This window comes from Myxocyprinus asiaticus, chromosome 30 (assembly GCF_019703515.2).
Source record: "Myxocyprinus asiaticus isolate MX2 ecotype Aquarium Trade chromosome 30, UBuf_Myxa_2, whole genome shotgun sequence".
Classification (NCBI taxonomy): domain Eukaryota; kingdom Metazoa; phylum Chordata; class Actinopteri; order Cypriniformes; family Catostomidae; genus Myxocyprinus; species Myxocyprinus asiaticus.
Window position 1 is genome coordinate 38464298 of NC_059373.1, and position 119703 is coordinate 38584000.

Below are 119703 nucleotides of genomic sequence, written 5' to 3' on the forward strand. Positions count from 1 at the left end.
TATTTCAATGAATATCCCAGTCCATCTTTTCAATAGCAGCTGATAATGACTCACTTACTGTAAGTATCATAAAAGTAGTCCATTCGACTCGGGCGTCATATTCCAAGTCACCTGAAGGCTTAAAATTTACAGGGGTCATGACATGATGAATCAAAATTTCCTTGATCTTTTGACATATAAGAGGTCATTGTACTATAAAAGCATACTGTAAGTTTCAGAACTCAAAATTTTCCCCTCACAGCAAAAAGAGCATTTGTTAAAACCAAGTTGCCAAAATGACTAGTTCTCTACTTCCTCCGCATTGTGATGTCACATTTGCATCTGACCGCCTCTACAACAACACATCAATGGCTACTTTATCTTATTACTTCTGTAGCCCCGCCCAGTAACGGTGAGCAGTGAGACGGCAAGAAGAGAGAGCAGGTCAGTCAAGAGCAGAGAGCCAATCAGAACAGTGGGTGTTTACTGTCAAGTCTTAAAGGAGAAGTAGCACCAAAACTGAGTGTTTCTGACAGAGGGTCAGAATGAGGATGGAAAATGATCATGTTTTGCAAATATATGACTGTTTATCATGCAAAAAAAACATTACTAATATCATAAATAAACCTCAAGGAACATATTCAAGTAATTCAAATAAAAAGGTATGTCATGACCCCTTTAAATAATTTTTCAGTGAAACTTGCAGCCTGATCTCATGAAAGTTACATGACTGTGGTGACATTTTTGTCTGATATTACGTGGTTCATTACGAGATGAAATGTCCTTAGTGTGCCGCTAAAAGTGAGTTTAATGTTCAGTCAAACAGATGATGTTTTTAAGGTTAATGCTCAATCAAATTTTAAATCAATAAAACCGACCTCCCTGCCCTAAACCTTAAACCTAAAACTAACCAATAGTGTCATAAAAGCAAATGTGGAAAATACAATTGCTAAAGCAATCATGTAATTTTGTGGTGCTTGTATGACACTGTCGGCTTACAAAATACTTTCATAGTATGGTTCTTGGTTCTATTTTTGCGACGTCACGCTGGGTAGCTTCGTTTGAGAACTCTCATTTGTCCAGAATCCAACTTCTTCGAATAGCACATTAAACATCAGAAGTGTTTTGATTGACTCTGATGGTTTTGTTAGGTTCAGGGGGTTATGTCTTGTCTCCTCTTTCTCTCTCCCTGAGGTACGGATGATATCTTTCAATGCATTTTTGACTGTTGATTTTGAGAATTGAGGGAATTCCTAAGTGTTCTAGAGAGAAAATGCCTTGGGTGAGGTGAGTTTCAAGATAAAACAAGGAGTCCCTCTCAAAGGAAGAGCATTCAGAGAGGACCTGCTTATATTCAACCTTAAAATGTACTTTTAGCTTTGTGTGATTGCATGCCAGAGTGACAGTTACAGATTTTCCTGCTCTATTTTCACCTTTTGAGTGAGGGGGATCTCAGCAACATGGGTGACATGGAGATATGACGTGCTGCAGCCAAACTGTCTCTATGAAAAGGGATTAAATGGGCACTTAGCATTTGGCGATAAAGCTGTCACAGTGGTATACGAAAGCTTGCATGATCTAATTCTGGTTTTATGGATGCTGAATAGTACTCACCTGTAGAGGGAAAAATTACTTTACTCTCTGTATTCTCTCAATTGTTTCTCCGTGACAGCAGACATGACCCATGTTAACAGATTCTATTTTTTTTTTATTATTATTATTTTAATAACAAACATTTCTCATTATATTCGTCCAAGACCAAATTATCTGAACAATGCTATCCACATTCATTTTATAGCTCTATACTCACTGTGTGTCACCTTTTGACTTATTAGTGCCTTATTTTAATTTCTTCTTGGGAATTTTAGAAGCAACATCTTAGCAATAAAGTTAATAATAATATGAAATGGTGCAAATATGGAAAGCATTTAAGCAACTTATAGATACTTCCAGCTGCAATGAAAGTCATGTGGGAAAATTCCAGATATGGCAATATTCAAAATTTAATACAGCACATTTGGAAGAATGGGCTACACAGACTTTAATATATTACATTAAGGCCAGCTAAGAATCCAATATTCATACTTCACTGTAACTTTAATTAATTTTCTGTACACGACCACTAAGACTGTACTGTTTGATCTTAAGTAACAAGTTTGTGTCTCACCAAATAGCAATTTTCAGCTCTTAAAGTTTGGCTTAGTGTAGTGTTTTGATAGCGTACAATATTGCAAAGGAGCAGCCAGTAGCGGATTTAGGCATGGGCGACATGTGCCGTTGCCCAGGGCGGCATTTTGCGGAGCGGCACGAGGCACCCCCACGTCAACAACATTGGGGGCGTGTTGAAGCGGGTTTCGCCCAGGGCGCCATACAAGCTAGAACTGCCACTGGGAGCAGCTGCTGGCCGCTACCATAGCAGTAAGTCAGTTATGTAAATTTCAGGTATCAACCAAATGCTAAAACGGTGCTGTTTCACTACAAAATGACATCACCAAAAACGGCCACTGAAAATTAGATTTCATTATATTTATCACCGGACTGTTTGGATTAAACAATAAGGTAGCAAACATGTTTTTGTGTAAGTATGTGTGTGAAAGATCAGTCTGGGAATGAGCTCAAATTCAATTGCTCCACTCAAAGTGCCACTTCCTTCCTCTGCACACTCCAGACGATGTGTTTCACAGCTGCCTGACGATTCACTGGAAGGGCCCAGTCGTGCTGCTAGTTGTGTATCATTTTGATGTGGATGTGGTTCCGTGTGTAGTAAATCACTCTTCTTATAGGTTTATACATTGTTGTTCTTGTTCGCATGAAAATAAATAAATAAATAAATACAAATTACAGTTGCACAAAAAGATGAAGAAACAAGACATCTTTTAATGAGGGAATTAACTACAATCCCATGTAGCATTGCAAATGACATAATCAGACTAAAAACTATGGAAATATACAAAACTATTGATTTTAAGTTGTTAATTTTACAAATAGAAACACTATATTTTAAGTTTATTCCAAAATATTAAGAGAAATATGCAAATAGTTTGAGAGTGTAGTGAGACTGACTCGATTGCATCATTCGCAGTGCGTCATGGAAGTGGGAGGTCGCTGCAGAGCTCTTTTGGCACGCTTTGTTGGCCATGATTTATTAATTGATGGATCGTTTTCCATCAGGATTACAGGTAGTATAGTTCTTCATCAGAAAATTCCTCTATTAAACATGATTTTTTTTTTCCAAAATGAATTTAAAATAAAATAACGCAGACTTATGGCTTCAACAAACGCATACCATCGAATAACAATCTCGGAGCTGATGAAATTTCTGTCTTTAAAGATTTCTAATTTATTATTAATAATCAATTCCCCTATGGAAACATTAATGGAACCAGACTTTTGTGAACTCACAAAGAATAAATTGCAACAAAATAGGTAGGTTTAGCACTTAGTTTAGCTAAAGTAATTATGCAGAACAGGTAACAGCGTAAACATGGCCAAAATTTTGTGTTTGCATGGAGTAATTCCTGATTCTGCGGTTTGTTTGTGAGTGCTAGGATGTGCAACAGTGTACTGCAATCTGCTGTACTTTACTGGGACTGTACAGCATCACTCCACCACTTTGATCCAGACACCTGAATCAGCTCTTTGAAATGGCGAAAGTGCGCTTGACTACATAACGTATCCAGTTATAACACTCCAGTTATAACACACAAACATCTCTTTCATCTTACCACTTGCTTTTCATGAGCGGTTATAGCACGAAGCTATTGTATATGCGGCAGACAAATAGTGCTGAGTTTTGTGAATAAGGCACAATCTATAATAAGCCAAGTTAACATAGAAAGGGGGCGTGTTTGCACTGAAAAAAATGACAATGATTTTATTTAAATATTCACAGCACAGCACTATATACCAGTGATAGTTAAATTAGCTATACTAGCTCCTGGTTAAACTGGAATACCAGGTGGTTGTTGAATAAGACGCAAGTTTGTGTATGTGTTCCTTTTGTGCCAAACCCGACTCCACTCTTGTTAGAAAATTCCACTCTGGATTATTGAGTTGTCTTGGCAATCCAGTGGCTCCATTCCCAGACTGGATTCCACGGGATTTACACACACATAAAAAAAATAATAAAACCTGCCATCAGTAATTTTTTTCTTATGCCTGACAGTTTTGCTCTCTTTTAACTGGGTCATAATTAATTTATAGCACACTTGCTTTATCTATTCATACAGTTAAACATTTGTTGCAGACCAGAAAACCCAAGTGTGGTCACAAGCCCTCTCTGTGAACTGTATCAATGTACAGTTTGAGGGAAACTTCAAATGCAGCAAGCATGCAAAGTTGTGCGGTTGACTCCCAATATGAAGACAAGCCTAAAGCCTCACATGTCCTTACTTTGGTTAAGGAACAAACCCTGTGGCTTTCACCTCAGAGCACTATAAAGACATTGTGGTTTAGAAGTTCTCAGCAGTTTTGAGAATCAAATAAAAAGTACTATATTGAAACTAAGAGAGTGCATGTACTGTAAAGAGCCATACTCCAGAAAGCCACTGTTATCTGAGTCAATTGCCACAGTGTAAATGAATACACAAGATCTACAGTGAGACTGGGACAGTTATTTTAGACTTTATGACATCGCTCAAGCATCATTTCACACCTTTTAGGAAGACGCTGGTCTAATTAATGGTGGTTATCTTAGTAACTTTGGTTGATGCACATAATTCTTTACCCTCAATTTCTGTTAGACTGTGAACTCAGTATATACAATGACCCTAAAATTTATTTGGACAATTAATAAACATAAAGGCAGCATAAAGGTAACCATATGACTAGAGAGTTTTAATCCATGTCTTCTGAAGTGATATGATTGTTTTGGGTGAAAACAGATTAAAATGTAACTACTTTTTCACTCAAAATCTTGACAGCTGCAGTCTCTTTGGCGGTAATGATGTGAAGCTCCATTACAGTTCCTTGTGCTTGACGCATGCGTAGAGTGAGTGTACATGCACAGAATCACAAGAACTTTTTGTCAGGAGCATCTCTAGATGATACATACTAAATTTACTAAAATTAAATGTCCAATCAGTATTTTAAGAATATGTAAGCACTTGAATCAAAGAAGATGCCTACTAAATTCCAACTTCCTTGATGAAACTGATTTTTAGTTATAGCACACCATATGGCCAGAAGTGGACCAAATTTGGTGTGCATCCTCACAATGGCTTTGTGTTGAAGTTTACCAAGTTTGATTATGTTTGAACTTTGCATTGAGAAGATATAGGCCGATAAACGAAAATGGGCCACATGCAAACATTTTATTGGCTTGTAACTCCAAAGCACTTTGACGAATCAAACATTTTTTGACACATTTTTCTCAGGAGAATCTGTAGCTGATATATGCCAAATTTCAGTTTGTAAATGCTAAAACAATAGATATACTGTTCCTAATGAAGACAAGATATTTTGGACTCACTTACAGTAATATCTTTAATCAGCAGATGCTCACTGATTCTCAACAGGTTGTTATAATAAATAGCTTCCACTTACTATTCCAGTGAGTGTTTCTGCCTAATATCTAAATAAGGGTGTAAATCTTGCGATTACAATGTATTTTTGGCCAGGTTTCTCTTGGATGTGTTCCAAACCTTGTCATTGCTGAGACTGGGGAGAGCCCTCGTAGCGGTCTGCAGGTGGTGCATCACGCTCAGACTCGTGGGTAGGTGGTGGTGGTGCTGGTGGGGGTAAACAGTTGTAGATCAGCGTCCCATCAAAGATGGGCTGTGTCACGGTGCATATGTGGGCAACTCACAGACAGGGGCCAGACACTATCTGACTTTGAGAGAGCTTTCTATTTGAGTTCATTAACAGGGTTTTACAGCATTTTTTGAGTTTCAGAATGGGTTGAAGGTCTGTTCTGATGCTAAATGCAAAGTATAAAATGCAACTCACTTTATTATTGTGAACAGTTAAGATAAATAGGCTTATCAACTTTAAAAAGGGTGGAGAAAACACTTCCAATATCTTTTGTTGTTGATACAATAATTTGGCACACATAATACTATTCAACCTTTTCAAACTTTACGATTTTGTGCGAACAAATCTAGATAGCAACATGGACAGGCTGCATGACACGCCCTCATCCTCAGAAACCATTGGCAAAACTGTGCAAGGTAAAAGCAAATATGAGCCAGACTACATTAAATATAAATTAACTTGCAACAAGAATAAACATGGTTTGTGCCAACAACAAGGTGTTTTGTGCAGTAAATTATTGGTTACCAATTTACCATTGAAATTTATGAGACATTTAGAAACCAAAATAGCCAATTTTCCTTTCCAGCCTATGTCATGTTAATAATTTGGCATATTTTTGTGGCTGTGCCATTTATGGTCATATTAATACATTTCCATGTTTGATTTTAAGAAAATTTTTCTTTACTTTTGTTCACTAAACATTCCATATCGTTTGTTGTTGATGCCAAAGGCCTTGCGTCCAATCAAACTCGACAATAATTTGGCACAAATTAATTGAATTCATACTTTAACTCATATGGTATTCACACTTGGTAAGGAGCAATAATAACTGGAAACATACTTTGAAATAATACAATTCAAACTCTACAAATTTCAAACTCTGCAAATTTATGAAGATACCAACATAGACAGGTTGCATAAAATGAACTCATCGTTGAAAACCGTCAACAAAACTATCAACTATCATTTGAAAAATACAAACCAGACTACATTAAATAAAGGTTCATTTGTAGCGATGATAAACATGGTTTAAGCCAACCTAATGTGTTTTACACAGTAAATTACTGGCTGCTGAAACCACTGAAATTAAATAGACGTTTTGGCCATGTCCACACCAATACGTTTTTGTTTGAAAACACATTAGTTTCGTCATGACTTTCATCCACACTAGAATGCCGTTTTTTTTCTCCACCGAAAATGGAGCGTTTTGAAAATGAATACATTTTAATAATAAATATATTATATAAATATTTGAAGTTTTATTAATTAATTTTTTTAAACATTACACAATTTAATTTAATGTAATTTTGTTATGAAATTAAAATGTGTAAATCTTATAAGCTAAATATTTTTTTGAGTGTGGTTAACTATGACTAAGAGCATGAATGTGAAAATGCATGTAGGTGTAAAGATCTGATTCATCCGTTTCAAGTGGAGCGAGCTGGTGGCCAAGCATTTCTGTTGCTATACAACCTGGTCCCTCAGTCTGAAAGCCCAGGAGTTTAGTCGGAGCCAAAAGTTTCAAAAGAGAGTGGCCCCTAAAGTCAATGACATTCAATGAGCTCGGCTTCTAAAGGCCTTTGTGTTGGATTCTTAGTATTCAACTTAAATATTTCCTTTACAACTGGCAATCTGCTTAACCTCAGATAAAATGTTACCTTCCTTAAAGGCCTTTTGAATAGCCTGGCCTCAATTTCTTCATTTATTTTGTGTTTTTTTCTTTTACTTAGGGGTAGTTGAAATATGTCCATAATCTTTATTTTAAGCAACATCAAGATTTTAGCTTAAAATGTATAAAAATGAATAAGGGTGCTGTATATCTCACCTGCCTGTCTGAAAATCTGTGCTGACCAGCTGGCCCCCATCTTCACACAGATCTTCAATAGATCACTGGAGCAGTGTGAAGTTCCCAACTGCTTCAAACGCTCCACCTTCATTCCGGTATATTAAAGGTGCTGTAATTAGTCACCTTTTTTTTTTGTTCTAGTTCATTTTAAATGGCTCTTCATTGTGACAAATTGATTTTTAAATACAAATATTCATGTATTCTTTCAATCAATAAGAGGTCATAAAAGTGCATACAAAGCAATTATGAAAGAAATACCAAAATGCTATTGAAAGTAGTTTTAGATGGAATTTAGCATGTCAAACTGCTGGACACAACAACATCCCAAAAAGTATTTCATCATGCCTACTACCTTATGTCACAAGCCCTTTCAACATTTCATCATATGCAGGATATGAGTTAGATATCTGTGATTACATTTTCACTACTTAAAATGCTAATTTTTGATATCAGCAATGGAATTACTACTAGTGAAAGTGCCAATTTTCGATATCAGTCTTTACATTTGCACTAATTAAAACGTTAATTCCTGGTAGTAAAAATTATGTCATTACTCGTAGAAATACCCTACTTGATATGAAAAATTACATTTCAACTAGTAAAAAACTGGCAGAATTTCACAATGATCTATCATTCACTCCTATTCAAAAAGCAATTACAGATATCCAAAATTCATTTCTTATTAATTCCAATTTCACATATCAGCTTTGCACTACCTACTAGTTTAAATGTCCATTCCTGATATCAACAATTGCATTACAACTAGTAAAAATGCTAATGTTTGATATATGTTATTTGATTTTCATAAGTGGCAATGCTAATTTGAGATATCTGGAAATTGATTTCAAAAATAAATAAATTAAAGCATAATTAAAAATATCATAAAAGGCTTTCTTACAAGGTACAATCATATAACATTTGAAATTAGTATCTGTAGAAAGTATCTGTAATTGCATTTTGAACAGGAGTGAATGACAGATCATTGTAAAATTCTGCTGGTGAAAAAAATGCAGTTACAGGTATCAATAATTTTGTTTTTTATTAGTTGAAATTCCATTTTTGATATAATAAATTCGCATTTTCACTAGTGGTATCTCAATAGTTAGTATTTTAACCTAATTTTAAATATCTATAATTCATATCCTGTACACGATTAAATGTCAAAAGGGTGATACTTTATGTAAATTGTTGAATGATTCACTGCATAGTTAAAGTAGAATATTGCAATCAGGGATCACTAGTAAAAAAAATAACTTGCTAGAGTAACTGGTCAAAATGCTTTGGAAATAATAAAATGTAGACGTTTAGTTGATTTTTATTTTATTTGCATAGAGTGCGAGAGAGTTCCCAATTACGCCCCCCCCCCCCCCGTTGCCCGCCTGTCTACATTCTACCCGCACTACACTCAGTTTTGCTGATATAGTCAGCGACTGACCGCCCCTCCTCCTATACACACACCTATTCACACTGAACACGCACACTTGCAGACACACATTTCTAAAGACATTTTGAGTCTGTTTTACTTTATAGCGGTAACAACTTGTTTCTAAGCACTGACTCGGGACATGTTGGTTGGTGCCGTTGGCAGGCGCATGTTTTGCATTGTAGAGAGAAAGAGAGCCTGCGCTGTGCATGGCCATCCCCCATAGACAGATAGCAAAGTTCTACTGCTTTTGCAAGCTCATAGCCAGCCACTGCTGCGAGAGAGAGAGAGAGAGAGAGAGAGAGAGAGAGAGAGAGAGAGAGAGAGAGAGAGAGAGAGAGAGAGAGAGAGAGAGAGAGAGAGGTGGGGGGAAGAGAAGCACTGTTAGAGTGGGGGAAAGAGCATGGCTGTTTCCATTTGGTTATTGACTTTGAGCACTCTCTAAGCTCACCAGTATCTCTTTACCAAACCAAATACACATTGTGCTATTGAATTTGAGCTTGGATTTTGGTGCGACAGATTTGATTGCTGCAGCCTACGCAGTTTTTTTTCCTTCTATCTGGCTTGCGCTGCATTTCACTTTTTTCATTTTCACTTCCTGCTCTCGGTCCATCCCCCATCCTCCTTCCCTTTCCATCCCTCTCTCTCTCTCTCTCTGAAACACATGCGCACATACACATTAGCACACAGGCTGTAATTTCATGCTGTCCTCAAACATTATGCTGCTGCAATAAACCCTCTCATTTGCTGACTGAAATATGCAAGGATGCATTTTCTCTTAAACGTTTGGATACTAATTGTTATGTACAGTATATCAATGATGCTATGCTATAGTTCATGCATGTATGTAGTATCATTGTATTTACTGCATTATTAGAAGTGATTTGAACAAATCCCTAACAAAAAGCAATATACTTTGATATTAAGATACACCAATTCATGTGGCTTGTTGAGTACAGATCTACTACTACTTCAATAAGTGATCAGACCCGTGATTTTCGCATGCTGGATGCAAAAAAATAAATAAATAAATAAATAAAAAATAAATAAATCCATAGACCTACACTGAAAAGGGGCCACACACATATCTGGGTTTCAAAATATCATAAAGACTTCAGGGTAGGCTCTTTTGACTTGGTCTAGTAACTACTCTGAACACCTTAGCAACTGCCTAGCAACACCCTAACAACGTCATAGAGAACACCCTAGCAAGTACTGGGAAAACGGTCAGGCCAACTGTAACCACACAGCGAACACACAAAACACCCTAGCAACCCACTAAGTTCCACTCGGAATCTATCAATTGCATAAAATCACCCTGGCAAACACTTTGAACGTGCCTATCAACACCCTAAAAATGGCATGGAAAGTACTAGGAAAATTGTCAGGCCAAATCCAACCACCTGGTTAACACTCAGAACACCCTAGCAACACACAAAGAACCACTCTGAACACCTTAGCAACCGCTAGCAACACCCTAACACGCCATAGACACAACTCAGAACACCCTAGCAAAAACTGGAAAAATTGTCAGGCCAACTCCAACCATCATGTAAACACCCAGAACACCTTAGCAACTACATAGCAATCCACTAGGAACCACTCAGAACATCTTATCAACCACAACACAATGCCCTAGCAACCACTCTGAACACCTTAGCAGCCGCCTAGCAACACAATAAGAATGCAGTATAAACCACTCAGAACACCTTAGCAAGTACTGTGAAAATTTTCAGGCCAACTAGCACCTAGCAAACACACAGAACATCCTAGCAACACACTAAGAACCACTCAGAACACCTTATCAACCGAAACACAATGCCCTAGTAAGCACTCTGAACACCTTAGCAACCGCCTAGCTACACACTAAGAACCTCTCAGAACACTTTATCAACTGCATTACATTGCCCTGGCAACCACCCACAACACCCAGGCAACTATCTAGCAACACACTAAGAACCACTCAGAACACCTTATCAACTGTAAAACAATGTCCTAGCAACCCTTCTGAACACCTTAGCAACTGTCCTAGAAACACTTCTGAACACCTTAGCAACCGCCTGGCAACACAATAAGAATGCCGTTGAAATCACCCAGAACACTTTAGCAAGGACTGGGAAAATTGTCAGGCCAACTCCAACCACCTAGCAAACAACCAAAACACCATAGCAACTACCAAGCAACACACTAAGAACCACTCAGAACACCATATCAATGCAAAGCAATGCCCTAGCAACCACTCTGAACACCTTAGCAACCACCTAGCAACACAATAAGACTGCAGTAGAAACCACCGACAACAACTTAGCAAGTTCTGGGAAAATTCTCAGGCCAACTCCAACCACCTAGCAAACACCCAGAAAACCATAGCAACTACCAAGCAACACACTAAAAATCTCTCAGAACACTGTATCAACTGCATTACATTGTCCTGGCAATCCCTGAGCAACTACCCAGCTAGCAACACACTACAAACACTCAGAACACCATATCAACGCAAAACAATGCCTTAGCAACCGCCTAGCAACACACAAAGAACCTCTCAGAACACCTTATCAACTGCATTACATTGTCCTGGCAACCCATGAGCAACTACCCAGCTAGCAACACACTACAAACACTCAGAACACCATATCAACGCAAAACAATTCCCTAGCAACCACTCTGTACACCTTAGCAACTGCCTAGCAACACACTAAAAATCCTGGCGGTGAGTTTTGCCAGGTCAAGTACCGCTCATGTTCTCTTCAGAAAATGTAAAAATCTATTTATCTTCTCAACCGCTAAAATTCTTAGCTGTATTTAATGGTAAAATCCATAATTCAATTTGATTTTCACTGACTGTTTCACAATAAAATACAAGGTTCACTGACAGTTTTATGCCGATTACACTAACTGGAAGACAAACTAAGCCGAAGTGCCTTGACATACTTCTCTCTGAGTCCGGATCCGCACCGCGGCTGTACTCCATGCCGCGTTTTGCACGTGACCGCGCGCTTCAGTAAAAATGGCTCGCGGAGCCTCGTGCTGGTTTGTTCGGTTTCTCTCTCGCGCTCTCGCTCTGTAAGAGTTCCCCCCCCCCTCCTCCTCCTCCACACAAACACATTTGTGTCGGTTAAATTAATTCCCGGGACCTTTATTTATATTCACCAAGAAACTTTTTGTACTTTAAAGAGCCGTATTCGGGAGACAAGACCGAATTCGGTCTGAAAAGTCGAGGGAATGATACGGGACACGGGCACGTCTTTATAAGAGCGTTGTATTTATATTCAAAGTGACTTGCAGTGAAAGCGAGCGAGAGAGAGGGAGATCATGGCCGCTCAGGTCGCCACTCTCAACACTAGCCCGCCTGCCGAACTCAAAAAGCCGGAGCGGGAGCCGCACGACGACTCGGTGCTCGGAGAGAAGCAGCCGGAAAACAAGGAGCCCCGCGCCGACGGCGGATCCCCGGGCCAGAAGGATTTGCAAGACGGGGCTGATGTGGGAAATGCTGCTGCTGGGGGAGGAGGAGGAGACCCTGACATGAAGAACGGCAACGGTAACCCGTCCATGGTGAACAATAACAATAACCAGAACGATTCCGAAGGGAACAACCACCCCGGCATTGCGCACCACCACCCGGGCGCCTTCCCTCCACCTCCTTACGGCTACAACCAGCACTACAACCGGGCCCCTTTTCATCAACATGGCGGACAACAAAGCCCTGGCATGGCAGGGCCGGCTGTGATGGACCCATACCCGCCCAATTCGCACGAGCACGGCTACCCCAACCACTTCAACAACTACAGCCCCTTCCCGAACCGGACTCCGTACAACCAGGGCCAAGGCTACGGCATGAATTCCCCGCGGAACAGCCAGGCGCCAGCGGCCGGGGGACAGCCAGGCAAGCAGCCGACGCCAGGAGGAACCGCTCCGATGGTCGCTTCCTACAACAACCAGAGGTTTAACATGGGAACCCCTCAGCCCACCTCCACCCCGACTTTAAACCAGCTCCTGACCTCTCCCAGCTCCACCAGGAGCTACCAAAACTACCCAACCAGTGAGTACAGCAGCCAGGAAGGAGCTGCAAAGGGACCAGGGGACATGGGCAGCAGTGGTCCTTATGGAGGGGGCCATCCTGGCTGGCAACAAAGAAGCCATCACCCTTCTCCCATGAGCCCGGGAAACACTGGACAATCCCTCAGCAGAAACCAGGTAAACTTTGCTTCACTCAGCGGTGTGTTTCGCTGCGAGAGAGTTTGCCATTGTTTCTCAGTCTGCTCTAAAATGGCTGCCTGTGTTTTTCACGATAACATTAGCGATTTAAACAGCTCTCCGGGGCCATAGACGGCTACATTTCTGTCCCATGAGTCGCACTTTGGGGTAGTGGTGCAAAACTCAATGTCCAGTGCTTGGGCAGGGGTGATGGGGGCATGAGTTTGCATGAGGAAATTGAGAAGCAATGCTAATTTCGAGGCAGGACTCGCTGCATGCATGCAGCTAAAATACCAACTCAAACGCTCTATCAGAAAGCTCAGCTTTATTGTTTATGGCATTTGCTGTGTGGAGAGTGATTTTGTGTGTTTGCAGGTCAATTCGCGGGTTAAACCGCCTGAATGGAGCTTGTTGGTGGGTTCATTTCGTTAATATACTCGATGCTAGCGCGAATCGTTTTTAACAGGCTAGTGTATTCGCATCCTCGCCGAGGCGACCAGAACTCTCAAACCGATGCTAAAAAATCACTTCAGCTTGAGTAGATTACGACCCGAGAGGTAAAACTGAACATTAACGCCGCATTAGTACTAATTAATATCTGTTTGACTGGAAAATGTCGTATTTGGGAGTGTTTCGAGGCGTTTTTCGGCCGTGTGTGTGTGTGTAAACAGGCTGAGTGATGCGAGTTAGTGCAGCGGGCTGCTTTGCTTTGGTATTTGAATTATGGAGGTAAAATCCTTCTGTCAAAGGCAGGAGACAGTTGGTCTTGGGTTGACACGCGAGCTCAAATCTGATTGGCTGCCTCATCTCCTGCGCTTGGCCATTTATTATTGCATCGAATGCAGCAAAGAGACTCGCCGACGAGCTGATTCACTTGCACTCACTCTGTGCATGGATGTTTAACCCTTGTGCGACCTAAGGGATATTTTTGTTTTTTTCCGTCATTTCGGCTGTTTTAATGCCAGCGGCATAGGTGTGTATTTGTTGGGGAATTTTGATATTTCAACCTCAGTTCCTAAAATATATCTATAATACACTGTGTACACAAAATAGTTACACTCAGGACCTTCAGGACAACAATGTCCCCATTGAAACCCATTAAAACTGCAATATTTGATCCCAGAGCCATTAAAGCATAAAATCATGAATTCTGTGATATTATGCTTTCATTCCGGAGCCCTGGCTTCAAAATGTAATTTTTTAAATATTTTCCACCAGATGGTGCCATTTTTAGCCTATGGAGCAAATACATGCTTTTTTCCTATTTTCTGTTTGCTGTATTATAGAGCACTTCAGGCCAATTGAATAAATGATGCTGCTGAAATTGTGTGGGTGTGTGTGTTGGTATGGATGTCAGAGTGTGTATTGAGAAATGTGTGTGTGTGTGTGTGTGTGTGTAAAACAACAGTGGCATTATGTAAACAAACTGGCATTTAAAGGGTTAAAATCCTGAAAATGAATGAATATTTGGTAGTTATGATCAGGACTGATCTTGGTTAAAAAAATAAAATAATTGAAAGTGGAAAATAATATTAATATATAATATAATTATGGCAGTTTTTTGATGTGGGCATTTTTGTCCTCTAAGGACCTCTGAGTAACTTTTTTTTAAATTGATGCACAAGGGTTAAGAGTTGTAGTTAAGAGTTTCCTTCGCTTAGGATGGTTGCTTAATGTATGCAAATAGATTCTCAAAAATCATGTTAATTAATAAGATAATGAGCTTTCATTTTGATGTAAATGAAGCACAATGTTTGCCGTAAGATAGGTGAATGAATTTGCATTGTCCAATATAGTCTTTGTTGTATGGAAATATTTAGATTTTTATTCTTTTTAATAAGGCTTCTGTACAATAGAGTCTGAGTTACATAGGCCTATATTATGAATGTTTTTTTGATAATGCAACTTTACATTGAAATGCATGCCATTTAGAGGGCTTTACGTGTCAGTGGTGCATATTTTTTTTTTTCTTTGCATGACCTCAAATATCTAATAATTTGAGTCTTAAGTATTAATCATAATATGTGATGCTAAAATAAGGAATTATACTAATTTGAATTCAATTTACTTGGTTAAATGGATGTTTATTTCTCACTTATCTGTGTTCCAGATATCTACATTCAGTTTTTCTATTTTTTTTTTTAAAGCTGCTCTATGCAGCCGCATACATAATAGATGCTCAATATTTGCCATACTAAACATTAATAGAGCAATGTTTGTTTGAGAATACTTGATTTAAGTTTTTTTTTTTATTCAAGTCATTTGCCTAATTAAGAGTTTTGATTGCGTATCTTATATGTTTTGTTGATAATGCAACTTTGCATGAAATGCATGCCATTTAGTGGAGTTTACATGTCAATGGTTCACGTTTTTTCATTGCATGGCCTGAAATATCTAATTATATAGGGCTGCACGGTTATGACTAAAATGATAATTGCCAATTCCTTTGATATTGTAATTGCGATTATTCATTTTGATTAATAGAATTTACATTAAAATACTTATTTTGTGTGGGGCAGTTGCATGCCATATTGTTTATGTAGGGTAAAACAACCTGAGAACTGTATGTTCCTGATTTGCTTTTATATTTTAATTGCAAGTAAAACTTGGTGTTATTCACATTTTTTATAAATTGTACACAGTATAATTTAGATAGTGAGCATTACTGATATGCCTTTAGACTAATTTAGTGAGCCCATATTATGCTAATTTACAGGTTCATGATTTTATTTCGGGGGTCTACTAGAATAGGTTTACATGCGTTAATGTTCAAAAAACATTATTTTTCTCATACTGTACATTTCTGCTAAACCTATTTTCATCATCTGACTCAAACGCTCTGATTTAGGTCCTGTCTCTTTAAAGCCCCCCTTACTGAAAAGCCCAGTCTGCTCTGATTGCTCAGCCGCCTAGAGCCTGTGTTGGAAAGTAACCGCCCTTACCATAGCTGAGTTTCAGGCTTCCTTAACAGCTGTAAACATGATTGTAACTACGGTAACAGTGGCGTCGGGTTTTGCCGTACCAGTTCGAGTCCGAGTCCTATAATGACAGTTTGGAAGAACAAGCTGATCGACCCGAACCACCTTCACAAGCACGACTTGAGCAGGATGTTTCACAGTGGTAAGTTTTAATTTTGTAGCTTTCTTACAAGTACACTGTTGATTATTGTGAACCTAACAAAGCTTCAAGTAAAAGACAACATAGTGCATCTAAGTTAATCATCATTTGCTGGAATGGGTGTAACTGAACTTTTGTCACCAGAGCTATGAACGGAGACAGAGGCTTACTCCCGGTTAATGAGCAAGTTAGCCGTGGATTACTGATAGCGGCCGTAACATTACAGCTTGTAATTATATAAAACTCTTGAGATTGACCATTTTGTTACACAGTTTTAGGTAAAAGCCAGCCCACAGCGGAGTAGTAAACCCTTACCAAAACAATAACATTACATAGCAAGTTTGCCAAGCACTACCGTGGATTGCAGACGTAAAATTACTGTTTGTAAAAATAAATCCATCACTACTCATGATAGTAAGAACGACAAACAATCTGCATAATTCTACACAATTGTAGGTAAAAGTGGGCCTGCAGCTGATTAGCAAAACTATTTCAACACAATAACATTAGCTAGCAGGTTAGCAGAGGCCTACAGCTGTGCACTGGGTGTACACCGTAGCTACAACACAAAACTCCGCATTTGAACTCTCGGTAGAAGATAAATCCACAAATAATCAAGCATATTTACAGGTTGTGATCCTGAAGTGCCAGATTGTCCCAACAAAGTGGGAACTGCACCATCTTTCAGGAGTAACCGTCTTGAAAATCTGGCATTTGTTGTGGTTGTACTGCTAAATAATTCAAATAAATCTGAACCACTGATTCTTCAATTCGTCTGCCTTTGGAAGTCCAAACAAAGAGGTTTTGCTTTTGCAGTGAAGAAAACAGCATCTTCTCGACATGGCTGTACGTGACACTTTTCACGATTATATAATTGCGACAGCTGTAATTGTAATCTCGATTATTTTTTCAATTAATTGTGCAGCCCAACAAAAATATGAGTATCAGTTATAATATATGTGATAGGACAAGGAATTATGAAATCCAATTACAAGGTTACATTGATGTTTATATCTATTTGCTTATCTGAATTCAAGCTATTTACATCCACGTTTCTTAATATTTGAATTGCTCTGTGCAGCATACTAACTTATTAGATGCCACTTGTTTGCTATACTAAAAACAAAAAATATGGAGGTATTTGAGAATATTTGATTGCAATAGGTTTTTATTTTCTTTATTGCATATTTTATGAATCTGTTTTGTCGATAGGTAACTTTGCAGGAAATGCATGCCATTTAGACAATTTAACATTTCAGTGATGCCCAGTGTTTTATTTGAATGGCTTGAAATTTCCAATAAAATCTGTTTATTATTAATAGAAATGAGTATTGGTGATAACATAGGCCTATATGATAAATAAGTAATTGTTTTTAGGCTATTGTTTGAATACCATTTGCTAGGTTATATGAAGGTTTAGTTTTCTTATTTGAATCAAAGCTATCTGCATCCAGGTTTCTTAGTATTTTAACTGCTCTTTGCAGCTTTTAACTTATTAGGTGTGACTATTTCTATTATACACAGTATCTCAGAACACTGATCCCTGTACAGGTAATATTGAAAGTAGCACGCACTGAGTTCATGCCCACTGAGTGTATGTTTACAAGCTGTGCAGATGTCAGCCAAGTGTCACTGCTGTTTCACTATCATCCTGTTCTCATTCTGAACTTGTGACAGTTAACACTAATAATCTGTCTCTCCCAGGCTCACTTTAGAAATACTCACCTTTCTTGAGCCCTCAGGCATTCCTGCTGTTGGGGATTCCTGGTTTTGAATGAGATTGCAGTTGCTGTTTTCTCATTTTGGAAAATTGTTTTTAAATGATGCTCATTTCCAGTGCAACTAAGATCTGTCCCTGTTGAGTCTATGCCATAAAGTGTACGGTAAACATTTATATAGACATGAATGCTATTTCTAGGAAAACAAATATGCAAGTCTTGAATCGCAGGACTTTAAAATTTTTTGCATTTGAGGCGATTCTGTTAATAAGAGCATGTTCTGGTCACAGTAACGTTACCTACTCAGGTTACACATATGCTTCATGTTGTTTTGGGCTGAAACGATTTGTCGACGTTAGACAAAAATGTTCGTTGTCATAGTCATTTGATATCATTTAATGTAACATAAGATCATATGAAAGTCTAATGATGACGCGCGAGAGCAGCACTGCAGCTCACACCTGACTGAAGAGAGGAAGAATTACACTGCTTATAGTCCAGACGCAGTCTAAACTTTCACAGCTTCAGGTGATGTAGATCACAAAATATGAGGGAATTATACAAAAATACAAAATAAGTAAATACAGAAGCACTCTCGTTGTGGAATAAGTGGAGCTGCCGCTCCGCTGAAGTAAAACTTGCGTTTTTGGTCGAGCATCTTTAAAGGAAACACCCCAGCGTTACATCTTTAATTCAGTTACATTTAATGCGTTATAGCTTTATTAAAGTTCTAATAATAAGGAAGCAGATCATGTAAACAACTCTGAAACTGGCATTTCTCCGTGCGGTCAGCGCCTCTTCTATGAGTTGCGTGAAGTGTCCTGATCTAAGGGGGAGAGACTGAAACTGCATCCGGCTGATGCACACACTGTCACGGGGACGCTCATCCCTCGAGTGTGCACGCTTAATGCAGCTAGATTATAACGTGATGACTCGTGACTTATTGAATCATAATATATGTGTCACTGTTCATTTCTTATCGTGAAGAAAACTGGCAATACACAGCTTTATTTATAAGAGAGAGATTTTTTTTTTTTTTTTTTCTGAATTAAAGATGGATTGAAGTGAACAGAAAGGTGAGAGAGGGTAGTCTTCACCCCATTATACACGGCAACAAAATACGTTTTTTTTTTGTTTTTGTTTTGGCTTGTTTTCCAATATAAATATCTAAAACTCCTTTAAAACAACGCACATTTACTTTAGCAGCTATACTGCAGAATAATTTTTTTTTTTTTAATCTGAGAATGATGAATATAATATTAAAAATACAAATATTTTAAAATATCTAAAAATCCTTTAAAAAAAGATGCATTCACCTGAGAAGATATTTAGACTTGCTTTTAGAGAATAGATCTTGAATAGAAGTATATTTTGTCTTTACTGCTCTCACAGAAATATAACCAAGTGAAAAATACACTTGTATACAAAATACACTTACATTCTCTTAGAGCAAATCTAAATGTCTTATATGTTGCTTCACAAATAAATGTATCTTGTTTTAAGGATTCAGACAATTGTAAAATGGAAAACAAGACAAAAACACTTGATAACCATAGCATTATTTGCAGTGAATTTCTTTACTGAAATAAAAAGTATTTTTTCCTTTAATCTGTTGATGTGCATGCCCCCCCCCCCCCAAGAACTGATGTCAGTTTGCTTAATTTAGTTCACATATACTATATAGTCTAGTCAAAAAAGAGTTAGTAATGTTGACATATTATTAAGATGTATAATTTGCCAACATTATGAACAATTTTGAACAGCACACTATATGGTAAATGTGAACTAATTTAAGCAAAGTAAACCAAACCCATGGGTGGGATCAATGAGCATCAACAGGTTAATTGAGTGAATGTCATTTAAAGGTATTTTTTAAAAGATGATTTTGTCCACTTTATTGTTAGCAAGCACGTTTAAGACATCCTTTTAAGTCGGGGCACAAGCTGAATAGTCGGTTTAGAGCTAGTGATTAATCGTTGCAATAATCGCCCGAATAGTCGAATAATCGTTCTAATAATCATTAGTCGATTATCAAAATAATCGTTAGTTGCAACCCTGATGTTGTTTGTATGCTTTCCCCTTTTCTTGCCATGTAGACAGAATATAGATATGTATTTTCTCTGAATATTGTCTTATTGTTTTCTTTGTCACAAACATCATACAATGTACCTTAAGACAAGTGCTGACTCTACCAGTTGACATTTGTATTGTTTCTCAAAATTGGGTTTGCCATGATCTTCAAAGAAGCTGTTCTTGCTAGATTTACTGTTGTTTTTTGCTGTTTTTTTTTATTTTATTTTATTTTTTATATCAATAGGCTTATGGTATTAAATTGTACTATTCATGCTCCCAGACACTTTATCTCTCTAAAGATTGTTTGATCTGTCCAGTTTTCATAATAATGTTTAGGCCTGTCGCGATTATTAAATAATCATCTGATCACGGTCATTTGATCTAACCACGGTTATTTGATCTATAACCACGATTATTGGAGATATCCATGATTATTGTGCACTTCACATTTTAAAACCCATATAAGGGATAAGGGTGTTTTTAATGAATATGTAAATGCCATCAAGGGCACGTTTGTGTTTTATTTTGTTTAACTCCGAGCGTCACTGAGCTGCACCACAGATGTCAACTATCAACAAATATTGTTGATGTCCATGAATACTGTTGACAAAATTCAACGGTGACGGAGGAGGAAACGCACGGTTACTCTGTTTCTGTGGAGTGATGATGAAACGAAATCTTAAAAGGTTTTTCATAATGACAAATAAGGGCTTGTGGGTTTAATCAAGGAGCATTAAAATAACGCGTGAGAAATTAGGACAGAAATATTTTACTATTGCATAATATCATATATAATAATATTATATAAATTTAGAATAATATATATATATATATATATATATATATATATATATATATATATATATATATATATATATATATATATATATATATATATATATGAATATTATTTATATTTTTTCTTATATAAAAATATAATATATTTATGTTCCAAAAACAACAGTGTAAATGTAACATTGACAAACTAATGTTGAATATATTTAAAGTAATTAGAAATGTTTCGATATTTAAAACATAATTTTTCTTGTCATTAATAAGTTTAAATCCTTAAAAGGAAATCATATATTCCTATTTTAATATTTGATTTACATTATATTTGAAGTTAAAAAATTTAAAATGTTTTAAGGTGTATGAAGCAAACGTGCACCTTAAGAAATATGACAATATATACCACAATTAATCATGAAAGCCCTAAAACAAACAATTAATCATCATAATTGCAATTATTTGATTGACAATTTATTGTCAGCCAAATTTCGTAATTGTGACAGTCCTAAAAATGTGTAAGATTATGAAGTGGATGGTGTTGTAACGTCTGTGTAGATGAAACAGTTAAGCCCAAAGTATACTTTGGTTTTGATGTGAACGCTTAGTGTCTTTGTACAGTCGAACGTTCAGCCTTTCAAAGCATGCTCTTTGACTGCGAGCCCATACAGACATGTTTGACGCAAACACACTACAACTTCTTTGTGTTGGCAAAAGGCTACACTGTCGTGTGTTTAGATAAACTAGGCTGCATGCAGTCTGTGTTACTGTGCTGATGATGAAATTTGCAAGGCGTAGGTAGCAGCACGCTTTTGGTGCATACCTGAGTTAGAATGATGTCAAAGTCTGGTTCGTTTGGATGGTGTGAATGCTGTTTTCCCAACTTAGGTGCGCACCTGCGAACTGCACCCGAGTCTGCTTGAAATGATGGTCTGGGGTACTGTTCATGTGACCTCCGGTGCAGTTCGCTTCTGATTTGAAGGTAATTGTAACAAATCATGGAAGTGAACCGCTATTGATGACGTAAAATTCATGTCTTTGCAGCCTCCCGATCGTGATTATTATAATGTAATGCATTTCTCATACCTGCTTTTGTCCAAATAAATCACTTTCAGAGAGCAGCTCACATTCTTTACATCTCTTGCAACTCATCTGTGGGCTCGTGGCAGACAAACGCTAATAATCTTCACATCATTGCACATTCAGTGCATCTGTGGGAGATAAACACAAGTGTCATTTTTGTGCATGTAAAGTTTTGGTGGTAAATCCAAAGAGATGAATACTTTAACACAGCGAAGCTGATGTGTTCTTGAGTTGTTGTCTTATTACTAGGAATGGGCATGGGTACGTGGCAGCAATGATCGATCATGAAAACGATAATCGATGGTGATCATCGAAATTCAGTGACAATTTCCTGACAACTAAATACAAACATGTCAAAGAGGGAGCTTATTTTTAATTTTGAGATTGATTACGTTGTGATTTTGAAGGGTACATTGATTGTCAGAGATGTCTTATAGCAACCAAACTGATATACGACGCTGCAGTGCTATCGTTACGATAATCATAAGAGTGTAATTAACCGTGTTTTGAACACCTGTCTCTGCAAACGTTTGCTAAACACGTTTTATTATCATTTAATGTAAGAAATTTGACTGTTTGTCACTGACTGTAAACCTCCCTGCCCTGGGTGAAGTAACACACCTGCATCTCGATGAAATGGGAGTTGAAGATTTCCGCGAGAGTTTCCAAGTTAGAAGTCCGACATAGTGTCATTCCGTTGCACTTTCCCCAGTTGAAAGGTGGAAATTCAGATTCTCCGAGTTGAATGGAATGCTTCATGAATCATCATAGCAACAACAATACGGAGCATCACGGCTTTCCCCACAGGTGCAAACACTTGGGGAGACATATACACACACATACACACAAACACCAGGTGTGTGGCAGTGGACTCAACGTGCTGAAGCAGTGTATATACAGCAGGCGAGTGTTTCAAACAGATAGACAGAGCGCAGCTAAATGGAGCAGAATGCAGCATCTTAAAAACTGAACTTCAACTTAACACTCATATTAAAAATGCGATGTTATGGTGTCTACTGTTATTTGATAATAGACGGTTCAGACAGTCACTAAAAAAAACTGTTGCACGCTTACTAAGATTACTACTGTAACCTGAAGGAAGAACAGACAGACCCGTGTTGTGCACATTCATTGAGTTGGGCAAGAATCTTCACATAATGACAAAATATGATGAGTTATATTTTGATTATGAAATCTTTTGTGCATTTTGTAACAGATAATTTTATAACCGCTTATAATAACGAATAGATGCTACACTGGAACAAGACGCAATTCAGCAGCCAAAGATGTTTGTCAGACATGTTATTATATATACAGTTATGTACATGTCATTGCCCCTCGAGTACTCGACGAGTACTTAGTAATTAGTCAGAGTGCTCGAGTAGACAAAATGACCAAAATGCCCATCCCTACTTGTTACAGTGGTAAACAGCTGCTGCTTGTACTTGCGTTGAAGTAATCAGACTGCGGTTCGGACCCAAAAAATATAATGTGAACAGAGACCAGTGGGGGCAGGGGGAGGAAATGAACTCTGGTTCGGTTCAAGCAATCGAACCAAGTGTGTAAGCACCTTGAGATTGGTACTTTCTTTTGTGGGCATGTAAGTTTACCTCCTAAAAATGACATAGAATATCAGATATATCCAGGCCCAGATGGAATTTAATGAGATGTATTTCTACATTATCCAGGGCTCCAGACTGCGACTAAAATGATTGCAAATGTGACCAAATATAATTGATTGTGACAATAATTTAAAATCTAGTCGCCATTGGCGACAGTTGGGTTGTGTGCATTCATTTGCGGTTTTGTCAGGTATCTTGTGATTTATTGAATACATCTTTAGAGCACTCACCATCAGTGTGTCTCGAGCTGCTTTTCACCTGTTCTGTTGTGATGAGCTCGCTGCACCACATGTAACAACAACAAATCCAGTGCGAGAGAATCGTGACCAAATGACTCTTTTGAACCGGATCTTTTTCATGAATCATCTGAAAAGAACTGAGGGTTTGAACTCAGGAGCTCAGGTTAGCAGTTTGAATCAGATTCACTTTCTCAGTGAATCAGCCATCAGTGAGACTGTTGTATGTGAAAATCCCAGGAGATCAGCAGTTACAGAAATACTCAAACAAGCCCATCTAGCACCAACAATCATCCATGCAATTATCTAATAATTTGTGGCAGCAGTGCATAAAACCATGCAGATATGGGTCAGGAACTTCAGTTAATGTTCACATCAACCATCAGAATGGGGAAAAAATGTGATCTCAGTGATTTCGACTGTGGCATGATTGTTGGTGCCAGATGGGCTTACAGTATTTCTGTAACTGCTGATCTCCTGGGATTTTCACACACAACAGTCTCTAGAATTTACTCTGAATGGTTAAACCTTCATTGAATGGGTTATCAGCTGTCTTCCTTTTCTTTGGCTTTCTATCTTGTTTCTGAACATCAATCTAAATTGAGCAATTTTGTAATTTGGTGACAAAAAAACAGCCATTTGGCTCCTTAATGTTTCAGTTTAGGAGCCATTGACCTTTAAGTCATTTGTTTTAGTCTGGCGCCCTGTTCGTGCTTATTTTGGGGAATGTATTTAAACCTTGTAAAATATGTTAAACAGAGTCAGGAGTCCAGCACTCTTAATGGGAGCTGAAAGCATGTTCACATTAGCAAAAATATTCAAAGAAAAAACAAACATGCCGGGTACTTCGGTTGTAGGGGATTTTTATTAATTCTGCGGAAATTTGCGAGTGCAATTTCTTATTTGGCCTGGTTACATCTTTATATAGCCTACATGAGTGTGGATGCATTTGTATTTACTAAACCAATTGGGCTGTTGCATTATAGCACATGCGGTTACATTATGTGTACTGCATTTTCAGGAATATAAGTCAGGTTTTTTTCCATCATTTGAAAGATCCTGCGACTTATAGTCTGAAGCGACTTACTTACATAATTTGGCCTACTTGATGTCAGTTGATCAAACACACACATACCAAAACAAATACGCTGACACACAAACAGATAAAAAAACATCAAGGCAGAGTGCATTTTAATGTTTTGAGCAGCTGAAGGGAAGTCAGACGGCTGCTGTCGGGTGCTAATGCCAACACAATTTTGACCAAGTGCAACTTGTATTCATGTGTGACTTTATGTCTGGAAAATACTGTAACAATCCTTTAAATCTCAAACATAACAGAACAGTACATTTCTGCATGTATTTGTGTATTAGAGGCAGTCATTTGTGGGCTGGTTGTAAATTGTGCAGAGTTAAAGGTTTTGCGACCACAGATTTGCATGAATGTTCAAATGGATGGCTCGGACTTGAGTTGATGGAGATGTGTAATTTTCAAAAGCATCCAGCCATGTCCATATCCATGCTAATATTGAAGTGGGCCATTTTTGTGTACAAATACCAGAACTTTATGAAAGTTTTAAGTGCAAAGTGGACTAGTTGATGTACTGCCAGTCTGCCACAGTAATGCTTTCTATTTTTTCATTTACAAGCAAATGAACTTCTTTTCAGTGAGCTTAATTAGCATAGAGTTATAAATGCATCCCGTGGGTGAAATGAGTAAAACCTTGAGAAAAGGCCAGGAATTATTTTTAGTTATTTTATTCATAAACTAGAGTGTAAATATCTCTGCTTCGTACATGGTACTATATAATGCAAAAATAAATAGAATGAAACCCATGTAGATATGCAGTATCAACCTTTTAATGATAACAAAAGTACTAGATCTTCCTGTGGGCTTATGAAATAATGGAGATATGTATTTCACAGTGTTTCACTAAATGTTGAACTGGCAAATATGGCTCTTCATTCTGGGAATCGATTGATATATTTTGATGTTTCTTCAACTCTGGGTAGGCCTACTTTTAGCACTGTGGACTTCTAGAAATAAAGTCAGCTAAACATTTTTCACACACTATTTTTACATTTGTATTCTAACAATGTCCAACATTGCATGTACATGCATCACAGAAGTTTTTTGTTATTTTTCCTCAGTCATTCCCAGCATTCAATTCCCAGTATAATTTCCAGCACATCTCAAATGCTGTGTTGAGTTTAAAAAAAATTCTGTGCTGGAAATGATGCTGATGCTGATACATTTTACATTGTTAAAATAAAATGACAGACTCCTTTGTCTTGCTAAGGCTAATGTCATAGCTTACATTTTATCTGTCCTAAATACACACAGTAAAAGAATATTTGTACACTTTTTTTTTTTTTTTGTGCGTAATTTGGCAAAATTGGAAATGACACAAAATTTACCTAGAATATTATGTTTTCTTCACACGTCACTTCTCATATTTCATGCTCTTCACTCACACTTTTGTTGACTTGGTTAACAAGTACACTAACTTTTGTAAAAAGCTTTATTAGGGTGAAATTGTTTGGTGTGGTGGAACTGATGCCACAACTGTGAGAGTCATATTTTCTTTAAAAACAATTATGGAAATCATTTTCAAACAATCGTTTTTTTTTTTTTTGCACTTTTAGATTATCACAAGAGTTTTGTGTTTTTATGATGGAGTTTCATCGTTAAGTAGCATAATTTAAAGGCGAAAACTGTCAAATCTGTACATAAAAGCCATTTGAAAAGTACAAAAAATAAAAGCGAATGGTCTAGTAAAAAGTTTCCTAGTCAGTTTTAATGAGACTCTTGTATAACAAATTTTTTTTTTATTTAATTAAAAAGCAATACCTGGGATATGAAAGTGGTTGAAGAAATATACACCCATATCTGATAAATGAAGACAGCATGAAATGTAAAAACAAAATGTCACCAATATAATACATTGTAATAAGCAGCAGTATTTGTCATATCAAATATGAATCGAATTTGCCAACTCTAACACCATTTTGTTATTGATATTTAAATCAGAGGTGGTGTTTTAATGCTTGCATACCCAAGTGAACGCAAAATAAGTCTAACACAATCTTTAGAGTACTAATGACCTAATAAAAACTGCATTAACATCTTCACAATAATCACAATGTTCTGTTTCATTTTATATAGCTAGCAAAATCATTGGGAATATATTGTCAATTTTTTACATATTGTCCAGCTGTTGTATAGCGATGAATCAGATGGTAATACTACGGTACTCTGATATAGTCCATGGCACTGAATTTATGTTTACATGGTGCTCCAAGATGTTTCCGATTAATTAAGCATACTGTGGGTCCAAAATTGTTTTGCTACGTTTGAAGTAGTTTTTTTGTTTAGACCACACAAGTCTATTTCAATGCATTTAGCCTATGACTGGCATATGCTTGGAAATGATCTAAGACTTCTTTCTGACCCGGACCTTGGCATTGGTTTTGGAGATGCAGCATGAAACTGCTCTGAGATCAGTGTTTGTTTTGATGATGCAGGGAGAATCCTGGCAGTGAAGGGCACTATCCTGTTGCCTGCGGGGTGATGAGTGAACTGTTGCTGCCACAGCACACTGTCTGCACTGCTGAGTAATGAATCTCCACATGCTGCCTCACTCTTTGTATGTGTGTGTGTGTCACAGATACTTTGGGAAACAGTGCCGGCAGGGGGGTGTTTTTGTGAATGATCTTTGCTGGCTGCCGGGGACAGCTGTGCGCTTGTGAATGTGAGCATGTGCGTGCACATGCTCTGTCTGTGAACGCCAGGGGAAACACTATGACCTGCTCATGCTTCATGTGCCACCAGCAGTCCGTCAGTCTTTACAGGAGGGAGCCGTTTAGCTTGGGTTACAGCACCAATTGACCTCTTGCACACTCACTTTACTCATCACATAGGCCTCGAACCATTCAGTGCACCACATCCATTCCTTAGAAAGCTCTCTTTCTCTTTCTTCATCCCTTTTTCTTTACATCTCTCACTTTCTCTGACTGCATCCCAATTTGCATTCTTCTACCAAGCACAAATATGTACAAGTATATTCTTTGCCGGTGACTCAAACATACTTTGGAGTGTGTAGTAGTACTAGTTAGGCAGTTTACCAGTATTTAAGCATACTGTTAGTGTCACCATAAAATTGTGCCTTGAAATCATAGAGCCTCTTTGTCACATACTGTTAGCATTTTCTTGCAAGTGTTAACATCTAGCCAGATTCTTAAAATTCTTTATTTTTTAACTTTTTGGTTAATGCATTTAAAAACAGCTTTGGCTTAGCATTCCTTGTCATTTTTCTACAACTGAAAGTGAGTGGTCACAATAGGGCTTCACATTTAATCGGATAAATAATCAATATTATGATTATGGCTACCAATAGAGGTGGGCCATATAAGCAAAAAATTATATACTTGAAATTATTTGTCAGTAACAATATGTCTCACGATTTACAATTTTCTATGGAAAGTGATTTAAAACTTTCAAAAGCTTCTCTCGTTAGTTGAACATTATAAGTGATTGCTTTGATTCTGAAACCCCTCCATCTTGTAGGCTATTTGTTTTGGATTTTTGGCCGTGATTAAAATTATTTGAATGCAAAAATGATGCAAAAGAAACTGAAAACGGATAAGAAAAATAATATAAGGATTATAAAATGATTACTTGTATTGCAACCACTGAATAGAATGCATTTTGCACACACCATAGAAACGATACTGGCAATTCCACGAAAATGTCAACCATACCATGGAATAATAAAGTTTTAAGAAAAGGAACAAAACCCCCTCATTTAGGTCTACACTCACTGATCACATTAATAGGAACACCTGTACACCTACTTATTCATGCGATTATCAAGATGCATGAACATGGTCAAAGCCGTTCATCTAGTGTAGAAAAACATTTCAATCCAGATGGGCACTTGAAGGTGTCCCGTGTAAATCCACTTTGCTGTAGATGAATCTCCCATGACAGGCCCATCTCACTCCTCTTCACCTGTGACTGACTGTGTGTCCATTTTTAGAGTCTGGTTTAAATAAATGTTGTTTTTCTATTGAGGAAGGTTTCAGTTCTGAAACTTACAGTATGTTTTTATAGTACAATGACTTCATATGTCAAAAGATCAAGGAAAATTTGATTCCTCATGTCATCACCCCTTTAAAACACTGGAGGCGTATGGATTACTTTTATGCTGCCTTTATGTGCCTTTGTGGAGCTTCAAAGTTTTGACCACCACTTGCATTGTATGGACCTACAGAGCTGAAATGTTCTTCTAAAAATCTTCATTTGTGTTCTGCAGAAGAAAGTAAGTCATACACATCTGGGATGTAAATGATGAGAGAATTTTCATTTTTTGGGTGAACTATCCCTTTAAAGAGCTAGTGTGAAATAATCTGATCCACGGACAGATGCTTGTTTTGTTTCACTTCTGTTGGATCCACTAGATCCACTTTGACTGAGTACACCCAATAGTGAGCAATGTGACAAAAGGAGAGTACTCCCATTGTTATTGTTAAGACTGTCATCATTTCTTGAAGTGTAGATATCACAGAGTGTAGACACTGTGTAAATAAGAGATTTATTCTGCAGTCTAGACAGCTTTGATGATTATAATCGAAGTGTTTGCGAGCATCCAGTGCCTAGTAGCAACACACTACTAAACTTAAGAAGACCAATAGTAAAAATGAGGGTATTATAACCAAGCGTATCCTGGTCCATAGTTGTCCTCCTTTGTTTTTACTTTTGCTGCTTTTCCTCTTGGTAGGAGGGAGTTCTGTATGCTGTACAGTGAGGAGCAACTCAGATGTGAGGGTAATGTATTTTCTTTTGACATTTACTTTTAAAATGTAGCAGATTAGCATAGTAATTTCCTTCTTCAAACTTGTGGGCCCAGAGTCTGTAGTCTTCATTTACGTTACACGTGTGTGTGTGTGTATGTGTGTTGTGTGAAGAAGGTCATTAACCTTTTACTGGCTACTGAGTCATCAAAATAAATCATGAATATGGTCGGTAAACCCAAGATATATGAGGCCACAGCTTAAGAATCAGTGGGAAAGGTAGTTTCATACTTTAGTTTGTCTGTCAGCCTGCTTTTTAGGTAATGACATCAAAATATGAATGGGTCATATCAAAAAAATGCCCTGGTCATATTGGTTTAAAAATCAAAAGAACCAAGTAAGAAATTATCTTTTGGATACAGACAATGAACAATTTTTTAAGATGTTTTAAATTTTTTACATTATTTGTAGGAATTATTTGGGCAAAAAAAAACAATCCACAGAACTGCCGCTCACTGGATGTTTTTTGTTTTTGGCACCATTCAGAGTAAATTCTAGAGACTGTTGTGTGTGAAAATCCCAGGAGATCAGCAGTTACAGAAATACTCAAACCAGCCCGTCTGGCACCAACAATCATGCCACGGTCCAAATCACATTTTTCCCCATTCTGATGGTTGATGTGAACATTAACTGAAGTTCCTGACCCGTATCTGCATGATTTTATGAACTGCATTGCTGACACACGATTGGCTGATTAGATAATTGCATGGATGATTGTTGGTGCCAGATGGGCTGGTTTGAGTATTTCTGTAACTGCTGATCTCCTGGGATTTTCACACACAACAGTCTATAGAATTTACTCAGAATGGTGCCAAAAACAAAAAACATCCGGTGATCAGCAGTTCTGTGGATGGAAATGCCTTGTTGATGAGAGAGGTCAACAGAAAATGGCCAGACTGGTTCGAATTGACAAAGTCTACAGTAACTCAGATAACCGCTCTGTACAATTGTGGTGAGAAGAATATCATCTCAGAATGCTATTCTGAGATGCGGGTTGGCGCTGTTTTGGCGGCATGAGGGGGACCTACACAATATTATGCTGGTGGTTTTAATGTTGTGGCTGATCGGTGTGTATGTATGTGTGTGTGTGTGTGTGTGTGTGTGTGTATATATATATATAAGTCAGAAGTTTATATACACCTTAGCCAAATACATTTAAACTCAGTTTTTCACAATTCCTGACATTTAATCATAGAAAACATTCCCTGTCTTAGGTCAGTTAGGATCACTATTTTTAGAATGTGAAATGTCAGAATAATAGCAGAGAGAAGGATTTAAGCTTTTATTTCTTTCATCACATTCCCAGTGGGTCAGAAGTTTACATACACTTTGTTAGTATTTGGTAGCATTGCCTTTAAATTGTTTAACTTGGGTCAAACTTTTTGAGTAGTCTTCCACAAGCTTCTCACTATAAGTTGCTGGAATTTTGGCCCATTCCTCCAGACAGAACTGGTGTAACTGAGTCAGGTTTGTAGGCCTCCTTGCTCGCACACGCTTTTTCAGTTCTTCCCACAAATCTTCTATCGGATTGAGGTCAGGGCTTTGTGATGGCCACTCCAATACCTTGATTTTGTTGTCCTTAAGCCATTTTGCCACAAATTTGGAGGTATGCTTGGGGTCACTGTCCATTTGGAAGTCCCATTTGTGACAAGCTTTAACTTCCTGGCTGATGTCTTGAGATGTTGCTTCAATATATCCACATAATTTTCCTTCCTCATGATGCCATCTATTTTGTGAAGTGCACCAGTCCCTCCTGCAGCAAAGCACCCCCAAAACATGATGCTGACACCCCCATGATTCACGGTTGGGATGGTGTTCTTCGGCTTTCAAGCCTTACCCTCTTTCCTGTGTGTGTGTGTGTGTGTGTGTGTGTGTGTGTGTGTGTGTGTGTGTGTGTGTGTGTGTGTGTATATATTCATACATACATACAGTATACATATAATTTTAACAATATTATTTTAGAATATAAATGTAACATAATACTTGGCTATTATTATTATCATAATAATGTTATTATAATAACATTCAGATGAAGGCTAAAAGTAGACAAGCACAGAAGAGAAACTTCTTGTTCAGGAACTATTTCTGAGGCTGTACTGAATTATAACAGGGATGACAATTCACCTGTAGTCCCAATGAATGACGTTGCATCCTCAGATGTTCTGAGATCTTATTGAGCATTCTCATACAATTTGCACTATTCTTGCAAATTGTTCTCAGATGACTGACAGAGAAAAAATAGTGAGAACTCGTCATATGTGTTCCGCGCTTGCGCTGTGCGAGTGAACACATAACAAATCGCACACACTCATCGACGGCTTTTCTTTTGTCTGTTCTTCAAAATATAATAATGTGTGTTTCTTCAATCGTGCATCCTTGTCTGTAACGGCATCTCTTGTCATTTGTCACACCCGAGACATCTTACAGGTTGCCCGCTACAGTGGCGGGTAGATGAGCAAAATTTCCCACCACTGCACATGAAATACCTGCATTTAGCAGGTGGCCAGTGCTAATTTTATACCGCAATCACAACGCCAAAAAATCTTAATGGCCCTAAAACAGACTTTATTTGCTACAACCAAAAGAATTTCTTATTTGTTTCTTTTGATTTTGGAGTAAAATAGGACCAGGACATTTTCTTGACCGGTTTTGTGAAAAGAAATGCGTTCCTGTATGGCCTGTAGATGTTCAAACTATGTGGGAAATTGTTTATGTGCTGGTACTGCTTTCAAAAAATAAGCCATGCTGCAAAAGTTGCTTTTTGCTATGTGACATCTTTTTTTGTCATCTCTCAGCATTGAACATCATTGACTCTGCTCATTCACCTGGCAGTTGGAAAACATGCTTTAGAGTGGCACGGCCTTGTCTCCAAATGTCACAGATGTTTAACCTTATGGGAAACACACTTGAGTGCAAGCATGTGGAGGTTTGCAATACCTGGATGCAAGAGAAAACTCGGTGGCAAAAACAGTTCGATATGTGGAAGTCAATTTTGGCATGTTTTCAAGTTTAGGATGCTTGCGTGGGAAATGCAAGACACTTGTGCTCATTATGGACAATGGTGCCAATGTTGTAATGCAAATGAATGCTGTAGTGTTGGAAGGCAACTTTGGCAGTGAGAATTGGAAATTGTGGTTTGGTTTTGTGGTGATTTCTGGACTATTACTCATGGCTAAGCCAGAACGAATGTGATTTAGGCATGCCACATCTTGCAAACTTGATAAATGCAAATTGTGTGTAACATGTTATTGTATTCATTGATCTTACATGTGTGTATGTGTGTGTGAAATCTTTCCATCAACATAAACAGTAAACACTGGTCTGTAGATTTGCATGCAACAGTATCTGAGCAATATGCAAAGGACTGGTGCCGCTAAACAAACCTGTTGATGATACAGTATGTTTGTTTTTGCAGTTTAACATAATTCACCTGTTGTTGTATTAGTCTAAATGATTTTTAATATATACTGTAGTTCTATGTTCTTGATGTAACAGCTGGCTTGTTGTCAAGGTTGTTAGTAGAAAAAGGATCTATATTATGTCAATGAAAGCCATGGTTAACTAGTTAGGTACTGTGACAGCAGTTGTAGCAGTTGACACATTTTTGTGGCATATTTGATACTAGATAGCAGTGTGGTGATGACTGATAATGGCTATATACTGTGTGTGTGTGTGTGGTAGGGATGGGCACGAGTACTCGGGTACTCGGACGTGGCAGCAGTGATTGATCATGAAAACGATAATCGACGGTGATCATACATGATGTGACTTAATTTGAAATTCAGTGACAGTAACCTGACAACTATATACAAATGTGTCAAAGAGGGAGCTTATTTTTAATTTTGAGATTACGTTGTGATTTTGAGGGGTACATTGATTGTCAGAGACGTCTCATAGCAACCAAACTGATATGATGCGTTACGATAATCGTAAGAGTGTAATTAACCGTGTTTTGAACACCTGTCTCTGCAGACGTTTGCTAAACACGTTTTATTATAATTTAATGTAAGAACTTTGACTGTTTGTCACTGACTGTAAACCTCCCTGCCCTGGGTGACTTAACACACCTGCATCTCGACGAAATGGGAGTTGAAGATTTCCGCACGAGTTTCCAAGTTAGAAGTCCGACATAAAGTGTCATTCCGTTGCACTTTCCCCAGTTGAAAGGTGGAAATTCCGACTCTCTGCGTTGAATGGAACGCTTCATGAATCATCATAGCAACAACAATACGGAGCATCACAGCTTTCCCCACATGAGCGAACACTTAGGGACACACACACACACACACACACACCAGGTGCGTGGCAGTGGACTCAACGTGCTGAAGCAGTGTATATACAGCAGGAGAGTACTTCAAACAGATAGACAGAGCGCAGCTAAATGGAGCAGAATGCAGCATCTTAAAAACTGAACTTCAACTTAACACTCATATTAAAAATGCGATGGTTATGGCGTCTCCTGTTAGCAGACCACGATTTGAAAATAGACGGTTCAGACAGTCATTAAAAAAAACTGTTGCACACTTACTAAGATTACTACTGTAACCTGAAGGAAGAACAGACAGACCCGTGTTGTGCACATTCATTGAGTTGGGCAAGAATCTTCACATAATGACAAAATATGATGCGTTTAGGGATGTGCGCTACGACTAATTTGACTGTCGTTTAAATGGAAGTTTTGTAACCGACTAGTCTAAAGAGAAACCAACCTTCAGAAAACAGTAAAAAAAAAAAAAAAAAAAGTTTATGCGTCCCATTTAAAATACTTAATCTATTCCAAATCCAATGCTAAATTCCACTGAAAAGGGGCATTTATCTGCGACGTGCTCGCCTTGAATTATGATCATTGTACATTAAATATAGAACATGACACACATTCACTGAATCAACATTAGTGAAGATTTATTTTTTATATTATATAATTTAATAATATTAATCAGAATATTTAATAGACATATTTATTGAAAACAATTGAATGAATAGTGCAGGATCAATGGAACAACCATTAAAAGCCTGTTCTGAACGGAAATCACCAAGTAAAAGTTACTTAACATATTAAAACAGTCAGGACATTGTTGAAAATAATTAACAGGTAGACTAAGCCAAATCTACGAGAGAGGAAAAAAATGCGCTGAAAAGTTGCACATATTTCATGCCATGCAGTCGTGCATTAACCATTGATCTAATATGACAGCTGCTCGGTAAAGAACGTTAACCAATAACAGTTACGATGTAAAAAAAAAAAAATAGTAGCTATAGGATAGAAAAAATATGCCTGTGATGTAGCCTACAATAAACCTAATGTATTCTATACATGATGTGCACGCAGAATAAAAAATAGTTTAACCCATTCAGCAGTCAGCACCTCGTTGAAAATAGCCTTCTTAATCAGCAGATTAAAAAAATGGCATACCTAGTCTAAATCAGTTATTTTCTTGGCTACTTACTCAAAAGCATAAATGTTTTGATGAGTAAAATTAACCCGTCGTCATGGTCCGGTGAACGACTGGACTTGACTCACCTGAGGCGTCTATCCCGCGCTTGAAAAATCCTGCTCAGCGGAAAAATAACGTACAAGCATGCACAGATGTAAAGAACACTCAAATGTGAAAACATCCACAGGGACTTTCCAACGTTTGGAAAGCCGATTCCCGCACCACCGAAGTGTTTTCATAACTACTTTGCTGAGTTTGCTCTCACTGGAGAGGACATTTTCCTGCGCGCGCCGCGAGTGAGAGAGGGAAGAAGCACGCGCAGCCTGAGGTGAAATTAAACTCTGTATCTGCTCCAGAAATCCTCTTTTTTATAATATTTGGATTATTAATTCTATTTAAAATATGTAACATTTAATATGACAGTAATTTAAAATATAAAGTAAAAAGCCAAACGTAAATGTGTAAAAATTATGATCAGTTTAATGGGGGAAATATTAACTGACTAGTAATTCCAGTGTCGACTAGCAGCATCAGAACCGTTTAGTCGACTAGTCTCACAGATCCCTAGATGCGTTATATTTTGATTATGAAATCTTTTGTGCATTTTGTAACAGATTATTGTATAACAGCCTATAATAATGGATAGACGATACACTGGAATGACAAGACGTTTGTCAGACATGTTATTATATAGTTATGTACATGTCATTGCCCCTCGAGTACTCAAGTACCACTCCCTAGTGTGTGGTCAGACCTTCTCTGCATGAAGTCCTAAAGACTGTGTTCTCCTAACTTCTCTTTTTGTGTTAGCTCTACTGAGGGGGTCTGAATGGGCACACTATTGTTATCATCATCCTTAACTTGCATCCGTAACCACAAAACAATGAAAGTTAACTTTGGGATTTCAAAAGCACAACTTTGATCATGGGTTTGGCTGATGGATTGAAATCAGTTGAGCGCCAAGGATTTGTCCTATTAGTTTGATGTCCTCAGTCCTCTTTCATTGTAGTCATTCCAAGCAAAAAAGCTTCTTTAAATGCTATTGGAATGATATGGAACAGATGTGCCATTTCATCACAGTATGGTCCCATATAGGAATTTTAAGATTAAAGATCAGTTAAACATCTGTGCATCTCCCACTTTCCCAGCTTGTTTATTAGATTCCCAAAACATGTGGGTGTGTACTGCACCAAGCCTTTTTCCTTTGCTCCAAATCTTTAGAATTTAAACATTTGGATAAACATCTTGAGTGGTGTATTTATGTGTAACTGTCATGCAGTCCTGCTTGGGTGAGTAGAGTGTGTGAAGGTTTTCGAATTCCTCAACCCAGCAAGGTGTAACTGAGAATTAAGGGAGTACCCCTTTCTCCTTCAGTGATTCCTATACCCCACAAATAAAGAAAGTTTGCTGTTTAAATGGCAGTTGAGAAGGTGAGACTTGAGGATGGAATCTCATTTAGAGAACCTTTAATTTCAGGGAAAATCAGGGAACAGACTAGTTGAAATCATTGCTGGTTTATAATCAAAATGGCATGCTTTAGCCTCATTTAGCTAATTTAATCCCAATTTACTCCAGATTGTCATAGTCTTCTCCTGCTTCTTGCATGTCCATTTATGTTCCTAAAAATAAGCTTCGGTGTCTTTATGCAGAATATAATCTTATTTTTTTCTTTTCATTTTGAAGTGAAATTAAATTTGACCTGGACATTCCTTCATGAGATTCCCCTACAGGGATGCACTCTCAGCTCCATTTAACACATTTTACCGTATTTAAAGGGTTAGTTCACCCAAAAATGAACATTTTCATCATTTACTCACCCTCATAATATCACAGGTGTGTATGACTTTCTTTCTTCATCAGAACACATTTGAAGAAAATTAGAAAAATATCTCAGCTCATTAGGTGGATGGCGATTTCTCTTTTGAAGCTCCAAAAATCACAGATCGTCAGCATAAACATCATCCATATGACACCAGCTGTTAAATTAATGTCTTCTAAAGTGACACAATCACTTTTGGTGTGAAAAAGATAAATATTTAAGTACTTTTTTAAAACTCTAAAACATGCTTCCGTTCTGCAGCGGTACGCACGCTTGACATAATCGCATTGGCATTTGAAATGCGAGAACTGACGCATGTGCATCACAGCCGGAAGAGCAGCACTGCTTACAAGTGAGGAGGAGGAATGCTGTACAGTAGCTTGGTTGGTTTTGGTTTAGATCTGTATTGATCTGTTTCTTTACTCACAATGGTGCATTTGTGTGCTTATCCTGGATGTCTCAACCGAGTGGAGAACGTGAGATTACATCTGTATCATGGCAATGTGAATACGTCACACGAGAGACCGCTTGAACTCTACCATCTCCTGAAGCTTATCGGAAGCGATGATTGATTTAGAATTAATAAAAAAGTACTTAAATATTTATCTTTTTTGCACCAAAAGCGATCATGTCACACAGAATTCCATAGGGTTTTCTCCTCAGATTCGTATGGGCAGCTATAGTGTAAAGACTAGGATAGAAATATCTAGTTGTTTCAGATTAATCTCCATTTGAACAATCTTGTTTTCGATAAAAAAAAGATAATAATAAAAAAATTTTTTTAAACCCATTTCTCCCCAATTTGGAATGCCCAATTCCCACTACTCAGTAGGTCCTCGTGGTGGCATGGTTACTCACCTCAATCCGGGTGGCGGAGGACAAGTCTCAGTTGCCTCTGCTTCTGAGACCATCAATCCACGCATCTTATCATGTGGCTCAATGTGCATGACACGGCGGAGACTCACAGCATGTGGAGGCTCATGCTACTCTCCGCGATCCACACACAACTTACCACGCGCCCCATTGAGAGTGAGAACCACTAATCATGACCATGAGGAGGTTACCCCATGTGACTCTATCCTCCCTAGCTACCGGGCCAATTTGGTTGCTTAGGAGACCTGGCTGGAGTCACTCAGGGTGCCCTGGATTCGAACTCACGACTCCAGGGGTGGTAGTCAGCGTCAATGCTCGCTGAGCTACCTAGGCCCCTTGCTTTCGACTCTTAAAATCACAAGAGCGATATTTTCCACATGCTGCTCTTGTCTAAATAACTAGGTGAATAGCTTTAAAAAGAGCATTAATATACTACAATGATACTGTGAAGAGCAGTAATTTAAGTAGTTTTATGTTACATTATTACTTTTTCAATTTTTACTTGAATACTTGATACTGCTGTTAAATGCTTTCCTTCCCATTTTATTTTCCCTAAATTCTGTGTTTTCTTTATAGTTTAAATTTCATGATTTAAAAGATGAGATTTCAGAAATTTGGAATTTGGAAACCACAGGGCCCTACTTTCTTAATGTTTGTATCTTTGCTTAATTTTTCTATTTTATTACTGACTGTTTCCTTGTTTTTGAAAGATTGAGCACATTGACATTTTAGTTTAGTTAGTCTTTGGTTTAGGTGTTGGAATCACAAGGTAACTGCTTATCCGATATTATATCGATATGTATGTCAAGAAATGATACTATTGCAATTTCTGAGAGTTGAACAATGTTTTTTGAAGTTCACTTAACACTGTATATATCAGTGTTGTCACGATACTAAAATTTTAGTAGTCTGTACCAATACCAGTAGGGCTGCCCCCGACCAAAGATTTTCCTAGTCGACTAGTAGTCGTTAATTTAAGCCATTAGTCGACTAGTTGCACGTTTATGATATTAATTTAATTACTTATATATATTTTGGGGGCATCAGAAAATGGTTTGAGTTCCAGGGCTGAGAAAGAATGTTATAAGTAACACTGCTAACACTGTTCTACATTAGAGAAATACTAAACCGTAATAATGAGCCTTTAAAATATACATTTTACAAGTGCTCGAAGTGATCCACAGCGACACCAGTAAAAATGGTAATGATTCTGAATATGTCGGAAAAACCAGCAAGGAGACTGTTTGAACATTTTGTTAATTTATAGAGAGAAATGCACTTTAGGGTTGTGCCGACAGATGATGATCTCGGGGATCGATGATGGTCAGAGTGATCGCCAATAGCTGATGCCTTTGACCATGTCAAGACGATATTTGGCTTGTTTTCCCATGTATTAAATTATTATTATTATTATTATTATTATTATTATTATTGTTATTATTATTATTAGGCTATTATTATCAAATTAATATTACAAATAATTTGCCCGTAGACACACAGACACGTGCTTGAAGAAACATACTTTATTATATTTTTAAGAACAGATGACAGAAAAGCGTCTATGCGCATTTATGATGCGCTGTTTGTACGGAGGCATGCAGTCTCGTGGAACACGCGCATCTAAAAGGCTCTCACTCTTTCTTTGTTTCTGTCTTCTGAATTTTTTTTTTATTTTTTGCATGAACAGTATCGTCTATGAGTGCTGCAAATGACCTCAGGAGGTGCTCTGAGTTCAGTTCACTTTATTTCCACAGAACAGTTTATTGTGAATGCAACTCTGCAGCCTATACATCTGTGATTAAAACATAAAATAATACAAAAACATCTTCACCTCAAAACATGATTTGTGATAGAAGTGATTATTATCATCATTATAATTATTATTTTTACATTTATAATTGTTTTTATGTCTTCATTTGTGTAATTTTTCCACCTGCACGTTTAGACGGATACTTGCCTGACGGTAAATGGAAAGGTGTATATATTTATTATTCTTTTATCACTTCATTATTTTAATTGCTTTTTCATTTGGAGTGCAATTTGATTTTAGAAATGTGTTTTGATTTAAGTTTTTCATTTTTTAAATAAATTAATTTTCAATGCAAAATCACTAAAGCAAGAATATTCACCGATCCCTCAGCCCGGGGGTTGCCGATATACAGGTGCATCTCAATAAATTAGAATGTCGTGGAAAAGTTCATTTATTTCAGTAATTCAACTCAAATTGTGAAACTCGTGTATTAAATAAATTCAGTGCACACAGACTGAAGTAGTTTAAGTCTTTGGTTCTTTTAATTGTGATGATTTTGGCTCACATTTAAAAAACCCACCAATTCACTATCTCAAAAAATTAGAATACATCATAAGACCAATAAAAAAAACATTTTTAGTGAATTGTTGGCCTTCTGGAAAGTATGTTCATTTACTGTGTATGTACTCAATACTTGGTAGGGGCTTCTTTTGCTTTAATTACTGCCTCAATTCGGCGTGGCATAGAGGTGATCAGTTTGTGGCACTGCTGAGGTGGTATGGAAGCCCAGGTTTCTTTGACAGTGGCCTTCAGCTCATCTGCATTTTTTGGTCTCTTGTTTCTCATTTTCCTCTTGACAATACCCCATAGATTCTCTATGGGGTTCAGGTCTGGTGAGTTTGCTGGCCAGTCAAGCACACCAACACCATGGTCATTTAACCAACTTTTGGTGCTTTTGGCAGTGTGGGCAGGTGCCAAATCCTGCTGGAAAATGAAATCAGCATCTTTAAAAAGCTGGTCAGCAGGAGGAGGCATGAAGTGCTCCAAAATTTCTTGGTAAACGGGTGCAGTGACTTTGGTTTTCAAAAAACACAATGGACCAACACCAGCAGATGACATTGCACCCCAAATCATCACAGACTGTGGAAACTTAACACTGGACTTCAAGCAACTTGGGCTATGAGCTTCTCCACCCTTCCTCCAGACTCTAGGACCTTGGTTTCCAAATGAAATACAAAACTTGCTCTCATCTGAAAAGAGGACTTTGGACCACTGGGCAACAGTCCAGTTCTTCTTCTCCTTAGCCCAGGTAAGACGCCTCTGACGTTGTCTGTGGTTCAGGAGTGGCTTAACAAGAGGAATACGACAACTGTAGCCAAATTCCTTGACATGTTTGTGTGTGGTGGCTCTTGATGCCTTGACCCCAGCCTCAGTCCATTCCTTGTGAAGTTCACCCAAATTCTTGAATCGATTTTGCTTGACAATCCTCATAAGACTGCGGTTCTCTCGGTTGGTTGTGCATCTTTTTCTTCCACACTTTTTCCTTCCACTCAACTTTCTGTTAACATGCTTGGATACAGCACTCAGTGAACAGCCAGTTTCTTTGGCAATGAATGTTTGTGGCTTACTCTCCTTGTGAAGGGTGTCAATGATTGTCTTCTGGACAACTGTCAGATCAGCAGTCTTCCCCATGATTGTGTAGCCTAGTGAACCAAACTGAGAGACCATTTTGAAGGCTCAGGAAACCTTTGCAGGTGTTTTGAGTTGATTAGCTGACTGGCATGTCACCATATTCTAATTTTTTGAGATAGTGAATTGGTGGGTTTTTGTTCAATGTGCGCCAAAATCATCACAATTAAAAGAACCAAAGACTTAAACTACTTCAGTCTGTGTGCACTGAATTTATTTAATACACGAGTTTCACAATTTGAGTTGAATTACTGAAATAAATGAACTTTTCCACGACATTCTAATTTATTGAGATGCACCTGTAAATGGATATTGCGATTTTTATATATATATATATCGTGAAGGAGGGAACAAAACAAATGTATTCACACACGATGTATTTACCCGGACAATGAAATACCTGACCGGTAGAGAATGCACAGATGAAGCAGGTTCTTTCCAGAAAATGTTGACATCTGTTGTAAAACCATCTTTCAAAAAGTTGAACAACACACCTTTTAATTGCACTTATTTTTTTTTTCCAGTTTCATTTGAATTTTTAGTTAAAATAAATAAAAAAATTAGTTCTAAGTTTGAAATCAAGGTGTCTTGCTTTATTGTGTAGGCTTAACCCTGCTTAATGAAAATTACCCCATAGTTCCACCTAGCGTCCAACCAGCAGTAATAATGTTTGTCATTTTTATGTGGAGTCTCTTTTTTTTTTCTGCGACAAACCGAACAATCAAAACTTGGTCGACCAAGACTGTTCTCATCGACTAACGTTTGGTCGACTATCAGGAGGCAGCCCTAGATACCAGTGAAATTTCATGGTTCTCGATACCAGTTTCGGTACCACATCAAAAATATGCTAATATCACAATGTGCTATTGAACACACCCGTTTAGCCTATTTAAAAAGATACATTTCATTTTAAATAATAAAAAGAAATGCATGTCTCCTACTTAATTGTTTAAGTAGCGCCCTACTGAAATCTGTTTTACTCTTTACCAAATCATGTTTACCTTTTTGTTATTATTATTATTTTCCAGAACACCATGTTTTAAAGTTTAATTTAATTTCATCATCAAAATAGTGTTTAATCAATTCATTCTTAACTTGAAGTGAAAATAAAACTTTTCAACATTGCATTTTTTTTTTGCCAAACTTTCATTCAACAGCTTAAAGTCTTGCTTGTGATATATTGCTTTATTATTATTATTATTATTATTATTTATTATCTATACAGTGAATATTACATTTAACTATACAGTTGTAATATATTTCTGTCACAATGTCTTCAATTTCAGGGCTCTAGCTTATATTTTGAATTGTGCTTTAATTATGATGCGTTTTATTTTTTTTTTTTAAATTTGCCTGAATTTTCACTTTTTGGATAAACCGTTTGCGATACTTATGTCACGTCTGAAAACGCATCTCTTTACACTGGCCTTTGAGTCTGACAAATTAAAATATAGGACACAGTTTTGGAGTGTTTGTATTTTAGATTACTGGTATTTGTGTATGTGGTCATTTTAAAATGTTATGTTTTAAATTGTATTACTGTGAAGCACTTTGGACAACTCTGTTGTTTTAAATGCTATATAAATAAAGTTGAGTTGAGATTAAAGTGCAAATGCTGTGATTTTAATTATATAAATATATATTTTACATGTGCTGCATGGTTCACAGTAGATCAGTGCTCTGCTCTGTCATCTGATACAATGTGAATGATTCTCAATATGTATGAGCGGTCAGATTTATACATTCAAAGCACGCAACACTTCCACACTAAGACTGCAGCCTTTAGCGGTTTAATAAATCACACTAGGACATGTCACGATTTTAATTTGATTAATTGTCCATTTCAGTGTAAGGAGTAACAGAGCACGTGCTCAAAATGAGCATTTTAAAGCTGTCGTGTGTCAGTCATATTGCGCGCTGGTACTGGATTGAGTCTGTGCTCGGTACTACCGGTACTGCAGAAACACTGGTATCGTTACTGTAACGGGTAAAGGATGGGCAAGGAGGAGGCGGGAACCAGCTAAACAATCAACAAACTTTTAATGCATAAATTAACTTTAACATAAACAGACACACATGCAACGCGGCCGCGTGCGTCTCTCTCCTGAGCCGGCGTCTCTGGCTACCCCTTATTTCGCTCTCCCGCTGATCAGCTGATTCGGTGCCAGCCTGGCTACTGCCACCTCCTCGTCACCGTTACATCTTTGTTATTATAGTATCGACTTGGTACCGAAGTACCGGTACTTTTGACAACACAAGTGTATAGTATACATTTACATTGTGTGTGTGTGTGTGTGTGTGTGTATACACACACACACACGCACACTGCCGGTCAAAAGTTTTGAAACACTTATTCATTATTATAATTTTTTTTCTTCACATTTTAGAATAATAGTAAAGTCATCAAAACTATGGAATAACATAAATGGAACTATGGGAATTATGTTGTGACTAAACAAAATCCCAAATAAATCAAAACTGTGTTATATTTTTGCATCTTCAAAGTAGTCACCCTTTGCCTAGAATTTGCAGACATGTACTCTTGACATTTTCTCAACCAACTTCTTGAGGTATCACCCTGGGATGCTTTTTAAACAGTATTGAAGGAGTTCCCATCTATGTTGGGCACTTATTGGCTGCTTTTCTTTATTATTTGGTCCAAGTCATCAATTTCAAAAACTTTTTTTTTTTTTTTATTAAATTTTAGTTTTATAATGAAATAAATGAATATGGTGGCACAATTATATTTTTCTCTACAAAACTAATTTCAGACATTTAAGCATACGCCTTCAGATCAAAAGATTTTTAAGATCATGAGAAACATTTCGGTCAAGTGTTTCAAAAATGTTGACCGGGGGTGGGTGGGTGTGTGTGTGTGTGTGTGTGTGTGTGTGTGTGTGTGTGTGTGTGTGTATGTGTATATATATATATATATATATATATATAATATGTGTATTCCATCTTCCTCTTGATCACATTCCAGAGGTTTTCAATGGGTTTCAGGTCTGGAGATTGGGTTGGCCATGACAGGGTCTTGATCTGGTTATCCTCCATCCACACCTTGATTGACCTGTGTGGTATGGAGCATTGTCCTGCTGGAAAAACCAATACCCAGAGTTGGGGAACATGGTCAGAGCACAAGGAAGCAAATTTTCTTCCAAGATAACCTTGCACATGGCTTGATTCATGTGTCCTTCACAAAGACAAATCTGCCTGATTCCAGCCTTGCTGAAGCACCCCCAGATCATCTTTGCATTATTCGAAGTCTGAAAACACTGCATCTTTTTTTGTCATCAGTTGTCATTTTCTGCAAATAAATGCTCTAAATGACAATGTTTTTATTTGTAATTTGGGAGAAATGTTGTCAGTACTATAGAATAAAACAGAAATGTTCATTTTACTCAAACACATACCTATAAATAGTAAATCCAGAGAAACTGTGTAATTTTGCAGTGATCTCTTAAATTTTTCCAGAGCTTATATTTGTGAAATCAAACAAAACATACTTTTTTTTTTCATTTAGTTGATTTGCTTCCTACTCTATAAATGACATAGTTTTCCTTTCATCAGGCTCTTATGTTTTAAGGAATCTAATATGAAAATTTTAAGCAAACAAGTCCAGTTTATATCTAACACCATTCTAACAGAGCATATGGGACACATTATTTTACCGCATGTCAAAATAATTCAGCAGACTAGATTCCTCATGCTAGTGGATGTTTATTTAGGAAAAATCCTGTACAGGTCAAAATGCTCCCAAACCCTGGATTTGAAAGAGGAAGGCGGATTTTGAATAGTCTCCGATGCATTCATGCTGTCAACAACTTTTCCACGATTTGGATTATGTCTGAAGAGTTCTGTTTTGTATCAGCGGTGAACATGATAACTGCACCATCTAATGGACTGTTGTTAAAGTATTGGTTCAATTTGGTTAAAAGAACTTTTTTTTTTTTTTCATGAAAATGTATTTGTAAAAATTTAAATAACTATCCATTTTTGGTACACTAATATCGATACAATATCGTTAGGAAAATGTTGCAATTCTTTAATGATCCCCCCCCCCCACAATTTGGTTGTGGAATCAAGATTGTTATTGAGAATTGTCAAATTGCTTTCTTATGTAAGCATAATGGACATTTGAACTGAAATACACCCAAATTAATGGTAATCGAAATTGCAATCGAATCGGGAGCTTGTGAATGGGAATCAGATTGGGAAATCTATATGGATCCCCAGCCTTACAAACTAGCACATCAGCCCTCTTGATGTGGATGATTGCTTAAATATATTTTTATTCGTTTTGAGACCTCTTTCGTTCCACATGCCTGTTCAGAGCAGGAAAGTGAATTGTTCTGCTTCTATGTTACTGGATCAACCTCCACATCAGTGACATGACTTTGTATTAGTGTGTGTTGGTGTTTTGGCAGAACAGGAGTTCTGTGGTGTGGGCCTGGACCGTGTTTCCGTGTGGAGGATTAAATTAGCAGCAGTTGTTTATCGTCTGTACCCAATCCATCTGTCTAACTCAGAGCCGGCTCTATCTGTGCTATCATAATTCAGTCCAATGGCCGACCCCCCCCCCCCCCCCCACACTAACACTCACATCTGGATGGTCCACACACCCTTCCCACTTCCCCAACAGACAGTGAGACATTTCACCCAGTGTAACCTCTCTGCCAAGAGCGCTTGGCTTTCCTCCTATGCAGATTAGCCATGTGCTAATTGCAGTTATTTGTTTTTTTTCCCTTTTTTGGAGAGCGAGTTAGAGAGGAAGGAAAAAAAGCCATGGACAATTTCCTCGAGTGATTGATTGTTAGATGAGGAAGAGGAGGGGTTGAGAGAGGTGATCCAGATAGCATGAGTGTATTTGGACCTGAACATTTGATCAAACATTGTTTAAAGGTCATTAATGTTAATTAATAGAATACAACAAGCAAATTGTTTCACTCACAGACTAAAATTTGTTCATTTGTATTTGCAAAAACACAGTTATGAACATTGTAATCAAATGTTTATTATTTGTCATGTTTTAAGATTACTTAAAGCAGATGCTCCTGATTAAAATGCGCCAAAATCCATTATACAATTCATATTTCTGAGGTAATCTTCTTGGAGCGACTTAACATGTTGAGCAGCGGAAAGGAAGTTGCCTTCCTAATGCACCTATGTCAGGCTATCAGTGTGATTTATACATGGGTGCGATTGGTCTGATTTTTTTCCCTCACTCAATAACGCAATTTACGGGACAGCGTAAATCCAAATCTTTGTCCAGTCAGATGTTCTCTTGAATGATGTTTTCTAGAATGAGAATATCCATTACACCAATACCATATGTAACAAATCATATTACATATTACAGTTGTCTGTGAATGAAAGCGAAACGTAAACAAAAGGCTACTAGCTATTTAAAAAAAGAGACATCCCGTCAAGTCTTCCTGTTTCAATAGGAAATGTATCGACACTGGAAAGAAAACTGCACCCCTCAAACAATATCATGTGCATTAGCTATAAAAACATTTTTTTTATAGCATAATCTGAAAGAAGCACCTTTTATGATACCAGTGTTGTGATCACCTGCTTGGATTTTCACGGACTGACCGTCATGATTTGTGAATCAGAGGAACTTTTGATCCTGATCCTCAAGTTTTGATTTTGACTGATGAAATACGCGCTCAACGGGAAGAAAACGCAGGATATTCATGAGCTTCGTGAATTACATCTGTTCAAACGAGATATTTGCATAATTGCAGATGATATATAAAAGAAACGTGCCTTTTATCATTAGAAAAGAAAGTTAAGTTACAGGGAACTGTTGCTGTTGCATCCACAGGATGCTGGATCTGCTGAAGTTGTGTGAGGTTGGTTTATTACATCTGTTTAAACGAGATATGTGCATATTAGCAGACGTTATATATGATATTAGTTTGATTGATATTTGCCTTTGTCATTAGACAAGACAGTTAAGTTACAGGGAACTGTTGAGGAGAGAGAGGGAGAATGAAACGGGCGAACACTTTTACATTATGAACTGAAACATGTCTGCCGCGTCTCTGATATGAGGACCGTTTAAATGAGACTGTGTTGCACACCCGTCTATTTCTGTAGTAACACAATGGCATGTAACAACAAAACAAACCGTGACTGGTCATTTACATGTCTCAGTTGCTTCACATGCAAACAGGTGATTCTCAGCACCCTCAAGAAACAAATCGGCCAGACGGGAAAATGTATCGGCCAGTGCAATAATTAAAAAAAGTCAGAATATCGGCCGATTTATTGGCCTCGGTGATATATCGGTCGACCACTATTTGGAACATCCACTTTTACTGTCTAATTAATTCCCGATGGACAAAATCAAGCCCTGCTGTATTTATTTCTTGTTAAATATCCTGTTTCACATGTTTCACTTTTCATATGTCACATTTCAGAAGCAACATGTGTTTTGAATGCCATTTTCATGTTGACTTTTACTTCTTCAAGGTCTTGTTTTCAGGGACTGTCAATGGTGATTTCAGGAGAAAATACCCTGACTGGTCATTGTTATTGTTGCCGTTAACTAGTACCATTCATTAAAAAATGAAAGGAAAACACTTGCCCTCAGTGAATAATTTTGTAGTGGGAAATCCTTGAATTCCCCTCAGGGATCAATAAAATATGTCTGTGTATTTAAAAGTGAGAGACAGCGAGATATGGTGCTGCTTATTTTTGAATTTGCCTGAGGATAAATTAAAAGCACCTCATTTCTGAACAACTGTCATTCTCTCTCGCCGTCACTTCCAGTCCTCTTTCTCACACTTAAGGGAGCCCTGAGGTAATTCATGCACATTATACTGCGTAAACGCAACCTCAACGTTTTTCAGACTGAATGCAGGTACATGGATACGACTGCATGTTTACCACTGTCGCTGGAAGAATGAGGATATAGCTGTGTGTTGGCCTGCTATCTTGATTTGTGGGCCAATCACTCAAGGCATGAATGTTGGTAATAGTCTTCACCGAATGTATGCTTTTATGCTTAAAATGAATGAATGCATTTGATGCATGCGCACCATGACTGCTTTGTGGTACTCTTTAGTTCAAGTCAAAGGAAGGCATATATACGTAGATGATGCGCATGGAGGAGGATTATCCGATTTTCACACTGGTGCTGTTCATGTTCAAACCGAGTAACACCGGTATTACCACTGGTTGGACACTAAGTGGTACTATGGGTTTTCGTTAAGCAATAGCCTACACAATATCACAAGGCAGCTTGATTTCAAACTTTGAACTTTTATTTTTTATTTATTTTAACTAAAATTTCAAATGAAACTGGAACAAAATGAATTGCAATTAAAATGTGTGTTCAACTTTTTGAAAGATGGCTTTTCAACAGTTGTGAAGGGCAACATCTCTTTGGCAATTAACCTACTTCATCCATGCATTCTCTACTGGTCAGGTATTTCGTTGTCCGGGCAAAACCCATATATTACCACCATTTACACCATTCCATTTACCATCATGCAAGTATCCGTCAACAAGTATCTGTCTATGGCAACAGATGGAAAATTACTAATACAAATTAAAATCTAAAAACAATTACAAATGTAAACATAATTATAATGATGATAATGTGTTTTTGTATTATTTTATGTTTTAATCACAGATGTATAGGCTGCAGAGTTGCGTTCACAATAAACTGCTCTGTGGAAATAAAGCGAACTGAACTCAGTGCACCTCCTGAGGTCATTTGCAGCACTCATAGACGATACTGTTCATGCAAACAAATTTCATAAGACTGAAACAAAGAAAGAGTGAGAACCCTTTACATACACGTGTTCCACGAGACTGCACGCCTCCGAACAAACAGTGCGTCATACACGTGCATTGACGGCTTTTCTGTCATCTGTTCTTAAAAATATAATAAAGTGTGTTTTTTCAAGCACGTGTCTGTGTGTCTAACAGCATTTCTTGTGTCATTCCGAATCTGAGACATCTTACAGTTAACCACCATGCACATTATATTCGCTTCCTGCAATTAAACGTCTTCTGTCAGTGCGCGTACTTTGCTGCCCGTGTAATTTGATACGTTGGTTAAGAACATCTGGCTTTCACTGCATAATTTAGGTTCATTTATCATGGGCCGCAAACTCTTCATTAGGCAACTGTTCTTTATTTAAGGCTATTCTATTCGTTAGGCTATTGGATTGATATTGGAAGTTCCATTCATAATGTTTCCACTGGTATAAAATTTCACACTTGTGTTGTCCCTTGTACCGAGTAAAACCGGTAACACTGTACCGATGTGGCAACCCTACTGCACGTGGCAGTCCGCTCAGACTGTGCTGATGACGAAATTTGCATCACGCATACTGTGCACAGAGCAATCAGTAATGCGGACAACTGAAGTATACTTTGGCCTTAAAAGAATATTCTAGGTTCAATACAAGTTGAGCTCAATCAAACGCATTTGTGGCAAAATGTTGACCATCTCCATCCTTAGATCAGTGGAGAATAAGCTTTGTGTCCAGATTCGGCTCAGTAGTCTCAGGCATGTCCAGTCTTCCAGCTCTGCTCTACTATCCAGAATGCCTTATTAATGCAGCAAGAGCAGCAGCACTGGTTCACAATGGGCTGCGGTCACAGCTGGGACCTGTTACACCACTTCAAACATGCTGCCCTATGTCTCTGTGCCAGTACCCTAGTGATCCTCAACTGAGTGGAGTGTGAACATGTGTGTTTGCTGATCACAGAAGGACGCAGGAAGTAATCAAGCAATTGAACGGTTTAGTCAAGCCCGAGTGTTACTCCAGTGAAGAAGTGATGAGCTGCTTAGGGATGGGAATCGTCATAAGAAATTTAACATTAACAGTTCTTTAGTACATTTGAGGAAGAATTATTTAGACATATGAAATGCAGTTCTTTTTTTAATTGTATTTTTTATTTCCCCACAGCAGCCTGTTCACGTATGATATAATAAATGTATATATTTTTTTTTTAACAAAACTCAATGTATCTTTAACTACACAGTTATATTGTGGCCAAGCAGTGGCCTGATTGAAGCCTTAAAGGGTCATGAAACACTAAACTACATTTTCTGAGATGTTACCAGATATGTAGGTGTTACACATGATAGAAGACAAAGTATCCATTATTTTTTGCGCTATTTTCGTCTTCTGGCTTTAAAATCAACATCGAGTCGACATCACACGATGTGACGTGTCCCTGTACTATAGTGTACTATAAAGCTGTCTACATTTCAAATGCAGAATGTGATTTAAAATGTCTGTTACTTCAAATGTGAACAATTTAGTTGTTACGCATCATTTTATGCTTTTTGGACGCTTTTAATCACCAAAGCTGTCTACACTGCAAAATGCGTGATGTTGCTTGCTCTTTTGCAGCGTAGACAGCTTCTTTCATTATAGTAGGAGCGGTTTTGTTTTGCTGTGTCACACCGCCTGCTTACAGTGTCACTTACATGTTACATTACTGCTTTTCTGTTTAAGCCTATTAGGACAAACTTGAAAGTGATTCCAAAATCATTTTCTCTCCACTAGCTGATGTTTGGGTCACACTCAGTCACCATACACATTTGTTTCCTCTTGTCTGTTTTCAAAGGGAAGTTCTCTGATCATCCAGTCTCCAGCCGCTGGCACTCAGGACGGCCTGGCAGATTGAACCGCTGCTTTCATCCTCTCATTCATTCAGTGCCAACTTTCCCTCCCTTTACTCCCTTTGGTTTTGAAGGATATGGTTCTATTTTGGAATTTGGGTTGTGTTTCTCAGCCCTCCTCTGGCTAATACTGTGCCATGGCAAGGTGTTTGTTTCGTTCATAACAATGGAAACAAGCCTCTATCACTGTGATAACCGAAAACTTATTCAAAGATGGTTAAGTGAATGCTTTCAGAAAATTGATCCAGATGGTTTGTGTGAAGCTGGCTGAATGTTGTTGGATGCCAAAGCATACTCATTAATGGCACCAAGTTTGTAGAACCTGATTTTGACTTTTGCAGCTGATTTCTTTTCTTTTTTTTTTTTTTTTTTTTTTTTTTTTTTTAAGTCAACATATCAAAATTGACCCCATTTAATTTCTTGACACATGTTTCTGGTCTTATTGGTCCTTATTGGTGAAAGCCGTTAGAAGTCGCCTTATTTAAAACTTGCTCTACCTCTGAAACAGCTTTATTTTTCGAATGATGTCCCCAATCCGTCATCAAGCCCTCCCTTCCATTTTGTTATGTAACACCCACTTCTTATGATTCAATCAATTCCCTACGGATAAAATACAGCCCCTCGAAAAAACAATTTCTTCCTTGTTTGATGTCCTGTTTCACTCAGAAATACTTGAGATTACAGTTGACAGAGGGGTTACAAATGCGGTTTGATGTGGACTTGAATTCACACAAGTACTTACCTTCACTTTTTTTTTTTTTTTTTTTTTTCAGCCCCCTGTCCCCATGGACCAGGTGGGAAAGATTCGAGGGCAGCACTACGGTCCAGGAAACCCCTATACTCAGCAGCAGGTGCCTCCCCCAGGCTCCCAGCAGGGACCTTCCTACCCAGCACAGGGTTATGGACCTCCGGGACCTCAGAGGTACCCAATAGGCATGCAGGGACGAACTTCTGGAGGCATGAGTGGAATGCAGTACGGACAACAGGTCAGCCTAAAGTCGTCATGTAGTAGTGCTGATTTGAATGAATTGCACTTTATCATGATTTTCCACTGAAAATACATACACTTGTGGCCAAAAGTTTGGAATAATGAACAGATCTTGCTGTTTTAGAAAGAAATTGGTACTTTAATTCACCAAAGTGGCATTCAGCTGATCACAAAGTATAGTCAGGACATTACTGATGTAAAAAACAGCACCATCACTATTTGAAAGTCATTTTTGATCAAATCTATACAGGTCCCATTTCCAGCAGCCATCACTCCAACACCTTATCCTTGAGTAATCATGCTAAATTAATCATTTGGTACTAGAAAAATCACTTGCCATTATATCAAACACAGTTGAAAGCTATTTGGTTCATTAAATGAAGCTTAACATTGTCTTTGTGTTTGTTTTTGAGTTGCCACAGTATGCAATAGACTGCCATGTCTTAAGGTCAATATTGGACAAAAATGGCAAAAAAATAAACTGCTTTCTCTAGAAACTCATCAGTGAATCATTGTTTTGAGGAACGAAGGCTATACAATGCTTGAAAAAGATTTCATACAAAGGTGTACACTACAGTCTTCAAAGACAAAGGACAACTGGCTCTAACAAGAACAGAAAGAGATGTGGAAGGCCAGATGTACAACTAAACAAGAGGATAAGTACATCAGAGTCTCTAGTTTGAGAAATAGACACCTCACATGTCCTCAGCTGACAGCTTCATTGAATTCTACCCGCTCAACATCAGTTTCATGTACAACAGTAAAGAGAAGACTCAGGGGTGCAGGCCTTATGGAAAGAATTGCAAAGAAAAAGCCACTTTTGAAACAGAAAAACAAAAAGAAAAGGTCAGAGTGGGCAAAGAAACACAGACATTGGACAACAGATAATTGGAAAAGAGTGTTATGGATCTTAACCCCATTGAGCTTTTGTGGGATCAGCTAGACTGTAAGGTGTGTGAGAAGTGTCCAACAAGACAGCCACATCTATGGCAAGTGCTACAGGAAGTTTGGGGTGAAATGTCACCTGAGTATCTGGACAAACTGACAGCTAGAATGTCAAGGATCTGTAAAGCTGTCATTGCTGCACGTGGAGGATTTTTTGATGAGAACTCTTTGAAGTAGTTTAAGAAGTTCTGAAAATTTTTTTCAAATTGTAATAGTAATTCTTCACATTATTAATGTCCTGACTATACATGGTTGAATGCCACTTTGGTGAATAAAAGTACTTTGTAAGTAAATAAATGTATTTCTTTCCATAAGATCAAAATCTGTACATTTATTCCAAATTTTTGACCGCCAGTGTAATTCAAAGTTTTCATTTGAATATGGCAGAATGACTACAAATAACATTTTAATTTGAAACAATAGAAGGTTTTATTCTAACACTTTTCAGATCAATTTGTCATGTCAGCATGTTTTTGATTTGACATTTTGAGTGTTGAAAATGTCAGCTTTACCAATTCACTCTTGGAAAGATGCAAAAGGTTGGATTGATCAGTAGAATATACAGTGTTTCAGAAAATGTGCATAATTTATTCAGGATCATCAGCACTTGCAACATATTTATTGTGGAAATTTTGCCTCAGTTCACATAGTAATTGCGATTCACATGTCTTGTGATGAATGTTACAATGAATTTTGATGATAAATGCTGGAGAATCTCAGTATTTTATATAATGTGATGTAATGGAGTTTTACGTATATACTCTTTATTTGCTATTGCTAGGACTGACTTTTCATTGTATGTATGTGTGTGTGTCTCTCTCTCTCTATATATATATATTAAGAAATGACAATTTATATGACAATCATGAAAGCCCTAAAACAGACAATTAATCGTCATAATTGCAATTATTTGTTTGACAATTAATCGTCAGCCAAATTTCATAATCGTGACAGCCATAACATACATATGTGTGTGTGTGTGTGTGTGTGTGTGTGTGTTTATAGTGTTCTCATTTTTCATTTTTAATAATGCTACCTTTAGCCAACACCAACCCTCATTACAAGTTTTAGTCTAAGGGTCAATGACATGATGCTCAAAAAAACATAGAAAATGCTATTTTCGCAGAACAATTATTATCATAAAGAACATGTTTTTGAGTTTAAAATCATTCAAAATGTGTACGGTTTCAGTTTTATAGTGTCATTAAAAGCTGAAGTTCTTGAATAAAGAAATGTTGGCAGGAGTAGTTATGAACAATCTTTTGTTATTATTTTTTAAATAGAGTAAGCAATTAAACCATTTTAAAAAAATTATTCATATTTGCAAATCTTTTGACCACCAGATCAAAGTCAGGTGGTGTAACAGAGATGTTGGAAAACATTCTGTTGATATTCGTGACTCAAAAATTCATGATTATTTTTACCTAGAGAAATGTTTTAAAAAAACTTTTTTAAATTACTGATTAATGTGTATTCTGCGTGCAAGGAAATTTGCATTCTTCAAAATTTGCATTTTTCATTCATTCCTTTTACTTTATAGTTGCACTATTCAATATTTAGACATTATTACATTTTCTATTAGAAATTGGTGTTTTTCACAAATGTATGAAACCAATGTGGACACAAAGATTATATTTCAGTGAACTTGAGACATGTTTTAAACTAGATTTTTTTAAAGATTCCTCATTTTTATCACATTAGTCAATGACCCATAAATAAATATTAGTATTTGCTTTGGCCAGCCATTTATTTCTAGTTCTTTGTCACTATTGATCAGGTTGATGATGTATTCCACCTTTTTATTTTCTGTTGTCCCACATTGTGGGAAGATCTTTACTGTAATACCTGATTGGGTTTTTCAGGGTCTTTGTTTGAATTTGAACTTGAAGGCTTCAGACGTTTTAAAGACATTCTTGAGCTCATGCCTTCATCTCTGCTTTCAAAGAAGGTTGTGATGAGGTCACGGTGAAGCTCAGTCACTTGGGAATTTCCATGCACAAACTTGTGTTTTTGTGTGTGCCGGCTTTTGAGTGTCTACCTTTCTTGATCCTGGTGTCTGTTCACATGTGGAGCGCCGGGTGCCCTATTGTGCTTGTGATGAGTTAGTGTGCACTAGAGTGCCATCCATTTGTGAGACTAGCAATGCACATCCACTTCAGTTTGTTTTTATAAAACCTCCCTGTCAGATGCATTTTCTTTTTTTCCATTTTTATTTCCTTTTCCCTCGAAAGGGAAAGTGCCCTGCTTGTTACCATCAGGCTTTTGTGTCACACAGTACTCTCTTCAGCAAGGTCAGTTTATTTTGTATGCTGCCTGCAAGTAATAAAAATTCAAGCGTTTCCCTGAAAGCCCATGTGCTTCCAGGTTGGTTCAAGTGGATAAGAGCTCTGAAGAAAACATTGACCTCAGCCCAGGTGAAACCTAAAATATGTCCTTTTGCTGCCACTGTCAGCCTGATCAAAGTGTGCTGAATGGGAAAGCAGTATGTGTTAAGTCACTTTAAACATATTTATCGCAACAATAAACACATTTTACACCTGTATTTGCCAAGTTTATTCTATTAATTGTAGTTTATAGTAGGGAAGCGCTGATGGCCAATATGCTAATTATTTTTATGTTTGGTTAAAGCTAAGTCCAGATGGAAGCTGCAGACTTTAATAGCATTGGGTTTTTGTGTAACCATCCAGAGACAGTTAAAAAAAAGTCATTTAAAGCTGAAATTCCTGAATAAGTGCATTATTCTCATCTTTCATTATTTAAAAAAAAAAAAAAAGTGAAACAAGTTTAGTTTTAAATAGCCTATTATTTTAAAATGTTTTGTCCCAAATAAAAGTCAACGTGCAAGTAGCCATTTTCTTGTCATGTGACAAAAAAAGATATTTAAAATAGAGGACGCTTTTAGACCCTTATGACTGTGTGAATTTAATAAATAAATAATTTAAAAAACATTTAAAGCATTTTATAAAAGTAAAAAAAAAAATGTGATCAAGACCACATGGACATTTAGATATGATTTCTATTAACTTAACACATTCTAAACTAAATTTTCAAAATATTTATAATTTTTATCACTTCGGACAACCTTATTTGTCAAAGACCCTGACACTCAATATGGTCACTGATATGTTGGGTGTCCTTAGTTCCTAGTTGCAACTGGCCAATTGATGGCATACTTGGGTCTTGTGTTTTTTCTTTATAGATGGGCTACGGACAGCATGGCCCAGGGGGTTATGGCCAGAACCAGGGTGGCTACTATGGACAACAGGGCCCTTCCCCCCTAGGAGGCCCCCAACAGTCTCCATACCCTCAGCAGCCCCCTACTGGACCAGGCACCCAGCCTCCATACTCTCTTCAACCCACTGGCCCTCCCCATGGCCAGAGTGGACCCCCTTACAGTCAGCCTCCGGGCCCCCACGGTCCCCCTCAGGTCCAGCCTCCATACTCCCAGACTCCTCAGTCACAGTCAGGCCAGCCTCCTTACACCCAGTCCCAGGGACCCCCACAGTCCCAGGGTCCCTCTCAGGGCCAGCAAGGGCCTCAGTCGCAGCCTGCATACCCTCAGCCATCTCCCGGTACAGGGCAGGGTCCCTCTCCACAGCAGCAGGGTCCACCGCAGTCACAGCCGCCCAACTCGGCACCCCCACAGTCGTCCCAGCAGCCTTCAGGACAGGGTCAGCCCTCGCCCTACTCACAGACTCCTCCTCTGCAGTCTCAGCAACAACAACAGCAGTCACCCTTCCAACGTTTTCCACCGCCACCACAGGTAAAACCAAATGGTCACACTGTACAACCTGATCCCACCCCAACGTCTGGTTCAAAAGGAAATGTGTCAACATAGTAAATATTTCCATTCGTCAAACTTTCACGGGGTCTTTAAAAGTAAGGGTTCTTAGATAAACACCATCCTTTCACAACTGCAGGGTTTGTTGCTCTTTCATCAGTTGTTCCTTATTTTGTTGTTGCCTTTTTATTCCTCAGGAGCTATCTCAAGACTCTTTCAGCTCCCAGTCATCAGCTCCATCTTCCAATCAGCCCATGGTGTCCAGTAAGAGTGGACCAGAGGAGAACATGCAGGGACGACCTTCCAGCCTACCTGTGAGTCCCATCAATGTTCTCAACCAGACTAATGCTAACACCATGCTAGCTTTCGAAAAGACGCTGAAGTACTTCAGATGGGACAAGTTCACTTGACATGACAATCAGTTTTGTAGTGGTAACACGTTCTTGGTTGAAGTGTTAATGTAAACTGTTATCCAAGTGCTTTGGTTACTCGATGCAGTTTATTTTTAGTTTGTTAATTCACCAAGGCTAGCTAATGCTTTTGTGCAAATCTTGGCCATAAACAAAGACTTTTTGTCCCAGATCACTGAGTGAACCAGCTAACATGGCCTTGGTGTGTGTTTGCGTCTGTTTGGCATATTATTTGGCAGGAGGACACTAGGCTTAGCCAATGCTGTATGAAGATGTAAAAAGTATAACGGTTTAGCTAGAATCTCAATATCAATTTTCAGACATCTGGTATAAAATCTAGCTCTGTTGAGAGAGGTGGTGAGTTAGGATAATTGCAGGTTTAGATTAGGGCTGCAACTAACGATTATTTTGATAATTGATTAATCTAATGATTATTAGAATGATTATTGCAACGATTAATCATTAGCTCTTAACTGATTATTCAGCTTGTGCCCCAACTTAAAAGGATGTCTTAAACGTGCTTGCTAACAATAAAGAGGATAAAATCCTCTTTTAAAAATACCTCTAAATGACATTCACTCAAAGGAAAAAATACTTTTTATTTCAGTAAAGAAATTCACTGCAAATAATGCTATGGTTATCAAGTGTTTTTGTCTTGTTTTCCATTTTAAAATTGTCTGAATCCTTAAAACAAGATACATTTATTTGTGAAGCAACATATAAGACATTTAGATTTGCTCTAAGAGAATGTATCTTGAATATAAGTGTATTTTGTATACAAGTGTATTTTTCACTTGGTTATATTTCTGTGAGAGCAGTAAAGACAAAATATACTTCTATTCAAGATCTATTCTCTAAAAGCAAGTCTAAATATCTTCTCAGGTGAATGCATCTTTTTTAAAGGATTTTTAGATATTTTAAAATATTTGTATTTTTAATATTATATTCATCATTCTCAGATTAAAAAAAAAAAAAATTTTTCTGCAGTATAGCTGCTAAAGTAAATGTGCGTTGTTTTAAAGGAGTTTTAGATATTTATATTGGAAAACAAGCCAAAACAAAAACAAAAAAAAAACGTATTTTGTTGCCGTGTATAATGGGGTGAAGACTACCCTCTCTCACCTTTCTGTTCACTTCAATCCATCTTTAATTCAGAAAAAAAAAAAAAAAAAATCTCTCTCTTATAAATAAAGCTGTGTATTGCCAGTTTTCTTCACGATAAGAAATGAACAGTGACACATATATTATGATTCAATAAGTCACGAGTCATCACGTTATAATCTAGCTGCATTAAGCGTGCACACTCGAGGGATGAGCGTCCCCGTGACAGTGTGTGCATCAGCCGGATGCAGTTTCAGTCTCTCCCCCTTAGATCAGGACACTTCACGCAACTCATAGATGAGGCGCTGACCGCACGGAGAAATGCCAGTTTCAGAGTTGTTTACATGATCTGCTTCCTTATTATTAGAACTTTAATAAAGCTATAACGCATTAAATGTAACTGAATTAAAGATGTAACGCTGGGGTGTTTCCTTTAAAGATGCTCGACCAAAAACGCAAGTTTTACTTCAGCGGAGCGGCAGCTCCACTTATTCCACAACGAGAGTGCTTCTGTATTTACTTATTTTGTATTTTTGTATAATTCCCTCATATTTTGTGATCTACATCACCTGAAGCTGTGAAAGTTTAGACTGCGTCTGGACTATAAGCAGTGTAATTCTTCCTCTCTTCAGTCAGGTGTGAGCTGCAGTGCTGCTCTCGCGCGTCATCATTAGACTTTCATATGATCTTATGTTACATTAAATGATATCAAACGACTATGACAATGAAAATTTTGTCTAGACTAATCGTTTCAGCCCTAGTTTTGATTAATCTTAGCTTCAGACAGCACGCCTACAGACCGTCTGATGCGTATTGTACACAAAAATGGCAAACTAAGTGGGTGAAAATCACGTTCAAGATTGTTTGGTTTTATACAACTTCTGGTAGTCGGAGTTTCTTTCTCAAAGTTTGTTTTATGATCATTTGAAAGGAAGAACTAGATCCTGGATTTGCTAAAGTTTGCACATTTTTGAAGATATTCAAGTGTTTTGTTGAATATTCTGTCTATTCTGCTTTGTCAATCAAAATAGAAGATGCTTTCAGAAACTTTGCATATTAAGCTATTCATATTAACACTACAGAGTCAACTTTAAGTAAGCCTTTTGTTGGTAGATTTTTTTTGAGCAACCTATCACCGACCCATTGGTTGGAAGTTTTCTGGAATCTGTTTGAAAACAGCTATTTTTTTTGCATTTTAGTTTTGTGACATTAGTGTCACTGAAACTACACACTTCAACTTTGATTTATTACCAACTAAATTAGCATTGTTTTATGTCAGTAAAACAATGAGATACTATGTCAGACTGTCTCTTCCTGTCTTAATGGTCAGAATGAGATACTATGGGTATCAGACACCATGCTGATCAGAATCAGAATGAGCTTTATTGCCAAGTGTTCTCATGTACACAAGGAATTTTTTTAGTGATAGGAGAAACAAGTGCACACAGAACATTACAGTGAGACAGAATATAAAACAAGGTAAGAGTAAGGGTACGTGAGACTTGTGGAGATTGAAAACCAGGTCAGTGAAAACTCGAAGGTTTGAACATCTGGCACTGTCGCTGTGAAAAGGAAAAAAAAACCACTCAGGATTGGTGTTTGTCTAGAAGGTGATCGGGAACAGAAAGCTCATTCAGAGAGGCCAAATGATGAGAATTAAAGAGAGAATGGAAGAAACCGAGGTGCCCAGTAGAAAGCAGGTGAATAACTGGAGATTGAAGAGCAGCTGAGGGATGATGGTGAAAGTGGGATGCTTGAGAAAACTGCAAGATCCTGCCGTTCGTGCCAGTGAGGGATGCCCTCAGGCGAGATTTCCTTTTTAGTTCTTTTTTTGTTTATATCTTTCTCTCTTACGTAGCCAATAACTGAGATTGGCTGAGTTTTTTTTTTTTTTCAAACTAAGGAATACCCAGAGTTTGCTTCGAGGCAAACTTAGCCCTCGCTTGAACTTCCGCCACATCTCTCTCATAATCTGTTCCCATGGTAGATTAGCCCCTACTGTTAACTTTAATCTGGCCACAGGTAAAAAACATCTAAATCACCTACTGACCTGCATGCGTGTTTCCAACTGCGTTTCAAAAGCTGCTATGAGAAACAATATAGTAAAACATAAAGCACACACAACACTTCCTTGAACATAATAGCACATCATTTATTTGTTTTTAGGGTAAACATTTAAGAAAGTTGGTATATGTTGCGTAAAATAAAAAATTCAACTTTTAAAAACTGGACAGCTGCGTACCGTTCCGTTCTCCATCCAGTGTTTTTGAACACTAGAACAGCCGTTAAAAGTCTGATTGACATGACCTTAAACCAACATCACTATACAGGAGGGATGGAACGATATGGTTATCTCATGATTCGGTTCGATATACAATATGAGGTTCACGATTTGATAAGATAACACTTAAATGAATCGAACAGAATTGTTTTTTTGTTTTAAATGTTTGCAATAACGTCAAAATAAAGTTCTTTAATACACAATATAAATGCTCAAAGAGTTTCTCATATACCTTTCACTATAAGATCACAAACAAATGAGCCTTCAGAAATATTGGGCTGCATTCAGGCTGATCAGATGCTGAACAAGCAATAGAACTGAACAGAACCTGTCCTATAAAAGTATGTGAGTTTTTTTTATCATTTGTCTTATTATAATCACATTTTAACTTTTTAAAAATACAAAAATTCTACTTTCTATCAATTAATATTATTTCTTGAAATTGTATATATAATAATGAAATGAGCTGTCAATGTTAGAAATAATGTTCAATTTACAAGTAATAACATTGTTTACATTAATTTATATAACAAGCACTATAATGGTACTGTCACTTTAAGAGTTTAACGCGCATCTCACGCAAGTGTTGCGGTTTATCAACGAGAGAGAAGTCTTGTTTTTTTTTTTTTGCGCATCTGTGTCATTAGCGCATGTCATTAAATTTAATAATTTTTTAAAAACTTTTTTATCTGACTGTAAAGAACAGAGAGGACATTAAAAGACACATTATTCAATGAATGTGGAGTGAAAGATCTCATCTTTGGTGGACACATTACATGGAAAAAATTGTCTGTTTTAATCAAGCACTTTTCAACACAAGGCGATTTTCCAGGTATTCCAGTACTTAAATTTCTAAGAGCTAAATTCAAGCACTTGTGTGAACTGTAAACAGTGTAGGAAAAAGTACAGTAAGTGTAAAATCAAGCGATAGAGAGATTATGATGTTTGACGTTCATTTCATTTATGATCACACGCACTGAAAACAATGTTTCAAATTTTGAAAATAATTGGTTTGGCAGTGACCTCTGAGTGGGCGGTGCTTTTGTACACATCTACACTGAATATTTTCAGTGGACAAGGATATCAGTTTAGCGGTGAGTTTTAACTTTTCTCTTCCAAATTATATAGTGCAGCATTAAAAAGAGGCTTTTTGGCAATTCGTTTTTTGCTGGTTTCAAACGTGCTCAACATCCACCCCAGCTTCTTCGGCCAATGAATTTTGCTGTGCTAAGGTAAATGCGACTGTGCCTTCAGACTGACTGGTCATTCTGACAAGCCACCGAATAGTCGATTATGAAAATACTTAGTTCTGAACATCACTATTCAGTCAAGTTGCATTTGAAATACATTCAATAAAACTGTCAGTACGTTTACACGTGCATTTGAATATGTTTGGAATTGAGCTACAGTCTTCATCTGTCAGACCAATTATACACGACTCAGTGCCTAATCAAATATTTGAAGGACGGACGGCAAATATCAGGGCTCCAGACTAAAAAAAATGACTTTCGCGGTAGCCGGTGCGCAAGAGTCATTCACTATAGAAACCACAATGTCCTCCACCATTTTAAACAGTGTGTATCCAATGTGGACACTCCAGTAAGAGGTAAGTGCCTTGAGTTCTGTAATCAATCAGTCTGTTGTGTCTCAGCTGTGATGAGCCATAATGCTGAAGTTGTTTGTTTAAAGCTATTTCCTAGCTTTAGTAGTGTGATACCTCAAGAAGTTGGTTGAGAAAATGTCAAGAGTACATGTCTGCAAATTCTAGGCAAAGGGTGACTACTTTGAAGATGTTAAAATATAACACAGTTTTGATTTATTTTGGATTTTGTTTAGTCACAACATAATTCCCATAGTTCCATTTATGTTATTCCATAGTTTTGATGACTTTACTATTATTCTAAAATGTGAAGAAAAAAAAAGTATAATAAAGAATGAGTAAGTGTTTCAAAACTTTTGACTAGATGGCCCAGACACAGAGACTACAAGAGCGCAAATTGAATGAAATACCAGATGCAGTTTATTGTGCTAATCCAATCCCAATCAATAATAACCAGGATAAAAAAAAAGATTTGGTACATGGGGCACATTATAAACAAGCCCGAAATACACATGGGACTGCTATTTTGAAATGTCTGCTCTCCCAGTTGTGAACTCACTGACTGCTGTTTTACTGAGAAAGTGACTCGAATTCAAACTGCTAACCTGAGCTCCTGAGATCAAAAAAGCTCTTATCGGGTGATTGATTATAAAGACCTGGTTCAAAAGAATCATTTGTTCACGAATTGGACATCATTTTTTGTTTGTTGTTGCATGCAGCCAGCGAGCTCATATCAACAGAGAGGGTGAAAATTGGCGTGAGACACACTGGCTCTCTAAAGATGTATTCAGTAACTCACAAGATGCTACCTGACAAAACGGCATATGAAAGCACACATCCAGTGGCGACTAGATTTTAAATGATTGTTACAATCATTTATTTTTGGTCGCGTTTGTGACCATTTTAGTTGTTGTCTGGAGCCCTGCAAATATGCAGAGTTAAGTACATATCGTGTATCAACTGCCTTTCAGAGCACGCACACAATGGCAAGGCCAATTTTGGCCTGAATAACATATAAGTGCTGGATGAGTCAAGCTATGATTGCTTTATGTTGGTCTGTTAGACTGACTTTGCAAAAATCGGACTGGTACGACTAAAGCATTTACGTGAAGTTTAAAAAATACAAATGATTGTTTAAGTCTGACTGAAACTGAACTTTTAAAGTGTATATAAACATACAGTGTAACTGTAGCACTTCCAAACACTGAAATAATCCGTATGGGACTTCTCATGATGTTGAGTTTTGATTCGTTGGTTGAGGACAGACTTCATGCACAATAACGTGAATAAAAGCTGCCAGCTACAGAAACTTCAGTCAGTGAATAGGAACAAGCCTGACTGGTTCATCTGGTTTCTGGATAATTATTGCTTTATGCCGCAACGAAAGAACATGTCTAGAAACTGCAAACCTTTTCTGCTCTCCATTAACCATTTGCTCTCATGAGTGAGGTTTTCTTCACCAAAGGATGTCTAGAACGCTCCATACTGTTTGATCTGTTAGAGGTTGTGGTAGTCTAATTAGCAAAAGACAGCAGTTTGTTTAGCCTATATTAGGAATGAAGCCTGAAAATACTTATCATTGTGCATCACTGTAGTGAATGATACATAGATTACAGCTAATTTTGCATGAAGCAACTGTCAACACAATAATTGAATTCCACTTATTGTAATAACTGCAAATGTCTCTTTCAGAGTGCTCTTCAGGGTGAACTTAACCTTTAAAATACTCAGTTTTAGTTTCTAAACTGTCTTTACACCAAGTCCTAACCAGTTTTTGTCCTAACCGGCTATTATGATGAGCATCAAGACAGTTTGTCGGTCACTTGGCTTCACTTCTGTGGCGTCACGCTGAGCAGATCTGCGCACAGTGAAATCTCATTAGTCTTTTCCACACATAGCTTTAATATACATATTTAATGTTCTGATTGTCTGTCAAGTAGCGTTTTCGCTACCGGTATGGACAGACAAAATGCTTTTTGCAGGAAATTTGCATCATGCCAAGTCTCCACCTCAAGGCTAGGGTATACTTCCTTTTTTCTCATGCCGTTCCATCATGTGCTCTGTCAGAGACTATTTAGCAGAGATGGGCCACTGATGCATGCACATCAGTGAGTTACAAGATGGGAGAATTGCGTGTTTTAGCATAATGTGAGGTAAAGAAGCACAATTTATTATTCCAGTGTTATCAAATTTTATTGCTGATTTGAAATATGATCTTTGATTGTAATCTTGACCAACCGTTTTGGAGATTTCGGTCTTTCCCCATTCAAGTAGATAGGAGCTGCACTTTCATGACTGGAAATAGCCTCCCAAGAGCATTCAAAAGATGGCCAACAGTGAACTGACTTGCTAGATAGACTTTGGTTTGGTCCAGCACTCAGCTATTCAAAGAATACCATATTGACCTCAAGCCCATAGGGTTTCATTCAGTGCATGCACACTACGATTGCTGTGTGATACTTCTTTAGTACAGTCAATGACAGACGCATGCTCAATGACACGCAAAATCACACAGCATGGAATGACTGCGTGTTTAGAAAAACTAGGCTGCGCACGGACAGTCTGCACATCTGACATTTTAAGCGCACCGTGCACGAGACGTACCGGCACACAAAAAACTGAAGTACACTTCGGCCTTTAGATGGTATGCCCATTGACTGCCCGCAGTCTAAGATACCATTAAAGATGTTTGAAAGCTATATATATGTATAATTTTTTTTTTTCTTTGAGGCACTTGATAGTAAGTAAACTAGCTATCCATGAGCAGAACTGTAAATTCTATTATTTCTATTTTAGTTATATTTGTGAAATAGTCTGCACTTATTATCTGCATTGTACTGTGCTTAGAAAACACAAAGAAATAGCGAAAAATGTGTAAGGAATGTGCAATTGTTTGCGGAGACTGCCGTGCCATTATTTTTAACCCCCTTAGCGGTAATAAATTGTAGTGTAATATATCTCACATTAATTGCACAATCAATACAAACTCTGATTGATCATTTTACATATATGACAACTGTTCCTGTCTAAGTAGGCAGTTCTTGATCAGAATAAGTTTCAAAAAGCCCCAGGCCATTTAGTATGTTTCGCCTGGTTAGCACATAATATCAGTTATATTTCCCTTAATTCAGTTTTGGTGGGTTAAGAACTGGTATGATTGCAGCTCTGTTCATTTGGTATCAGTACCTTAGGCAACAAATAAACTAGTGCATTTTCGATAATAAAAATAATCGTCTAATCAGTCAAATTCATTATCTTTATTTGTAGATGTGCGCTGTGCATGGAGAAGCTCAATCAGTGATGTCACTTTACAATAGGGGATAAATACGTTTGCCTGCATTAACTCATTTGAAGTGACTGAGACAAATTTGAAAAAAAAAAAAAAAAGCATGAGCCAAGTTTTTTTAAAGCACGGAAGCACTTATGTTAAACACTTCTTTGAAGATCGTAAGCATATAGTTTAATGTGGGCTAGCTACAGCATCAGGTGCGTCGACAGAGTGATGAGATTAGTTTTTGTTTCTGTATAAATGTTAATGTCAGTCAATTTTGCAAAAGCATTTGTCTTTTCCGCAAGTAAGACTTATTTACAGATCGCAATAGAGAAAGGGAACACAGTCATTGTGATTAAATTATGCAGTTTGATAAATATTTGTTGCTGGACATCAAATTTAGGTTTGAGGGTAACCGTCATTTAAATCCTTGATATAATGCAAGAAACAGTATTTTATTAGAACAGGAAATGTATGTTGCTTATATTTATAGAATAAAGACATTAAAGTAACATGTTATGTTCAGAGGGAATGTTTGTGTCCTTACAAAACAGTCTGTCTCACCAGGACTTTATTTATTTATTGTTGGAAAAACGATGTGCAATTTATGTAATAACATTTGTATTTTTAACATACAATCATTTTTATTTTTAAATAGTACATTTTAATAAAATACAGTAAATCATTTTTGAAATGTTTTTTAAATCGTATTAATGGCAGAAATAACTGAAGATTAATCTTTTATCAAAATAATTGTTAATTGCAGCTCTGGGTGTAATGGTATGAAATGTTCACTGTATGATAACCTTCACAAAAAATACTGCAGTATTGTGGTAGCAAGGCACCTTACTACCATGATAAAATGATTAGCAGTTTAATATTTAGTTCTGAAATACATCTGATTAACACACTGTGACATATTTCAGTTGTAACCAATTCTTCAACTTTATTTTATATTTCTTTATATTTCTTTATTATCTTAGTCTAGATTTATAAAGTTGGACAATCAGGACACTCTTGATCAGACGAGGCAAAAAAGATATGAATGTAAAAACACACGAGTACATAACCGGTAAAACAATTAATAGGATAAATGTTTGCAGCATGTAGTCAAATGGTTAACTAAAGAAAGATTTAAAAGAAAAGTCTTCATGTTAGGCCCAGGATGGGATGTTGGGGCATTTTTCGGGATGGATAAATAAATGCTTTGGAAATCTTTTAGATATTTTAAGATTTATGAAAATGTATAAAAAAATATTTATTTTATAGCAAAAAAGAAAAAAAAAATGAAATGATTTCTACCCAGGTTAACAGATTAGATATGCATTTAAGTAGTTGGTTGCTTTTGTAATTTAGTTTGTATAACACTAATGCCTACTGAAGAATAAAGAAAACTTTAACTAAATGGACAAGTTGAGTACTTTTTAAAAACTATGCTTTCTTCATAAGTTATTTATTACTATATATATATTAAAAAAAAGTTTCATTGATTTGTTTGATGTTTTTCCCAGTACTTTGTACAATCACTGTCCATTTCCTGCATGCCTAAAGTGCTTCATAAAATCTTTTAGGGTTAGGGTTATCTGTAAAATCTTTAGGGTTTTAAATAGTACTTAACAAATAAAACACATTATTATTATTATTAGTATTAAACGCATTGTAGGCCTACTGTTTTGCTGCACTTAAGGAAATATGCACGAAGAAACAATTGGCCTATTACAACGTTGCATACTGTATATGTGCTTAAATCCGTTTGCTGGACAGAAAGCACATAGCATTAGCCTACCTATAAACCTAATCAATCATACAAATCTTGTTTATCTGGGAGTCTTATGAAGGGGGGGGTCGATAATTTATTAGCCCATATACTGTATTTTCACTTACATCTCCGTTTACTCTTTGGGGTGATTGTCACAGAAATGGCTTGTGTTCCCTGCCTGAGCTGACACTTTTTTCGCCAAAGTTTACAAATTGGGTAACCATCAACATTGATGGCGCCTTGTGGGTCTTTTAAATAACCAAAATATTTCCACACACAGACTTCAGCCACTTGACGGGGGGACAAAGTTTCAGGCCTTGACATTTCAGTGCCCAGCTCTCTCTCTGCCGTGAGGTTCACGTGTGTGACTTTTTTTTTTTTAAATGAAGTGACGGTGAAAGTTAAGGCGTAAGTCTAAAGACGTACATCGCAATTTAGAGATTTATTTGATCAAATTTATATGAAACTATGTAAATGTAGCCGATTCTCTCTTAATTTAACCGATATTTACAATGGAAACTTTCATTCCTTGGATTTTAGAAAAAAATAAATTTTATACTGTGAATGCAATACCGTGAATTATAAATGTCAACAGTGTAAGTACTGGGTGGATAAAAATATTGATTTTCCGATGCATCGTGATCTTCATTTGAACGATATCGATTCTTGCATCCCACGATTTACTCTATGCGCAGTAGAGCTTGTGAATCGGAATTGAATCGGGAAATCTGCATCAATACCCAGCCCTAATTATAACCGTTCCTTTTTTTAAAACCGTTACGCAGTTACATGCCTAATTGCAGCCTCAAAGTAGTTTTAACATCATGTCTGACTTGCAAAGCTAACACAAACAGATGGTATAGTGTTGAATTTGCATAAGATTTACGTGTCATGTAACGGGAACATTTACTAAACCAATAATTCAAATATACATCGCGATTCATCGATGCCCCTAAACGTTACCTTTGTTTTATGCAAAATAATGATTTTATACTATTTAAAACTTTCGTTGTATTGGAATACCGCGCAACCCACGTGCACTTGTGCCCTATATAACGTGGAGCCTTGATGCTAGTGCATAGAGACTTACTGCTGTAAGTACATGTACGGCCACTAGGGCTGGGCGATACAGCTTCAGAAATGATATCTCGATATTTTTCAGCAAATTGACGATATTTGATATCTCTAATTATGTTTTTGCTCTGAAATAGCATAAGTGTTTTTTTTCAATCAGAGGAACCATCATTTCATCTAAACAGCCATTGTAGCCAAGTAGAATTAATATTTCAGATGTATTAAATAAAAATGTATTTAAAAATGGCATGTTTCTCAGAGTTTTTCACTAAATTTACAAAAGGGAGAGTAAAATGTAATCATTTTCATTAATTTGCATGTTTATACTTCTATAAGTATAACTTCTAATAAAAATCTTATTTACTAGGGGGCCTGGGTAGCTCAGTGGTTAAAGACGCTGGCTACCACCCCTGGAGTTCACTAGTTCGAATCTCAAGGTGTGCTGAGTGACTCCAGCCAGGTCTCCTAAGCAACCAAATTGGCCCAGTTGCTAGGGAGGGTAGAGTCACATGGGGTAACCTCCTCATGGTCGCTATAATGTGGTTTGTTCTCGGTGGGGCGCATGGTGAGTTGAGCGCGGATGCCGTGATGGATGGTGTGAAGCCTCCACACGCGCTATGTCTCCGTGGCAACGCGCTCAACAAGCCATGTGATAAGATCCGCGGGTTGACTGTCTCAGACGCGGAGGCAGCTGGGATTCGTCCTCCGCCACCCGGATTGAGGCGAATCACTACGCGACCATGAGGACTTAAAAGCACACTGGGAATTGGGCATTCCAAATTGGGGAACATTTTTTTATTTTTATTTACCTTCATATATTTTGACTACAACATTTTTCTTTGTGAATGAAGGTGTGCAAAAACGACTTCACTTAGCCTATTTTTTGGAAACCAGATAAATATGGCATCATACTAAATTATTACTTTGGAACCCAGTCAAGTTTATTATTATAATATAAAACTGAATTATTATTATTATTTTCAGGACAAGGTTATATATTTCTGTCCTATTTACTACACCCTAAACTAGGGTTTTTATTTTGACACTGCAAGTGCAGTGGTATTTATTTCACCTTCACCAGGAGCTTTTATAATGAAACGGGAAGTGCAACGTTTGATTGACATTTCTGAGTTTCGCAACGTGTGAACCGCTGTCAAACTCTCCTTTACTGTTCCGTGTTTGTAGATTTGTATAATTACTTTATAGCGGTTACTAATGTTTGGAATTGCGTAAATGCTTGAACCTGCAGTACTTCGCAATGCAGGTGAACTGCGCTAAAAGCACGTGCACCCAGATCAGCGTGTCGCTGGTTCATGTTTATCTGTCTTTAATCTCAGCCTTTGGCAGTTAAATAATCACATATGATCATATCTCCATTTTGATGTTATTTTGATTAATTATACAGCCCTTAAGGATTGTGAAATTAGTCAACTGATGCTCTCTATGAAACTTAATGGCCAAATAAAAGGCTGATTAAAATCATCGCAATATTAACGATATTGTTGTATTTTATATTGTCAGCAAAATCATCGCGATTATATCATAAGTATTCGATGAATCGCCGAGCCCTAACGGCCACATTGGCAATTATGTTGACAACAAAAATAATTGGACTTGTGGGTTTTTGTTGGCATGCTTTTAGCTTCACCTAAGGGCAGCTTTTCCATGAATGCCCACCATGAGCCAGCATTTGCCTTATTTAATACCCATTTGGCATATCCCTCCGTAGACACGCTTTGGTTTACCCTAATGTCTGTCATATGCATGCCAATATGCACCAAGATGGAGAAAACCTGGACCCAATTGGATTGTGAGAAGTGTCAGAATCCATTAAACTGATTCCCCAGATTGCAGACTGCACAAGCTGAAAGACTGGGCATCTTTTTCTCTGATCCTGATTAATTAAATTTGAATTATGTTTTTCCCTTTTTCATTTCCCAAATTAATCTCAACGCAGTGTGGTTCATATCAGTCGAGGATCAAATCAAATCCTCTTCCATTTGGTTGATGATAATAGTGTTTATGTCCGCGTGTATGAGCGAGAGAGATCTGGCACTGGGAGGTTTCCATTAGCCTGGGATTTCAATGTGGGACGCCCTGGAAGTGAGATATCCTCTCTCTGTGTGTGAGAACATGAACGCTCCTTCCAGTCTTTCTTAATCTCCTCCAGTTCTTTTCCAACAGGCTTTTGTGCACTTTTACTCAAAGTGCTGCTAATCTCGAGCAGTATCCGCCTCCCCTCTGTATTACTTAATGCTGCTTTGACTTCAGGGGTCGCTGTTTTGTCACGCTTGCCCTCTCAGTTTCTTTATATCTCTCTTGCGAGTCCAGTATCTTCTGTGTTTCATTTCAATCGTCACTTAAACTTTTTTTGCGCGTCTTGTTCTGTTATGCATAATAAATGAACAAGCCTCAGGACTGGAGGGGATGGTCACATGTTGGTCATACGCTCGCTGTTTTCTTTTTTTCCTCCAAGTGGAAAGGTGTCATATGGAGCGGTTTTAAGGAATAGTTCACCCTATTAAAAACTTCTGTCATTGTTTATTCCTCATGTTGTTCCGAACTTCTGTGGAATACATACAATGAAAGTGGAGAGGGACTAATGCTTTTAAGCTCCAAAAAAGACAAAAACGCACCAAAAGTAGTCGATACGACTCGTGCCCTGTTCCAAATCTCTGCAGTTATACGATAGCTTTCCCAGATAATCTTCCCCTCCGCTTTAACTCTCATTTGCTCTGTAGCATATTCAAATTTGGCACACATCATTCAACGATCCAGTAATGGCAAATGCTATTTGTCGTTGTGGGTTCATAGTCTGTGTTAATGACACATAGCGACATAGAGGAGCCCTGTGCCATGCCCACTTACTCTATATCTAAGGACAAGTTAGAATGAAGAAACACAGAATCTCAAAAGGTCTTTCTTCATGTGAAATAAGGGCTCATGGGTGTAATTGGATTCTGAGCCTTAAAAGTAACGTATGAAAGTGAAGAATGTTGGACAGAAATATTTTACTATTGCATAATGTAATATAATATACTGTAATATAATTAATGTAATATAATATGTTATAATGTAATGTAATATGATTTAATGATATAATATGTATAATAAAATTAGAGCTGTCGTTCGATTAAAAATAAATCAAATTAATAGCAATTAATTGCATACATGAATATTTGCTGTGAAAGCCCCTCAAATAACAATATTTCAATATATATATAATGGTTAAATCATTTTATTTGAATAATTATAAATATAATATACACAGTATATATTCTAAAAAATAATACAGAATTAAAATGCGATTAATTTCTTGGCACGCAAGCATTAAAAAAGACAATTCAAAGAGTGGCTTTAGAATGCGATGTATTGTTTATTTCCATATTATTGAACATAAGCCCATCATCGTCCTACATTTCATAGCAATTGAATTCGTCAATCCAGTCCGAGATTTATTATAAGTGCTTGGAGGTAGAAAATCTTGGAGAAGGTAGAGAAGAGAGGACACCGGCGGCAGATTATGCAAGTATAACATGCTGTATAACTGCTGTAAAACTTGCTGATTTCTTCTTCCCAAAAAACTTTCCAAAAATTCTGAAATATTATGTTTTATTTTGTACTTTGTAATTGTGGTGAAAATAACTGTAGCGAATTTGAAATCTTCATTTTTAATCAACTCAAGTAAAAGTACTACTATTATTGATTTATACTTAAAAAAAAATAAATAAAATAAATAAAAAATTGAAAAAATGTACTCAAGTACTGTAACAAGAGTAGTTGTAATTTGTTACTTTCCACATGTGGTCCAAAGATATGATTAATTGCGTTAATTTTTAACTTTATTTTTTATATAATTAATTGCACAGAACACGTTAAATAGAATATAATATAATAAACTAATATATTATAATATGATATAATATAGTATTTTATAATATAATGTAATATGTTATGTTGTAATATAATATAATGTGATGTGATATGATATATGATGTAATATGTTAGAATATTCTATAATATTCTGTAATGTGATGTAAAATGATATTATATAATATGTTAGAATATACTGTAATGTAATGTAATAGCTGTTTTGGTTGGCTGGGTTTTAACAACAACAGTGTAAATGCAAAATGGACCAAGACTAAAGTTGTCCAAATAGAGAGACAGATATTTTAAGTATTTTGAAATAATAAACATTTTTAAAATAGTATTTTTAATGTCATTCATAAGTTTAAGCCTTAAAGGAAATCAAGTACAAATTAAATAGCAATATATTACTTCTTAAGGTTTATAAAGCACACATACACCTATGACAAAAGTATGACAATTTGTCATAATCTTGAGATCCATACTATTGGACATACTATTCTTTTAATTCAGACTTGGATGGGCACAGCCAGTCTAGAGAAAAAGAGAGGCTGGGACTAAAAAAATGGTCTAATTATTGTACGTAAATATGCACACCAGAGCAAAAGGGAAAATGCTCTTACCGTTTATCAACTGCTGTAACTATGGAATCATGTTTGATGGTGTGACAGTCACATGAAGTCCTCTTTGCAGCCTGAACTTCAGAATGAAATACAACAAATGAAACAACGCAGGTGTTTCGAGATGCGTATATAAAAGGTTCTTTGTTAACTTTGCTTGGTATCTAAAAATGAGGCGATTCTCTGTGAGACGCTGAAAGAAAACAAACAGCGAGATTCAGAGCAACAGTCAAAGACGTCCATCCAGTGCATGTTAACAGTATAGAAAAACAGCGCAGATGCACTCAAAAGCATGTTTGAACAGCCGCTAACTCGCCCTATTCTTGAAAACCTACCCAAACCCGGCCGGAAAACCCTACGGTTTGTCAGAACTCGTCCAGTTCGGGTCGGGTTGAAGACCTTTGTTGCACGTGTAGAATAACCGAATAGTGATTTTGGTATTCGAATAGTGGCACATCGAACGGTTAACCGAATTTCGACTATCCGTGCACATCCCTAATTTGAATGCCCCCAAAGTTTAATAATCCCCATGCTCCTTGCGTGTGCGTTAATTAAACATTTTGGCTAATTAGATTGTTTTAGGCAATCAATGAAACTGTACTCTAATGTCAACTTAATGCATTTTACAATGTTTAAATGCATTCCCCAGAATTCTGCAGAAATACCAAAAATCAGCGTATAAAACAAAATTGACAACGGGAGAAAACCGCATTTACACGAGACTTGAAATCATCTGATTATTCTCTGCTTTTGACATCAAAACATAAACAGGCATGCGCACAACACTTGTGCACATTGGATAAGCCGGTAGAAATGCTGGTAAAGGTGTTTACATGCAACGGGAAAACTGCAAACATATGCAGACCGGTTTATGCTCAGTACTTTGACCTTAATGCAATGAAAGAACAACATTTAAGCTGTTTACATGATCACGCACACATTGTCGGCTTATTAAATCTAATAGGTGTAAGGATGTGTATGTAAACACGCTCGCTGTTAACCATCACAGTTTAGGGAGTTATGCGTTCCGTGCACATGGAACAATAATGTAGGGGATTCGCGACCATATTTGACTCAAAACCCCTTAGCAACCACATAGCAAACGCCCTGGAGTTTTGCACGAATCATCACTCAGATTTTCTACAGTCTTTTAGTATCACACTGTAGTGTTTTACTCGAAATTGAGCGTGTTTTTTTCCATCTCTGTTTGATGAGAGCAGCATTTGTGAAGGCAGTGCTTCAGCGCAGCTCTAGGCCTGTTTTTCAGTATTCAGAGTCTGGGGCGTGTTTCCTGTTGCTATTCTGGGTCTTCCTGTGTGTGTGTGACTTATTCAGGTTCAGGGGCCGTTACTCTTTCTCATTTGCTCTCTCACACTCCCACAATCTTGTTTTTCCCTCATCCTGTGCATTAGCTTAATTAACAGAATTGAGACATGTTGCAAAATTGGTTAGTGACTTGAACATTTTTAGCCTTTGAAAGTGAGATTTCAAAAGGATTCATGCATCAAATGTGCATCACTCCTCCTATTTTTCATCTTTTTTTTATTTTGTCCCTCTGCTTGTCCTTCCCTCCCTTCGTTTTCTGTCTCTCGTGCTCTGGTTCACACACCCACTCTCATTCTCTCTCTCTCGCTGTCTCTCTCTCGCAGTGCTCGGCTGACGGCAGCACAAAGGCTGTGCCTCACTGCAGCACTCTCTCTCCACCGCCTCTCCCTTTATTCATCCTCTTCCTCATCTTTCCTCTTTTCCCTCTTCCACACTTCTGTGAATTGTATTAGTTCAGTGTTTTGGGGAATAATAAATCTGTTCTTATTACTGGAACCGGATGATTGTCATGACATTTGGTTCTTTGGCAATGGGGACAGATCAGCGTTCCAAAGTGCTCATTTAGGGCGGCACGATAATTGTCAGATTATTTCCCTTGACATTTGTAATGACAATTGTTAATTTCTATTTATAGAAATTAACATATATATTTTGTGCAGGGCGACTGCATACCATATCTTTTATGCAGGTTACACATCCAAAACAAGCTGTGAACTGTTTACTGTATTGCTTTTATTTATGAGTTATTCATTTTATACAAATTAAGTGCTTAAAGGCAGTCGCACACCAGACGAGAAGCGCCACGCTGCATTGCTTCACGGCTTGGACAAGGAAAAGGTTTCAAACACAGTGCACGTCGATGTGGTGGCAGACAGTACACACAAGTTACCAAGATTTTTCCCTTCTTCAAGAATGAACAATGCTAGAGTAAATAATGTATGTCCTTTGATAATGATTTGGTCGAATTTGATGGAAAATATGCGAGTTGCACTCCGTGGTGAGGCAGAAATTGAGCAGTCTCCGGAGTCGTAGCTGGTCACCACCGACAGATGGCGAGTGGTGCCGGCGGTGTGCGTACCTTCATTGAAAACAGTCGTTTCGAATTTTAGAATGCGCCATGTCGTCCGTCAGACGCGTCCGGTGTTCGACCCCCTTAAACGTCACACTGGCTCTCTTAACAGAAAAAAAGGAACTGTTTTTCCAATTTAAATAAATTAGGGCATGTCCACACTAGGGATGGGCTCGAGTACTCGGGCACTCAGACGTGGCAGCAATGATCGATCATGAAAACGATAATCGATGGTGGTCATACATGATGCGACTTAATTCGAAATTCAGTGACAGTTACCTGACAACTAAATACAAACTTGTCAGAGGGAGCTTATTTTTAATTTTGAGATTACGTTGCGAGTTTGAGGGGCAAATTGATTTTCAGAGATGTCTCATAGCAACCAAACTGATATACGATGCGTTACGATAATCAAAAGAGAGTGTAATTAACAGTGTTTTGAACACCTGTCTCTGCAGACGTTTGCTAAACACGTTTTATTATCATTTAATGTAAGAACTTTGACTCGTTAATGGATATTATTTAATAAAAGTGAATGTCACTGACTGTAAACCTCCCTGCCCTGGGTGATGTACAGTTGCAATCGAAATTATTCAACCCCCCTGACTAGCGATACATTCGGGTGATGTGAATTAAAACACATCAACTAAAACCTCAGTAAACAGTCAAAGTAAGTTTTTAATACACATTTGAGTGATTTTGAGAACAAAGAGTTCAGTTTACCCAAATTTTAAAATAAAAAATAACTAATTCTTTCCATAAATGTCATGTCAAAAATATTCAACCCCCAAAGTCAATCATTTGTGGAGCATCCTTTTTCTTAATAACAGCAAATAAATGTTTCAGGTAAGTGTTCTCAGGCTTCGGACACCTCTCTATTAGAATTTTTCCACATTTCTCATGAGCAAAAGCTTCCAGTTCATTGACATTCTTTGGTTTCTGTGCTGCCACTGCTTCCTTGAAATCCCAACAAAGGTTTGCAATGGGATTTTAATGATGGACTGAAAGGGCCATTTAAGGACATTTGATGACCTATCCCTGAACCAGATTTTGGGCAACTTGGATGTATCCTTGGTGTTATTGTCCTTGCTGGAAATTCCAGCGATCACCAAGCTTCAATTTACACACTGAAGGCATCACATTTTTCATGCCAAAATGGCCTGATACCTGAACGAATCCATGGTGTCAGTCACATAGTCAGGATAGCCATTTCCTGCAGCCGCAAAACACCCTCATAACATGACTGACCCACCTCCATGCTTGACTGTGGGGATGGTGTCGTTCTTGTCATCACCTTGTCATCTTACTCCAGACGTAATGGTGACCCATGGGTCTAAAACTCATTTACAGTTTAGTGTAATATGTCTATAAAACCTTCTTCCAGGACTCCACAGACTTGAATATTCAAGTCAACATTTCCCTTGGTGAAGTTTTGCTTTCTTCCACACCCCAAGAAGGTTGCTGTTGTACCATATTTAAAAAAATGTATGAATGGTGCTGCCAACTTTGTCTGTTGGAAATTGAAGTGCCTTGGAAATGTACTTTTAGCCATGACCTTTCTTGTGTAATGAAATAATCTCCTCTATTAGCTTTTGAGACAGCTTATTTTTAATTGCATTTTTTGCATAGAAATACATTTTTGCTTACAACGCTAAACTTAAATTTTAAAACTTAAGTGCCATTGCAGATTGATGACTTAATTTTTTTTTAAAACAATTACTTGGGGGGGGTGGGGGGGCCGAGTATTTCAAACAGATAGACAGAGCGCAGCTAAATGGAGCAGAATGCAGCATCTTCAAAACTGAACTTCAACTTAACACTCATATTAAAAATGCGATGTTGTGGTGTCTACTGTTATTTGATAATAGACGGTTCAGACAGTCACTAAAAAAAACTGTTGCACACTTACTAAGATTACTACTGTAACCTGAAGGAAGAACAGACAGACCCGTGTTGTGCACATTCATTGAGTTGGGCAAGAATCTTCACATAATGACAAAATATGATGCGTTATATTTTGATTATACAATCTTTTGTACATTTTGTAACAGATTATTGTATAACAGCCTATAATAATGAATGGATAATACACTGGAACAAGACGCAATTCAGCAGCCAAAGATGTTTGTCAGACATGTTATTATATATACAGTTATGTACATGTCATTGCCCCTCGAGAACTCAAGTAGACAAAATGATCAAAAGGCCCATCCCTAGTCCACACTAATCTGTTTTCATTTGAAAACGCATCGATTTTGCTACTTATGCCTCTCATTGACACTGGAAAGGCGTTTTTTCGAAAATGCTCTTCATTACCGCATACTAACTGAAACGAACAAACAAAAACAGATTACTGTGGATGGAGCCTAACTTTAAAACTTCCTTTTTAAATTTCTTAATGTAGGGCCCTATGCAATCAGTTTAATTTTTTTTCCAAAATTGCGTTTTGTTTTTCCCCATATTCTGTTTTCAGTTGTATTTAATCCCGTAATCGTCAGTTTAACTCAATTGTATTTGGTGTCTAATTAAAACATGGTGTCCAGTTCATTTAAACTTTATTAAAATGGAAATGGAACAATTAATTTTCAACATATCACTTTGCATTTAATTTATTAATTTTAATGTTTAATGTTATTTATTTTCTTTGTATTTAGCAGCAATACTTTGTATTTGAAAAGATAGATTTGATGTGTATCTGGAGCTAGTGCCTGAGTAGTGCTCGCAAAGATGGATGCAGTAAATAAAGAAAATGAATTAAAACTGCTGATAACCACATTAAATGAAAATATTTAAGAAGCTTCTTGAGCTCAATCAAGATTTAGTGCTCTGTCTGTAATTATTATCCAGAAATATAACTTTGTTTTCATGTGGGCTTATAAGGAACAGTGCCTTTGAAAAGCCTGTTTGCTCAAAGCTTAAAAGCAGAATAATTATTTATTTGTTTAAACACCAATAACAAACATGCTCTACATTGTAAGTGTTTTTTATTGATGGAAATTTTTTGTGTTAAATATTAAAATCATATTAAAAATATAGTCTCTGTGGTTCAGTCGGTCTTCAAAGTGAATGAGCACTCTGCTCTCTGTCATCTACTACACATACACAGCGTGTGTGATGCTCATGATATGATGTTTTCAATGTATGAGTGGGCGGCCTCAAGCATTTTATTTTGAAGCAAACAGCACCTGCAGTTTGTATATTTATTTAATTAAATCACAAACTTTTGCAGTATAATAATCACATTAGGACATATAACGATTTTTGTTTGATTAATTGTGTATTCAAACAAATTTTTATTCTAAATTTGTAAATTTTCATGAAATTCCACATTTTATAGTTAGCCTAATTCTATTTTTATGACTGGATTCTGTGATTCTGTCCGTGTTTTCCACATCGTGGAAATAATAGGGCCCTCATCATTGTTTTCCAAAGTATGCACTTATTTTCTAAACACTTTGTTTTCGGTGGAAGAAAACAGCATTCAAGTGTGGATAAGGGACGTAAACGTAGTGAAATTTATGCGATTTCAAAAGAAATGTATTAAGGGGTGGTCACACTACACTTCATGCTCCATTCACTCCCATTAAAGCGCATCAGAATGTGGGAGACCGGAAACGAATGCAAATGCGTAGGAATTTTGCATTCGGTTATGGACAAAAGTTCTCTCTGACCTGCGAATCCATTTGACGATTGGACGTGTGAGCAATAGAATGTTGAAATGTCACATGCTGACCACTTGGCTTAATACCAAGAATAGATATTTCACAGCTGCATATTTAATTGTTGCTGAAAAGTGAGTAGACAATATAACATTATTTGTTTTTTGTAATTTATTATTTACTGACACCAGAAGTCCTCCCACATGACATCTTATCCTGATCCATTGCGTTGTCCAAAAATATTGCGTGCTCAAAGCCTAGTGTGACCGCCCTGTAGTGTAGATGTAACAATACAAGAATGCTCCAATTATTATCACTGAAGCAGTCTTTGCAGGTTTGCATAGTTCATGTGAATGCTGAACTGCTGTAAAAACCATGTAAATAGAACATTTTGGGAGTAGACCAAGGCCTAAATGGAATGCTTTGACACTTTTCATGATTATTTAATTGTGGCAGTCGTAATCGCGATTACGATTACCCTAACCCTAATTCTGCAGCCCTATGTGTTTTCTGTGTTTATTTTTGTATATGTGCTTCCCCAGAAATGCTAATAGAATTACTTACAGAATCATTCCAGAACCAGAATCTGTAAATTCAGATTATGTTTTTAAGTTTCCCAATGTCATTCAATTTTTAAAGTATGTAGATGTGAAGAGCATTTTCAGAAGTCTTCGTTTTCTTTGGGGTAAAATACCGTTCCAGCCTGGATAAGGCGAAAATATACTAAATCACTTAATTCACTTGTAGTTTGTCCCTTCCCCATTTGCAGATCTCTGTTCTCTCGTCTGTTATGCTCAACCTGCAGCTCCAGCTGTTTTTCTGTGCTGTATCAGTGTCTCCGGCCCCGTGCCCTGCTCTGCTCTTGGGCCACTCTTCTGTGGGAGGGGCGTTGCTCTGGAGAAGAGGTGGCAGACAGGCCATTTTTTTTTTTTTTTCGTTTCTTTCTGTGCCAGGCACCCAGCCCCCCAGTATCCTCCTCTTCTCTCACTCTGTTTTCACCCAGACGGGGCGGCAGCCTCCCTTACCGAAGCATCTGTGGCTCCCGCTACTATTGTGAGCCGCACAAAAGGCCCCCCAGTACACACACCCCTCCCCAACAGCGTCACACACACCAGAGAGACTGTAGAACAGTCCAGATTGCTGTGTATAGATTTTTTGATTTACCACTCCAATTGTGAATCTCCGATGGTAGCTTTTAGTTAACAAAATGATTAAACATTCACCATTGAAGGATGTTTTAACTTGATGGAAACCCTAATTTGTTATGCTAATTTGAAAAATGTGTGACAATATAGTTTTTAACCACAAAATGATTCATTATACTTTGGCTTCATTGCTCCATCTTTGATTGGTTTACTGGCCACTCCCATGAAGCTTTACGTATGACGTAATGGAGTCAGTGTTCCTATACTCTCAAATAGTGATGTTGAAAGAACTGGTACTTCAGTACCAGTCAGTACTAAAATAAAAAAAGAAGTTATAATTACAGTGTTTCTGTTGTACCGAGCACCGACCCAATTCTGTCTCTGTGTGCTGTCTGACTGACACACGACTGCTTTCTAATGCTTACACACTCATTTTAGCATGTGCTCTGTTACTCCTTTTACACTGAAATTTAAATGAAACTTTTAAACATAGAATTCTGGGAAAAATAATTAAATAATAATAAAAAAGAGGGCACTAATTTAAAACACTTAAGCTATGCATACTTAATTTAGAAACACGAAGGAAACTTGCTTTTAATTTATTATATACTTTAAAATGTAACTTTAAATAGGCAAAAGGAGTGTGTTCAATAGTGCACAACTATTTAGTATATTTGTTTTGTGGTCTCAACTGGTATCGAGAACCGTGAAATTTCACTGGTATTGGCACAGACTACTGAAATGTTGTTATTGTGATGACACTACTCTCAAACTACTTATTTGAAAGTGTATATATTTGAAGATTTTGATAAAAGCTTCAAAATGTTTCTAATCAATGACTATAAGTAATCAAGAGTTTGATGTTTTACCATCATTTTTCAAATTAGATTTCAGCATTTGCAGTAGTTCATTCTCTAATAAAATGTTAAATACACAGTCTTGTACTTTTTTCTTGCATTGATTTTTCAAATACATTTTTTGCTTTAAATGATAATGTGAATAATCTCAGAGACAGGTTTGGTTCATGGCTTCGAACTCTCCAAAAAAAGAGACTCTGAAACCAAGGCCTCTGAAAAAGTGGGCGATCCCAGCTGCAGTCTATTGAACACCCTTCAAGAACCGCAGTTTGTCAGCATCACCTGCGACTACATAAATGTGCATTTTACCAAAGCAGAGGTTATTGTCATATATAATGCTGGTCTTCAATGTGTTAAAGATGAAGTCACATAACAAATCACCTCTCACTGTATTTTATATATTGCGCCCCCTCTGGCTTTCCCCAATTCTCTTTTATTAATGTTAACTGTGCACAAGTCAATTCAGGTGTGTCTAAGGTGACATGATGACAGTGATAAGGCCCCTGAATAAGAAAAGATGTACTGCCTTCATGTAAGAGTCTTTATGATTTTTTTGTGTTAAACGCTCCATTTAGAGTTGGACTTTTCAACATGGCTAAAGCAGTAATGTACATAACTGAAATAAGCATTATCAACTATTATCGACAAAGCTTGATTTAAACAAAATTGCACACTTTTCATTTAAAGGAATATTCCAGGTTCAATACAAGTTAAGCTAAATCAGCAGCATTTGTTCATTTTTGACTCATCCCTCCTTTATAAAAAAAAAAATTAAGCAAAATTGTGGTTACAGTGAGGCACTTACAATTAATGTGAATGGGCCCAATCAATAAACATTAAAATACACACTGTTTCAAAAGTATAGCCACAAGACGTAAACATGACTTCAGTGTGAAAAAATTGTTACTAACCATATCAGTGTTGAATTTAATCCAATACTGCAACTTTGTTGCCATGCAACGCGGTAAACCTTTTAAGCTATTTTCTTACCCTAAAATCATGTTAACACAAAAAATGGTTATGTGTTGGGTCTATACGTTTGAAATAGTTTTAAAAATAGTAAATAGTAATTTTAATATGTATGGACCATCCCAATTCACTTCCATTGTAAGTGCCTCACTGTAACCTTGATTAAAAAAAAAAAAAGGGATGAATCAGATTTTTTTGTGGCAGTGAATATTATTATGCTGCAAATGCTGTTAATTGAGCTTAACTTGCATTGAACCTGGAAAATTGCTTCAGTTTACAAACCTGTATGAATTCTCTTGTGTGGTTTTGCTAATAATAACTGTTTTTTACAATTTCCAAAGACAGTGTGAGTGGTGTTTGCCCATGTAAAAGTTGCTGCTACAATATTCAGATCCACTGGGCGGTTGCCAGGGCATTGCTCGTGTTGCTTTTTTTTTTTTTTTTTTTTGCCAGACAAAAATGTTAAATACAGCAGCACACCTCTTAACAAGGAAATATTCGTATTACAGTGTGCAACAAGTTATGCACCATAGTTTAATGCTTATGGTTTGTTCCAATAACTAATCCAAAGTATGAGCAATAGTAATAGTGATGCTTGCTTTAGTAAGCATGTGTGAGACTGAGGCAGTAATGGCTGCTGGTTGAGACTGGGGTCTCTCCTCATCACACTAACACACAGTCAGTGGGGCGGTGGTGCCCCCTCATGGCTGATATCCATACAGCTACACCTCACCATAGTTGGGCCTTCTATAACATGGAAAGAGATGATTGTACCCCTAAATTAAGAAGAAACATATATAAACCTTCAGTGTGTGCACATTTTGACCTGGTTTCTAGGGCCTGCTTCATTAATGATGCTCGATGATTGACTTCAAACTCTGAGATATCAGGTGGTTTATCTAGATACGGCGATGTGGAGTACACTGCTGATGGTGTGGTGAAAGCGTGTGTGTGTGAGACTGCACCGTGACCTCAGCATGCTCAGAGCAGAGAATCGGAGTGCTTGGGGGGGCGGCATCTACTTTGCACTAATGTGTCAAGCACGTGGAGACAGTTACCATGGCAACCTCACAGATGCAGCTGCGTGTGTGTGTGGCATTTTTTATTTCTGTCCCCCTTTCTCTCTTTCTCTCTCTCTCTCTCTCTCTCTCTCTCTCTCTCTCTCTCTCTATGGCTTGCATGCTCACTGCTTTTCTTCAGGCTGGCATTTCGGCAACAGATGAATGGGCAAGTGTGTGTGTGTGTGTGTGTCTGTGAGGGAAAGTATGTGTGTGTGAGAGCAGGAAAACAGCGACCAAAGCCAGTGCGAGACACATGGGGTCAAAGAGAGTCTCCATTCTGAACCCTGAAGTTTCACCGCTGATTTACCTTGGACTGGATTTCTCTTCACCCTATTATGACTGGCTTTATTAAAGCATCACATAAACAGCATTTCCCACATCAGATCATATTCATGTAGTTTATAAATGTCCTCTGTTTTTGAGACTTGTGTGAGAGAACATGGCTGCCATCATGTCTCTATTAATATTCAACATATAATTTATTTGAGACTGGAAACTTATTCTTAGGGTTTTGACAAGTTTATTAGAAATGGTCGAGCGATATATCGCCTTTTAATTATCGCATTGGCCGACACATTTTCCCATCTGGCCAATTTGTTTCTTGAGGGTGCTGAGAATCACCTGTTTGCATGTGAAACAACTGAGACATGTAAATGACCAGTCATGGTTTGTTTTGTTGTTACGTGCCATCGTGTTACTACACGTGCAACACAGTCTCATTCAAACGGTCCTCATATCAGAGCCGCGGCAGACATGTTTGAGTTCATAATGTTAAAGTGTTCGCCCGTTTCATTCTCCCTCTCTCTCCTCAACAGTTCCCTGTAACTTAACGGTCTTGTCTAATGACAAAGGCAAATATCAATCAAACTAATATCATATATACTGTCTGCAAATATGCACATCTCGTTTAAACAGATGTAATAAACCAACCTCACACAACTTGAGCAGATCCAGCATCCTGTGTAATGCTCATAAATCTTCCTCTGAAGCACTTATTCTAACAGTCTCTCATCAACAGTTCCCTGTAACTTTTCTAATGATAAATGGCAAATATCAATAATACTTCTATTATATACCATCTGCAAATATGCAAATATCTCATTTAAACAGATGTAATTCATGAACCTCATGAAAATCCTGCGTTTTCTTCCCGTCGAGCGCTCATCTATTATCTTCCTCTGAAGCACATATTCTTTCAGCCAGAATAAAAAAAACTTCAGGATTACGATAAAAAGTTCTAATGATTCTCAAATCATGACGGTCAGTCCGTGACAATCCAAGCAGGTGATAAAGGCTGTTTAAACTGTCGGGAGATTGCTGCTCGTGCTGGATACACACGAGCACCTGCGTGCAACTTCAAAGTAAAAGTGCTTCACGTGTGCTATAAGTAAATATCTTATTCACTATTCACTGTATGTGTAATTGGTTTGATTCTGTATTTTTTTTAGAAAATGCGTTTGCTAATGTGTACATGCCATCCATGGTTGCTGGACTACTGTGTGTACTGTTATTTTCCTCCTAATATATGAACAATTTCTTCATGGGCAAATAAATGACTACAATTTGATGACTAAACAAATCAGAAGAAACTGCTATCTACCATTTAAAATACAATATATTTTTTTTAGATGCTTTTTTACAAAGTTAAAGTTTTGTGTGAAATTGAGTAAATGTAGTGCTAAATAAGATTTATTCATTTTTTAGCAATTTTATGTTTGTCATTTACTATAATAAATTGTGTTATATATCAGCACTGTCTAGGCCTATTGGCCACCCTGCTCTCTGGATATCGGCATTGGCCATTAAAAAACACATATCGGTCGACCACTATTTATTGGCCTTTGGAGCTTTTACAGTGGGCAGATATGCATTGAAAAGGGTGTTCAATAAACCAGAGTGACTGTTTTAGGAGTTGACAGGCTGGTTAGCACTGCAGCTAACGTGAATATAAGATGCCTGCTGCACTGCTACAAATAAATCTCTCAGCATAAAGTGTCTTTGTTAATGTTATTTATTTGTTATCTTAGCATGGTGTTTTAAGAGTGTTTGATTTGGTATTGTATGAATTATTGGAGGTTGCTGATATTTAGCAGCTCTACGCTAGGCTAACATCGGTGAGCTGTTTAATGTTTCACAAAGTCAACAGAAACCATTTGTGTTTAACTGTTTCTGTTTTGCTCAGCAAAACCTGGCAGTGCTATTTGGTGTTTCAACTTTGGGCATTTTTGGCTTTCTAAAATGTAAAACATTTGAGGATTTCTAGAAAGTCTCGTAAAAATGTTCACACACTCAACTTTTTTTTTTTTTTTTTTAATTAACAATATCTGAAAGTTTCTGAAAGTCACGAAAATTCACCATGTCATTTCCAGCACATCTCAAGTTCTGTATTGTGTTTAATAGAATTCTGTGCTGGAAATGATGCAGATGGGAATTATTTTTTTAATTAAATTACTCCTTTTGGCTAATTTCATAGAAAACATTTAATGTGTCCTAAATAAATACAGTTAAATAACATTATCACACTTTTTGCTTAATTTGGAAAAATAACAGCTTGTTTGGAAATGATGCTCAATAAAATATTTGGCTCACAAGTGTTAATTACCTTAATTTTTCTTTGTTTTCTTTAAACATATCTTGTCTAATATTTAATCTCAAGCATGCTCCTTACTGACACTTTTGTTGACTTGGTTAACAACTAACCTTTGAGAAAACTTTATTAGAGCGAAATTGTTTGGTGTGGTGTAAATGACGACTCAACTGTGGGACAGTTCTTTTTTTTTTTTTTTTGTAGTAAATGTACTAAATGTAGTCATTTTTATAATTAATTTTCATAGTTTAAAATTGAAAGTCTGGGTCTGGGACAAGGCTAAAACAGGAACATCTATACAGAAAAGACAGCAAGAATTAAAAAACAATGATGATAGCCTGATGAACAAGTCTGTTTCAAGTCTGTTTTAATGTGACCTTCATATAAAAAAAGTTCAAATATATTTTCTTTAAAATCAACCCCTGGGACACGAAAGTGTCTGAAGTTGAAGAAACAGCCTTTAATGATTTTTTTATTTCCTTACAAACATTTTCCTTGTTAACAATCCTGTCTTCCATACTACTAATGTCAGTACTGTAAAACCATAAAAAACATGTAAATGCTGTCTCCACCAGGGTAAAAAGCTTTCTGAATATTTTCTTTATTTAATTTTATTTATTTATTTGATGACCATGTTGGCTAATACCAAGTTTTTGTGTGTGTGTGTGTGTGTATTTGTTAAATCAGGCATGAGGGTGCGTTTGAAGAAAAATAATTTTCCTCTTTTATAAGGAAGTATGTGCAGAAAGTAATTCAGGACAGAGGGTGTGTTTGGAAACCTCGTGAGCTGCCTTTCTACATGGCATTTTTGGGCACCAGAGGGGCTTTCGAACATTCAAATCTCACAGCCAGAGAGAAAGAGAAATGTGAAGAGACAACAAGATAAGCGGAGGAACAGCCTGAAGGATCTGTCTGTGAATGAGTATTTGAGTCTGATTACATGGTGCCCTGGGCTTCTCCTCTTGACCTCTGTGTGTGTTTTCAGGAGAGCTCAGTCTGACCTCTGACTCCCTGACATTTAGAGATCACCGGGTCAGACGGACTCATGTGAGGCTGCTGTGAATGGCTTCAGATAAACTCTCTGCTCAACCCTGAGTCAGATGACTGCTCTAATGATAGCCATGTGTGTGTGTGTAAGGTCACATTAAGGGAATCATTTTCTTTTGCTTCATCTGTTCTACATGTATCCGCCTCCCATCAGATTAATATTCATAGGGTCCATATTCTACACTTTTTGTTGCATATGTTTCTTCCCTGAAGTCCTCTCATAATTAGAGCCCGACCGATACCAATTTTAGAGAGGGAAAATTCACCGATTACCGATATGGTGGCCGCTATATTTAATTTTTGAGCTGGAATGAAAACAGAACTTTTCTATGTGGATTTTTCACCGATTTTGCACCGATATGACTATGCAAAGGTACGCAGAAGGCTGCTTTTTAAAATATTTTTATCAAAGAACATTTGACATTATTATTATACATTGTCAGCTAATTCTAGAAATGAACACTGAGAAAATAAATAAAAATACAATAAATAGCTGAATAAACATCAGTACTGTATGTTTAGTGTCAGTCAAATGCTGACTATATTAATACTGCCAAGTCAAGATAAACGGATAAGCAGGTAATTTCTACCTTTCTTGCTGTATTATGAGGGAGCACAGCGATGTGACGAGACAAAATTAGATCTCTGTCCAACGTTGCGCACTTGCGATGAAGAGAGCTTTGTTGATTTATAAACAGGAGCGATAGTTTTGTCGCATCGCTATAGAGACGTGGTACAACACCATTCGCATGATCAATCAACAGGTTTATACCCCTAAAGTTCAGTAAATATGTGCTTCCCCACTGCTCGCACTCACAAGCTGCTGAACGCTGCACCACAAGTGAAGGCAAGAGGGAGAGAGGGCAACACGATAAAGGGAATTCCCTGCATTTTGAAAGTGAAACGTGGGAATTATAAAAATTGTGCTCAATCCCCGCAATCCCGCGCTATTGAGCTAACATTCGTTATTGAAAGTTTAATAAGGCTACTTGTCCGGTCGGGCAAGTAAAATTCTCTGTAACTTGCCCGTTCAAAATTCCACTTGTCCCGGACAAGCGTTAATGTTGAGCCCTGCATAAAGTAATTTATGCAAACAATACGTTACTTTACCTGTGAAGAATGTTGTTTCCTGTTGAATCTGTGGAACTAATTTCACTGACGTTTAAATGTAAATTTGAGTCGTCTAGTCAACTAGTCTAAAAAGAAAGAACCTCCCAGAAAACAGTCAAAAACATTGTGTTTTTGCGACCCATTTAAATCTATTCCAACAGCCAGATCCAACAATACATTTTGTTGAAAAGGGACATTTATCTGCGACGTGTTCGCTGAGTTAATGTTAACGAAAACAGGCATTTACATTGAAAACAGATTACTGAAAAAATTCTAAACGGAATTCTCCAAGTTAAAGTTACTTAACACATTAAAACAGTCGGGACATAATTGAAAATAATTAACAGGTAAGCTAAATCTAAGAAAAAAAAATGTGCTGAAAAGTTGCGGGTATTTCATGACGTGCATTAGCCTATGATCTAATATGACAGCTGTTCGGTGAAGAAGTTAACCAATAACAGTTACAATGTAAAAAAAAAAAAAATATAGCTAGGATTGAAAAAAATGGGCCTGTGAGAAATGTCCAATAAACCTAATGTATTGTTTTAAACATGACATGCACACAGAATAGAAGATAGTTTAACCAGTTAAGCAGTTAGCACATAGTTGAAAATAGTCTTCTTGAGTTGCAGGGTAAAAATGGTTTGCAAACCTAGCCTTAAACCGCAATTATACGATTATTTAATAATCGCAACAGGCCTAGCATCACTTAATTCATTCTTGAACAAGTACAGAAAGCTTCATGACTTTTGTGTGTAAGGTGACTAGATTCACAACTTTGGACTGCCAACTGCACCGCATTGATGCGTCCTTCATTATTAAGTACAGTAAGTATTTTATCACCCCCTTGTGGTCTCCCAAAGCTATTACACCAGATAACATTAAACAGAAGGCCAGCTGACAATGAAAATGCACAAATTAGGCTTCTAATTTAAATGTCAGCTAATGATAATATATTGATGCCTCATACGTATCGAGAAAATAACGTGCCAATCAGTAATTGATATATCTGTATTTTAAGGCATTCCTATTGATAACCAAATAACTGCGAATATTGGTATATAATATCAGTCAAACTGATTATTGGTGTGTCTGTGTTTTTTTTTTTTTATTTGGACTTACACACGCGCGTTGGTATTTGTGGTTACGAGGACTCTCCACAGCCATAATGTATTTTATACTGTACAAATTATATATCCTATCCCCTAACCCTACCCCTAAACCTAACCCTCACAAAAAACGTTCTGCATTTTTACATTTTCAAAAAAAACATAGTTTAGCATGTTTTTTTTAAAACTTTTGGTTTATGAGGACACTTGAGGTGTCCTCAAACCACGTTTATAGCATAATTACATGTATATAATCTAGAATAGTGCTAGTGAATAGTCTTCGTAAACCATATATACCTGAACACACACACACACACACACACACACACACACACACGCATCCTGCTGTCCTCAGAGTCTCTTCATTAATTAATGCCTCTGCTTTGAGATCACTTTCCCCAGAGTGCAATTCTGTAGCATTCTCTTGGGTAACACAAACATCACTGTGGTCACAGACACACATACACACACACACTCATGCACATTGAGACACTCAACTGTACACTCCTTGGTAATAAACACCTTCCTCATTGGCCAAACACACTTGAATCTGCTATTAGATACACGCATGCCAACACACACACGAATACACAGCGTATCATTTCCTCTTAGTAGACCTGTGTCATACAAACACTGTGTGTGTGTGTGTGTCTGGCAGTTAAAACAGGAGTCTGAATCAGCGTCATCCTCCTGTCTCTCCTTCTGGGGATCCTCTGTCAGGTCACGGCCCAAAAATAGCAGCGGGTGCTGTTTAAAGTGCAAAACCGCCGACTTTGGGGCTGCAGCCAGTCTGCGAGTGTGAGATTTCTATGGGAATTCTTGGCCATGCTCCAGTCGGGCTCTGCAAGAGTGTGTTTCTCATTCCACTCCCACTTTTTTTTTTCTTCCCCCTCGCTGATCTGACTGGCAGATGAGCTTGCAAATTTTCGCTGAACACATGGACTCCACGTGACAACAGTTTAGTGTGTAAATATTCCCACACTCACTCCTCCGCTGGGAGGCTTTATGACTGACTGCCAGATTGATTTCAACATTACATCCCATATGGACTCGCTGCTCATTTTGCTTGGGCTTGTTTTCAGACAGCTAATGCTCAGTAATGGGCAAAACCCTTCATAATCAAAGGCACATGATAGTGCAAAAATACCCATGTTTTTTTCTTCGTATACATCGCTGGAATGTGTTCTAATCTAATACTAGCTTATTTCTTGTTTTCCCATTTTCTGGCACAGTTCACAGGCCGTGGCATGCCCTTATTTATTACTCATACCATTTATTCAACTAGATTTATTTTGTGAAGAAAATGCAAGTGGTGTTTGCGTGTGCAAAACTCACTCCAATGATGCTAGGGTTTGGTTTGTCATTGCTAAGGTTAGAGATTGACTGACTGGTTTTTAATGACCAATACGATACTCATTATTTTAGTGTTTTAAGTATCTGATAACCGTTATGCATAACCATTTTCTTTATTCTTGTTTTATTTCTTTTAGTCACAATAAAAGCTTTCATTTTTCCACTAACCTCTGTGAACTGCTTTACAAAACTACTCGTAATATTGTGCACTAAGTATTGTTGTGTCTACAAAGAATGATTTTAACTTGTTATAGTTACAATATACACTTATGCAAAGCTCCTCACTTAATATTTATGATTTAAAATCTTTTGTGTCTAACTTTATTCTGTAAACTTGATATTAAAGAACCGATAAAGTGGGAAAGTGTAAATATCTCTTGCTAAGGTGTTCTGAGTAGGCATCATCGTTTATTGTAAGCTATTACATCACAAAAGAGGTTGAATGATTTTGAATGTTATTCTTGTTCTTAATGACAAGATTAAATGCTTTCTAAACACCAAATATGTGTTTTAACTTAGAAAAGAACCTTGTACACCAAGAGACTAAATTATCAGTTAAAACTGCACTATGTAACTTTTGGCCCTCTAGCGGTTATAAAATAAAACTGCATGTGTCTTGTGGAAGAACATTGTTTTGGTTGTGGTTCGGCTCTGCTTCTCTTCGCGGATGAATGTGGTTCGAGGCACCGGTGTACACAAAGATACAGGACATCTTATCAGAGAGAATGGACAAATAAATAACGAAAGAAAGGAAAAGACGGATATTCAAAAATATGTGCCATATCTTATGCTGTAGTTTTGACTTATTGGAAACATTGATGTTTTGAAAGAAATGACGTTACAAAAGTTAGGCAACGTTTGTTGACATTAGACACAATGATTGCTAGTCTGATAAGGTCAAACGTTGTAAAGTTTTTATAACTGCAGGATATTCTGGCCAAATAGACCACGATAGAAAGTAATTTAGAGATTGTCATTGTTACCAACACATCATTTCAAGACTCACATGTCCTTGGCCAGCCAAGGACTAAAGGATTTATTTATATAAATTGTTGCCGTTATAAAGAAAAATGCACACGTGTGCTAGCAAGTGAAACGTTCTGCACCGATTACAGTATAATTATTGTATTTCACTACACTACACAGCTGTACATAAACCATATCAATAAAATATCTTAACTGTTGAGTGAGAAAAAAGCCATCTCTGGGTCGCTTTTTAATCCTTTAGATCTCGGAGTTGTCGCCACCTCTGAAAAGCCAAGCCGATGTTGATTCGGGTTTTATTACGGACTCTGTCACTTGGGTTTGGGGCTCTGTTCAGGGTTTCTTTGTTTTTACAACTGGTGATTCTCTGGAGATTTTCCATTTTGAATGATCCATGGTCAATTTTTCTCATTCGTTGTGACAAACTTTCAGCTACACACGACTCCCACACAATACACGCGCTACAGTAGCCAGAGCTTATTTTCTCTGTATATGGATATGACGTCAACAGGCACGGGCGGATGACGTATGTATGCAATTTCCCGCGAAATCCATCCCGACAGCTCTAAAATATAAATCATTATTTTAGGTTTATCATAGTGTATTTGGGTAAAGACATGGTTTGGAAGATGGATTTTTGTTGTGCTCTCTCATTAATAACATTTTGTTCTTTTTTAACAAAAAAAGTTACATAGTGTAGCTTTAAATAAATACACACACACACACACACACACACACAAAAAACAACATTAAATAAATATTTGAAAATAAATAGTCAAGTGGTCACTATGTCTTAGCAGGGGATAAATGTTCGTAAGCATTCATCTTTTAGCCATATTTCTCGCCCATGTTGTTGTTTTTTTTTCTAAATCTCATAAATTTTAAAATTATATTTATAAGTTTACCATTCATAAATAACTTTTACCAGCCATGAAACTGATTCATAATGTAGCTTTGCCCTGTGTATGCATGTGATTGTGTATTTATACCCTCGTGGCTTGCCGTAGAAAGCGTTACAGAGCTTATGTGAGAAAATGAGTTGCGTTCAATAAGCACTGTTCTGTCTGTAATTACTCTGTTTTCTACATTTTTATTGTCCATTATCCTCATTTTAATGGTGTGGACAGATTGCTTGTCGCAAGAATCTTATTGCGTTGCGTCTGGTTAGGACGAGGTGTTATCCATCAGTTGTTGATTGGATTGTGAGAAGTGAGCATTGCATACTGGAATGGAGGCAGATATAAATGCGAGTTTGCAGTCGACACAGACACAAACACATACCCCTTCCACTGTGCAGCTCGAGCTAGAGCCGTAATCGGTGAATTTGAGCAGCGATCTCAACACATTAATGGTGAAACTGACAACATAAATGCACAAGCACATCACGGTCTTCGCTTACGATGAGGCTGTAGTTGTTGAAAAACGAGTGAGTAAAAAATAACAATATTTAAACTTTTTGAATCACAATAAAATGTATGTGTGTGTGTGTGTGTGTGTATATATATGTATGTATGTGTATAGTATATATATATATATATATATATATATATATATATATATATATATATATATATATATATAAAACATTTACTCGTGCTGTACATACCAAGATACCTGCATTAAAAATATGAATAAACTCCAGAGGCATCCGAAGCATTGTTAGTGATTGATGTCTCGAATACATCCGCAAAATCGCCATTATTCCTCCTCATTCGAAATGTAAATTCAAGCCAGCTGGCCCGTGACCAAGGAAGTTTGGGTTAAGGAACGGGAGTTTTGGAGGAAAACGGCCGAAAATACACCTTTTCATCTCTGCATTTGCAGCATTGACTGCAACTTTTTTTTCTTTTTTTTTTATTCTCTTGAAGGGGCGGGGTTAAAACTGACTACCACTTGCATACGTCAGCAGAGCAGAAGAGCAAGTTATGATTTTTGATTAAAGATTACAAGGTCAATTTGTTTTGTATAAAATAGCCAATATGCATGGATGATTCGTTCAGAATAAGACCAGTAACATGCATTAATAAAATAAAGTAAATAGAGTGCAGGACAATCTAAACAGAAAAAAATAGGGTTACAGGTTTGTGAGCAATAACAACACTAGTAACACACTTTCATTCCTTTATTCTCCTGTGCAGGATCTGTCGGGCTCCATTGACGATCTCCCCACGGGCACTGAAGGTGCTTTAAGCCCAGGTGTGAGCACTTCAGGCGTATCTAGCAGTCAGGGTGAGCAGAGCAACCCAGCGCAGTCGCCCTTCTCTCCCCACACCTCCCCTCACCTACCGGGCATCCGCGGCCCTTCACCCTCACCTGTCGGCTCACCCGCTAGTGGTGCTGCCTCACGCACGGGACCCCTCTCACCTGGAGCCATGCCAGGTGGGAAGCTTTTTTTTTTTTTTGCAGTTTGAAGAAAAGGATTATAGGAAGTTGCTGATTTGTTAATATTTCTGTTTACACTATTTCTAGGAAACCAGATGCCCCCCAGACCCTCTAGTGTTCAGTCAGATGGCATGTTACATTCCTCCTTGGGTCAGGATAGAGGTGAGTTTTGTTACTCTTGAAAGAGCAACTGTGACATTTTTGTCATGACTTGACTGGACCCTTCTGAACCCACCCCTCACAGTTATCTTGCCTTTCAGAGCACTGGTATTCTGAAATGGACAGATAAATTACTCTACACGAGTATGCAAATACTTGGTCAATATGCACAGTCCTATTGTACATATCTATTGTGTTTATTTTTTAACTTAGAATGCAGCACGTACTTGCGTTGGGTTAAGAAACATTTCGAAACTCAGCAAAATTATGAAGCTTCTGCATATCATGAACATGTTTTGTGTTCAAACATCTCTATGAATCGATAAATATTTAGTCGAATTGAAGACTGGATTTGTTAAATGTTAAAATATATTTGATTGCTTGTTCCAAAGCTGTTCAATTCCACCCCCTTTCCTGGCCCGCCTCTTTTCACATTACTTGGCTATGAACTGGGGTACATTTGCGTCATCATTGTGAAATCTAGCTGCAGCTCTTTAGCACTGTAGTTAAGCAACAAATTAGGGCTGAAAAGAGGGAGCATTGTTCACTTTTTTTCACATTTTGGTAGTAAAACAAAAGGGACAAAAACGTAATGCATAGAATATTCAGATTCTAAAATCCAAGTTTTAATGTAAAATTGCTCTGTGATAATTATTTCAACATCTTTGCACCATGTTATGTTGTTTTGATGCTTGTTTTAAATGGGATTGTCTGCTGTAAGTAACGATGTGCCATTTTCCCTTTTCTGTTTGTTTTTATGAAGTAATGAGCTAAAACACAACAAAAAATGTGTGTCGTGTGCGAGGGGCAATCATTACTCTCTTTCCTTGTTTAAATTAATTTGCTTGCAGGTCCAGTTTAAAGGGTTAAAAATAAAAAAATAAATGTATTTGATGTCAGTATTGGCCACAGTGAGCTGTGAATGATCAGTTATGTGTATTGGCCCAGTAATGACATATTGGTGCATCCTATCAAAATGGCGATATGACGTGGTGCAATTATCAAACTGCAAGGGCTGTGATTAAATAAATTAATAAATAGTCTGCACGCACTGCTTGCTGTATGTGTGCAGCACTGTTCTCTTTACAGTATTTACAAATACTCAAAGCACGCGTGAGGCTAATGAGCTGAGCGCATTATATTTACAGCACTCTAGATTCACTAATTGTACATTGGTGTATTTCCAAATATCGTTGCTGTCTGATGAAAACATGTATCTCCACTTTTGGCAATTTGACTTTTTACCATAGATGGAATGCGCCGAATGACCTCTTCCTACTGTTTGAATTGTGCATCGGAATGAAAAGATGTTTAATCAGGCTAACTGTTTAACAAGTATCTCCACTGGCCTTGAGAAGTGTCCATCAAAAATGTACATGTCCCACCCATATTTTTTGAAGAGCGTCAACTAATTTACCTCAGCAGTCTGGCTGAAGTGTATTGAAGAGATGGTCTACATCGTGCTGGCTCTGTGATTTCCCTGACAACCAAAACCATTCATGCATGCACAATGGCAGGTGGCTTTAAAATGTAGTCTATACCAGCCACATACGGATACCAGATTTCCATCTTCGCAAAACTGCAAGTGAAAGCTGATTCTTACAGGCAATTTATGCTTTGGACCTGGAAAACACATCTCGAAACCGAACTGTCCGGTCAACAACCTGACTAGAAACCCTAGTCATAAAACTGATTTCGATCTAAAATAGTAAGTGAAAGCTCAGATTATATCCTAAAATAAATTCTCTAGCAATCAATAAACTACCAGCTGAGTTCTGGGAACACAAACAGTTAGACTCTAGTCAATGGAACCCATGATAAGAAAACAGTGTATGTCCACGTAAGTCCAATTAAAATATTGAACCGTTCTCTAACAGATGTGTAATGATAGAATTCTATATATGGTGCTAAAGGTGACTGTTATTTTCTATTCATTTTGTTTTTGGAGATACATGCTTTTCATCAGACAATGGTGATATGCTTGATCAATAAAAAGAACTATTTAAATCTAAATTAACCTCTTAACACTGGGGTTTTATAAACAGAAGAGTGAATGTCTCTACAGTAAAAGGCCATTGTCAACTCAACCACAAACAGAAATGTCTTCCTTCAGGCATTCTGCCAAAATAAAGGCTTATGGGTTAAACCCGGACTGCATATGCATGACGCATACAGATTAAGAAAATATTACATAAATACGGTACTGTTTTTTTCAATGTGAAAGTTATGTGCATCTGATCTAGTTTTCAAAATAATCGCAATTAGATTTTTTTTTTGTCCAAATGGTTCAGCTCTAGTGCATCCCTACTTTATAGCTGACTTGGGTTCAAACCCTAGTAGTTTTCACACCAACCGAACTTAGACGTCAAATGAACTCTGGTCCACACTAAAAGCTCTAGTGTGAAAAGTCCTAAAGGGTTCTGAAGTGTAATTTGATCCTCTCTCTTCAGTATATATGAGAAACCCTCAGATGCCATATGGCTCTCCTCAACCGGGATCAACTTTATCTCCACGGCAATCATCTGGAGGCCAAATGCATGGAGGGGTGGGTCTCTTCCCGCAGAACAACTCCATGGGCAACTATGGACCGCAGGGTGGCCAGTATGGACCACAAGGTGGGACAGTTTAATTTAACACCCTTGACCTGAGGGCTGATTTACACCAGGCATAATTTCTGCCACGATTAAGACTGGCTACTCTGTTCTACGATTTTCTAGTCTGTTCTGCAGGTATGTTTTGGAGAACCGTTTCCATGTTTCTCACATGCATCTCTTTTGCACAGGTTACGTGAGGCCACCAGGTTATGGAGGCATGCCTAACACTAATTATCCGGGTGGTCCTGGAATTGGCGGCTCCATGAATCCTATGGCAGGGCAGGGTGGAGGGGGGCCATATGGAGGGATGCCTCCTGGGCGCATGGGTCCGGGGCAGATGAGTACAAGGCCGTATGGTCCCGGTATGACCCCCAACATGGGTCCCAACATGGGCTGCATGCCGGCATCTGGGATGTGTCCTCCACCTGGAATGAACAGGAAGCCCCAGGATCCTGCTGTGGCAGGCATGCATCACGGCCCATCCAACTCAGTACACAGGTAGAGAGCAGTACATGATTCATTTAAAGTAGCCAGATTGTAAAGTGCTAGTGTTGGGCAAAATCTTACCTCTTTGGACTGCAAGAGGTAGCCTTTTGTGAAGCCAAAAATAAATAAATAAATAAATAAAACCTGTTGTGGCATCCTACAGTCTCAATTAAACCGTAATTCAGTGTGGATAATTTAGTATAATACACTACAGTTTATTTTTGTATTAAACCCGGAACATTTCTTTAAATATAACGTATATTATTTTTCTGTTGCAATGCCAAAAATAGCCTAATAAAATATATCTTTGCAATTCAAATTTTTTTTTTTATGATTCTAAAATTTTCTTCTTGCTAAATGCATATGTATTTATTTTGATAATGAGGTGATATGTAAGCTGGTAAATTAAGTCCTGAAAGTCCAGACAGCCAGTAACTTGAAATGGTACAAGTTCGTCCCTTGCTTTGCTTAGTAATATAGGGTTTGATTGTGGGGAGTTAATACTGCCTTGCTCCTTTTGTCCGTTCGTTCCCTCCTAGGCCTCCTGGTTATCCCAACATGGGTCAAGGCATGATGGGAGCTGGGTCTCCGTATGCCCCGCCCATGAACAGCATGCAGGGAATGATGAACCAAGCAGGACCATACCCAATGCCTGGCAATATGGCCAACAACTCCACAGGTAAGCCCTGAGTTGCAAGCTTGCTTTCTACTTCATGTCTTTGTTTTTTAAGTAGTTCAAGTGCACCTGTACATCAGTTGGTCCTTCATTTAGAAAATAGATTTTGATAATAGCCCATGGAGGAAAGCGACAAATGCATAATAAAAAAAAAATAAAAAAACATGTTAAATATTTCTATTTTTCTACAAGGCATGGCTCCCAATCCAGAGTTTGGCATGGATAAACTCAACCAGTCCCAGAAGTTGAATAACAAAGTCGATGGGACTCCTAAGACCGAATCGAAGAAGGTAAAGAGCTATTAGTATTTAAATGCATCTGAGCTGTGTTGTTGTAGACTGCCATGGCTATGATAAGCTGAAAAACGTGAATGGCGCTGAGCTCTGTGAACAGCGGTTGACTGTATCGTCGTCTGTATGGACGGCTGTGAAAGCCGGGGAACGTACAGACCAGCTCGTAACGCACATTCAGGGGTTTTCAAATTGCTCCCTGCAGTCCTGCCTTCATATATCATTAATGAAAATGCTTTTCCACTAAAATGCGCATTGCACATGTGCACCGCTTTCATATACCCGCTAGATTTTTTTTTTCTATCATTTCTGTTTATGAATGATCATGTATGCTTTTTTCCCCCATGACTACACAGCAGGAATCTAATCTTTGCATCGCTGTATCTTATGTTTTTCCATTTTTATTATGTCCTGGCAGAAATCGAGTTCCTCTACCACCACTAATGAGAAGATCACTCGTTTGTATGAACTGGGCCCAGAACCAGAGAGGAAGATGTGGGTGGACCGTTACCTGGCGTTTGCTGAGGAGAAAGCCTTGGGGATGAGCAATCTCCCCGCGGTGGGCCGCAAGCCCCTCGACCTCTTCCGCCTCTACGTGTCTGTCAAAGAGATTGGTGGCCTCACTCAGGTATAGAGAAGAGCTCATCTTGATATGAGCGATGCTTCAAATTATTTGATTAATTATGGGTCCAAGCAACAAAGGCCAAGCCAAACAAAACTTGTATCACTGATTTCATCGTCAGCTATAAAATACTTTTCCAAACTCCTTTTGTCCGATTTGCACACCTAATTTTGATATGACATCGTTTTGAAGATATAAGTGAATTAATTGTTTCAGTGGTTTGCAATTTGATTAATATACCAATATCTATGTAACACAAAGTTCAAAAGTAACGAAATCCAGTATGTGTAAACAACAGGACAAATGCACGTGAAATGCATTTAATACAAATGCACGCAAAATTTTGTACGATTCAAACTGCCATAACTCTGCAGCCATTTGATCGACAAAGTTTAAATTACATTTGTATCTTGGGTTGGTCAAGTGCTATTATATCCTTGAAATAACAATTCCACAAATCAACAAAAATGTCCACCAGCAGCCAATTAGATTCAGCAGCTAATAACCTGAATTGTGAATGGCCAATTGTTATGAAATTTGGTGTCCACTTAAAGGTTACCAAAGGCTGTATACCAGGTTCTGTGAGAATCTGCCACAATATATATAAATACTATAATACAGTATTTAGCATTTTTGTTTACATCTTCGGTACCATAAGGGCTTGAAAAAAAAAAATCCTCTTGACTCCTTTAGTGTCCCCAAATCAAAACGTCATGTGGATTTTGGAATTTTCCTACAACTTTGATTTTTTTGATAAACTTTCTTTTTCTCATCCTTGGACGTTTGTCTGATTTAGCACAATTTAGTATACTACAATTACTGACCCTCCTGACAAAAAATGATCAGAAGAATTTTGATTTGTTCAGTTGTTCATAAGATATAAGCTTATACTCTTTTGGGTGTGGCCCACAATGACTATGATATAGCCTGTATATTGTGAGTGCAATATTCAATCTTAACAAAACTTAAAACACATGGACAACTGCATATTCTGAGGTCACATGCTAAATTTCACAAGTATCAAATAATAGGGGGCGCTATAACTTAAGAAAATCCTTAATGTTCAACTGTGATCAAAGCAGTTGAAATTTCATAGGATGCTGTGGACGCTGCCACATTTGATTTAGATTTTCTGTCAAATTTGATTTAAATTTGGGCATCTTCTCTCCATTTGTGCTTGGACCCAATAATGTTTGTTAAAATCATTTCCCCAACACACACACCTTTTTAACTGATGTAACCAAGGCAGTTTTTTCAGAGGTGGAAAAAGTGAATACATTGTGATGAAATATTATGGTAACACTTTTTTTCATTTGGAATAATGTGCACACTAAAAACAGAATAATTTATTAAAATTAATGGAGTAATTTTTTATTTAATGTTGTTGTCTTTCAATCTTATTGAAATGCTTACACTGAAGGTCTCTTTTGTAATTGTTATTATCTTCTGTCGGTCTGCTGTTATCAGGTGAACAAGAATAAGAAGTGGAGGGAATTAGCCACTAATCTGAATGTGGGCACATCTAGCAGTGCAGCCAGCTCTCTGAAGAAACAGTACATTCAGTGTCTGTATGCCTTTGAGTGCAAGATTGAGCGAGGCGAAGACCCGCCGCCTGACTTCTTCAACAGTGATCCAAAAAAGAACCAGGCCAAGGTCCAGCCTCCATCACCAGGTCAGTGCAGACAAGCATAAGGGAACCTGTAACAAATGTTGCCTTTGTATAGGTCAGGGGTCGGGAACCTATGGCTCGCAAGCCACAAGTGGCTCTTTGTTAAAAATCAAGTGGCTCGCCGGGTGTCTCACCATTCATCAACAACACATGATTGTTTAAAACTTTCTAGAGATAATTTTCCTGCAGAAAGTGTGGGTGCGATTGCAAAACTTGAAGTCAATGACACTGTTCTGATTTCCATTCTCCCGAATTTGTCGTACAGCCTACTCCTGGTGAACAAGGTTTGAAATTAACACCAGCCAAATGCGGATTTTACATGCGGAGTATTTTGCTGATGTACAAGCCACTGTGGAGGGCGACCTGTAAGACTTCTCGGAGTGATATATTACGAGAAATTAGACACAAAGACGTGCGTTTGACGAAACTTGATTATATTTTGAAGAACAGATGAAAGAAAAGCTGCCGATGTGCATCTGATTTGATATGTCTGCGCAGTGAGCTCTGCTATTCACGAGTGCAATGAAAGCGCTTCTCCAAGACACGCACATTCATAGAGTTCTGGGTCTCGTTTCCCAATAACTATTGACTTTAGCTGTTAAGAGCATTTTCTACGAGCGATTTTATGAAAGTTTTTTATGTGTGCCCAGGGTGTGAAATAGCACCTGCCACACTCCAAATGTGCCGAGGCTCAATCCAGTTTGTGAGCTCCTTGTTCAAATGCAGGTATTTCATGCACGAGTAATTTTGCTCATCTACCCGCAACAGGTTGGTGACCTGTAAGACGTCTTGGAGTGACACAAGACAAGAATGCTGTTAGACACAAAGACACACGCTTGAAGAAACACATTTTATTATATTTTTAAGAGCAGACAAAAGAAAAGCCGTCAATGCTCGTGTCTGATTCGCTGTTTGTTCAGAGGCGTGCAACGGGACCCTGTCTCGTGGAACAAGCGCATGTAAAGTGTTATCACCATATAATGTATGACCCCTCAAAGGGTTGACCATCTAATTAGATATCGCGATATTTTAAAGCCGGTTATAGTTAAAATATTTTTTACATATTGCCCAGCCCAAAAGGGAAGTTAAATATTTCATGAACAATTGTAAAATGAAGTAATTTTATGGAGACCCACACAAACACATGTACTCAATTCCATATTGCAACAGGTTAACTATTAATTTTTGCATATTTGTTTGTTTTTGAGTAGTCTATGGGCAATATAAACATTTTATTTTATTGAAAAACTTTGTTTTTGAAAATAATAAATTATTCGTTTGTGCTATGGCTCTTTTGAAAAAATGCATCAACCAAAAATTGGCTCCTTAGTGAAAAAAGGTTCCCGACCTCTGGTCTAGGGTTTGCTTCTAATTTATCTTAAAACACCTCTAATGCTGTATTTATCCAGGTTTTAACTCAAAAATCACATTTTACCATGGGAGTTCCTAACCAGCTGTTCTTGCAACATTTTTTCTATACTTTTTAACACACTTGGTTCTCTTGGTTCCTTTTTAGTTGAGTTGTGTTGGGTAGACCTGCCCATAGTGAAATCTCATTAGTCCAGATTCCATCTTCACAAATTATTGTTTTTTTTGTCAAATTTGATAATACTTTCAGCTACTAAGATGTACTGTCATGTTTAAATACATTTGATGGAATTTAGCAGATTTTTCACCAGAATAAACACACACACATACACAAATAAATAAAAAGAACTGGGCATGGTCAAAATCTCAGAATTCATGGAAATATTTCTAGAATATATACACACACACACACACACACACACACACTGGCGGCCAAAAGTTTGGAATAATGTACAGATTTTGCTCTTATGGAAAGAAATAAGTACTTTTATTCACCAAAGTGGCATTCAACTGATCACAATGTATAGTCAGGACATTAATAACGTGAAAAATTACTATTACAATTTGAAAAAATTTTCAGACCTTCTTAAACTACTTCAAAGAGTTCTCATCAAAAAATCCTCCACATGCAGCAATGACAGCTTTACAGATCCTTGACATTCTAGCTGTCAGTTTGTCCAGATACTCAGGTGACATTTCACCCCACGCTTCCTGTAGCACTTGCCATAGATGTGGCTGACTTGTCGGGCACTTCTCACGCACCTTACAGTCTAGCTGATCCCACAAAAGCTCAATGGGGTTAAGATCCATAACACTCTTTTCAAATTATCTGTTGTCCAATGTCTGTGTTTCTTTGCCCACTCTGACCTTTTCTTTTTGTTTTTCTGGTTCAAAAGTGGCTTTTTCTTTGCAATTCTTCCCATAAGGCCTGCACCCCTGAGTCTTCTCTTTACTGTTGTACATGAAACTGGTGTTGAGCAGGTAGAATTCAATGAAGCTGTCAGCTGAGGACATGTGAGGTGTCTATTTCTCAAACTAGAGACTCTGATGTACTTATCCTCTTGTTTAGTTGTACATCTGGGCCTTCCACATCTCCTTCTGTCCTTGTTAGAGCCAGTTGTCCTTTGTCTTTGAAGACTGTAGTGTACACCTTTGTATGAAATCTTTTTCAAGCATTGTATAGCCTTTATTCCTCAAAACAATGATTGACTGATGAGTTTCTAGAGAAAGCTGTTTCTTTTTTGCCATTTTAACCTAATATTGACCTTAAGACATGCCAGTCTTTTGCATACTGTGGCAACTCAAAAACAAATACAAAGACAATGTTAAGCTTCATTTAATGAACCAAATAGCTTTCAGCTGTGTTTGATATAATCGCAAATGATTTTCTAGTACCAAATGATCAATTTAGCATGATTACTCAAGGATAAGGTGTTGGAGTGATGGCTGCTGGAAATGGGGCCTGTCTAGATTTGATCAAAAATGACTTTTTTTCAAATAGTGATGGTGCAGTTTTTTACATCAGTAATGTCCTGACTATACTTTGTGATAAGCTGAATGCCACTTTGGTGAATTAAAGCACCAATTTCCTTCCAAAACAGCAAAATCTGTACATTATTCCAAACTTTTGGCCGCCAGTGTATATTTTTCATAAATGGATCTACAAAATGCCCAGATAGTTTACATTTTTTAAAATATTCTCAAGACAATTAGAAAATAATAGATTAAAATATATTTAGATGTTTTATTTTTTTATTTCTTGGCGGCCAGAAGTTTGGAATAATCCATTGTGGTCTGTTTATATTTTGAGGTCAAACCTGGAGAAATAACTTTTGTTGTGTTATCAGGTTTTTAGAATGAACTGATTTTTTTTATAGTTACCAGTGTATTTTTGTGCATGTAAATGCACTCAATATCAGTTTTAAAACATTGTTTTAAAGACGAATTTAAGTTTAGCATCTCTAACATTTGTCTGCTACAATGTCAGTTTCTAGCTAGTCTCCTTTTTGGATAACTGGTGTTGCCAGAAAATTAGAGAAATGTAAAGAGAGCGATTGATAGAAGAAAAGAGAAGTTTATCTTTTCACTTTTCCACTGTTCCATTGCACTCCATCCAGCTGTTTTTGAAACCAAGAGCACATCCTACTGTATGTGTATGCCCCCTTGTGAAAGACTGTGAATGTGAGCCAGAGAGTTACGTTCGGTTGAGTGTGAAACAGACAGATTACGAGGCAAAGGAGGCGAGTTAAAGGGGATCCCCTGTGATGTAGAGCATGTCTAGTTGGCAGCGGGTCATTTGCTTCAGGCTTGCTGTGTTTTTTCCCCTTGCATTTGGCTTTTTCCTGGCCTCAGGAATCACAGGGAAACCCCCTAGAGGGCTGATCCGAGCCAGAAATAGATGAATGGGAAAAAAAACAAAGGGGGTGGGATTTTTTTTTTTAAAGGGAAATCCTCACCTAAAGAAGGAAGGCTGAGGTATTGTGTTGTGTGAGTGAGTGAGTGAGAGCGAGTGAGAGAGCATGTGTGAAGTGTGAGATATGGATACGTCTGACCTGGCAGTGACCCCAGTGTGTGAAGGAGTTAATGAATGGAGGCATGAGTCATCCAACAAGCATGCCAGTAGTAATCATCCTCAAGCTGGCTGCAGGATGAGCCGCAACATGTGGCATGCATTCGTGCTGTTTATACACACTTTTTGTCTTTCCATCTCTCTATTTACACAAGTGTACATTGCCTCATTTCTACTGATGCACACTGTTAAGCACATGGCTGCTTGGCCATCATGTTATTACTATTGATGGACACAATTACTCAGAAATAAAAGCAATGATCGATTATGAAAAGCACTAAATATGTGACTTGTTCTTTTCCACTTCAAAACATTTCACACTGATCAAAGTCTATTAACTACTATATGCAAATGTTTTGGTAGTGTTTAAACTCTTGTTTTAGCACTTCAGTTGTTTGACAGGTGAGTAGGCGGGGGTTTGTGTCTGTTCAAATGCATTCAAACTGATTAACTTTTACACTACATGCCCAATGTGGTCACGTGTTTTCCACCACTTTCGACCACCTCTGAATGTGGTTGAAATATTCAAATCTCAAAATGTTTTGGACCCTGTTTACACCTGTCGAGCATCGTCCCCTTTCAAACTGATCGCACAAAATGCATCCTACTACTAGGTGTAAACATAAGCCTTTCAGTCATGGGTTTTGATTTGACATGCCATCTTACAACACTGCTGCGTCACTGCAAGACGGAACTTGCTACATTGAACACACATCCTTAGTGTTCATGTACTTGGCTGTTTTTATCTGAATGAGTAATGAGTAAAATGACCAAAATGCTTGTACACATGGTTAAGCACATGGGCTCATTGTAATCGTGTTGTTAGCTGCTGGTTGAGTGGTAGTAATGGGGGGATATTCTCACGCTGAGATACGAGCTCCAAATCTAAGGGTGTTTCTCTCTGAGTACATAATCTGGCAGAGCACCTCTTTCTGTGTTACTGATGGGGAAACTCTTCAAATGAGATTAAGCACCATGGAAAGCAGTGTGATTTCGGGCCGAGGGAGATTGCCAAATGAGCCGAGCTCAGCGTTTTTCCTCGAATGCATGTTGGCGTGCTGTCTGTCCACACTGACAGTGAAAATGCTGTGGAAGCAACAATCACAGTCAAGCAGAACATAATTGATGTCTCAATTACAACCATGTGGAAAGGCATTTTGGACCAATTCAAGCAAAATGTCTTGCTGCTTTATGGTGTCATGCTTGGTTAGCCGCAATATTACTCTTAAAATATTTTTATCCTTGTTTCTGTGAGTTTACTTTAAGTTATCCTAGTGCCCAGTGCGTTGAAACGTCAAACCTGGCTCAAGTTATTATTTTAGCCTAATTTGCTTTACTTTGGGTCAACATAAATCCTTGAATAATTTAATTCTTGGATTTCTGGTTTGTGGTTGGAATTATTTAGAGTTTGCGGTTGAATACTTTGACATCGCGTAAAATTCCTCTTGGATTTGCTGACTGATGAACTTGCTTGCGTGCCTTTGTTTCAGCTGGATCAGGATCTTTACAAGGTCCTCAGACGCCTCAGTCAACCAGCAGCTCCATGGCCGAGGGTGGAGACCTGAAGCCCCCTACACCTGCCTCAACACCGCACAGCCAGATGCCCCCCGTGCCAGGTGCAAGGTATACAAATACAATCACTACTGTGATTTTCTATCTACATTATCTTATTAGCATTTTGAATTATCATATTGTTTGTATGTCGTTCAGGAATGGGACAGTAAATTTAGAAAGAATGTTTTAAAGGAGCAAGTACTTCTCATTAAAAGAGCTGGCCAACACTTTTTGTCTGCCGTAGGAGCAGTGTCAATTTGCAGGACCCGTTTGCTGATGGTGGGGATCCAGCCTTTGCCAGACGTAACTCGGTGACACCCAATTCAGGTTATCAGCCTGGTATGGGTGGACCAGACATGATGGGCCGTATGGGGCCTTATGATCCTAATAAGGACCCTTTTGGTGGTATGAGAAAAGGTGACTGAGATATTAAGTTATCTGTTTGAATGTTATTTGTACTGTAAGTCATAAGTTATATTCTTCGTGATGTGTTGTTGGTTCTCACAAATATTATGTATGATCTGTTCTTATCCTAGAATAATTTGTATGTCTAAACAATGCTGTATCGTAGTGCTACTGAAAAATTGTACCATTATGTCTGTATATACTTTAAATGTTTTGTTCTTGAGAATTATTGGTTCTTACAATATTAATACAATGTATGGTTCTTATCCTGGTGACTGATTTGCAAGATGCACCTGACACAACATTTTTACCTAAAACTCTTTCTCTGACTTTGGTGTTCGTATACATGAGAGGAGAAATCTGAGTCAGTGTAATTCTCTGCTTGTATTTTCAGCGGGTGAGCAGTTCATGAGTCCAGGTCAAGGCCCAAACAGTGGTGTGGGTGAACAATATAACCGAGGCCCTCCAGGACCTATAAGTAATATGCAGATGGGTCAAAGACAACAGTACCCGTATGGTCCAGGATACGACCGACGGTGAGAGCATTTATTCAAAGTATTGACATTATATTCAGTGTAGCAAGTAAATTTAATATAGCAAGTCAAAAATTACACCAGACATCATGTAAATGCTGTTTAAAAGTTTAATTTAAGTTTACCTCCTTAGCTGCTTCTACAATTAAGACTCCACAAATCAATCAGTTTTCAACTGTGTTGTGTTGTACTCCTGTTTTTCAGCTTTGAAATGTATCTAGATTTCTCTGAATGTTCCCAATTGAACTCTCAGCCCAAAAGCCAACCAAGGGGCAGGGTGTTGATCAATTGCGCTTTTATTTCCTCAGACCAGATTCAAGTATAGGCCCAGATGGTAACATGGGCCCACAGCCTAACATGATGCCTTCCGGTGCAGATGCAGGGATGTACTCACCCAACAGACCCCCACAGCAGCAGAGGTTAAAATCAGAATTCACAATTCTATAAATACATTTGCTATTGGCTATGGGACATGTTTCTGGGCACATGGAATTACTATTCAATACAAGTTGCTTTTGCCCTCTCTGATGCTGTCCTTTTGATTTGTAGGCATGATTCCTACAGTAATCAATACCCTGGCCAAGGTGCTCCTCCTAGTGGACCATACCCAAACCAGCAGCCAGGAATGTACCCACAACAGCAACAGGTTAGCGCAACACAACTTTTTCAAAATAATTTTAAGGTGTGTTTGCCTAATATTTAGATGTATAAGAATGTAAATGCACCCCAATAAGAAAATGAAATCTCTCACAAATACAGAACTACACACAGAAGAGGCCAGTTGATGGTGTTTATGGTCCTCCTGCAAAGCGTCATGAAGGGGACATGTACCCCTACAGTGGTCAACAGCAGGGACCCCAGGCCCCAGGTGGACCTCAGTCCCAACCAGAAATGTACAACCAGTATAACACATATCCTGGCTCAGATAGACGTGCACCTGGTCCACAGAGCCAGTTTCCATTTGGTTTTGGGCGAGATCGAGGGCCTAATGTGGGCGGCCCCAATTCCCAGTCCTCTATGCCACAACAGATGATGGGTAGCTCCATGAGTGGCTCCATGCCATCAGGCCCCGATGGACCCCAAGGTCCCATCTGGCCCGGCCGTAATGAGATAAACTACCCTAACTATCACAATCGCCAGGGGGGCCCTGGTGTCCCCTCTCAGGGCCCAAGCTACCACGGCATGAATCGCTCGGAAGACATGATGCCTTCAGACCAGCGCATGAACCATGAGGGTCCTTGGCCTGGCCATGTTAACCAGCGGCAGCCCCCGTATGGTCCTGGAGCATCTGGACCACCAATGTCCAGACCTTTACAGCCCAACTATCAATCCTCCCAGAACCACATTCCACAAGTGTCCAGCCCTGCACCCATGCCACGACCAATGGAGAACAGAACCTCACCCAGCAAGTCCCCTTATATGCACTCGGGGATGAAAATTCAGAAGGCTGGACCTCCGGTTCCTGCCTCACATATTGCCCAGCCGCCAGTGCAGCCCCCTCTGATACGGAGAGATGTGGCATTCCCACCAGGTTCAATAGAGGCCTCGCAGCCCCTTCTGAAACCACGTCGCCGCCTTACCATGAAAGATATTGGTAAGAGTCTAATTGAATCTTACCCTGTGAATATATGTGTCTTGATTACATTTAAGGTGGTCTGAATACTGCTATTTGTTTCTTTTAGGAACACCAGAGGCCTGGAGAGTCATGATGTCCCTAAAATCAGGCTTATTAGCTGAGAGCACTTGGGCCTTGGACACCATTAATATTCTTCTATATGATGACAACAGCATTTCTACCTTCAGTCTGAACCAGGTGAGAGAACATCACATGACAAAGGATGGGTCGTGATGATCGACAAGTCCAATATTGAGATTAGATTTCTTTTTTAGTTTCTTTTCTTTTGTGCTTTGAAAGGAAGTGCTCATCATTTGATTCTCATTTGCACTGTTTTTCAAATGCAGCTTCCTGGCTTCCTTGAGCTCATTGTTGAGTACTTCCGAAGGTGCCTCATTGAGATCTTTGGCATCTTGAAAGAGTATGAGGTTGGAGACCCTGGACAACGTACCCTGATTGACCCAGATGCTATTGACCCTGAAATGTCTGATGAGGAGGGGCCAGAGGCAGAGCAGATGGAAGAGGATGAAGAGGATGATGAAGATGATGCAGAGAACATTATTGTGCAAACGTCACAGGTCCAGATCAAGCAGGAGAAAGAGGAGACCATGGTGGTCCAAAAATCCAACGACAAGCTTGACCAAGAGAAGGAATTAGAGGATTCTTCTTGTAAAGATCACCTCAGATCATCTACTCCTTTGCAAGACATGAGTACTGCCCAGGAGAGGCCAAAGCAGGCTAGTAAATTCGACAAGCTACCCATCAAGATAATGAGGAAGAAAGACCCATTCGTGATAGGGCAGACTAGTAAATTGGGCCGGCGACAAGCCTTTGAAAGTGGTCTGATCCATTGGAGTGTGGGTGGTGGAGATACCACAGAGCACATACAAACCCATTTTGAGAGCAAGATGGAGCTGCTGAAGCTTCGGAAAAGGGTGCCAGTGAATGTTGAGCCTCATAAAAAGGTACCTCAAATAGTGAAACCTGTTATGGATGACACTGAGAAGGCGCAGACAAGTGAAGAGCAGCAACAATCACAAGTACAACTACAGCCTTCCACAGAACAACCTGCAGAGGACAAAACCACTACAACTGCTAGCACGTCAGTGAGCATAACGGCCACCTTTGATGACGTCCTGTCGGCTCGGCAAGGCTCTGTGACCGAGGAAGCAGTCCGAGGCATCCATGAGAGTGCCAAAGAGAACAAAAAGTTTCTCTTTGGCATCGACCTTGCGCAACAGAGTCGCAATATCAAGATCTTGGAGGATGAGCCGCACAGCAAGGATGAGACCCCACTCTGTACGCTCTCAGATTGGCAGGATGCCCTTTCTCGCCGGTGCATCTGCGTTTCCAACATCGTTCGCAGCCTTTCCTTTATTCCGGGTAATGATCTGGAGATGTCAAAGCATCCAGGTCTTTTGCTGTTATTGGGCCGGCTTGTCCTACTGCACCACCGGCATCCTGAACGCAAGCAAGCCCCTGTCACCTATGAGAAAGAGGAAGAAGAGGACGAAGGTGTCAGCTGCGAGCGAGATGAGTGGTGGTGGGACTGCCTTGAGGTTCTGCGGGAGAACTGTTTGGTCACATTAGCAAACGTCTCAGGCCAGTTGGACCTTTCCATCTACCCTGAAAGTATTTGCCTGCCGCTGCTAGATGGCCTGCTTCACTGGGTCGTGTGCCCTTCGGCAGAAGCCATTGACCCCTTCCCTACGTTGGGGCTCAATGGGACACTCTCTCCCCAGAGACTGGTCCTCGAAACCCTCAGTAAGCTTAGCATCCATGATAACAACGTTGACCTCATTCTGGCTACGCCGCCTTTCAGCCGTTTGGAGAAGCTCTATGGCTCACTTGTGCGCATGGTCGGCGAGCGCAAAGTGCCCGTCTGTCGGGAAATGGCAGTGGTGCTGTTAGCTAACCTGGCGCAAGGAGACAACGTCGCAGCTCGAGCAATTGCTGTGCAGAAAGGCAGTGTTGGAAACCTTCTTGGCTTCCTGGAGGACAGTCTTGCAGCCACTCAGTTCCATCAGAGTCAGGGCTCGCTGCTGCACTTGCAAGGTGCACACTTTGAGCCCACTAGTGTGGACATGATGCGGCGGGCGGCGCGTGCTCTGCACGCCCTTGCCAAAGTAGAAGAGAACCACTCTGAGTTCACGCTGTATGAGTCACGGCTACTGGACATATCGGTGTCCCCACTCATGAACTCTTTGGTGTCCCATGTAATCTGTGATGTACTGTTTCTGATTGGCCAGTCATGACGGACATGGGGTTGATCATGTTTTTCCCCACTTGTTTTTTTTTTAATGTGTGTGTGTCTGCGTGAGTGGAGAAAATTTAACAGCAAAACTGACTTTTTTTTTTTATTTATGCAAAATCACCTCAGATTCCATTGTCTATTCTGTCTACCCTTGCTTCGCTCTCAAGGAAGGATATACCATTAAATCGTAATGGATTAAACACATACGGATAAGAATAAAACTAACATTGATGTGCCGACTGAGACCCTCGCCCCAAGAGTGCGCTGCTCTTGGCCTTCTTTTTTTTTTTTTTTTTGGTAAGTAAACATAAAACGACAAAAAACTGTAACCAAAGTTGCTGTCATGTTTACAGTGAGTTTGGGGAAAAATCGTGCTTGTGTTCTCCTTCATGGTGAAGATGGCCATGGAGACCACCATAATCTGGTTCATGTTTGGAGGCTAAACGAACTTGCTGACTCTGGTGTGTGTGGTATAATTTGCTGTAACTTGGATTATATATACTTAGCCCTAAAGGAACCAGGTCATTGGCTGTGAACAGACATGTAAATTGGAGGCCTGTGCAGTAGATTGTAGGACTTTTTTCTGTACTGTACACCTTAAAACTGTAAACATATTGTAACAACACTGTTTCACACTGAGATAATGCTGGCTTGGCAGCAAAAAACTGTAGTTTTTAAAAATGTTTTTAGTTCATGTTGAGAGAGGAAAAAATGGCTTTCCCCCCAAAGTAACGTGAACCTACAACACCCAAACCTCTTCTTTGTCCCTCGATTGTATGACTTGACCCTTAAAGAAATCACCTCTTAGGACTGGTCTTGAGCTCTAGATGCAGTCCAGGCTGCAGTGTATATAATGATGTTGTAAATTACACTTCTCTTTTTCTTTCTCTCATTTTATGGCACTCTTCACCGTTTTTAATCTTTGACGAATTAAAGGTTTCACTCAACAGATCTCTCATTGCGCATTGCCATGTGTTTATTTACCACCTTTCCTTACATCCATAAGAATGCAATCTTTCCCTCTTGCAATCCCATACACATAAAATTTTAGCTCTTTTTGTTAAAGCTGCAGAGGAATATATCAAACAATACAAGGCCATTACTCAAACTACTTTCATCATTCATTAGAAGAAAGATCCAATAAACGAGTTTGGTTTTCCCATAATTTCCCAACAGTTCCCTTAGTCGATTCCAGTGCAATGGATTCATATTTGTATTTCAGATGATGTAGCTAATACTTGTTGTAAATTCCTTTTCCCCCTTTTTTGGCTTAATGAATATCATTTATTCCGTATGAAATCTTTATACTATATGTTCCACGTGTTAAGAATAAATGTACATTAAATCTTGGTAAAACGTTTGTGATGGATTTATTTATAATGTTTTTATGACTTTGCAGTTGGAATTTTGACTCCAGTACAAGTTCAGCTCTATTGACTGCATTGGTGGCATAACATTGATTACCATAGAAACAAATTTTGACTCATTCCCTAGTTTTGTAAAAAAACAAAAATTGTGGTTACAGTAGGGTACTTAAAATGGAAGTAAATAGGACAATGCAATATAAAAATTCACACTGTTTTGAAAGTATAGCACAAATCTTAAACATTATACATGTTCAACTGAGAATACTGTGCACAAACACTGTTGGCATGTTATTAACCATTATTTCTACCCATGTCATGACCACGGAAAGCCCATAAACCCAGGAACTTTGGCATGAAATGCGCATAGATATCAAAGAATTCATCCATGGAGAAAAGTTCACCTACAGGAATTACGTCAGCATTGAATAAATAGAAGTTCATCCACCAAGAACTGTAGTGTCACTGCAAAATTACAGTTTTTATTTAGAAAGAAGCTTTATGTATTAAGTACAAACTTCACAGTTCTGCTTTAAAACCCTTGAAGTCCATTTTTAATGTATTACGATAACTGGAAAAAAAAAGAAGCTGAGTCAAAATATTCTGTTGTGACCAACAATATGCCACAGATGCTGTCAATATAACTTGACCTATAGACTTTACCCACGCTAGCGCCATCTTTGATTTTTAATGGGAATGACAATGAGGCTGTGAGGGATAGACTTGCCATTTCTTCAATGGCACGAATGGTATAAAGCTGTAAAAAGCTCCTAGATCACATCTGATTTTTCACATCTCATGTTGTCTGGAGTTCTTTGTATACTGAATGTACTTGGAGAGATATTTTATAAATATTGTGTCTGCAGAACGATCCAAAAACACTTTGAACTGCAGTACAGTCCATTGAATAGACTGTACGTCTATCCCTCACAGCCTCGTTGTCATTCCCATTAAAAATCAAAGATGGCGCTAGCGTAAATAAGGTCTATACTGAATCTGGAACATTCCTTAAAGATATATCATTGATAGCTTTTTGATTTGCATTACATGCATTCTGTGAAACAAATTATATCAGTTGTGTTGGAGTATATTTATAATGGAGGATGAATCACCAGAGCAATACCATATAAACCAGGGTATTAATGCACTATATCTTTGTTGTTATAAAGATTTGTTTTTCTGGAAAGAGGGGGCGTGACTAAGTCAACTGCAGTTCCAGAAGTTCCAGACCGGCTTAAATAACTTCCAGTACCTTTAATGGAAACATTCAGGAAACATTTTTCTTTTTGAACCAATCACATGGGTCTCCATGAGATGCAATGTAAACAACTACTGAAATGAGCGATTCAGACAGAGAACAACCATTTTTAGTGTTCAGGCTCAACTTGTGCAGTTTTGGCTGTCATAACATCAAAGTAGTTAATGATATTGATGTAACTAACCTCTCAGACCATAGTTTCATGTCATCAACCCACTCGTTATACTTCAATGGGAGAGGCACTATCAAAAGACTGTCACAGTGACTCGCGATAGAGTATTGGCACTATGGAGCCGTATTTTTTATTTGGCAATTTGTAAAAAATTGAATATGCAAAACTATCCACTAACAAGCAGGGACTAAAAACGGTTCAAGGAACAAAAACCTAAAACAAAAGAAAATTATTAGCAGTACGTAACTGAAAACCAGAACAAAATGATTTTCAGTTGTTCCGGATTGAGAACGTTATTTTTAAATTCTGGTAACCGGATATAACTGGTTAATTTTGTTCCAAATTTCTTTTCAAGAAACTAAAGGCCAAAGGGTTGATCACAGTATATTTTTGGAATTGCATCACTTCATGTTGCCTGAAAAAATGAAAGATGTGCTTTGATCCTGAAGGAAACGGTTGCATCACACATTTCTTTGCCTAATTGCATGTTGTAGATGTCGCATTCTCTGAATGAAGACCTTTTTAACAACTATGTATAATTACTACATATACTATACATGCACGGCTAATTCAGATTCAATGAAAACACTATTAGAGGTAAAGTACATTTCTCAGTTGTATCCAAGTCTTCACTGAATTATTGTTAGATATGATGCATTCATATAGATTTGAAGCTGTTGGGTTTTGACTGAGAATCAGATCTGTAAATAAAATTCTACTTAATTGTTAATTAACTCTGTTATGATTTCTATGCTGATAAATCCACCACACGGGGAAAAAAATAGCTTATTTTCGCTTATTTTGGTGAGGCAAGTGGTTTATTTTGGGCTTATTTTTCCAGACCAGATTGCTTGCTTCTCTTGCGAGATCTAGCAACACTACAATAGGTATTTCACCCACCCATCAGCGCAGAGTACTGTCATTTTAAAAAGAATGTTGTTAAACTTTCTTTTATTTGAACCGGAACAGTTAAATACAGTTTTTGCTCAGAACGAACCGAAATTAACAACATTTAGTTTTTAGTCCCTGCTAACAACAAACCATTGAAAGTGAAAACACTGGAAAATGAAAACAGGTATCCGTGAAGAATCATGAAAATCTTCAGCAAAAAGTTGGACACTAGAACTCCTTGAAGCAGAAGGAAAAACAAGCTAGTTATATTGCACACTATATTTTCCAAGACACGTTTTGTTTTGTCAATACACGCCTACTCTTGAATGGCTGTCAATGCAATCATCAGTCATACAATCCGTACAATGGTGTGGTTACAGCATCTACAGTTTGGGCTGACAGGCCATGCAGACCAAGACCCAGTATTTAGTGATGAACACTGCCAAGTTTGGTGTGACATAACCTCACCATATTTCATGTTAACTTAAGTGAGTAGCATAGAGTTATCTATCACAGATCAAACTTTTAACAATCTCTAAGTCAAAATGTTTTTAAATCCCTTGTATTACCTGTAATTACTTAGAGATTCTTTTGTACTGAGATATCAACATACAGTTGTGCTCAAAAGTTTGCATACCCTTGGAGAATTGGTAATATATGTACCATTTTTAAAGAAAACATGAGTGAGCAGGCAAAACACATTTCTTTTATTTCTTATGGGATTCATATTCAACTGTAGATTATAACAGAATGGCACAATCATAAAACAAAACATGGCAACAAAGAAAAAAAATGAAATGACCCCTGTTCAAAAGTTTGCATACCCTTAGTTCTTAATACTGTGTATTGCCCCCTTTAGCATCAATGACAGCGTGCAGTCTTTTGTAATAGTTGTCTATGAGGCCCCAAATTCTTGCAGGTGGTATAGCTGCCCATTCGTCTTGGCAAAATGCCTCCAGGTCATGCAAAGTCTTTGGTCATCTTGCATGAACCGCACGTTTGAGATCTCCCCAGAGTGGCTCGATGATATTAAGGTCAGGAGACTGTGATGGCCACTCCAGAACCGTCACCTTTTTCTGCTGTAACCACTGGAGGGTCAACTTGGCCTTGTGCTTAGGGTCATTGTCGTGCTGGAAAGTCCAAGAGCGTCCCATGCGCAGCTTTCGTGCAGAAGAATGCAAATTGTCTGCCAGTATTTTCTGATAACATGCTGCATTCATCTTGCCATCAATTTTCACAAGATTCCCCGTGCCTTTAGAGCTCACACACCCCCAAAACATCAGTGAGCCACCACCATGCTTCACAGTGGAGATGGTATTCTTTTCACTATAGGCCTTATTGACCCCTCTCCAAACATAGCGCTTATGGTTGTGAACATAAAGCTCTATTTTGGTCTCGTCACTCCAAATTACAGTGTGCCAGAAGCTGTGAGGCGTGTCAAGGTGTTGTCGGGCATATTGTAACCGGGCTTTTTTGTGGCATTGGCACAGTAAAGGCTTTCTGGTAACTGGACCATGCAGCTCATTTTTGTTCAAGTATCATCATATTGTGCTCCTTGAAACAACCACACCATCTTTTTCCAGAGCAGCCTGTATTTCTCCTGAGGTTACCTGTGGGTTTTTTCTTTGTATCCCGAGACAATTCTTCTGGCAGTTGTGGCTGAAATCTTTCTTGGTCTACCTGACCTTGGCTTGGTATCAAGAGATCCCTTAATTTTCCACTTCTTAATAAGTGATTGAACAGAACTGACTGGCATTTTCAAGGCTTTGGATATCTTTTTATATCCTTTTCCATCTTTATAAAGTTCCATTACCTTGTTATGCAGGTCTTTTGACAGTTCTTTTCTGCTCCCCATGGCTCAGTATCTAGCCTGCTCAGTGCATCCACGTGAGAGCTAACAAACTCATTGACTATATATATACACAGACACTAATTGCAATTTAAAAAGCCACAGGTGTGGGAAATTAAACTTTAATAGCCATTTAAACCTGTGTGTGTCACCCTGTGTGTCTGTAACAAGGCCAGACATTCAAGGGTATGTAAACTTTTGATCAGGGCCATTTGGGTGATTTCTGTTATCATTATGATTTAAAAAGGAGCCAAACAACTATGTGATGATAAATGGCTTCATATGATCACTATCCTTAAATAAAAGATTTGCATGATCAGTCATATTTTCAACATCAATGCCAAAATTTCACAATTTCTGCCAGGGTATGCAAACTTTTGAGCACAACTGTATAATAGCCCTGACGTCAAAGAACAGCGTGTTATGACAGTAAATCACCGTTTGGTTCTTCTCTAAAGATTTTATCATAGAAAACTCCACACATACACCGATCAGCCACAACATTAAAACCACCTGCTTAATATTGTGTAGGTCCCCCTCATGCTGCCAAAACAGCGCAACTCTTATCTCAGTATAGCATTCTGAGATTTTTTTTTTTTTTTATGTTTTTGGCACCATTCTGAGTCAACACACAAACCAGCCCATCTGGCACCAACAATCATGCCACACTCCAAATCATTGAGATCACAATTGTTTCCCCATTCTGATGGTTGTTGTGAACATTAACTGAAGCTCCTGACCCGTATCTGCATGATTTTATGCACTGCACTGCTGCCATATAATTGGCTGATTAGATAATTGCATGGATGATTGTTGGTGCCGGATGGGCTGGTTTGAGTATTTCTGTAACTGCTGATCTCCTGGGATTTTCATGCACAACAGTCTCTAGAATTTACTCAGAATGGTGCCAAAAACAAAAAACATCCAGTGAGCGGCAGTTCTGAGGACAGAAATGACAAAGTCTACGGTAACTCAGATAACCGCTCTTTACAATTGTGGTGAGAATGCTATTCTGAGATGCGGGTTGGCATTGTTTTGGCGGCTTGAGGGGGACCTACACAATATTAGGCAGGTGGTTTTAATGTTGTGGCTGATCGGTGTTGTTCACTCCAAAAGGATTGTTCAGTGTAAAACATGTTGAAGATTAGCGGACAGGGGGCCAGTATATTAAGTAATGAGCTGTTTCTTCACAAAAGCAGTTTATAAAGCACACTCAAGCATCATCAGCTCCATAGACATCCATTCAAAGAGAACGAAATATCCAAAATGTGAAAATATCAAAACTGGAATGATAAAATTAGTGTCAGTATAAATCTATGTTGCATCATTTCAACCGAGCTTGCTCGAACACCTTTTGATGTTCGCTCAGTTCAGGTTTCAGAGAGCTTTCTTTTATGCACCATCCTGGCATGTATGCTTTTATAAACAAAACTGGACGATTATGTGAAATGTGACCGGTGATCAAGGCGCAATCATGATTTCAAGCTCGATTACACTTCCTAATGCATGACGCATATGCAGAGCACTAGCTTGCGCTATAAGAAGTGTAATCGAGCAGGGAGAATGCTGTCAAGATTTATAGTGAAAACGGAGTTACATTTTGGTCTGTACTCACTCAAAACTGGTTGTATCGCTTCAGATGATATTGATTAACCCACCGGAGTCTTATGGATTATGCTTTTTGGAGCTTCAAAGTTTTGGTCACCATTCACTTGCATTGTGCAAGTGAGTTCTGAAAATCTTCATTTGTGTTCTGCAGAAGAAAGTAAGTCATACACATCTGGGATGGAATGAGGGTGAGTAAATGAGAGAATTTTCATTTTGGGGTGAACTATCCCTTTAATAAACTGTGATTTAAGATGTCAGAGCACTGTAAAGATGTAAACAGTCCCGCAGGCGCGAGTGTAATTGCACTGAGTAATCCCACAGCCCCATCTAGTGGTTATGAGCATGTGGAACGCTTTAAAACATGTTCCATGTTAAATCAAAACAGAAAGATCCCTCGCGAAATAAATAGCCCATGTAGAAAGTATCACGAAAGAAAAATGTTATTAGCCAGGGTTCATGAACTATATTTCTCTCTGCATTTATTTTGTTCTATAATTTCAATACTATTTTTTTAAATCTTATTTATTTTTACCAGCAGCCTCAGAGAAACAAAATCATGTTTACATATATTGTGTGGCTACAGTTCAGATATTAATGACATAATTATGCATCACATTGAATCTTTTTTTATTTTTTTTTTATTTTTATTTTTTAATCTTTGTAAATAGTTTACCACACATTTTAATAGTACACCACATTCTTGTTTGCTCTATCTGCCACCCAGTCCTCTCCTCTGCTAAATTATTAAAGTGGCAGTGCTCGTCAGTCTTTTCAAGTAATGATTTGACTGGCCTTTTCCAAATCTGAAGACCAATGAATCATATAAAGGTTGTTTTTATATTTTTGCCTGTTACTGTAAACTACATCTTTCATTTTCTCATTGACATTCAGTATGTGCCTTCAGTTGCCTAAATTGTTTGTTGCAAAATACGTATAGCCTACTAGAATAAATCTATTATTTCAGGAGCTGGGAAACGGATATAGTAAAGGACAGTTATTAGAAGGCATTGAGCTCATATGGAATCGTAAACATGGGCTGCATCCCAATTCACACATTATCTGTCCTATATAGAATGCCAAAGGTGCCCAGATGGTGTTTCCAATGAAAAGTGTATATGAATGCATGCTATTTGTGCTCATTTTGCTCACAAATGTTTGGTACTACAGAGCGTTTGGTTCGACTCTGATTTCCTGCTGCTGCTTCTTTGTGTTCTTCATATTCTTTGCATTTTCATTAATTGTGATTGCATTCTTTATATTCATATTCTTCATGTTCATTTTCTTGCTCATGAACATTTTTTTTTTTTTAACAATCTTTAAAAAAAAATGTCAGGAAACTCATTTTTCTGTTCATCCTTTGTCTTAGTAAATTCATTTGAATAGAAAATAATTTTGCTTTAAAATTTTTCAAATAATGGATATGATTTAGTGCATTGAATGACGACAAAATGAAATTCAGATGTTGCAACAGGATGCAAAATACTTTGCAAGAGGTGTACAGGAAACCACAACTTTGTTGTGTGACATCCCATCAAGAGATGAGCTAAAAAAATAGAAACGATGGTGGCTATAACAAAGGCACAGAGACTCAAGCAAAATAAATAAATAAATAAAATACAGATGACTCTGTACCAAGGCATGTTGTCAAATTATAGAGGGAAGTTGTCACAATGGAATCTTGCTGTTTATTGACACTGATTACCTTAAAAAAAAAAAAAAAAAAAAATATTTCACAACATATTTGTATTTAAATATATTACAGGCTATTTCATGGCTTTCCAGCAATAATAAAAAATATATAAAATACCACTTCATGAAACTCATGACTTTTTGGACAACAAAAATGGTTATTAATGAATGTATAAAGGAACAATAGTGTATAATTCCCTTGCCTCAGTGGAATAGTTAATTGTTATAATTGACCCTGTGTCATCCCAAACCCAGATAGCTTTCTTTCTTACTGTATGTGGAACAAGGAGATGTTCTAATGAATCTATTTCTGAAAGTCAGTTCAATACAATGGCAGTGGATTGTGTCTTGCTTTAAAACTCAAAAAAAGACCCAAAGTAATTTAATGTTGCCTATGGTGCTGTGAATTAATTGGATCGTACTGGCTCTTCTAAGGCTAAAAATAAAAGATGCGTTATGCGAGTATAGTCGCTCTATGCAACGGGTGCCTTTTCCATTTTGGATAAGTGATTTTAAAGGTAAATTTCTGTATGGTTTTAAAAAATCTATCAGACAGAAATGTCTAAGTGCATGCTCAAATATTGCATTGTGCCATCTCAGTCTAAATGTATAAAAAAGTTGGGATATTCTGAACTAAACATTTCAGAGCAAACTGGCTGCTTCTTTTCATGTGGCATCTTATTATTAGCATTCAAGAATCAACAATATGACTGTTCTTATAGAAGAAAAAGTATGGTTGAATATGTTTGGTAAAAGTTATTTTTCTATTTTATTTGATTGGGTGGATATGTTATGTGTGATGAATCAAGCATGAATAACAA

General features: G+C 37.8%; 1 protein-coding gene across 3 annotated transcripts; it reads left to right on the plus strand.

Moving 5' to 3' along the window:
* The first annotated feature begins 12039 nt into the window (after window positions 1–12039).
* LOC127420676 (AT-rich interactive domain-containing protein 1A-like) lies at window positions 12040–111411 on the plus strand. Of its 3 annotated transcripts, XM_051663126.1 has the most exons (20): window positions 12040–13193; window positions 51673–51885; window positions 56032–56595; window positions 56811–56927; window positions 93014–93254; window positions 93345–93419; window positions 95867–96031; window positions 96199–96508; window positions 97036–97175; window positions 97365–97462; window positions 97881–98090; window positions 99552–99756; window positions 105181–105313; window positions 105489–105661; window positions 106044–106185; window positions 106491–106601; window positions 106732–106828; window positions 106942–107776; window positions 107865–107995; window positions 108145–111411. In XM_051663126.1, the coding sequence occupies exons 1-20, from the start codon at window positions 12312–12314 to the stop codon at window positions 110050–110052; spliced, it is 6750 nt and encodes a 2249-aa protein (XP_051519086.1). In that variant the 5' UTR covers window positions 12040–12311; the 3' UTR covers window positions 110053–111411. The 3 variants fall into 3 exon arrangements, with proteins under 3 accessions (XP_051519086.1, XP_051519087.1, XP_051519089.1); XM_051663127.1 differs by lacking the exon at window positions 51673–51885; XM_051663129.1 differs by lacking the exon at window positions 56032–56595 and having other exon boundaries at window positions 12042–13193.
* Window positions 111412–119703: the final 8292 nt, after the last annotated feature.

Coding starts and splice junctions, on each gene's coding strand:
- LOC127420676 (XM_051663126.1), top strand. CDS start 12,312: ATGGCCGCTCAGGTCGCCACTCTCAACACTAGCCCGCCTGCCGAACTC. Junction 93,420..95,866: donor CTCCTTGGGTCAGGATAGAG/GTGAGTTTTGTT, acceptor CTCTCTCTTCAG/TATATATGAGAAACCCTCAG. Junction 105,314..105,488: donor CCCCCCGTGCCAGGTGCAAG/GTATACAAATAC, acceptor TGTCTGCCGTAG/GAGCAGTGTCAATTTGCAGG.